At 43.4% G+C, this 144,179-nt stretch overlaps 1 protein-coding gene across 3 annotated transcripts; it reads right to left on the bottom strand.

Moving 5' to 3' along the window:
• Positions 1-24,297: 24,297 nt before the first annotated feature.
• CRADD (CASP2 and RIPK1 domain containing adaptor with death domain) lies at positions 24,298-139,557 on the bottom strand. Of its 3 annotated transcripts, none has more exons than XM_065414216.1 (4): positions 139,504-139,557; positions 134,384-134,493; positions 132,076-132,373; positions 24,298-25,591 (listed from the first exon to the last, which is right to left on the bottom strand). In XM_065414216.1, exons 3-4 carry the CDS (start codon positions 132,371-132,373, stop codon positions 25,290-25,292), a joined length of 600 nt encoding a protein of 199 aa, XP_065270288.1. In that variant the 5' UTR covers positions 134,384-134,493; positions 139,504-139,557; the 3' UTR covers positions 24,298-25,289. The 3 variants fall into 3 exon arrangements, with proteins under 3 accessions (XP_065270288.1, XP_065270272.1, XP_065270280.1); XM_065414200.1 differs by lacking the exon at positions 139,504-139,557 and adding an exon at positions 135,227-135,292; XM_065414208.1 differs by lacking the exon at positions 139,504-139,557 and adding an exon at positions 134,926-134,998.
• Between the last annotated feature and the right edge of the window lie 4,622 nt (positions 139,558-144,179).

Below are 144,179 nucleotides of genomic sequence, written 5' to 3'. Positions count from 1 at the left end.
CTACAAAGCCCAGTTGTCACTGGAATCATTCTGAGGCAGCTGTTGTCATTCTCTATATGTTCCTTTGGAGCGCATACATGTTTTTTATACGCATATGTATTCTCTCGTCATTAATTTTGCTTGTGATTGGTTACTATTTTCCTTGGGGCTCCACTACTGGTTTATGAACTATTAAGGATATATTTTTGTGTGACAAAACCCCAATTCCTTTCCTCTTCCTATTATAGGAGTCTAAGAAGTCTATCCTGGTAGTTGTACATTTAAGAATTTTCCGTTTCACTTTGGTAAGTTTCCTAGAAAAGGGTAATTCCTATTTTTTCAGGCACACTTTTATCTCATCACCACCTCCTTCATTCTTAAGATGAGCAACTCTTATGTCAGGTGACAATCTCTTTAGAGTTGCTGGGTTTTCCTTTAACCACAGCATGGTGTTCCCACAGTCTTGGTGTTATTGCTACTCACGGGTGATGCCTTTGGTTTGTTTTTCTCCTCCTTCTACTACCATTATGTCTCCAGCCTGGCTCATTCTAGTTAAAGAGACAGGGCTCCCCTCCTTCCCTGAATTGCTCCTTCTGATCAGCTGCATCTGTGTCTTGTTTTTATGCAAGCAGACTCACTCTAGGATTCTCTGTTGCAGAGGAGGCCTCTTAAAACATCAGCATTTGCCAACAGGTATAAGGGGAAATTATGGCCTTTCCTGTTGTACCACTGCTTAACAAATGCTGACTTTTTAATGGTAACCACTGTCATTTAACAAAGCTGAATTTACCATCGCACCCATGACTCAAACCCAAATGGTCAAAATCATCACTGCTGGAACTTTAATAGGGCTACACTGGGGATGAGTTTAACTCAGACACCTGTAGCTGTGCATGTCATCCCCTTATGCATAAAGAGTTGCTAGGTTCAGCTATCAGAGTGTGTGTGGCAACCCCCATCTTTTCATGTTCTCTGTGTATATACACCTCTACCCCGATATAACGCTGTCCTCGGGAGCCAAAAAATCGTACTGTGTTATAGGTGAAACCGCATTATATCGAACTTGTTTTGATCCGCCGGAGTGCGCAGCCCTGCCCCCCCCGAGCACTGCTTTACCACGTTATATTCAAATTCGTGTTATATTGGGTCGCATTATATCGGGGTAGAGGTGTATATATCTTCCTACTGTATTTTCCACTCCATGCATCTGATGAAGTGGGTTTTAGCCCACGAAAGCTTATGCCCAAATAAATTTGTTAGTCTCTAAGGTGCCACAAGTACTCCTCGTTCTTTTTAGGTTCAGCTAGGCTCCCATTCCCATTCCCCTTCTCCTCAGTCCCCGAGGTGCCTGGTTGTTAACACAGAATTAAACCAGCCTTGTTTATATAAAAAGACACTCAAGAGGTTTTTAAAAAAAACAGGCTTTTGTTGACTTTTCATTTAGTTGCTCAGGGAACTAGCTATGATGATTGACAATTATTTCAGAGGATATTCTACATTAACTCCTGACTCAGTGTGATAGTCAAACATAGCGTCTGACAAACCATAAAACCAAGAAAAGGTATAGTTAAAACAAAGGCAAAAAAATGTGGCACCAGTTGATACAAAGTCCTAAATGAATATCACTCTAGTCTGTTTTCAAAATAAAGATAAAACCAGACACATTGGTGTCTAAATTTAAAATGAATTAATTCCGTCTCGGATATCTCATTGCTACTTTGGTTTTATCTATCTTTACTATTGCTTTCCTCTATTTTTGGTGGTGTCATTTTTTTTGTTTTATATAGATGGCACCAATTATCTTTTTTAGGAAACTTGCATGACCCAAATAACTTGTACCAAGCAAGAAAAATAGTGTGTATCACAAGAAAAGCCTCTATTATACTGCTACACAAAATACAAAGCATATATTGGCATGAGTTATGTAACAGCAGAAGATTAAGCTACAATTCCATCCTACTAGCAGCACATCTGCTTATCCCAACAGCAAATCCCAAACATTAATTAAGTTAATGCTCTGGGATTTGCCATGCCAGTCAAATCCTTTGTATAGGAAGTTTGCGTATAAACAATAGTCTAGTCACTTCATAAATTGCAACCTGATGTGGATTTGCAAACTTTGCTAAACCAGTACCAGCAACAGACAGGAAGAGCACTTAATTATTTCAGATCATTTCACGTGCAGTGCAGAGCACTCAACAAAGCTACTGGAAGTTCTGTGCTAGAACTGACAGCAGAAGATAGCCCTATGGAATTCTACAAAATTACAGCAGTCAGCTTGATTTACACTGCAAGCTCCCTATGCGGCTTGCTTGTTTGGTTGATGTTTTCTCAGAAATCTTTATTATATCAAGAAGAGGTGGATGCACAGAACGTACACTGCTTCTTGGAACTTACTAGGAAGGGATGCTTCATGGGAAACTGAACAAAAAGAGTTTGCCTAAGTATTTTAGAACAGAATAACTGACTCTTTGCCTTCAGTCTATTAAAGCAACTGCACAGTAAGATCTTCATTTGGACTCTCACATATTCAGTTTCTTTAATTATTTAAACAGGCTAGCAGAAATGTATCTACAAAAACTAATAATCCCATAAAAGACTATTTCTGAGGTCTGTCTGCTCATATAAATAAAAGTTATATATATTGTATAGCTCCCTTTTAAGATTTATAACAAAATATGCATTGTCTTTTTACAGCACCATTTGGTCTCTGCTGGGCTTCCTGGAGGAGCAATGGACTCATGTGCTCCCAGGATCATTCAGTTTTAGGTCACCCAGATACATGCAGTTAACGTCTTTTTCCCCAAACAACCCTGTAGGGGACACCTAAGAACATTCTTTGTCACTTCCTTAACAAATTTACACATCTCCAGAAGTACATTAGACGGGGCACATTGTCTATAAAATAAGAGGTAGGAGACATTTTGGGAGGAAAGCAGGTAAACAATTTTTCATAGTTTGAGTGTGATGAATCTGAAAAAAATGCTTTCCAAGCTGAATTTTGAATATTTCACCTTCTAAAATGGATCTCAAAATTTAAGTAAAATTTGAAATATTAGTAAATTTGGGTTTTCCCCCCACTACAAACAGTTACTCTATATCCCGCACATTGTTTTGTCAAGCATAATTTAAAAGTTCCTAATGTGCCAACACACCCCTTGCATTTACAGGCTGTGGCATTTCTTCAGCTACAGTGTTGTGATATTCAGTTGCTCCTGGCCAAATATTTCTGCATTTAGCAGCGCTTCCTGAATCGCTTCTGTAGCCACATCCTTTGTTGCAATGTTTTGCAGCGCATTGGAGGCTGGCTCATGAGTGAATCATTTGAATCTCTGAAATGTCATTAACACTGTTTTCATCAACATGATCACGCTGCGGTCGTGCGGGTGTGGATTCGCTGCAAGTCATTTGCTCATCAAGTCAAAGACTGAACAATTTTCTGGTTTGGCCTGCTATTTGGGCATGTAGATTAAAGGAGAGAGCCCATGGGCCGAGGTCATTGTTGTGATACAATTCCTCCTCCTCTTTTATCAGTGGCATAGAGCCACACTTGGGAATAGTCTGGATCAATCTGATAGAATCTGTGGTTGGAACCTTTCACTATCCAGTACTTCTTTGGAATTCTTCCAGTACCTCCAGAGGCACCTGGTTCATTTCTGCTAAGCACACAGATCCCCATCGAGCATAATTTGTGTGGTCATATTAGTGGAAGAACGGAGGCATTCTTTTGAAGGCATACAGATGAAGCTCCCAAATTCCATCCTGTTACACTGGTGAATACATAGCATAGCCATGTACAGCCACCAGTACTGCAAACTGGGAGGATTGTCTGTGTTGCTCAGCACAAATGACATTCTCTGGTCATGGAAACTTGAATCCAGAATAGACACTAGGTTACTGTAATCTTCAGCAGCATCAGATTTTGCAAAATCCAGGAGATTTTCTTTGAGTTTCTTGGCATGTTGCTGCAGATAGCTCAGAAACTGTGGTAATAACAGTTGCCCTGTTGCTTGTAGAGTGATCTTGTGAGCGTGAGTGGCTCTTGCATAATTTTCACCAGCAATTACATGCAAGATCATTCATCTAACTAAAACTCCACTTTCAGTCCACACACTCGACAATCCAGAATCCTGCGTATGCTTCCTCAGAACTTCTAGGAAGTGCATTGATGTGTAGACCTCCTAAACATGGAATCAGGATTTCTTTATATTCTGGTACAGTCCATTTTAGCTCCATCAGAGCAGGGAAGAATGCTTGTGTCACATTCTGGGATGCATTTCAGACCAAGGAAAGGTTGTCACCACTTCTATTATAACCCCGAGTGGCCTCAAATGCAACTCCCTGCCTGGGACACACACACAACCAGCAGCCAGCATGCGCACCATGTTCTATATCCATGTTCTGTATGCTGTGCAGGTCTGATTCAACCACTTTGAATCCAATAGCCTGCCAGCAGTTATCACGGACACACTTCTGTGTTTACCAGATATGGTTAATGTTATCAGGTTACCCCAACATACCTTCAGTCCCAAACTTCCCCAGACCAGTGTGCTCAGATGTGTCCAACTCTCTCAAGCAACGTTCAGAGGAATACAAAACCCACCAGCTTGCCACATTAACTGGAGCTGACATTCACTTCAGTACAAATATAGCACTGTTGGTTTAGATTAATATTATTAATAAAAGAAGATAGGTTTTTAAGTGAGTTCAAGTATAAGAGAGAAAGTTAGAAATGGTTACAAGAAAATTAAAGTGAAAACACACATCTAAAAGTCTAAACTTTATCTAGCTAGGGTTGATTCAAGGCTTTGTTCAAGATGGCCTTTCTTACCAACATTTCCAGTAAGATGGTGGCTGACCCCCTTTCTCAGTCAAGATCTCTTCCAGAGGCCTGGTTCCTTTGTCTTCCGGAATGAAAGAAAGAACCTGGGGTTCTCTGCCTCTTGTTTAGGCCATTGAATCTGAAATGGATTCTTCAGAAGGATATCCCCCAAAGTAAAGTTCATTCAAGCTCTGAGGAAGGCAACATGGAGTCTTGTGGGGAAGGAAGCTCAATGCTCTTTCTTCCCCCACTGGTGTTTGCTGAAATGCAAATTGTTCTGTTTCTTGCCATCTCCTCCTCCTACTCTCTTGATAGTTCTGTTCACTACTTATATGTAAACTGAGGTAAATACACATTTCTTTGTTTAGGATAGGGGTGTTTAACAACTTTTGCTTAAGCAGGGATGTCTGGTTTTGAACAAGTAAAATCATACAGGGAGAATTCATAACGTTACATATAATGTTACTGCATACATTTCACCATGATATTGTTGACCAGAGAGTTATTAGTTTTCCATTGATCACAAGGCATACTTTGTACAAAAATTATTACAATAGTGTGTAGGGTCTGAATACAAGGTGCTTTGAGTCAAAGCTTGATCAACAGTCAAGACTATTTGTTTCAGTTGAAGATAATGTGTGACTTGTGATACAGTATTCAGTGTATCAACTTCATGACCTGGGGACTGAATATAGGTGGGTAGCCATCCGTAGTTAATGAAGAGTTATTATTACTGTGTTTTTCATTAAAACTTGCCCAGACAGATTTTGGATTTTCAAGTTGACATTTGAGGAAAAATGCCTGTGCTTGTGCTTTCAAAGCTAACAATCATCTGCGTGTCAATTACACCATTCTGTCAGGACATCTTCATTGAATTTTGGTTCTGCTGTACCTTCTGTGACATTAGCAGGAAAGATGGTGTTCATTGCATCTGGAACATTCCAAGTGGCATGATTGGTTGATTCAGTGTCCTGCAGTATCAGATCAGATGCAGGTCCTCTCTGCCAGGCTGCATACTGTGTGGCATGAAATGTGTTTTGCCCATCAAGTATACACTGTGACAGGGCAAGGCCAGATGGCTATAGGAAAGTATTGAGAAACAGGTATGTTAGCCCCAGGCTAAACAAATCCTTGTTATTATGGTAACCAAATGGCAGTTGCTTCAGGTTAATCAAGAACCTGGGCCAATTAGATCCTTCCAGAAAGCAGTGGAAACAGCTAGGTTGATTGGGACACCTGAAGCCAATCAGGGGCTGGCTGAAACTAGTTAAAATCCTCCCAGTTAGTCAGGTAGGTGTGCATGTCAGGAGCTGTAGGAGGCAGTTACGCTGTTGGAGAGACTGAGCAGTACATACCATATCAGGCACAAGGAAGGAGGCCCTGAGGTAAGGGTGAAGTGGAGCTTGAGGAAGTGGGGGCTGCTGTGGGGAAATAGCCCAGGGAATTGTATGCGGCCTGTTTCTAAAAGATCATCTACCATAGCTGATACTATTAGGGTCCCTGGGCTGGAGCCCGGAGTAGAGGGTGGGCCTGGGCTCCCCGCTTTGCCCCCCTGATTAATCACTGAGACTGGGAGACAACAGAGACTGTGCAAGGGAGAATAGTTTCTCCTCACCTCCCTCACTGGCTTATGATGAAAATGGCTCAGTGGGCTGTGACCCTTGCCTATAGAGAAAGAAGAGCTAAGTGGAGGGTCACAGTGAGTCTCTGAGGCTAGCGAAATCCACCAGGAAACACGGGATCCACAGAGACAAGGACAGAGCTTTGTCACAACACACATTTGTATTAATGTTATCTGCAGTGAAATGGGTACATATTCCTTTAACCGAGTTTGATGGGATCACTGTTCCACCTCCATTTATTGTCATCAGTTTGCTCTTTGCTAGTACTGTGTCAACTTGAAATATATCCTTGTAGGTGATACAGTGTCCAGTATTGTGAAACCTCTGGACACTTTTTTTGATCTTGTGGTAGGGTGACCAGATGTCCCTTTTTAAAGGGACAGTCCTGTTTTGGGGGATTTTTTTCTTATATAGGCGCCTATTACCCCCTACCCCGTCCCGTTTTTTTGCAGTTGCTATCTGGTCACCCTATCTTGTGGCCTAGTGAAAGGTGTTTGGGTATCCACTTCTTACCTTCACTTACATTGTAAATAAAATCTTGTGCAATCCTTAACACCCTGGACTGCTTATACGATTCTTCTTTCTCACTTTCACCTACCTCTGCAACATTATCTGTTGTGTCGTCCTCCTCGCCATCATCACCTTCTTCAGCTTCCTCTATTTCAAGTATAGACCGGCCACCCAAGGGGAATCACCAAAACATACACACACACTTTGGCGCACAGGCTAGTGCCTCTTCCTCACTGATTTTTAACCTCTGGTAGCCAGGATGAGAAAGTCTAGCTGAGCACAATTTCAGCGACACATGTACCATTTAGAGAAATTCATCTTCCAGCACAATCCTGGAAACTTAAATGGTTGATACATTTTCTTCTCCTGCACTGCCTGACACTTTAGAGAAAGGAATGTGACGGAAGTTGACAGGCACTAATAATGTTGGTCCCTCCAAAGCAGGTTGATCATGTAAGACAATTAATGCATAAGCATCATCAAGATGTAGAATATGTTTTTCTTTGAAGATTGCCATATGACTTACAAGGGGACGTGGGACCACTCCACCATAAGCGTAGTATGCCTTCTATACTTGAGGGGGCAAGGGGCTCAATACTATTAATAATAGGTATAAGTCTAATTTCTGGATTTATTGATTGTTAGTGGTACTTAAATTACAGTGCACTTGAAATCACAGATACAGTTTACGTTCATTATTTAATCACCTTTAATTTTTTGTTTTAACGTAATTATTTGCCATGTTTACCAGCCACCACTTAAAAAAAACAACATGAGCATAAAAAAAATTCTTGTATAAACCAAACCGAGCATATTCATGTAGCTCTGAATCATGTCTCCCTAGTTTTAAACATGCAATGCACATATCAAACAAATCCATCGCTAAAGCCTGCCCCTTTGCCCATCTGCCTAAGCACATTCCACTCACATTTTACCTTCCCTGGTCACTGTCACTCACTGGGCTTGACACAGTCAATGCTGTAACTACACAGGTGCGTGGGAAGCAGCTCAGAGCTTATGTTCACTTGCTACAATGTTACCGGTGCTGATTAGAATGTGGCCCCTGTGTCTCTATGTCTGTGATTCTGGGGCAAGTCTCTTATTTTATAGGCTAGTAAAACTGAAATGGCCCCAACCTGGAGCCCTGCTGTCCTGCTCTCCCCTTATGCAGCCCACATGGGGAAACTGAGCTGGACACACATAGCCCCTGGAGTTGCTGCTCGCCCCCACCCCCAAATGTTCCTCCGTGCCCCCTTAGGGGGGCTGGGGAGCAGCAACGCCAGGTGCTTTGTGCATCCAGATCAGTTTTCCCACCGGGGCTGTGCTGTGAGGTGTCAGGAGCTGCTCTCCTGCCCTCCCCTTACGCAGCCCACGTGGGGAAACTGACCTGGATGAACAGAATGCCTCGGGTCACCGCCTATTCCCCAGGGCCGTCCTTAGGATTTATGGGGCCCTAAGCCTTATTATTAAACTGGTGCCCCTATGCCCGACTTGGGGTGCAGTCACCACCCCCGACCGCAAACCCCTAGAGGAGCCCCCCTCCCATTGCTGACACACACCGAGCTTTGTACGCAGCAGACACTGCGGCAGCCCAGGCTCACAGTCCGGGGTGGGGCGGGACAAGGCAGCAAAGGATACTGAGCCACCTGGCCTGCCTGATGGCGGCGGAGAGTCACAGCTCCCTGCAGAGACCCCCGTACCCTCTCCCTCACGCAGAATGCGCCGCGCCGGTGCATTCAGCTCTGTGAATACGGCCCCTGCCTAAGAAGACTGCAGTGCGCGCTGGGTGTGCGGGAGCCGACCTGCTCTTACCTGCTGTCATGGTGGTGCCCCAAATTTTCCAGTGTCCTACGCAGCCGCATATGCTGGGTATGCCTAAGGATAGTCCTGCCACCGCTGCCCGCCCCAAATGTTTCTCTGTGGGGAGGAAGCAGGGCCAAATAGAAGGGAGAAATCTGGGCACCCCTCTCCATGTGCCGCCTCTGTGACATATCCAGTTGGGGGGGGCAACACCCCCCCCCCCGCCACCCCTAGTCTCCGCCTGTGCTCTCCACCAGCTTCATTTGAGAGAAAACAGTAACCAGTTCATACCTGTGAAAGTTCCAAAACATGGCCTTTTTCTGCACAATGTTTTAACTCATTACTAAGCCAGACCACGGTCAAGTCAGTACCACTGTGAGTGGTTTCATGCTTAGTTTTTGTTCCTTTTCTCAAGAAATGTTTTTAGTGATTAGGATGGTATTTCCCTTCCAAGGCTACAAGGTCACTTACACCAGCTACACATACACTAAGCTCATGTTCATACTCTGCTGCCTCAAGTATTTGTTCATTTTGAATGTTGTTACGGAAGTTTGGATCTGCCATCCCAGCAGAAAATGCAAAGACTCCAGTTCACTGGGGGGGAGACCTTCCACCGAAGTACTGCCAAGGTTTTGGAGAGTGTTACACAAGATTGGGTTTGCATTTCACTCTTACTGGTTGACAAAGTCTGCTAATTTCACCTTTATTTGTGTACACTGCATAACAGCATTTATGCCAAAGTGACGATTGCCTGCACTCAGATTGAAAAGCTGTTAGAATTCTATCAACTGCAACCAGATTTTGGAAATCGCTGAGTTTCTGTCTTGCATAGGTTCTCTCTTGTATTGTAGCCAATCTCTGTTATCTAAAACAAAAATTGTGTCATTGTTCACTTAGTGACAAATAATGCATTGTTCATAAGATACTGTTGAGGGACGTTTCAGATTCAAGACTGCCTCCATGTTTCATCTATGGAATACCTGATGAAAATAAATATAATAACTACCATGTAAATATTGAATACATAATTACTAAATATTTACCCATATGTAGCTTATGCCATGACATAGATATCCAAATCAAACTCAACTCACTTACCTTGTAAGCAAAAGACAGCTTGAGGTTGGGGTAGTGGCAAGAGCGAATATTTAGCCAATAATAATTTGTATTTTTGAAAGAGAAGAACTTATAGAAATAAACTGTATCATACCATGTTGTAGTATGATATTTTGTGTAATGCACAGCAGTTCATTTAAATTCTTCACATATAAAAAAAACCTGAAAAGTAGTTAGTTTACTTAATCTTAAATGTACTGCAGAACCAACAAACTTCAAGTGCATATCATCACGTGACCAGAGGAAGTATGCTCTTCTACAGAGATCACTCCCTGTGCTTTCTGAGAGCACAGTATTCCAAATTAGAAACATATTCCATATTTAGTACCTCTCCTTTACTTTATGTTTATTTTTTTAAAGTTGTAAATGGTGGCCCTTTTCTTTTATTGTTTTTATTTACCTTAAAGTTGAAAATTGAGCTTGGTAAACATCATTTCAGATTCAGCACATTCAAATTATGAAAGAAAACATGTTTACTGACTTTCCCCAGAAACGCTATTTCATTAATATGAACTTATCTGGGAATTTGGGCAAAGATATTCTAAAGCAAAAGCAATAGTACTGCACAGGTTACCCAGCAGAGGGTATTACACTGCAATACATTCAATGTTCTTCCTCTCCCCTAAAGAGAGTTCATGACCTCAGTAATGTAATCTCCTTCAGCCTAGAGACCTGGGTCCTACGGATCAGTCTGTCTCCAAATCAAAGCCTCATGAGTAGCATACCACCAAAATCAACACATAATTTACATTTAAATTATAAATATGTATTGATTTAAAAACAATACAGTTGATACTAGCAGTGCGGTCATTTTGATACAAGTGAAGTAATGGTATTACAATGCATCCTTTATATTTTAGCTTCTAAAATCAGGGCTGGGATCCCATACTGAAGGGAAAAAAACCCCTCTATGTACTTGTAAAACTGGACTAAAACAGCTTGCACTAACACAAGGGGATGGAGCATCAAAATTTATTACTGGATGGTTTCTAATAAGGCAAAAAATAACAGTACAGTTTATCATGAGTAAGGATATGATTCTGTAACGGAGGTCACGGGTTCCGTGACTTTCTGGGACCTCTGTGACTTCTTCTTCCAGGACAGGCCTGGAATAGCTGTCAGCCCTGGGGCCACCGGAGCAGCTGCCAGAGGACAGCCTCTGGCTGCGCTCTGATAAGGTATTTTTAGTAAAAGTTAGGGACAGGTCATGACCTCTCCCTGACTTTTACTAAAAATACCCATGACAGAATCTTAACCTTAATCATGAGACCAAATTTTTTTTGCATCATATGCAGATCCACATTTGCATGGTATAAAAATCATAGAAATGTATGTCTGGAAGGGGCTTTGAGAGGTCACCTAATCCACTCCCATGCGCTGAGGCAGGACCAAGTATACTTAGACCATCCTGACAGGTGTTTGTCAATATACAAGGCCAAAGCTAGAAGCACCACACTCTTACATTACCAACGGTGAATGAGGCAGAGACACTGGGGCAAAGGTACATTTGTGTTACTTGGATTTTGTTCTTCTAAATAGGCCAGTGGTAGAATGGGCACTGAATTATATAACGCCTTATTATGGTCAGGGTAATTTTAGGGGTGTGTTTTGCATTTGGGAACTAAAGATCAACCTTATATAAAAGAGAAGAGGAGGAGGAGGAAGCGGGTCTAAGATCACAGAACAAAATATAGCAACAGTAATGCCACTTCCCCAATCTACACTCTGACAGCAAAATTGTGATTAGCCCTAATGTGACCAGGCAAGGGACCAGATGGGAGTAAGGATTCCCCATGCATGGCCATATTAGCACGGACTTAGATCTAGGAACAGGGGGAGCACAATGGCTGCCTGTCGGATGCTCCCCACAGTAGCAGCGGGAAGGGACTGGATGGGAAGAGGTGTGAGAGGTTGGTGCTATGCCTGTCATGCTCCAGCCAGCAGGGCTGGTTGGCCATGCCGTGGGGAGTAAGGAAGTAATGCTGCACCCTAGAAAAGGAGTGTTGCAAATGACTCTCCCTCCAGAGCATCAAGGGAGCCCTAGGGGATTTGTGCCCGCGAAGGGTGTGTCTAAGACACAATACTTCCCGGGGCCTCGTCTGGGACGGTGCGAGTTATGCACTGTCCCTTATTCAGAGCAGTCCCTAAAGGCACACTCCAGCCCTTAAAAACAAATCAATCTCTAAAACACTGGGGGCAAGCGTTTCACTTCTGTACAGGAGCAACAATAATGACCGTTGGAATTCTATATATACCCCCTGAAGAGGTGCTACGGATTCTGTACAGCTGAGTTAGAACTGATATCCAGGAAAACAGCGCAAAACAGACACAAAAATTAAATTAAGTGCTAAAAACCCAGAACAAAGGGGTATCATTACAAAGGACACCAGTGCTTTTTAGAACAGAAGACACTGTTTGGGAGGTGGAAAGGGCCTTCAATAGATTTTAAGCAGCAGGAAGGAAGTGTAAGGGCTGGTCTACACTGGGGGGGAGGGATCGATGTAAGATACGCAACTTCAGCTACGCTATTTGCATAGCTGAAGTTGAAGTATCTTAGCTCGACTTACCTGGCCGTCCTCATGGCGGCAAGTTGACCACCGCGGCTCCCCTGTCGACTCTGCTTACTCCTCCTGCCGAGGTGGAGTACGGGCATCGATTCGGGGATCGATTTGTCGTGTCTAGACGAGACGCGATAAATCGATCACTACCCGCCAATCGGCGGGTAGTGTAGACGTGGCCTTAGATTCCAGCAGCAAGTGCCACCTTAGGTTCCATTACAGCGAAGACTTGGTCACCTGCCAACCCACGGCACTGTGATGAGATCCTTAAAAGATGGGTGGTGTGCACGTCTAGTTACTCACAGAAAGAGATTAGGAAGGACAATCACTTTTGTTTTACTAACAGAATTTCGCACACACCAGGCACACTGAATTATGTCATGTTAACCAGAAAGTATAAAATTCCTAGTGAACAGGGCATCATCATAAAGTAAATATTTACTGCTGTGCAGTATAAATACCTCATTGCAGTACACAGCTGAAATACAGGAAATACCATGGTAAAGACAATACCACAGCACGTCTGTTTAGTTTGCAATGGTGGTCACTCTGCAAAGGAAAAGACAAAAACCTCCAATTTGCATAACTAGCTTAATTTAATTCAAACGGACAATTCAAAGATAATTATGCAAAGGGGTGAGAATTGGGGTAGATATATCTATCTAGAATACCATTTAAATGATATTTAAAAAACCTAATACTGAAGCTTTAGGTGCCCAAACAGCTCAGAGAATTTTTTTTTAAAAGCCTGAACAGACCCTTACAATCATCTAGTCTGCCTTCCTGCATAAACTGGGATATATTAACTTACAATCGCATAATGATGACCACTCAGCCCCATAAGAATAATCACATGCAGGAAACAAATTAATTCATCCAGGAAATAACTCAAGACATGAGAAAAGTCCCCAAATCAGCTGTTACTAAACAAAGCCAGAAATTCACCTTTCTAAGAGTATATTTGCAGAATATATTTGTATATTTAATCCTGATACTGCAAATAATACTCTTATAGGCCTTGGCTGGGAAACCCTTATGACCGATGGTAAACATGAGTAGTCACAATGAGTGTAATAGATCTACTCCTATAAGCAAACGCTCACCGACATGAGTAAAGAGAGCACAAGCCAGCCCTGTGCACATTCACCACTATGGCAGTGTAATGTCAAAACAGCATTTATTACAGCCCACTCTGCATGCCAAGTACTTCAAAAAGGGCTATTGTACAGCCCAAAAGTGATTGCAACTACAGCTGTTTAGCTGCTGAATACAACCCATTCCTAATATATAGCAATGAGTAAATAACAAGACAATAATCCAGTCCAGACTTTCTTTGTGTGGATGAATTTCCTGCTGGTCTGAAAGGGGCCTGGCTGATTGCCGTGAGGCTGGTGTCACCTGTTTATCCATAAAACAAGTACAGCAGGGCGGTGGCAATATATATTACCCGGACTGCCCTGCCAGTGGGCTCCAAATCTGAAACAGGGGGGCACCACCTTCATGGTAAACGGGTGGGCCAGGCTTCCTGCCCATTCAATCCTTTGTCTTCTCTGGTGGGTGTGCCAGTTGCGGGGGTGGAGAGGTGTTATGTTGAAGACTCTCAACCACTGAGACCAGGACTGAAAGTCTAAAACTCATTTCACATAGGCCACCAATAAATCAGCAGTGTGTGTCAATTTTGGGTCTGTATTGATCTGGGTTGAATGTGAACCATTGACCTCCACATGAAAAGTCCATAAACCCATAACCAATCTCCTGAGCTTTGAGGTCTAGTCCCCCCCTAGGAGCTATGCGAAGTCAGAATTTAGGATATTAACAGTATTGAAAAGAGACTAATACCTTTTAGGATCTAACTATTATTTTGTGCTGAATGGCTCTACTCTTCTGCTCTTTTTCTCTAATCAAGCCTTACTTAGAACTCACTGGTACAAAGTGGTCCTTGGGGCAGCGAAAGTAGGACCCCTAATCTAAAACATTAACTATACACGCAGAAAACTCTTGTCTTTTATTACCAATTATCCATGCAAAACTGCTTTTCAAAGTGAACTAGTAAAAATACCATGCTTCAGTGGGTCCCAATGAAAACGTATCAGTGACAACCCAAAGTCCATTGAAGTCAATGTGAGGGTTTTTTCTATTGACTTCAGTGGGCTTTGGATCATGCTCCAATATTAGAAAGGGGCTCTTTGCCACTAATAGGTGTTAAATGTATTCACGGATACACCAGTAACACCCCACATTTCCTGTTCATTACCCATTCAGGAACTGCTGAACTGCAGTATTGTGATCTTTCAAATTTTCGCAAGAGACAGAGCTTTGAAGAGGAATTTATGAAAATTTTTGTCTCTAACTCCACTGCCAGGTTTACGTAGAATTCTAGCTATACCATGTAAATCTCTCCTTATCCAGGAAGCCTTATTGGAACATTCTGCAAATATTCCTGTTTCGCAGGAACTCTACTAGAGATTAATTCAGGCTAAAAAGACTCAACAGCCAGATGTATTTTCTATGACTTTTACCAACTGGCAGAAAGACATCTTGGAAGAGCAAGAATTTTCCATGTAGTAAAATCTGGACAAAGTATTTGAACATTCATGATTAAATCATGATCTTCGAGGAACTGCCTTTTGAGTGCTGTTTTATGCAATGTATTAAGAATATTCTCCTCTTATTGAAAATATGGAAACTTATAAATAGATTAACACTCAAATATTGTTTTTGTTTCCATTAGATAGCAATATTGGCAACTCATCTGTATTCAGAATCTCATCAGTATTTCTTTTTATATTCTTTGGAAAAAGATGTTTGTTTATTTTTCTAGCCTTTTGCAAAATGTTTCATCCCATGGATGAATAACAAATGACTCAGGATGGAAAATTCCCCTGGTTTATCTAGGGGAAGGCAGCTCAAAAACTGAGGATTTCTATTTTAATGTACATCTCCAAATGTTGTTCAAAATAGTCTGAAGTCTCATAGGGATCATTCTGACCTGGACAGATTCCTTTTCATGGTATTCAAGATCTTTTTAATTAAGGTGGGAATTAATGTTGTTGGTACCCATTTATAATCTGCTGGAAATCTGACTGTCTCTACTTAGCAGAGAACAAAAGAACTTTTCTGAAACCTGGTTATGGCCTAAGGAAGATAAATTAGACTTCAAAGATCCCTCCATAGACGAATGCAGAGAAACAATCACCACCATTTTCAAGGACTAGAACAAAAATGGATTCATCTCTGTTGTAATGCCACCAAGGACCATCTTTTTGTTATAAGTTTGTGCAGCACCTGGCAAAATGGGGTCCTGGCCCATGACTGGGGCTCTGGAAGTGATGGTGCAATTCAAATAACTAATACATAATCATACAAAAGGTACGGTGGCTGATAGGGATTTCACTGGAAGGGATTTCTCTAATCATTTTAAGGGAGCCAGACTAAGAGAAAATAGTTGTTGCTCTTTGCTTAAGTTATGCCCATGAGCCCAAACGCTGTCCATATGCCCCACAGGATGTTTCTACTAAAAAGTGTGTTAACAGTGAAATAATTCAGGTTATTTAAACTTTTACTGCACTCTGAGACCCATTCTTTCAGATTCCAGTATACTGGTAATATCTGGAGGGCTCTCTTGTCCACTGTCAGGGCAAAAATTTAATTTAAAAAATACCTTGAAAGTTCAGATTCTGCAGAAACTGCTGTAGATGCTACATCAGGGAGATGCTAGCATGGCATATTACTAAGTACTGGCTCAGTGCAAACCCATGCTCAGAACTCAGAGGGTATATCTTCACTGCAAGTTAGCCTGGACCTATCCAGGTGTTGCCTTACCACTCCTCTAATCCATGCACAAACATCTCTCACCTGAGTTAAGTGGCGCTTTCAACCCAGGCCACGTGGCCTGGTTTGGAGGTATGGTTTAGAGCTCAGGTTCCACTTTCATGGAGCAGGTAACCTGTTCCCTTTGCAGTGAGGACACAGGCTAAAATCACTTGACTGCTGATAGTCCTCCAATGCCTTCCCACAAATCCCCCCTGTGCTCAGAAGGATAGACAAGTTCTCCCACAACTCACTGGGAAAGGATCATGGAGAGGCTCAGTTTAGTGCATCACAAGGAACCATGGGAAATGTCTCCAGAAGACTCAGTGATACACATCGGTGAGTGTAGCACCAGTGAGGACATCATAACCTGAGTAGGTCTTTGTAGAGTGGCTGCTGTTAAGTCAGGTGCTCAGACCTGAGTACCAATCACCCAGGCTCATTCTGCAGAGAAGACAGACCCACAGACCCATTCATAGAATCACAGAATCGAATCATAGAATATCAGGGTTGGAAGGGACCTCAGGAGGTCATCTAGTCCAACCCCCTGCTCAAAGCAGGACCAACCCCCTGTTAAAAACCAGCTGAGGAGGCTAGCTGGTGGCGTAGTTTAATGCAATAAAGGAAAATTGGGTTTAGATCAGAGAAAATATTGTTAAGTTTTCTGTGAAGGCCTGAAAAACAAACCACCAACAAAATCAGCCTGGTTTATTATCATTATAACTTTAGTGTCTGACTCACTGGATATATTCAAGTGATGAATCTTTGCAGTAAGACGCATTATACCAGACTTAATATCCTTCAGATAGCTGAGGAAGGGTGTATAATGGCCTTGTGTAATACTTGTGTCCATGTTTTATGAAATGGGACCCTACTCATATATCTACTTAACATCCAAAGCATTAAATACTTTAGCAACTGTTGCTAGCGCTGTGTCGCATATTGTTTAGATAGGTTTTGTAGTAGATTGAAAAGGTTTTGTATTTGATAGAAAAGAATAAACTACATTTTAAAGACCTTTGGACTGTCAAAGAGAGCAATGAGATAACCTTGCTCTGAATTTTAAGAGCACAATCGTCTTAATATAAAACAATGCCCACGAAAGAAAGATTCTTAAAGACTAACGAAAGGGAGTTTTCCATTCAAAGGGATACTTCTGTCAAGTCAAAGGTGGTCCTAAATGTCGGCTTTGTAAAAACAAGCTTTTACAAGACCTAAACCAATAGAGACATTTCTACGAATTTAAAAAGAACGACAATGGACAATTTTTTAAAACAACGACGAAATTTCCCTGCAGTATAGGCCACCCTATCCTTGGAGCATTAAGTTAGGGCATGGGAAAGCTGAAGACAAAACTGATTAGAAAGTCATGATAAGCCAAAGAGAACCTGACAAATTCATTTTCAATTGTCAAGCCTGAGGAAAAAAACCAAACAGCATACATAGCGGCAAGTGAACAAGATTTTTAAAAAGTGTCTGTTTTCCTTTCCTAAGGGCCCTTTCTTTGAACAGCCAAAGCTCCTGTTGACTTCAGTGGTAGTACTGGGAATTCTAGGAATGCAGGATGTAACCTTCAAATGTTATCTGCAAAATAGGTAAGGAGATTTGTTTTAAAAACTATATAGGAAATGCCATACTGGATCAGACCATATAGTCCAGTGTCCTCTCCAGTGGTGGTTGACACCAGCTACTTCAAAGGATGGTGCAAGAAACTGTGCAGTAGGTAGTTATGGGATAACCTGTCCACAGAAAAGTTTCTTCCTAACCCCCATCAGTTAGAAGTCGGCTAAAGCCCTGAAGCATGAGGGTTTCTATCGCTTGCAAACATTTTTTGTTTTAATCTTTACTTTGGAACTTAACTCTGGATGTTTTCATTATCTTTAACCCTTCACAGTGACCTTTCAGTGCAGAATGTAAAACACAAAGTTTACCTGGTTCAAAGAAGCTGACTCAAGAGTCTATTAACAGTGGCATAAAGTGGTGGGGTATGTTCCATTATTTTGCCACTTACACTCAACATGTAACTTGCACTGGTTTTGTATTCCTCGAGAATCAAATTCTGCCTGGTGTGGTGGATTCAACTCCCTTTGAGACCAATGTATAGTGTTCGTGTGTAACAGCGTGAGAGGGGCTTTACAAAGAAAAAGAAAAATCTTTCATGCTCTTAGGGTATGTCTACACTACAGGATTAATTCGAATTTATATAATTCGAATTTAGGAAACCGATTTTGTAAATTCGAATGTATTCGGCCACACTAGGCACCATTAATTCGGTGGTTTGCGTCCAAGCTACCATAGTAGCATCGATTTCCAGAGCGTTGCATTGTGGGTAGCTTTTACATAGCTATCCCATAGTTCCCGCAGTCTCCACCCCCCTTGGAATTCTGGGTTGAGACCCCAGTGCATGATGGGGCAAAAAACATTGTCGCAGGTAGTTCTGGGTACAGCCTCCCCCTCCCTCCCTGAAAGCAACGGCAGACAACCATTTCGCGCCTTTTTTCCTGAGTGAACTCTGCAGACTCCATTCTGCATCAAGCATGGATCCCGTTGTGCTCCAGAACGCAGTCTTGAACATTATAAACACCTCGCGCTTTCTCGTGGAGTTTATGCTTACACAGGACCAGAAACAAGAGGCGAGGAGGAGGAGGAGGCGGCGATTGCAGCGCAGCGACCAGCGTGATGAGGACATGGACACGGACACAGAATTCTCTGAGACCGCGGGCCCCGGTGCTTTGGAGATTATGATGTTAATGGGCCAGGTTATAGGCTTTGAACGCCGATTCTGGGCCCGGGAAACAAGCACAGACTGGTGGGACCGCATAGTGTTGCAGGTGTGGGACGATTCCCAGTGGCTGAGAAACTTTCGCATGCGTAAGGGCACTTTCATGGAACTTTGTGACTTGCTTTCCCCTGCCCTGAAGCGCCAGAATACCAAGATGAGAGCAGCCCTCACAGTTGAGAAGCGAGTGGCGATAGCCCTGTGGAAGCTTGCAACGCCAGACAGCTACCGGTCAGTCGGGAATCAATTTGGAGTGGGCAAATCTACTGTGGGGGCTGCTGTGATGCAAGTAGCCAAAGCAATCACGGAGGTGCTGCTACGAAAGGTAGTGACTCTGGGAAATGTGCAGGTCATAGTGGATGGCTTTGCTGCAATGGGATTCCCTAACTGTGGTGGGGCAATAGATGGAACCCATATTCCTATCTTGGCACCGGAGCACCAGGGTACCCAGTACATAAACCGCAAGGGGTACTTCTCAATGGTGCTGCAAGCACTTGTGGATCACAAGGGACGTTTCACCAACATCCATGTGGGCTGGCCGGGAAGGGTTCATGACGCTCGCGTCTTCAGGAACACCAATCTGTTTAAACGGCTGCAGCAAGGGACTTACTTTCCGGACCAGAAAATAACCGTGGGGGATGTTGAAATGCCAATTGTTATTCTTGGGGACCCAGCCTACCCCTTAATGCCATGGCTCATGAAGCCATACACAGGCAGCCTGGACAGGAGTCAGGAGTTGTTCAACTACAGGCTGAGCAAGTGCAGAATGGTGGTAGAATGTGCATTTGGCCGTTTAAAAGGTCGCTGGCGATCCTTATTGACTCGCTCAGACCTCAGCCAAACCAATATCCCCATTGTTATTACTGCTTGCTGTGTGCTTCACAATCTCTGTGAGAGCAAGGGGGAGACCTTTATGGCAGGGTGGGAGGCTGAGGCAAATCGCCTGGCTGCTGATTACTCGCAGCCAGACACCAGGGCGATTAGAAGAGCACACGATGAAGCGCTGCGCATTAGGGAAGCTTTGAAAACCAGTTTCATGACTGGCCAGGCTACAGTGTGAAATTTATGTTTGTTTATCCTTCCTGAAAACCCGCCCCCTTTATTGACTCATTCTCTGTAAGGAACCCACCCTCCCCCTTCCCCCAGCTTGCTTTCAAAGGAAATAAAGTCACCATTGTTTAAAAATCATTTATTCTTTATGAATTGATTATAAAAAGAGGGAGAGAACCTGAGTGGGGTTTGGGAGGAGGATCAGCGGGAAGGAAAAGCCCAGTAAAAAAAGGTTAAGAAAATGGCAGCCTTTTGCTTGGGCTGTCCACTGGGGTGGAATGGGAGGGTGTACGGAGCCTCCCCCCCCCCGTGTTCTTACACATCTGGGTGTGGAGGCTATGGAAAATGGTGAGGAGGTAGGGGGGTTATACAGGGGCTGTAGCGGCACAGAACCTGAGTGGGGTTTGGGAGGAGGATCTGCGGGAAGGAAAAGCCCAGTAAAAAAAGGTTAAAAAAATGGCAGCCTTTTGCTTGGGCTGTCCACTGGGGTGGAATGGGAGGGTGTACGGAGCCTCCCCCCCCGTGTTCTTACACGTCTGGGTGTGGAGGCTATGGAACATGGTGAGGAGGTAGGGGGGTTATACAGGGGCTGTAGCGGCACTCGGTTCTCCAGCAGCCGTTCCTGAAGCTCCACCAGACGCCGGAGCATGTCTGTTTGCTCACGCAGCAGCCCCAGCGTTGCTTCCCGACTCCTCTGATCTTCCTGCCGCCACCTCTCATCTCGAGCGTCTCTCCTCTCCTCACGTTGGTCCCTCCTGTCCTCACGTTGGTCCCTCATGTCCTCACGTTGGTCCCTCCTGTCCTCACGGTCACTGGCTTCTTTCCTATACTTGCAAACCGTCTCCTTCCACTCATTCAGATGAGCTCTTTCATTCCTGGTGGATTGCATGATTTCGGAAAACATCTCTTCTCTCGTTTTTTTTTTACGACGCCTTATCTGGGATAGCCTTCGGGAAGGAGGAGGGAGGCTTGAAACATTTGCACCTGCTGGAGGGAGTGAAAAAAGGAGAGAATTTTTTTAAAAGATACATTTTTCAGAACAATGCTTATACTCTTTCACGGTGTATACTATTCACATTACATAGCACATGTGATTTCTGTGCAAGGTCGCATTTTGCCTCTTAATATTGAGTGCCTGTGGCTTTGCTGCTAGAGATCACAGACGCAGGTCGGGGAAACAGAATTCACCTTGCATGCTGCCATGGTAAGCCACTGTCTTTAGGCTTCTGCGCCCTGCTTTCCCACATACCAAGCAAAGCCCGTTGTGCTGCAGTTTTCCTGTTAGCTTGTTTTCTGCTGCTGAAGGTTAACACCCCCCCCCCATCCAATTCTCTGGGATGAGTGCTTTATCCCTCCCCCCACCGCGTGGCTGGTATCAGGGAAGATCCCTGCAGGAACCAAACTAACACCCCCCCCCCACCCGCCATGAATTCTCTGGGATGAGTGCTTTATCCCTCCCCCCACCGCGTGGCTGGTATCAGGGAAGATCCCTGCAGGAACCAAACTAACACCACCACCCCACCCGCCATGAATTCTCTGGGATGAGTGCTTTATCCCTCCCCCCACCGCGTGGCTGGTATCAGGGAAGATCCCTGCAGGAACCAAACTAACACCCCCCCCCCACCCGCCATGAATTCTCTGGGATGAGTGCTTTATCCCTCCCCCCACCGCGTGGCTGGTATCAGGGAAGATCCCTGCAGGAACCAAACTAACACCACCACCCCACCCGCCATGAATTCTCTGGGATGAGTGCTTTATCCCTCCCCCCACCGCGTGGCTGGTATCAGGGAAGATCCCTGCAGGAACCAAACTAACACCCCCCCCCCACCCGCCATGAATTCTCTGGGATGAGTGCTTTATCCCTCCCCCCACCGCGTGGCTGGTATCAGGGAAGATCCCTGCAGGAACCAAACTAACACCCCCCCCCCACCCGCCATGAATTCTCTGGGATGAGTGCTTTATCCCTCCCCCCACCGCGTGGCTGGTATCAGGGAAGATCCCTGCAGGAACCAAACTAACACCACCACCCCACCCGCCATGAATTCTCTGGGATGAGTGCTTTATCCCTCCCCCCACCGCGTGGCTGGTATCAGGGAAGATCCCTGCAGGAACCAAACTAACACCCCCCCCCCACCCGCCATGAATTCTCTGGGATGAGTGCTTTATCCCTCCCCCCACCGCGTGGCTGGTATCAGGGAAGATCCCTGCAGGAACCAAACTAACACCACCACCCCACCCGCCATGAATTCTCTGGGATGAGTGCTTTATCCCTCCCCCCACCGCGTGGCTGGTATCAGGGAAGATCCCTGCAGGAACCAAACTAACACCCCCCCCCCCCACCCGCCATGAATTCTCTGGGATGAGTGCTTTATCCCTCCCCCCACCGCCTGGCTGGTATCAGGGAAGATCCCTGCTAGCAAAACGCGAAAAGCTCTGGGCCAATCCTCCCCCCCCCCTTGCACTTGGCTAAATGCAGGGAAGGATTTCTTTTCAGCCACAGGCAAACAGCCCAGTAGGAACGGCCACCTCAGTCCCCTTAATTAAATTCCCTTATTTCAACCTGGTTACCCTAAGCGATATCACTCTCCTGAGGATTACACAGCAAGATAAAGAACGGATGTTGCTTGAATGCCAGCAAACACCGGGACCATACGCTGCCAGGCTCTGTCAGGCAATGATACCAGATTACTTGCTACTAGCATGGCGTGGTCAAGTGTCCTACCATGGAGGACGGAATAAGGCTGCACTGCCCAGAAACCTTGTGGCAAGGCTTTTGGAGTACCTCCAGGAGAGCTTCATGGAGATGTCCCTGGAGGATTTCCGCTCCATCCCCAGACATGTTAACAGACTTTTCCAGTAGCTGTACTGGCTGCGAATGCATCCCAAGTGCTCAGGGCAAATTAATCATTAAAAATGCTTGCTTTTAAACCATGTTTTATATTTTAAAAGGTAAACTCACCTGAGGTCCCTTCCATGGGGTCATGGTCTTGGGTGCTGGCTTGGGAGGCTTGGGAGGGTACTTCAGTCAGGGTGAGAAACAGTTCCTGGCTGTTGGGGAGAACGGAGAGCTGGGTGCTCTCTGCCAGCTCGTCCTCCTCCTCCTCCTCCTCTTCCCCTTCCGCGGAATCATCAGGTGTCCCTGATGAGATTATCCCCAGCTCGGAATCCACAGTCAGAGGTGGGGTAGTGGTGGCGGCCCCCCCTAGAAATGCATTTAGCTCAGCGTAGAAGCGGCATGTCCGCGGCTCTGACCCGGAGCGACCGTTTGCCTCCTTTGCTTTTTGATAGGCTTGTCTGAGCTCCTTGACTTTCACGCGGCACTGATCTGTGTCCCTATTGTGGCCTCTCTCCATCATGCCCTTGGAAATTTTTTCATAAGTTTTGGCATTTCGTCTTTTCGAACGCAGTTCAGCTAGCACTGAATCCTCTCCCCATATAGAGATCAAATCCAGTACCTCCTGTACGGTCCATGCTGGTGCTCTTTTTCGATTATCAGCCTGCATGGTTACCTGTGCTGATGAGCTCTCTGTGGTCACCTGTGCTCTCCACGCTGTGCAAACAGGAAATGAAATTCAAATGTTCCCGGGGCTTTTCCTGTCCACCTGGCCAGTGCATGCGAGTTCAGATTGCTGGCCAGAGCGGTCACAATGGTGCACTGTGGGATAGCTCCTGGAGGCCAATAACATCGAATTGCGGCCACACTAACGCTAATTCGAATTGACAAATTCGATTTTGGCGCTACTCCGCTCGTCGGGGTGGAGTACAGAAATCGAATTAAAGGGCCCTTTAATTCGAATTAAATGGCTTCGTTGTGTGGACGGTTCCAGAGTTAATTCGAATTAAAGCCACTAAATCCGAATTAAAGGTGTAGTGTAGACCAGGCCTTAGTAACTTCTCCTGCTCCCTGTCTAAGTTTTATTTGCTTAGGGCACCAGAGTGGATGCAGCAAGTGTATGTTACCCTCTTTTGCCACGTACACCTAACATGTAGCTAACACCACTGTTTATATCACTTCTGGATTTGGCCCAGAAATTCCTCCAGGAGTTGCACTTCCCCTTTCCAGGCTACATTTGGCTGAATTAGCCCATTATCTTTATGCTCACACAATCCCATATACATAAGCCGCACTCAGATTGTTTTCAAATAGAACGTATACATGTATGTTGGAATTAAGCAGTTTGAAACAGCAAAATATTATATACATCTATATCTATATGTATAAAAAACATCCAAAATTCAAATTGATTTACATTGTTTATTTGGGACTTGTTGATAGAATTACGCTTTAATACACCATCATAGGATATAATTAATTAAGATGCAAGTGAGGTGTAACAGGATCATGAATGGCTGAAGGTCAGGACTATATTATAGAAGACTAAAAATAAAATACCAGCAGATTGCTTCTGGGCCTGAATGAGCTGATTCTACCAAACCATACTGTCAGGTACCAGGAGTCCAGAAAACCATGGCAAACTGGGCAGCCAGCAGACTGTTCAGATGGCCCTCTCCTCCCTATTGCTCCCATTGGCTGTAGTTCCCGGCCAATGGGAGCTGCGGGGGGTGACACTTGGTGCGGAGGCAGTGTGCAGAGTGGAGCCACCTGGCTGCCCCTACGTGTAGGAGCCGGAGGGAGGCCATACCGCTGCTTCTGGGAGCCGCACAGAGCGGCCCCCAACCCTGCTCCACAACTGGAGTGCTGGACTGGGACAAGTCCCAGACCCCACTCCCCAGCAGGAGCTCGAGGGCCGGATTAAAACGGCTGGCAGGCCGGATCAGGCCGTAGTTTGCCTACTCCTGCCTTAGAGTATTCTTACATAATACAATAACAATGGGCAAAGTCCTAAGGGAAATGCTGAGCCCAACAACCTCCCATTACTATTAGCTCAGCACCTCTCAGGATGTGGCTCACTGCTTGCAAAGACTCTAGCAAACTTTAAGCGTCAACGCCTTCTTAACTACATAACATTTGGAAGAAGTATAAAAGTGAACAAAAAGAACGATAATTTCTTAAAGCCTGTTAAAAAATAATCTGGCATACATGTAATTATAAGAGACGTCAAAACCTCCCACAGAGAACTGAAAGCTACAAGGAAACACAGAGTAATAAAATTACCAAGCTGCTTGTCTGCCATTTCCTTGCTTTCTAATTAAGAGACATCAGAACACTGATAAGTGATTCAGTGAATCCAATGTATTTCATTTAGCAAAAAACTCAAGAGCCACCAATCGATAACAAGACTTCACTCAAGCATATGCTGGATCACAGAAGGATCCACTTCTCCGGCCATCAGATTGGTGTGCAGACTTTGGATTGTTGCTTTGATTCCAAAACGCTGTCTCCAAAGGACAAATGCAGCCACAATCTGTGACTGCACATTGTGAGGGTGATTGACTTTACATCTGTAGATGTCATTCTGTGACAAACCCAGATACAGTACAATATGCTCCCACTCAGGCCCCAGACTCCTGGCAAGTTTGTTAATCTGCTGATCTGTTGGTGGGTTCTTCAAAACGTCTGGTGGAATTCCAGTTAACCCGTCATCTGGAAAAAAGCAAAAACATACATACATCACTAGGCAATATTTTGGGCAAAAAATAGGCAAGGTTAATGCAGCCGGAAGCTTCAACAAAAGGGTTAAGCTTTATGGTTAAAGACTGAATTAATTTAGGGAACAAAACATATATAAAACAGAAGGATTCATTACCAAAAAAAAGTGATAAACAAACTTTGTTATAGGACTCTGAGATTTAGGAAAATAAAAAACCTAGACATTGTGATACTACTCAGAGTATGTCTACAGAGCCTGTGGAACCAAGCCTCCCAGCCTAGGCTGACAGACTTGGGCTAGCAGGGCTCACACTAGCATAAGGGCGTGGGGGGTGCTGCCACACCCCCTGGTTTGAAGTGGTTTCCATCATATACAGCGTTTACAGTTTGGTTCAATGGCTCTGTGCCTCCACTATACAAATTGTTCCAGCACATTAGCACTCCAAAAAGAGCTGTGTAGACAGCGCTTTGAAATTGTGGCTTGGGTTGGAGCTCTGGCTCTGAAGCCCCCTCCATCCCCTTCCTAGGCTTCAGGGCCTGAGCGGCAACTTCAGTGCTTACACAGCTAGTTTCAGAGTGCCAGTGCGAGTCCTGCTAGCCCGAGCCTGTCCGCCCGGGCTGGGAGGCTTGCTGTCACAGGCTGGGTAGACATACCCTAAGAGGCCAAGATTTTCAAAACTGACTGGTGATATTGGGTGACTAACTTGAGATCCCTGAGCAGAGGGTGCGTGTTTAGCACTTTCTGAAAAGCAGGCCCCTCTAAGGTGTCAAGCTGGGCACTCAAAATCACCAGTGACTTTTGAAAACTTTGGCTGGATTTTATGTCCTAGTTGCTAAGGACAGAAGGGACCATTATAGTCTCACCTTCTGCACAAACACAGGCCATAGAATTTCAGCCCGTAATTGCGTCAAGCCCATAATTCCTGGTTTAACTACAGTATATTTTTTAGAAAAATATCCAACCTTAAAGACATCAAGGGATGAAGAATCCACCACATTCCTAGATAACTTGTTTCAATGGTTAATTAACCTCACTGTTAAAAATTTGTGCTTTACTTTTAGTCTAAATTTGTCTAGCCTCAGCTTCCAGCCATTGGATCTTGTTATGCCTTTGTCTGTTAGATGAAAGAGCCATCTACTATCAGAAACCTTCTCCCCAGGGAGTTATTTATAGATCATGATCATCCCTTAATCATCCTCTTTTAAGTTAAATACATTGAGCTTCTTTTGTCTCACTATGAGGCATGCTCAGATCTCATTTCTGATCTCTTTCCAATTTGTCAATGTCCTTTTTGAAGCGTGGCCATGATGAGTAGACACAGTATTGCAGTAATGGTCTCACTACGGCTTTATACGGTGGTAGTAAAATCTCCATACCCCTTCTTATTCCCCTGCTTATATGCCCAATGATCACATTGCACTGGGAGCTCATGTTCAGTTGGCGATCTACAAGTACCCCTAAGTCTTTTATGTGTTGCTGCTTACCAAAATATAATCCCCCATTCTATGAGTCTGATCTACATTCAGTGTGACCTAATGTTCATGCATATAGTTGTATTAAAATATATGTACTTCAAATAAGCCTCGCTTACCATGCAATCAAACTTGCTCTGTAGAACTGACCTGTCCTTATCATTAGTTACCATTCCACCAGTTTTTGTCATCTGCAGACTTTGCCAGCAATGATTTTATAGTTCCTTCCCAGACCACTGATAGAGATATTGAATAACAGTGGGCCATTAAAAGATCCCTGAGGGATCCTACTAGAAATGTTCCCAGTGAATGGTGATCCCCCATTTACAGTTACTTTTTTTTTTTTTTTTTTTTTTTTTGAGATCTAGCAGTTAGCCCAGGGGTTCGGGACCCCCAAGGGGTCATGAGGTTATTACATGGGGGGTCGCGACCTGTCAATCTTCACCCCAAACTCCACTTTGCCTCCAGCATTTATAATGGTGTTAAATATATAAAAAAAGGTTTTTTAATGTATAAGGGGGTCGCACTCAGAGGCTTGCTATGTGAAAGGGGTCACCAGTACAAAAGTTTGAGAACCACTGAGTTAGCCAGTTTTTAATCAATTTCACCAAATTGCCCATGTCTCCTCTCCACTCCTGCCAGCACAATCCCAACCTGCAACACCCTATCTCACTCAGCTATCTGGCCTCTCCTTATTCACAGTCTCCTTCCCATTACAAATTATTTCCCATAATCCCTCTTCCCCGACCCAGTTCCATTCAACTGGCCTTCCTCAGATCTCTTTCATGGGATTTCTTCCAGTCCCATGGTCCCAAAACAATTCTTTCGACTGGCTTCTGAATTTTGTCCAAGCTCCCCCCAAAATCCAGACACGTATTGCTCACCTCAAAAAATTCCAATGCACTGCAAGATTTTACTACCAGAGTCACAGACTACAGTACCAGTATAGTCCATCCACCAATACAGCTACCCAAGGAAGTGCATAGGCTACCAGTTAACAGTGTTTAAAATGTTAAAGGAATTGAACATAAAACCTCCTGTAAACCCGAGGGGCCTTCTTGAGTATTCCTTATAGTAATTTCAAAGGAACTGAAAAGGATATTTTAGATCTCAATGTGCTGTTCAGAGACACAGTCTTTTGCCTGTAAAGTCACAGCTGATACTAGTTACACTGAAAATGATGCAATTAGAAAGAAGGTATTGCAAACATATCTATGAAACCTAGTCATCCTTAGATACTAACTGTCCCTGGAGATTACACCCTGATGCTACAGGCCAATGAATTTTGTCCTCTAAATTTGTTGCCTGGGGGATTGCATCAAAATGGAAGATAAATACCCTCCAAGAGAGCGCTAATTATAGCCTACTGATCTCAATGATGAATAAGCATCCAGTTCCCTACAGCAGAGCCGTTTTGTGAAATCTAATTCATAGCTCCAATATCATGCTCACAGTCTCCATCAATGTAACACAGTAATAGTGAAAATGCAGCACTCCCTTTACATGAAAAGTTTCTTGTAAAATATTTTTTGCATAAAATATCCAGGGCCTGCAGATCATTTGGGTCATTCGAGACTGATGTACACTATCAAGAGCTGTTTTGAATAAAAGAAATAATTACTGTCTAAAAAATATTTTAGGCTGCTTTCATCTTTATGTCTCCAGACTACTAGAAGAGCCCTGGGGGGTTGGATGGTTAACAGAGGACTAATAATGGGCTACTCTGCCTTCCTTAGGTCACCAGTACAAACCCAGCCCAAGTCAGTACTAGCTGAACAGTATGACCCCCAAATGGCCATTTGGTGGCTTATGGGAAATGAATTGGTGGTCTCAGTCCAGATCACAGTGGACGTAATTTCAAATCAGTTTGCAAAAGTGGATTACTTTGGGCCTGATCCACTGAAGTTAATCAATGTCTTTCAACTGACTTCAGTAAGCTTTGAGTCATGCCTTTTGTTGACAATCTCAGCAAAGGGATCAAGGATGAAATGGGTAAGAAAACTGAACTACCCTCTCATCAGTAGAGGGGGTCTCTCCAGAAAAGGGTTGAGACAACATTGGTGGGACTGCCTGTACTGCCGCTTCCCAGCTCTGCAGGTAATCAAAGGCCTTCTGTCTCCATAACTGAAAATCTGAACCCTCCGTGAACAAATATTTAACTAAAACTAAAATTAAGAAGATATGGTACAGTATAACTATGGTTATATTGTACTCTGGCTGATAATATCTCATGGTAATACAGTTATTATTATGCTTAGTACTAAATATAAAATGACTGCTCCCCTCCCCGCAAAGAACTGTTATTTGCCAACCTCCTGTGATCTTTGCTCTCATACCAAACTGTTTACATTTTCTGGGCACTAGCAATAAGATGATTTTATGCTGAGGATATTGAAATGTGATTATGCAGGGAGGCTTGACAAAAACATGTTATCCTGCCCTTCCATTCTCTAATATTAAACAGATTTCTACATCTAGTTGTGACCCAGGGAACCCTGGGTGCCAACTAGCAGAAAGCACAGGGCTTGGATAGGGTTTTACAGGGATCTCCTGGGTCAGATATCTGCATGATAACTCACCAAAAGGTGGCATGAAAGGTCTCTACTGAGAGCCGGTAGCCCACTGGTTGCCATAACCATTGCAAAATGTATGTAGGGATAATATTTAAGGAGTTATGTATCTACACTGAAAATTACACCTCTACCCCGATATAACACTGTCCTCTGGAGCCAAAAAATCTTACCGCGTTATAGGGGAAACCGTGTTATATCGAACTTGCTTTGATCCGCCGGAGTACGCAGTCCTGCCCCCCCGGAGCACTGCTTTACCGCAGTGTTATATCGGGTTGCGTTCTATCGGGGAGAGGTGTATGTTCTTAAGGTCTTAGAGTAAGGGAGGTCACCAAGAGGTAACATACCTTGGACATATTCCTTTCAGGTAGGAGGTAGCAGATACTTATATCCCTGTCTGATCATTTGTGTATTGTCTGCCTCACACTGGAGGCCTATTTGCATACTGAGCAAGGCGCCAGTCAAAAAGCTGCGAAATCTACAAAAGAGAAAATCTATAGTAAGAAACAGATACAGCAGGTGGAGTGTCCTGTTTATGGAAGTAGACAAAAGATGGGACTGGTACATACTGGGGGGGCAAAGAAATTCATTCGGTCATCCTTCACCTAGGAGACAAGCTGACAGGTTGTCTGTCTCATGAAAGGAGGATTACAGCCAAGCCTGGTTGTAAAGCGCTGCAAGGATTTTGGGTGAGCATTGCTCTAAGACACGAAAATACCTTAGTAATTAAGTCTAAACTTTAGGATGAGCGTTATGATTTTGTTTTATAGGTAACTATTTCTTTCCACTACTTCTACTTGCTACTACTTCAGTCTCTGTACTTTGTTAAATAAACTTATACTTAATGTCATTATGAATAGGGCTCTACCAAATTCACGGTCCATTTTGGTCAATTTCACAGACATAGGATTTTAAAAATAAGAAGTTTCATGATTTCAGCTATTTAAATCTGAAATTTCACGGTGTTATAACTGTAGGGGTCCTGACTCATAAAGGAGTTTTGGGGGGGTCCACAAGGTTAATCTAGGGGGAGTTGCGGTACTGCTACCTTTACTTCTGAGCTGCTGCTGGCAGAGCAGCTGCTAGCAGCAGTGCAGAAGTAAAGATGGCATGGTATGGTATTGCCACCCTGACATCTGTGCTGATACTGGCAGGGTGCTGCCTTCAGAGCTGGGCACCTGGCCAACAGCGACTGCTATCCAGACGCCCAGATCTGAAGGCAGCGCAGAAGTAAGGGTTGCAATACCATGACCCCCATAAAATAACCTTGCAACCCCCCTGCAACTCCCTTTTGGGTCAGGATCCCCAATTTGAGAAATGCTAGTCTCCCCCGCGAAATCTGTATAGTATAGGGTAAAAGCACACAAAAGACCAGATTTCAGGGGGGAGAGCCCAGATTTTATGGCCAGTGATGCATTTTTCATGGCCGTGAATTTGGTAGGTCCCTAATTGCTAATTGCGGTGCATTAAGAGGAGCGGTGATCCAAGGTAGATCTGGTAAGCCGGGATGTACTGTTTCTTTGGAAACAGTGAATCTGTGTATACTGCAAGTGTCCAGTGGACGAGGGGCTGGACACTCCAGGGAGATTGGAGGGCTCAAGGTTTGGAGAGCGACTATTGCTGCTTCTGCAGAGTAGCAGTGGGGCCTGCAAAGACTAAAGGGGAGTGTTTGAGTTGATGGTGGTGTTGGGGAGCTGACCCATGCCAGGCACAGACAAGGCTTCCTCATGCTAAGGGCAGATGCGGTAGTGAGATGCCTGGCAACTCGTACCCCTGGGAAGCATCACACAAGTATCTTGCCTTCAGTATGTTATCAGCCCTTTAATAATAAATAAGCATCATCATCATCCTCATAAATAAAACCCATCCAGGAAATCTTTTAATCTTCCATTTAATCCAATATGGGTGTACATGTTTCTGGGATGTTAGCCAGATGTTATATTTAATACAAAGCATTGTTATTTGAGTCCCATTCTATACTCGGTGCTGATTCTTTTTCATATATAGTAGCACATAGTTATTGGAACATTTGGGATAGATAGATAATGTTATCTAGATATATAAAAATTGTTGTATCTTTATTGAGAAATATTTAAATAGGCCATTTTAGATACAAATTCTAAGTTACATAAAAGAGGGTTGAGGTTTATTATTATTACTGTTTTACAAAAGCAAAGGCATTTCAGTTGAGGGTGAAATTTGCTATAAAATTGAGGCCTTAGTCTTTAACATATTGTTCAGATACTACAAGTAATTTGTAGTAACTACAAAGTATCTCCCCTTAAATACTACTTCAGTGTGCTCTAGTGAGTGTTGGGGCCACATAGCAAATTTCAATGAACAAGGATCAAACTCAATCCTTTTCTTTCAGTCCTGATGCATGCAAATTGGATCACACCTTCCAAAGCCCTGTCTGCTCCCATTTCTAAGGGCTAGTCTACATTAGATGCAGCTGTGCCACTGTAGAGCGTCTGGTGAAGACGCTCTATGCTGAAATGGCAAAGCTCTCATTAACTTTAGTGGTGCAAGATTGGGGGGGGGGAGAGCGTTCCTGAGCTTCCAGACCAGTGCATAGACAGGAGGATGGTACCATGCTGGTGAAAGCAGAAAGCAAATAGAATCAGGATCTAAACATAACATAACATAAACGCGTACCCAGACACAACATGGCTCTCCCTTACTAATCCAAACAGCACAGCCTTAAGTGGGGCAAAATGGCAGGATGCCACCTGTGAATTCCCTTGTTCCTCAGGGCTTTTCTGACTTACTGCAGCCTAAAGGGGCCATTGAACAGCCACGGGTCATTGAAGCATTCCAGTAATCCCCTATGCCAATGGCAGTGAGGGGAGATGGCATAAAGCTAACCAAAGCAGGCTTTATGCCACCTTGAGATTTTCTTATGTCAGGGGACTCCCCAGCTGGCCACGTGAGTCAGCTTTAGCGCTGGTTTGTGTCACTCATCAGGGCCAAGGATCCGGTCTTCCATTCCCAAGGTTGTTGGAAGTCATTAGGAAGTGCGTAATTCCCACAGAGTTCACAGCAAGCGTATCAATAGTCTCACTGATGACTTTATCCTCTGGCCTTCACTCAGAGCACAGTTCTTCCCTGAAAAGTGCTAAAGAAAAAAGGCAGCCTGGGGCTCAACATTTCTCATCTCTCAGTGACCTCCATAGCAAATCTGCTCACTTGACAAAACGAGTGAGCCAACAGCCCGTCACACTCAGAAGACACATTTCATTTTTTTAAAGGAATTTAACACCAAATTGCTCTCCCTGCGACCCCCTACAGGCCTATACACTTGCTTAACTGAAACACATCACAGATCTAACAGCAGGTACTGAACTGGTACACACAAAGCTGCCAGGTTCTGTCCTGCTCCAGATGTGATATATTATACAAATTATTTAAAGAGTGAATGTTGCTAATAGCAAATAATTTGCATGTAGCTATAAACTCAGGGCATAGAGTGGAACAGAATTTGGCAGCTCTGGCTGGTAGCTGGGTGGGGGCAGCAAAATCCGAGTGGGAAGCATGGGGAGAGGGGTGCTGCGATGACTGGTGCTGCAGCAGAGCAGAGTGCTGGGTGCCAGAGACAGGGAACCCCCCGGGGGAGGTAAGAAGTGCTTGTGCTGCTTGTTGCAGGGTAGGATAGAGTGAGCTGGGAGCTCTGGAGGCCGGGGGATAGAGGGTGTTGTGGCTCCTGGGTGGGGACACCTGGCAGAGGTGGTGGTGGGGAATAGAAGGTTCCGGGGCTCCCTGGAAGCAGTGGGGGGGGGTGGAGGAAGGGAATTTTGCTGGGGATGGGGTAGCTTAGCTTGGTTTGTACTGAGGGCAACCTGAGGCCGGTATCAGGCCTCCCTCTTGTGCTGTCGCCCTTCCCAGCTTCTCTTCCTGGCTGCTCCTTCTTGGCCCCGTTCCATCAGGCAGAACTACAGGCAAATGCCTGCAGCATATCCAAATGCATGAGCTCAAGGCTGCCCTGCGGGAATGCATGACTGGACTGTCAGATACATGTCCTGAGAGATGCATGATATTTGGCAGCCCTGCACAGTGAATGTGTACTATGTACAGCACCAAGCCCCTTCTTTGCACTTTGCAAATACTTGACAATGAGAATGAAATATTACAGTGATGTTACAGTTATTCTAAACTTCAAAGGGCTCAAATTGCTCAACATTGATGCGGTCAGACAAATTACCCAGGCTATCTCCCAATTTCCGACATTGTGCAAATTAGACATCAAACTTGCTGGAGGAAGAAAAATGGCACTTTGCAACAGCTCCAAATAAATCATATATTCTGGAATAGGAAGATATTACGTATGTAGGTACCACCCCCTTTCCACCCTGTCTACTAACAGGATGGAAGAGTCTGAACCAAAGCCCATTCAAAACAATGGTGGTCTTTCCACTGGCATCAATGGGTTTTGGAAAAGTATTTCAAGGTTCAAGGAAAATGGATTTAGATGCTGTAATATTTGAACTTAGGCAAACAGGTTGGATATGTTAGAAAGTTTTCCTTATCAAAGTCAATTAAAGTAATATAGATGAAAACAATCTTTAGACGGTACAGAACCCCCTGCAGGTGTCGCTGTGTATAGGAATCTGTCTGTCTGTGCTGTTACATGTATGAGCAATGAGTAACATTTCTTCACCTTGGGAGAACATGTCCATGATGCAAGATTTTGGCAGGCCCTGCCCTAATCTCTCCCCACTGCTCCCCTGGAAGAGGTTTTTACTCACTACTTAGCCTCGCCTACTCCTCATAACCCAGTACGAGGACATCTGCTTGTAGTCCTGTCTCACAACTGCTGCCAAGAATTAGCTAACCTGTAAGTGGAAACTCCCTTTTCCTTGAATTACAGAATGGAATCACTATTTTGGAAAACCCTAGTGATGGAAAAGCTATCTGCAGAAACTATGGGCTAGATTCTTTTCTCAGTAACACCTCAGTATAAATCCAGAGTAACTCCACTGTCTGCTGTAGAGTGTGATCAAGCTCTGAGTCTGGCCTATTAAATATACAGACTATATTGCAATATGGAATCTGTACCAAGAGTAGAATGAGGAAAACAACACAAGCCTTCCAAAACTTGCATAATACTTTTCAGGTTCAGTTAGCACTTACCTGTTTATTCCCCATTCCCTCAAACCTACTGTAGCACAGGCTTTAATGAGAAAAGTATGCTAGTTTGGGATACTGCTGAGTTAGGTATATACTGTAGGTATAGTTTTGCTCTGCAGCCCTTGTTTTCATGTCTGAATTAATTTAGGATGGTATGAAGCCTGTATAACTGGATAGCTTCTAATCTGATGAATGCAAACAAAAAAGTCATTAAAATGCAGAATATGTATAGTACCAGAAATCACAGCCACTGACAAGTATCCATATGACATGATATTTAGTATTTCTATTTATTGTAACTTATTGATCAAAGCTGCTAATAAAAATGGAAGACAAAAATAAAATATGGTTTGCCATATCCTTTGAAATGCTTCTACATGGGGCCCACATGTTCTCCCAAACCTTAAGCATCCAGTAATGAACATTGGTGACTTTAATAGTCATCATAGCGAATGGGGTTATATGACTGCAGACCCCAAACAGCGAACAGCTGTTGGAGTTGGCAACAAATAATGATCTCGCATTGGTCCATGACCCTAAGCAGCGAGGTACCTTCCATTCAGCACATTGGAATAGGGACTACTGCCCAGACCTGTGCTGGGTCATGTCGTATGCCAATCACACACAGCCAACAGTGTGTGCTGTACTTAATGATTTTCCATATAGACAACATTGTCTGGCGTTGATTCAGATGGGAATGCATCTTCCAATTATAAGGAGCGTACCAAAGCCTAGATCAAATTTCCAGAAGGCAGACTGCGACTCCTTTACAGAGTACTTAGAAAGGAGCATTGTAACCATCCTATTAAACATCATCACCAGGCAAGATGCAAACCATTGTTTCTGTTGTGCCATTTTTAAAGCTGCAAGTGCAACAATTCCACACAGCTTCTGACCAATGCACATTCCATATCTGAACGAGGACTGTGCAGACTTGCTGAGGCAGTATGAGCAGTCAGGTGATCTGGAGATTGCGGACCATCTTATAGAATCATTGGATGCCACTTGCCAGGCTCGATTGGAGGAAGCAAGAGTGGCGCTTGACTTTATGTGGTCAAGCCGGAAAAGCTGGAGCTTAATTTGTCGTCTAGGTACGGCTCAATATCCATGTGCACTAATCAGGCTGGCAGTTACTCCAAATCAGATTGCCAGTCATCCGTTGAAGGTCACCAAAGCTCCTGTTGACAGAGCTGTCAAACGACAAGTACATGATGAATGGCAATGTTTCTGAAGGAGTAATCCAGCTGATGGTAAGATGGAGCCATTCACTAGTCTGGAATTGGATAAAGTGCCAAATAATTTAAAAATCTGTACAGCTCCCGGATAGGATAGAATTGTGCCTGAGTTCATGAAACATCTGGGTTCTTGAGCTCAGGAATGGCTCGTTTGGTTTTTCAACAGAGTTCTGCGGAAATCCAGACTGCCTAGAATCTGGTGCCAAGCGAAGGTCATTGCCTTGCTGAAACCTGGGAAAGATCCAGACTTGCCTTTGAGCTATAAACCAATTTCACTTCTAAGCATCTGCTTTAAGGTGCTTGAGCATCTTATTTCAGCAAGAATTTCACCATCTGCGGAAGCATACTGGCACCAGAGCAAGCTAGTTTTTGCCGCAGTTGTAGTATATGTGATCAAGTGCTGGCACTTACAACTTCCATCAAAAATGGATTCCAACATAAGCTGAAGACTGGTGTCAGTTTTCCTTGACCTGACCGTGGCATACGGTATGGTTTGGCACGTGGTCCTTTTGGTGAAATTGTCTAGAACTAGGCCAAGTTGTTTAGTATGTGCAATGGCTCTGTTTTTGAGAAATCGCCATTTCCGTGTGCATATCAGTGATAGAAAAAGTGCTTGGAGGCACCAAAAGAATGGCCTCCCACAAGTAGCAATATTATCTCCAACATTATTCAACTTATATTCAAATGACCTGCCATATACTGGGTCTCACAAGTTTGTTCATGCAGACGACATATGCCTCGGCACTCAGTCACACTTTTTTGACATACTTGAAAGTGTTCTGAACGAGACTATGGTCAACTACTGTCGTCGGTGGTGCCTGATACCAAATGGAAATAAGACACCATTTGGTGTGAGGTGTCTTCCACTTACATCATACACAAGTGGACAGAGAGCTGAATATAGTTCTTAATGGTCAGAGAATAAAGCATAATTCACACCCAGACTATCTAGGCATCATGTTGGATAGAACTCTCACATATCATGACCATCTTACAAATATAGCGAGTAAGGTCAAAACGTGCAACAACCTTCTCTACAAACTGGCTGGAATGACATGGGGTGCCAATGCCCAAACATTACACACTTCAGTCTTGGCACTCTGTTATTCAGCGGCGCAGTACTGCGCTCCAGTACAGGCTCATTCGTCTCACACAAAGATGATTGATGTACAACTTAATTCCACCATGCATATTATTTCAGGCACACTTAAATCTAATCCTCTACTATGGTTACCAGTTCTCTGCAACATTGCTCCACCCAGTGTTTGCAGAGAGGAAAGCGTAGCAAAGCTTTTCACAAAATTGCATGATATGCCACATCTACTGTTAATTAAGACTTGTTTAATCCACCACATGGTTGTCTGCCCTCACAGCACCCATTGTGGATAAGTTCACCAGGTGAGGGACTTATGGTAGAGGACACGTGGAGAGTTTCATGGTCCACAGAGAAAGTGACAAATAATGATCTTGTCTCTGACCCCACTAGATGTCAACCCGGGTTTGATTTACCATGAAGGCAATGAAGCCTTCTGAACCGATTTCATACCAGACATGGACTTTGTGCTGCAGCGGAATTTTGGTGGTGTTTTAGAGAGAGTCCACTCTATCAATGTGGGCAGCCACAAACCACGACACACATTGTTGAGGCCAGCAAAATGACTCAACTTTCTGGAGGTCTTCATGCCTTGAACATTGTTGATAAGAACACTGTGACTTGGCTTGACTGGATTTCATATGCCAAATACATAAATAACCAGTATCAGTATATTTTTCAAAACATTTTGAATGAAAGGATAGGAAGTTCTTTGTCTTTTTAGTGTAAATACATCTGAAGCTAACACAATGCTACTAAATTTGTGAACTAAATTATAGCCCTGATTCTGCAACAGTGAAGTCATTTGGAATTTTAAAACTGGCCTCAATGGGAGCAGGATCCACCCCTATGTTATCAGTTTGAACCACTCCATGCCAAAATCTTTATATTGCAAGCATTACTGTACTAATTGGTAAATACATTTCACTTAATGATGTTGGATATTAGAATGTGACAGTTTATCAATCTCCTTCCTTTCCATATTTGTATGAAAACAATAGATTGTGAAAAGCTAAATGCATTTCTGGTATGATAAAAAAAATGGCTCAAAAAGTGGCAGAGAATTTTGGAATCTAAGAGTAGTTTATGAATGTGGAGGATTCCACTTCAGCTTAATAAAATCTGCTTATTTAAAAGTTCAGGTATAGCTGATTCACTTGCTAATCATTGCATAGCAGCTTCAAAGGTGGCAGCCAGAATATTAAAACCTGGAACATATTATATGCACCAAAACCATGACAAAAATACTGTATATTCAGAATCCTTGGTAACGTGTTTCTTTTTTATTTTTTTAAAAGTAATTAAAAAGCAAAGCAGCACCTCACTAACCATTTCTAAAAGCAGGGCCGGCTCTGGCTTTTTGGCCGCCCCAAGCAAAAAAAAAAAAAAAACCGCGGCGGCCAGAATGGCAAAGCAAAAAAAAAAAAAAAAAAAACCAACCTGCGGCACGGCTGCAGCCAGGGTGCAGGGGGACTCCCTGCCCTGCAGATGTGCCCCGGCTAGCGGGGGGAGGGGGAGGGAGCGGGGGGAGAGAGAGAAGGGGGGCGGCCAGGGCTTCAGCGGGGCGCTGCCATGCGGCCCCTCCCACCGTGCCCCCTGCTGGGAGGGCTCCGCACCGCTCCGGTCGGCTGGGAGGGAAGGACGCGGGCTGTCCTGCCGGGCTTGCTGCAGGGCGCTCCCGTCCTCCACGCTGCTGCCCCCTACAGGGCGGCCGGAGCGGAACAACAAACAACAACAACAAAAAGCGGCCGTGCCGCCCTAGGATTGGGCGGAATGCCACCTCCTACAAGCTGCTGACCCAAGCACCAGCTTCCTCGGCTGGTGCCTGGAGCTGGCCCTGTCTAAAAGCTAAGCAGTTTTCCTGAACAATCTGTCTGATTTAGCATTTTCTACTCCCACCCACTGTGACAGATTTATGTTACCAATTTGCCTGAGGCATCAGGTGATTAGGCTGAGGCCGCAGGATTGTTAGGGGAGGAGATGACAGAGCACACCAAGTGACTGAGTCTAAAGCTTTATTAATAAAATAACAGCGGAGTGCTGGGAGGTTTTCATGTTACTTAGAGGAAGGAAGAAAGCGTTCGTGCCCCAAGCCCCAACCCACTTTTTTACTTACACACGCAGTACCCGGAGCTGGCCAAGCCTGGGTGTAACGTATGAAGAAGGGTGGGAAGAGGTGGACGGGAGTTTTGTTTTATACACAGGTTGTCCAGAGTCGGCTGTTGATCTCCGATTTGCTTTAGCTTTTAGGAGGGTTTTAAGTTTTGGGGGGCGTTTTGTTTAGGGACCTTTGTTTTCCATGCTTTTTGTACCAGTTTAAACCAGCTTTTTGTGGCCTTTTCAGCGTTCCCAAAACACACCAGCGTTAGGGACGTGAGACGGCTGTTTTTTTCCCTTGCTGGCCTTCACTGTCTCCCTATTTTTGGGGGGTTGGGTAAGATCCAGGTACAGCTGCAGGTTTTTTGGCTGTATAGAGTTTGTTTGAGCGCAGTAACCTTGGACTGGAGCCAGCGTCTCATCTTTGGGCTGAGCTGAGTTGTCGTGTTAACCCGTTTTCTTTTCCCGTCCTCCCTCTTCGGCCTCTCGCAACCTGCAAAGGATAACCCGTTTTCTTTTCCCGTCCTCCCTCTTCGGCCTCTCGCAACCTGCAAAGGAATTTTTTACTTTACACTTACACCTTTAACCCTTCCCAAAATGCTTTGTGATGCTTGCAACAGCATTAGCAACATACAATGCTGATCTGCCTCCCCAGGGGACCCCTTGAGGGAGGAGGCCATTGCGTTGTGACATTCCCCCCCCTTGACCCCGAGTCAACATTTTGTTGTGAAGGGTCACCACTTAGGTTTCCACCTTCCCTCGGACACGGTGGTTAAGGTTACTGTTGGTTTTCTACATAAACAGCAATACAGCACAAACAAAATGGTTAGGGTAGCAACAATTGCATACACTAGCTAGTAGTGGCTTTTGGCTTTATTAGTAACATAGCATAACACGTCCCCCTGTTGACACAGATGCCCCATTAGGATGGCTGTAACAAAGGCAGCTTTTCTCAGATTAAACGTGTGCTGCAACACCGTAAAGGAAGAGGCATTTGTCTGGAATACAGTCAGTTGTTCCCGGGTGTGCGTCAGGGGCAGGAAAACATTGGGTGTAATTCATGAAAAATTAAACACAACATAATTAGAGATATTAACCATACTTTGCATAACCGTGGGCCAATGCACCCTAAGTTTTTTTTTTTTTTTTTTTTTAAACTCAGGCATGCTACGGCTGAGGGTGTATGCACCGAGGATTGTTTGCTTGGAGCGAGAATTACTAAGTTTTTCTCCTTTTACCTGGGACTTTTACAACTGGGGGTATACCCACCTGCACCCTTCCCCCGCCAACCAGGGTGGAGAGAGGAATGCTAAACCTTTTTCCGTTTCTCAGGCATACTACAGCTGAGGGTGGGCACACCTTTAATCATAAAATTTTTAACATGAAATACCAACAGTGCCGGACAGAGCAAACCTGAAATACCAAGGGCAGAACAGTTGGTGCGCTCCACAGGGCCCCCCGCCCTCTGCAATTCTCCACAAAAACTGTGACAGATTTATGTTACCAATTTGCCTGAGCTGTTCCGCAGTCATGGGCGGTGGCATCATCGATGGGTTCATGGCTGGACGCACGGGCATTAGGGAGCACGGACACGGAAGTCCAGCTGCCCGGCCTGGTGGGGTCCCGGGAGGCTAGTGAACTCAATGCCCGTGCCATGTGGGAGGCAACAAGAAGGAACAAAACCCTGTTGCCTCTTTCAAAGGCGGGTGAGGACCTCTCCCGGTTGGAGAGGGCTCTCACCAAAGTCAAATACAATCCCTGGGGTTCCATGGCGGAGCTTCAAAAAGGCGTGCATACTTGGCATAAACCGGTATGCCAAGTATAAAAAGCAAAAGGGTAAAAACCTTGGGGCAGCTGTGAAATTAATATAAACTGCAGCAGCCATGTGGTATCAAATGCTGTCGGGGCAGAAAGAGGAGTTAGGGAGAAGGGAAGAAGTGTGTACCTCACAGCTGGTGGAAATTGAGCAGCTAAAAGCACAAATCGCTAACCAGGTGGCAACCCAAGCCTATGCCCAAAACAAGTTGAAGGTCTTAAAACAGAACTTCCAAGCGGAAAAAGCGAAATGCACCCGCTTGAAAGCACTGGCTTAGCAAGTACCGGTCCTTCAGAAACTCGTCAAAAATTTAACCATTCGTGCCCAGCATACGCAGCACCGGCAGTGTGTTAGCCATAAAAAAAAAATCAAACAGTTAAAACGCCAACTGGTCGTGCGTTCTGTCCAGGTGGCAGCCATTACAGCGGGTAAAGGGGAAGAAGGTCGTATGTACGGCACCCCCAACTACAAAAAAGAGCCCCCCGTGGGGTGATTACGAAGAGGAAAGGGACCAGAAGGGGTGGGGGCTAGTTGAGGAGCCCACCCTGTTTGCTAAATTGCAAGTAAAAAAAAAGCCTGTGCCCATGAAAAGGGACAGTTCAATAAGAAAAATAGGACACCACCAATTAAGTATCTGAGCCCCTTTGACATTAAATAGATTAGGAACAGTGAAGTCCCTGGTGGATTTTATGTGATCCTGACTCTTTACCCTTTTTGGATATGAGGGAGAGAGAGAAAGAAATTATTTGAATTGATGGTAAGCTACAATTGAGAAGCAGAGTAGGATTACAACAATTTTTACCTCAGCACCAAAATGGTATCCACAGCATGAACTACTTGCTTCCCAACTGTTGCTTACCATCAATTCTAATCATTTATCTCTCTCTCTCTCTCTCACACACACACACAGTGAGATCCATGAGTCTATAGAGTTTAGACTCAAATGCATAGAAGTAAAATGGTACAGATGCAAAGAAAACACTCCCTCACCTCTTATATTGTCTGTTCCCTATTTAAAAGAGGTAACTATGCATTACAAACATTGTGGACCTGACTCAGTTACACTAAGGCCGCTTTGCACTGCTTTAAGAAATATGCTTTGTTGTTTTTTTACTAGTTGAAGTATATAAAGCTGAAAGCAGACCCGGTGGTACCAGAACTAACCATGGCATCCTTGCCCTGAAGCATTTATGATCTAAGAAGGCATGAGTAGGTTCAACACAGAACAATATGCTACCAGCAAAACAGAGAGTCTGACTAGTGATTACTAGAGATGGAATGCTTTGAGGAACATATGGTCTTTTAGGAATTATTTTGAAGAGCGCTTGTGTTTGAATGAGGGTGTTCTCCTTTCTTATGCCAGATTGGGCAGGAAAGTTATAATCCATTGTTTAATGTCATCGATCTGTTGCTGCAGAATGATTATAAGATCACAACTTCAGTTTTTACTACAACATCAAATAAATAGAGAAAACAGGCCATAATAGAGACATATTTATACACCAAGACCAGCATTTCCAAACCTGGCACTTAAATAAGTGACCTGATTTTTCAGAGGAGCTGATTGTCCACAGCTTGCTTTTATTTTAGTGGGAGTTGTGCATTCTCAGCAGCTATGAAAAATCAGTCCAGTTATTTTTGTGTTAAATATAAATATTGAACTTTTAAAAATCTGGCCGAAGATCTTTGCAAATTAGCAGATGTGACCGGGAAAGTTAGAAAGAACAAACACATAAGGTCACATTTTTTAAATTCAAACTAATTTTTATTCTAAAATCAACTGCAGGTGCAATTAATTGCAGGGACAAATGACAGTATGAAGCTATCTAATTACCCGATGGTGAACAAAAAAGAAAAACATAAATCAAGAAGTCATATGTCTATACGGTGTCAGTTGCATCTATAGTTAATTGCTGAAAGACAATTTTAAAAGTTTCGCCCCATAAAATATCAGTGGATTCATTTAAGTAGATATGTTTCAAAATTTTCCCTTTGTTTCAAATTCACCTTTTAAAATGTTACTACGTTTACTACACATTTAAAAAATGCATAAAATATTTTTGCTGATATATATGAAAAAGTGATTCATTCCTTTGGCAATTTAGCTCCCTGAAGACATATACTGCCACCATCATCAACAAGAAATATTTTATATGAATACTATAGTAATAAAAAAGCCTTACATAACAGTAGACTGCTGAGCCTATACCTGTTTTCCTTCCCCCATTTTCAGTATTAAACCGACAAAATGATAACCAGCACAGGTCACTGATAAAAGTATAAAAATAACTAGTTAAATTTAATTTTTCCATCTGTTTTGCTTAATGACAGAAGTCACTTTGCTTAAACCCTATACTGCAATGAAAATCTGCAGCATTATGGTGGAGGAACCAGTGATTATTTGGGCTTGAAAGTGAGACTATTTGGCATTAACGTGCACAATGTAAGATATTCTGTGCAGGAATCCTCATGAAAAATTCCAATGATTCCTTTTTTCAGCCTCTGTGATAATCAATTTCAATTTACTGAAGTTTGAAATTCACCCAAGTACTGAGGCTCTGCACAAAACCCCACACATCACTTAAACCTTAATGTAAGTGTTGTGGCCTCTAATGAGTTTGTTGTGAGCCTCACAATATTTGGTGTTTTTCTTCAAGCCCTAGCTGCTGGCATCATACAATTATGTGAGAATCTCAGGGCATGTCTTTACTACCCGCCAGATCGGCGGGTAGCGATCGATCTATCGGGGATTGATTTATCGCGTCTAGTGTAGACGCGATAAAATCGATCCCCGATGGCTCTGCCATCGACTCCGGAAATCCACCGCGGCGAGAGGCGGAAGCGGAGTTGACGGGGGAGTGGCAGCGGCCGACTCGCCGCCGTCCTCACAGCCAGGTAAGTCGACCTAAAATATGCAACTTCAGCTACACTATTCACGTAGCTGAAGTTGCATATCTTAGGTCGACCCCCCCCGTAGTCTAGACCTAGCCTCATTGTTAGTTTAAAAAAAGCTGGGGGGGGGGGGAGGGAATTTCTAGCCCTTAAGGCTGTGAAGAAAAGCTTGAAATGTGAATATGGAAGGCTAGAAAGCAAATTAAAATAAAAAGAACCCAAAATTAATTTTGTTTTTAAATCATGATTTTTAAGCCAATCATGATTGTGGGGGCCTGACTTATGATTTTTGAATGTTTGAGCTTGGTATGTTGGTCCCAACCAAGTTCTGTGGCACACTGAAAACCGAATATTAGAGGCAGTGTAAAATTAATGGAATTTAATCTCAAAATAAGTAACACAAGAAAGACTGAACAGATTATTACTCATTTTATATTTAATTAAAAAAAATTCCTATCATTTTTAGTGTGCTTAAAGCTACCATAGCATTTCCTGTTTGCCTCAGAATTTAGCCCCGGAGTGCTGAAAAAAACCCCTAACTTTTCCATGAGAATAGAGGTCCATCTTGCAGCAGACTAAATAAAGGAGGCAGTATGGTCTACTGGACATAGGGTGACCAGATGTCCCGATTTTATAGGGACAGTCCCGATATTTGGGGCTTTGTCTTATATAGGCTCCTATTACCCTCCACCCCCGTCCCGATTTTTCATACTTGCTGTCTGGTCACCCTAACTGGACAGAGCACTAGAGTGGGACTCAGGAGATCTGGGTTGTATTCCTGGTTCCATCACTGGCCTGCTGGGTGACCTTGGACCAGACACTTCCCCTCTCTATGGTTGTATTTCCTCATCTGTAAAATGGGGATAATGAGGTGTCTCTGCTTCGTGAAGCACTTTGAGATCTACTGATTACAAATGCTATACAAGAGCAGGTATTATTATTGATATACATTAGTACTAAGTTAAACATATGTGCAAGGAAGTTAAATTATAGTTAGTATGAGGCTCACAAGTGACTTTTCTGATATTTGGGCATTTTAAAATCTCAGACATAATGCAGAATTAACACAACAGCTATGAAATTAAATAAAGTTAAGTGAAAATACGTTTATGCAATCAATTAGGGCATGATTCTGGAAGCTCTGCAGCTCTTAATGAATTCAGTGGGAGCTGAGGTGTTCAGTCCTTTTCCAGATTAGGCCCCAATGCAATCTACCCTTTCCCCCACATCAAATCCCCTCTAGGTGCTACCACAATACAAATAAGAAATAGTAATAGCAGTCAGCAGCTGCTTGTCATGATAACCAGCAAGTACATGCATATCTACACTAGATTTCTTTTAGTTCCACTGGAACCAGATTTAGCTTCTGTCAGTGCACACCAAGCACTGAAAGTATGTTTCCATGTATGTAGTAAACTAGGGAAAACTGAAGTGATGAATAATTGTTTTAACCATTATGTGACAAGTTCATCATATGACTTTCATCAGGGGTTTGGAAATCACTTCTTCTACCCATCTTGAACCCTCATCTCAAAAGGCCTATCCTCTCCTGTCAAAGCTGTTGAGCAAACACTATTTGATTGCTCTTTTGTCTGGAAAAATCATGATAAAAATCGACAGGGTGTTTCTCTCCTGACTCGAAGAAACAAACAAAAACTCTTAATAAGCAGAGTGAAATTCCTATTAGTGACATTCCTAGAGAGGGAAATTTCCAAAGGCTACATGCAACTTTTTAACAGAAAAATCATGTGCTTTGGATTTAGCTGCAGCTGTTTCTTTCTTGCAACAACAAAAATAACACTGCCAGTTATTAAGTGCTGTTTTGTTATATAATGCAGTTAATCTCACTTTTTTTCCTTAGGGGATTTAAACCAAGTATTATTGTAGGCTATTCTATTTAGCTTTGATAAAATTATTCATTCCTTATAGAGATCTTTCCTCGGAACTGGCTACTTTTTTGGCCTTGGCTTAAGAAGTCAAAATTAAAGATCTGTGCAACAGCTGGACCTCAGTTTAGAAGAGTGCTTTTGGCTGGCAAAGTTCTTTTGGCTGACAGGTGTCAAACCAAAATTAATATTGTATACACTGTGATTTACTGAGTTTCAGATTTTAGTGAAGTGAGATTGTTCCTTCTTGCCTATGGTCACACAACAGGTCAGTGGCAGAACCAGGATTAGAATCTCAGGGCTCGACTCCCAGTCCAAAGCACTACTGGACACTGCTGCCTCTTCTAGTTATTGTCAGGGTTTCCACACATGCTTAATGCAGGGCTCTCATAGAGCTGTGACCTACTTTTATTTCTCTGTTTTACTTGATTTGATTCATTTCATCTGCAAGCTGGCTCATAAAAGACTAGTTTGTTGATTAGACTCCAAGAGTTTAAATAATAAATTGTTCCTAGTCATCTTCAGTGTGATATTTGGGAGTGATATTTGGCAAATCCACTAACCCAGGGGTAGGCAACCTATGGCACGCGTGTCAAAGGCGGCACGTGAGCTGATTTTCAGTGGCACTCACACTGCCCTGGTCCTGTCCACTGGTCCGGGGGGCTCTGCATTTTAATTTAATTTTAAATGAAGCTTCTTAAACATTTTAAAAACCTTATTTACTTTACAGACAATAATAGTTTAGTTATATATTATAGACTTATAGAAAGAGATCTTCTAAAAACATTAAAATGTATTACTGGCATGTGAAACCTTAAATTAGAGTGAATAAATGAAGACTCGGCACATCACTTCTGAAAGGTTGCCGACCCCTGCACTAACCTATTAATCTGAGGTGCCAGACTGAAATGGCTATTTTACTAACTTGGCAGCTAGCTATTTGAGCTACAGCTGATAGAATAATATGTACATATTTTTCTGAATAAAGAGACCCAATCTTGCAACTGACTATGCATGGATGGACCTCTATGTCCCCCTTCCCCCCCCAACTGATGTCAATGAGGCTCTGCACAGTCCCAGAGGGCCTCCCACACATTGTACTGTAAATTGCAGGATCGAGCTTAAGAGTTTGCTCTGATATTGTTCCTTGGATCATATGATTCACTGTTTGCAACTGTTCCAGTGAGCACCTGCTTATTTGTGAGAACATTTGAGAACTCCTAAAATTTCACAAATGTAAGTATCCAAACATTCCAATCAGAACTGCATCATTACTGATTTACTATCTACCATTCAACCTCCATCATATATAATCAATCCATTTAAAAAATCCATGCTATTGCCCCTTCTGTTTGCTGTGAGTGTAATGCTGTTAGCAGAGACAGTGAAGTAGCATGGACTGGGATGTCTTCAGAATGCATGACACTCAACTTGTTTGGTTGGTTTTGTATTAGATGGAGATGGATGGTGCAGTTGTTAGACATTCCCCAGTGACTTCCTGAGACTCAGGGTACATCTATACCACAAGCGCTACAGCAGCGCTATAGTGTACACACATACTACAGTGAGCAAAGGGATTTTTCCATTGCTGTAGTAAATCCATGCCCTCAAAAGGTGATTAGCTAGGTTGACGGAAGAACTCTTCCATTGACCTAGCTACATCTACAGTGGAAGTTAGGTCGACCTAACTGTCACACAGGGCATGAAATTTTTCACCGCCCTGAGTGATGTAGTTAGGTAGACCTATGTTTTAGGTGTAGACCAGGCCTAGTGTTCAGAAGAATACTTAGCTGGGTTAAGATCAAATCTAATAAGAAAGAAGTGTGGTAAAGCTGCTGGAACTGGGGAGAACAATCAGAGGAGATGGCATGTGTAATATCTGCTGCCACAGCTGAAGAAGTTTGTCTACCTCTTGTTACTCAGGTTTTTCAATTAGAGGATTTTGCTGGATCTGAAACAGGCTATGGATGCTGAGAGAACAGTCATGCTTTTTGCCCCAATGGGCATTTGGCACCTTCTCCTCCTGGATGTGGACTTCACCACAATGATTCTTTTTTTTTTTTTACTAGATTACTGCAGTGCACTCTCTGAAGGGCTACTTGAAGGCCACTCCAACTCCAGCTGACACAGAATGCAGCTGCCAGCTCATGTTAGCAGAGCTTCCTGCGAGGTGCATATTACACTTGTGCTCCACAGGTTACACCAACTTCCAATTTTGTCTCCAGATGCACTTCAGGGTGTTGGTTTTAATCTGTAAATTCCTTTGGGCCAGATTCTGACAGCCTTGCTCATGTGGAGTAGTAGTTTGCACCACAGATAGTCCCACTGAAATCTATGGGCCTGACTGCCCAATGAGGCACTCATCTACCTGAGTAAGGGGAGCAGAATTTGTCCTTTTATGGTTTGGGACTCAGACTGCTTCTCTTCCTTGTGTTTCCTCCTTGTCGTTGAGACCAATGGGCTCACCTGAGCTCACAATTCCTGGATGCGTTCAGCTGGTAAGTGGGTATTTTCTGTTAAGGGACGCAGATTCCGGAATACAGTCCTCTCCCCACACCTACCACTTTTGGTTGGACAGAGGCCCAAGTTTGATGACCATTGGGGCATGTTGCAAAGCCCACCCATTTCCCCAGGCTGCATCTGAGCAGGTGACTTGGTTTGGGATGAGTGAGCTGAGGTGGCACAGGGAGGCTTAGGGTTGAGAGGTTTTTTAGGCTTGGATTTTAGAGAGTTAGGGCGAGAGATGGTAAAAAAAGAAAAAGGCTCTATGTTTTCCTCAAAAACTTCCAAACAACACAGAAATGTTTCATTTTATTGTAAGTTTTTTGCCATAATGAAAAAAATTAAAAATTTTCCAGTGAGCCTATTTCTGTGGCATGTGAACATGTTACATATCGAAATAAGTTCACATGAATGTGACCCTGCCAGCAGGTAGGGGATCTTGGGGGACAACTACTGCACTGGTGGGGTGCAAAATAAACTTTATTAAGAAAATGTAAAAACAGGGAAAATTCAATAGTGAGGGGTATGGGGTTTGTTAAGGTAGACAATTGGGGAGGGGTTTCTTTTAGTAAATAGGATAGGGGGTTTCAATAGTGGGGTACAATACAGTTGGGTACAATACAGTTGGTAACCAATTAACACTGAAGTATAAATGTAACAGGTAGCTAACAGTTTCTATGTAAAGGGTGTGTCACAGCAGCATATAACCAACTAACAGTTATGGGTAAAATGTGTTAAATAACCAACAACTCTAGGTAAAAATATGTCACAGTGGTGTAAATGTAAAATGTGACGTGTGTTAGAAAGGAAAAGGGTAACCAATGGGGGTTTATGCTAGACTTTAGTAATACAATTGAGGTTTGGCAGCAGTAGGAGAGGGGTGAGCACGTGGGGGAAGGGATTAAAAGAGAGAGCGAGAGAAAGGCAGTGGTAGAGGAATGAGGTTGGGGGATGGGGGAAGAGGAGCACGTGGTGGAGCGGAGACCAAAGGCAGAGGCGCTGCGGAGGGAGATTTAAACTCAGGGAGACACAGAGAGCAGACAGGCTGCAAGTTTAAACAGCAGAGAGACTGCAACGAGTGACTGGGGAGCTCGAGGGGAGACACGGGCAAGCTCGGGGGGGGGGGGGGTAGCGGGAAGACAGACTTAACCACAATTATACAGAACACAGCAAAATCTTATCTATGATCTAACTTAACCAAGACTACACAAATTAGCAAGTAACAGAACACAATGCAACAATTTTTTAAACCTAACTTACAGAGCACAATACAAACAGTTCTTTAAACCTAACTTAACCACAGCTATGCAAAATGAAATTACAACTTATCTGGACTAAGAACCTGATTCTAATAGGTGCACCTTACACTCCCTGCCACTTCTTTGATCGGGAGGGGGAGCAGTTCCAGAGGGCAGAGTGGTGTGTGCCCAGGATACAACCCGGGGGGGGGGGTTAACTAGTGGTGGCCGCAGCAGTGGGGTGGCTGCAAGCCGGCAGCCCAGGATACAGTCCAGGAAGGCACAGCCTAGCAGCGGCACAGGCTTATTTCTAGCAGCAAAGGCGCTGCGGAGCCAGAAACAGATTACAGATACAGACCAAGGAGTTAGCTTGAGTCTGTCTGCTGGGGAAACAAGGCCAGCAGCTAGGACAGGGGGAGTTTGCAAGAGGGAGTTCTTACCATTCCCCAGGACAGCAGCAAGCACAGAGACAGGAACGGCAGTAGCATCGGAGGATGGAGAGAGGACTCGATTCGCTTACAATAATCAGGAGATCTCCAGGCACAAATTCGTTGTTCGTGGGAGGGGAGTTTAAAAACGGGGGTACGCTCAAAAACAAACGAGAGCGGGGAGAGGGCCCCCCAAAGACCCCTAGCTGATCAGACCAGGTGGCAAAGCAAGGACCTTCTCCGAGGTCTGATCAGAAAATGTCCGGCTTTAAAGGCAAACTCAGGCAGTTTCCCACCAGTACTTTTGATTGGCTCCCCTTGATACAGGGGAGGAGAGAAGACAGGGAAAGGCTGCAGGTAAGCATAGGCATGCCTGGGCATGTTCTGAGCCACAGGTATGACTCATATGCTTAATTAGTTGGCCACTTCAGGTCTTGCATTTCTGGGCAGCGCCCCCCACACCGAGCCGGGGTCTGAACAAAGGAACCAAACAAAGAAGCAAGAAGCCCCCTCCCTAGGCAGAGCAATGGCTCCAGTTAGTCTGTACAAGCCATTCCTATGAATAGGGCTGTGACTTTAGTTAGCACAATGGCCGGGAGGGGCGGCCACACAGGACAAACAGAAAGGAGAGGGGAAAAAAGGAATGCAGCAGGGGGGACAGCTGTAACAGACAGAATGGTCTACACATCATTATTTGTAGCGTGGTAGCAGTTTGAGGCTCCACTGTGCAAATGATGCACTGTACAAATGCATAGTACGGGATGTTCCCTGCCCTGAAGAGCGTACATGCTACAAAGAGAAGACGGAGAGTTGAAACAGGAACCATACCCTTGTGTTTCTTGTCATGTGTGTTTGTGAAATCTAAAGCATAATGTAGGGTTTTGTATGTATATTATTAATAATTATTTGTATAAATTCTCAACCCAAAGCATCTTTACAGACATGGGCAGCAGTAAAGCGTCACCATTCATTCCTGTCGATGGCTTGTTCAATCTGTTAAGCTCAACCTGGTCATGTCCCTGCATGAAATGTCCTGCCATCTAGTTGGTGGTCTGACTGATCTTGCTTGCATTTGCATTAATTTTCTTTGGTATCCTGTTATCTGTTTCTACAGTGTCCCCTTCCCCCGCCATTGTAATCTTTTCAACTGCAATCAGTCCCATTCCTTGATTACACTCTACTCTCCTTCTAACTTTCTCATGGGTCTTAAAATCACTCCACTGTACACCTGCCATCTTCCGAAGAACTCTCATCTCTACTGCCTCCAGCCTTCTGAGGTCTGTTTCATTTAACGCAGCTGCTGTAGATCATAGAGCAATACTGTCAAAACACTGGTTTGATCATTTTTCACATTGGTACCAAATGCAATGTTTTTATCAGTCCATAATTTCATCAACTTCTGTGCAGCACTTGTAGCTAAAGCACATCTCCTTTTAGCTTCAACCTTGATGGAACTATTGGCACAAATCAAGCTTCCTAGGTACACATATGATTTGATTTTGTATTTGTATTACAGTAGCACCTAAAAGCTCCAACTTTACAGCTGGGGGACCTTGAGAGAGATTGTGACTTGCCCACAGTCGCACAGCATGGCTCTAGCAGAGCTGGAAACTGAACCCAGGTTTCCTAAGTCCCAGGCCACAAAACTTCCTCTCTTCCATGTCAACACCTGAGTTTTCTGTCTCCTGATCCAGAAGCACTTAGGATTTTCAGTAACTTCACCATTCTTGTCATTCTATTCTTATTCTTTTCTCCCCATTATTGAACCCCAGTCTAGATTCAATCAGGTCACATTCCTGAAAGGAGTTTGGATTTCTGCCCACAAAAACTTACTCCAATGGGTGAAGGGCCAAAACGCTATTGACTAATGAAGTCAGCCTATTATGCAATATATTGAAAAACTGTTAATGCCAACGTTGGGGTTTTGTTTTTTTAACACTGTTTTTCTCCACCACAGAATTCCAGTAACTGAACTAACTGAAGTGTACTTTGATGAGTTACGACAGCACAGAAAACCCACCTATAAAATTATAGCCTTGGAATATCTTCCAAAGTAAATTGTAATCTTGGTATAACAGCTGGTGATGGAAAACTACAAACCTGTGGTTTTCAGGCATAATGAAAACACAGTTTAATTTTGTGTGTGTGTGTGTGTGTGTATATATATTATATATATAAAACCCAGAGAGATAGCAAGTGTTATTACATCTTCTGTTGCTTAATCTCTTTAATCCTGGGTTCCGCTATATTGAGAGGGCCCCAAAGGATTAACCCCCCTGGAACACTAACAACACTGGCAGCCTCTATGCTTGCTCTGTTGGTATCTCATTGCCTTATAATCTCTCAGGCAGCAGCAGATAGCAATAGTTCTCTGCCCAATCCGTCCCACTGCTGGCCTTACCTCATACTCCTGGTCCTAAACCATCACTCCTCCAGTGCCTGCCTCCCTCCCTGCTGTCTGTCGATCCCCAAAGGACACAGGTGAATCACATTAAAGACATGTAAGTTGCTAATATATTTGCCCACTTGCCAGTAAGAAAATGGAGCAATGTACAGTGCCCAAAAGATGTGGATCTGGGCAAGGTTTATTGTCATGTGTATTGCTGTAGAAGTCGAGGAGCCCGAATCACATTCCAGGACCCCATTGTGCTAGGTGCTGTACAAACAGAACAAAAACATGATCCCTGCCCCAAAAAGCTGACTTGTTCCCTCAATTCCTCCTCATTTCCAGTCCTGTTCCTGTCTGTCACTGCAACAAAGAGGAGGGAAACTGGGGGAGAGATAAAAGCAGCACTAAACAAACACTCACACACAACGTTGCCAGCAGATGAGAAGAAGCACCTGCAGCCCTGGCACCCATTATAGTGCTTCCTGCAGGAAGTGCTGATAAGAGGGAATCAGCAGGACTGGGAACAGTCCAGAAGCAGAAGGTCTGGGGTGGAGGGTGTGCTTTCAATAGAAGTGTGGAGGACATCACAGTACTTCTAGGTTTGCTAAACAGAGAAGTAGCCAGTCCCATTCTCCTTTTCTCTGATCTTAGGATTGCTTAGACTATAAGCTCTTCATTGCAGGGACGGTGTCTTTATTTGTTGCGGCAAAGCAGCTGGCATATTACTGAGTGCTTTAAAATAATAAATAGGATGGGGTCAGGAGGACGGATAGCTTCAGGTCAGCTATAACTGTCTCACTCTTCCTCTAACACGCTTTAAAATGCCAGTGATTGAAGTGCTTTGGAAGATGAGCTAGTAAAATATGCAATTTGCAAGGCTTGTGCACAAAATAAGAATGAGTCGGCAGGCCACTTGGCTCCTGCTGTTGAGCTAATCTACATCCCAGGCAAGTTAGCATGTCAGGATGCATGTATACAGAAAGACGGGGAGGTGGAAGTAGTAAAAATGAAGGTATACAGCCTAAAAAATAAAATACTCCAAATTTTGCCACACTTCATGAACACACAAATATTTAAAATGGACAGACTTGCAGGAATGTCCAGATTTTTCTAAGGCATCTTGATCTGAAACATTCATGACCATCACAGTAATATTTTTCTTGGATAGTGTAATGAATCAAATTTATTACTTATCAGTGCCCAAAGAGCTTATAATAAAAATACAGAGTTGAGAGCACTCAGGTACATCAACTCAAACCAAATACTTGTGAAAAATTCATTACTGTCGTACCAGGAATACAACTCCCAGGGCTTGTCTACATGGTAGTGTGATGCACTCTACAGCGGTGTGATTTCTAAAGTGCATTCACATGTTACATATAAATTGGTCCGTGTAGACCCCCTGCTGGTGTGCATTAAAGGGTCCCTAGTGCACTTTAACATATTACTATTTCAAACACCAGCAGAATCAACACAGGCCAATTTACATGCAACCCAGTGGGCCTCAGAAATCAAACTCTCATGGAGCGCATTACCCCACAGCGTATAGACTAGCCCTCAGAATATACTCAGTCTCACAAACTGTGTGTTAAATGGCTATTTTATCCCGCTGTGTCATTCAAAGCAAATTATTTAATTTAGAAATTCTGAAATAAGCAAAGTGGCTCTGCAAAGATCCCAAAAGGTGAATTCTTGGCATCTCCATCCATGAGCAGTGGGTGAGCACTGTATGAGCAGGGGAAAGGTAGTTTTTGTTTAAAGTAAGTGCAAGACTGAGTTTTGAAAAATGTACAGAAGTACCACCAACTGCTGGAGAAGTAGGGCTACACAATTACAACTGAATGTATTCTTATTTGTATTACTGTAGCACTTAGGAGCTCCAGTCATGAACTAAACCCCATAGGTGTAGTTTGACTTCTATCTTTGGAGGGGGTAACTCCAATCAGGCGAACAGGGCCGTGCGTGGGGGGGAAATTCTGCACCCTACCTGAGACTTGCAGTTTGGGGGGCAATGCCCCCATGCCCTCCCAACTACACCCAGGCTAGAATCCCATTGTGCTAGATGCTGTACAAGCACAGAACTAAAAGACAGGAACTTTTGGTCCCTGCTCCAAAGAGGTTACAATCTAGGAATGTGGCTTTATCAAACCTTACAGCCTCATTCCACACTGGTCTCCCTGACTCCCTTTCCCCTGCTCCTTTCTGTGCAAACTGCAGCCCCTTAAACCATCTCCTTGATGGTAGCTACAACCATTTCACCCTCACAGCTTTTGAGTCCCTCCCCAGGGCGTCCCCTTCACTACATTATATTCAAGCTTCTTTTCCTTGCCTTCAAGACTCTGAGTAACTTGGCACCTCCCTGCTTATCCAGTTCTTTTATTGCGTCAGCCCTGCCTAGTCCACAATGCCACCAGCTTCAATACATCATTTTGTCTATTTTTTCCACACCCACACACATGGAAGTGACCAGTAAAGCCAATATTCCCTCCTAAGCTTCTTGGGGTACGGGTTATCTTTGTATGCGTTTGGACAGCACACGTTCAAGGGATACTGTCGTATAAATCCTCCATGTCTAGGGCTCCTAGGCGCTAGGGTAATACAAATAAATCATCATCTTTTCTTTACTTCTGGTCATGCCATGTAGGGTGGTGGGGAGGAAGGGATGTTTTAGAAATATGTTTTTGCTTCCTTGCCTAATGTGTCCATGCTGAATATTTAGATCTAATCATATTTTCACTGGATGGAAAACATAATGGAGTAAACTAAACCAAAGCCTACTGAAAACTTTGGGCCATTGTTTGATTTAAAAAAAAAAAAGGGGGGGGTGCCTAAAGCTGGACTCTTATGCCCATACTTAAGCATCTAAATACATGAGCAAATTTTCAAAAATTCTGAATTAATGGGAGCTTCTGGGCACACTTTTGAAAACTCACCCACTTATTTTGGTGCTTAAGTAACAGCCTAACTTTAGCCACCCAGCTTTTTTAAAATCTTGCCCTTCAACTCTTGTCTCTTGAAGGAAAAGAGCAAGCAGTTTTAATCACATGGGAGGGGGGCTTTTTATTTTTTCTTGCTGGGACATTTCTACTTTGGGCTCAGCAAATAAGGACTCTCCTATTAAGTATCTGTCACTGAATACTTAAATATCTTGTTCTGCTTTTGCCAAACTTTCTACAAAAATGAAAAATATCCCTTAAAAAAAAAACTTCTCAGAGCTTGTTTGTCTCTCCATTGAAAGGCCAGTTGCAGTTTCAGAAAGACTAATATGTACTCAGTCTGAAAAGGAAGGAGGGTGTATCATTAGAGCCCTACGTGGACACAAAATTTGTATCTGCATCCAAAAATTGTCTGCGGATACCCGCAATCCATGGGTCACCGTGCATCAGTGACGCAGGGCTCTGCCAAGCCTCCAACCGCCCCCCCACCCCATCTCTCCCCACAGACCTCCTGCTTCACCACCTGCTCCGCCCCTGATGTACCTCTTTCCCCGCTCTGGGCAGGGAGGCTACAATCCTGGGCACTCATGTGCAGCGCTGCTCTCTGGGGGAGGGGGAGCTCAGACACCCATACGCAGCCACCGCAGCTCTAACACACGCAGACTCAGCCAGGACAGACAGCGGCAACAACAACTCTCCTCACAGCGCCCACCGTTGTTGCTCGCTAGTTTAAAATACAACCACCCCCTTTCAAAATGGCGCTTGGCTCACTCTTCAGGGGCACACGGTCGCGCTTCCTTCTGGGAGTTGTAATTTACCTCCTTGGTCCAAGCAATCTGGGGGCTACAACTCCCAGAGCGCCCAGCAGCCTTTTGCCACATATCGCAGCCCGATGCTGCATGATTCAGAGAGCCAAGCTGGAGCCTGGGAGACCATTCTGTGGCTGGGACCATTCTGTGACTTCCACGATCTCCATGAATTCAGCCCCAGTGGCTGGGAGCTGCAGGATCCCCCCAGGCAGTGGGGAGCTGTGGGGTACCCCCACCACCCAGCTACAATGGGTGGCAGGGGCCCCCCCACAGCTCCCAGCTGCCCCGGGCGGGACCCCGGAGCTCTGCAGGTGGTGTGGGGACCCCACAGTTGAGCTCCCCATTTTATCATGGATATTTTTAGTAAAAATCACCGAGGTCATGGGCTTCCATGAATTTTTCTTTATTGCCCATGACCTGTCCGTGATTTTACTAAAAATATCCATGACAAAATCTTAGCCTTACTCATCACTATACTGGAGAGCAGTGCAGGATCCATGCTTTCTGACAGAAATGGTGGACACACAGTTTACAGGGTCTGTTGAAAAACAGCCCAAACTGTACTAGGAAGCCATGGAATGATGGAATGGAGAAAACTGCATCATGGGACACTGAGCCCGCCCCCATGAGGCACTGCAAACACCAAGCGGCAGATGGTGGCGAGTTGCCCAGTGGGATAGATACCCACAGTGCACTGCTCTCTCTCTCGATGGAAGAGCACCAACTGTGGATATGCTCCGCTGTCACAAAGAGTGTTGTGCGGACGTGCAACAGCGGCTTGATTACAGCAGTGGATGAATGTCAACATAACATAAGTTGACTTAACTTTGTAGTGTAGACATGGCCTCAGTTACAGAAGCTTTTTCCGCCTTGGAAGACTTTATAGTCGCTGGTGTCTGCCCTCTCCTCACACAGAACTATGCTGCACAATCGCGGACAGTGGAGGTGGGAGAAGGATCCTGTCTGGCAGTCGGACAAAACCCCTGCAATGGCCCCTTCCAGTTGTCTGAGGTGAGGAGTTGTGGTGCTGAGCTGAAACTTCAAGAAGCCCAATGAAGCTGTGGCTTCTCATTTTTTACCTGTCCATTTCACCATTGTTAGTCAGGCACAGGGCCAGGATTTTCCAAACCCAAGCGATACGTAGAGGGGAGATCATTAGCAGAAATGTATCTCTGGCATAGACTGCCAAGTCCCCTCCACAGGCTTGGAAAGCCACCTCTCTTTTCCATTCTGGTACTTTGAAAACCACTATGTTCTCCAAATGTTGGCCAGCCTTAAAGGAAGAAATTGTAAACTGGTAACAGCCCCTGGAAGGAATCACCCCACCCCTGCTGAGATAGTATGAACCATTTAAATTGTTAAAAGCACTACTACAGTTTTCTTACTATTACTCACCTCTGCTACTTCCTCACGGGCTTCAAAAGTTAAGGGAGAACCAAGGACAGTGAATGTTACATTCCTGGAATGCTGAAAAGTATCAAAATTGTGGCCTTCTACAGAAAAGTTACGTTATGTGGGGGAATTTTTCAGCTCGTTCCAGAAACCAATAATATAATGTTCTCCTCCTCTTGGAGCTAGCAAGGCCTTCGGTTCTCAAGAGTGAAACCATGCCACCAAGAGGGTAGGAGCACTACCCAGCGAGAGCAGAGATACATGGAAAAGAGGCAGACCAGAGGTCTGGAGTTGCTCTGCATAGGAATGGAGAGGAGAAACCAAGACCAATTTGAATTCCTCAGGGCCTGGGAGGAGTGTCTCTTTAGCAGGAAACACTTACGAACCAGTTCATGGACATGAAGAGAAGCAATAGGGAACAGAAACATTCCCTAACTGAGAGGTTCATTGAATTGATGACCAAAAGAGTGCAGTGTCCACCTGCTGCTGAGGCCCCAGAACCAGCGCACTGGCTGCCACCTCCTCCCCTGGCTGCTGGCCAGAGCGCTGCCAAGTTGGAGGATCCTATCACAGTGACCTTTCCGACTGACCAGGAGGAGAACGCTGAGCCTGCAGGAGTACCAGAAAACCACTATGTACTAGCCCCTACAACCCCTTACAGAAGATATCCCTGGTTCTCACCTAGAGTCATTGTCCCCCATTTTTCACCCCTTGGAATGAGGGTGCAAAGACATTAACCTGAGGGCAGTGTTCTCGGTTGTGAAAAGCTACTTTGGTAAACAATGTTGTAGGTCTGATTTCAAAATCTTTACATTAAAACTTCTACCTCATACTTTTAATAAATGTTATGCTTTGTTTAACGATGTGTTGGTCCCTCCTTCCTAATGATGAACTGAAGGTAGTGTTTCTTTCTTGAATAGGCCACAAGCTTCCTACTTCGTGTAATGTAATGGTCTGTAGAAATGTGGGCCATCATAGTGAAAATATATTTGAGTCTGTCCCTCCACACCCAAAGTTCAGTAATAGCTGAAGTTGTACGGATACTCAGGAGGGATGGGGAATGTGCAGTAGACGGTGTGATGTGCTTTAAGAAGCACTACCATTTCTGTACGTATGTCTAACACACACAAAAGGGGTTAGTGTCTTAAGGGCTTTTGTTACACATGTTGAAAATCAAAAGCCAAGAACAATAACTAAGCAAGAGGGAATATACTGGCAATAACAGCATCTGCCAGTATAATTAATATAACCAGTATATATATAACCTGAAGCAGTTTCAACCATACCAGGGATTAGTGCTCTCTAACACCCATTAATTGCACTTAGCACTGCTAACAATAAAAAGTCAAAAAGCTCTGCAATGGGTACAGTACTCCCCACCCAAAGCAAACTATCAAAAGCTCCTTACAAAAGTGTAAGTGCTCCCAAAAAGAGAGCTATAGAAGTGTGAATGGCAAAGACAAAAAACACTGCACAATGACAACATAACTCAGCTGCCATCCACCACAGCACAAACCCAACCCCAAGGTGATAACCCACTGGAGGTGCCCACTTATTATTGTCTTTGATGCGTGCAATATCACATGAACCAATGGCTAATGACCTTTGGCTACCAGGGAACAAAACCCTCCCAAAGCTATGCAGCCCTATAACTATGTACCAACAATTCCTCATGTGTATTTCCAGCCGCTTTACAGGATGTCAAGGTGTCCCTTGGCACAGACAGAGGTCATCCTCTGCGTCCCTGCTGTGCCACAATCTGTGCACATGTGGCACCCCTGATTTCCCTTGTCCCCTGGGACCCAGGCCCCATGTGCATGTGGGTGGGAGCTGGCTGCTTGTACAGAGTTTGCCAGCCAGACTTGCCCTGAGCCCATTTGGGATGGAAGCACTCCCATTTAACCTCAAAGGTGTTAGGCAGTGCGCAGCAGGCAATGATTCTATGAAGAGCATTTGCCACTTTGGCACCAGACAGGGGCATAAGCAGCATCAATAGGGTGACCAGATGTCCTGATTTTATAGGGACAGTCCCGATTTTGGGGTTTTTTTTCTTTTCTTATATAGGCTCCTATTACCCCCGGTCCTGATTTTTCACATCTGCTGTCTGGTCACTCCCCCTAAGCATCAATGAGCTTTCACACTAATAAATGCAGCATTCTGCTGCTACTTAGCTTGTAACTGAATTTCCTTTTTCCAGGTTCACTGATGGCGGGGTACGGTTTTGAGAGCCAAGGCAGGAGCGGGTATGTGGGGGTCCCTCAAAATAACAGTTGGCACAGACACACTGTATAGAACTATATCATTTCTGGGGAATAAAGTCCCTTCTTCATAGAATCATAGAATATCAGGGTTGGAAGGGACCTCAGGAGGTCATATAGTCCAACCCCCTGCTCAAAGCAGGACCAATTCCCAACTAAATCATCCCAGCCAGGGCTTTGTCAAGCCTGACCTTAAAAACCTCTAAGGATGGAGATTCCACCACCTCCCTAGGTAACCCATTCCAGTGCTTCATCACCCTCCCAGTGAAAAAGTTTTTCCTAATATCCAACCTAAACCTCCCCCACTGCAACTTGAGACCATTACTCTTTGTTCTGTCATCTGCTACCACTGAGAACAGTCTAGATGCATCCTCTTTGGAACCCCCTTTCAGGTAGCTGAAAGCAGCTATCAAATCCCCCCTCATTCTTCTCTTCTGCAGACTAAACAATCCCAGTTCCCTCAGCCTCTCCTCATAAGTCATGTGCTCCAGCCACCCAATCATTTTTGTTGCCCTCCGCTGGACTCTTTCCAATTTTTCCACATCCTTCTTGTAGTGTGGGGCCCAAAACTGGACACAGTACTCCAGATGAGGCCTCACCAATGTGGAATAGAGGGGAATGATAACATCCTTTGATCTGCTGGCAGTGCCCCTACTTATACAGCCCAAAATGCCGTTAGCCTTCCTGGCAACAAGGGCACACTGTCGACTCATATGCAGCTTCTCGTCCACTGTAACCCCTAGGTCCTTTTCTGTAGAACTGCTGCCTAGCCATTCGGTCCCTAGTCTGTAGCAGTGCATGGGATTCTTCCGTCCTAAGTGCAGGACTCTGCACTTGTCCTTGTTGAATCTCATCAGGTTTCTTTTGGCCCAATCCTCTAATTTGTCTAGGTCCCTCTGTATCCTATCCCTACCCTCCAGCATATCTACCACTCCTCCCAGTTTAGTGTCATCTGCAAACTTGCTGAGAGTGCAGTCCACGCCATCCTCCAGATCATTAATGAAGATATTGAACAAAACTGGCCCCAGGACCGACCCTTGGGGCACTCCACTTGATACCGGCTGCCAACTAGACATGGAGTCATTGATCACTACCCGTTGAGCCCGACAATCTAGCCAGCTTTCTATCCACCTTATAGTCCATTCATCAGGCCCATACTTCTTTAACTTGCCAGAAAGAATACTGTGGGAGACCGTATCAAAAGTTTTGCTAAAGTCAAGGAATAACACATCCACTGCTTTCCCCTCATCCACAGACCCAGTTATCTCGTCATAGAAGGCAATTAGGTTAGTCAGGCATGACTTGCCCTTGGTGAATCCATGTTGGCCGTTCCTGATCACTTTCCTCTCCTCTAAGTGCTTCAGAATTGATTCCTTGAGGACCTGCTCCATGATTTTTCCAGGGACTGAGGTGAGGCTGACTGGCCTGTAGTTACCCGGATCCTCTTTCTTCCCTTTTTTAAAGATGGGCACTACATTAGCCTTTTTCCAGTCATCTGGGACCTCCCCCGATCGCCATGATTTTTCAAAGATAATGGCCAATGGCTTTGCAATCACATCCGCCAACTCCTTTAGGACTCTCGGATGCAGCGCATCCGGCCCCATGGATTTGTGCTCGTCCAGCTTTTCTAAATAGTCCCGAACCACTTCTTTCTCCACAGAGGGCTGGTCATCTCCTCCCCATACTATGCTGCCCAGTGCAGCAGTCTGGGAGCTGATCTTGTTCGTGAAGACAGAGGCAAAAAAAGCATTGTTTCCAAATAATGTGATCCCTCCACACTGCACTGGCATTCACCATATCTGTACAGTGTGAGCTGAATGAATTGTCACTGACCCTCAAAGTCAAACATCTTTGACATGTCAGAAAATGCTGCTCAAATTCCAACCAGCATCTCACCGAGTGCCCACTCCACTCTATAACCATTTGTCCCAGCAGGAGCAGAACCAGATCATCATCCCATTGCTCCATGTCTTCCATCCAGTTCTGCAGGGAGTAACAGTGAGGATTTATGCAATCAGGAATTGCCATTGGCAAAAGGATGAAGGGGGACGACAGTACCAACAAAATACAGCCAAGTAGTTCCTAGACTGTCTCTTTCTGATTCACAGAACCCTGGGATACCATCCCAAAAATGGTAGTGCTAATGTCGTGTACCTACAGTGGCAGTGCAGATGTAAGTATATGCGTGTACAAAGCATTACACCCATGTCCAGCACAGCATATAGGGACACTTGGGCACAAGTATGGGAAGCATGCAGGAGCATTTACATGATCCACTACTCAGGTATGCGCGCAAGTTTAGACATAGCCTTAATGAAAACAGGGTGCAGGGGAACTGTTTGGATTTCAAACATTTCCCATGCAGCATTTGTAACCCAAACATTGCACCACAGGTCTAGTGGAGGGGAGCCAGAAAATGAAACTTGTTAAAAATAGACTTTAAAAAGAAAAGTCAAACTGACCAATCTATTTCCTTTGTTCATGGTACATGAAACATAAAACAGCATTAGCGATGAAACATACTCCCATGGAATCAGATACACCCTGGGTTTATATTTGTATAATTCTTTCTGTTTCAGTAATGTAAGGTGATATTAAAAAACCTAGAAACATTTGTGTTAAAATATATGATTTTTAACTTGACAGTGTCTCTATAGAACATATAAAGATATCATCATTATACCAAAAGCTCTGATATTTACATATTTTAACATATCAGTTTAGGCCTACAATATTATGACTATAGTACGTTTAAATATATTATACATTTAAAATAAATGATTTATGCTTAGCACTTTGTCCTGCATAAACAAAGTCCTATCAGTTCCAAGATGAATCATTCTATCAGACATACTCTGCAAAGCTCTCAGTAGACTCAGAGTCTGCCACTAATGTTTCAAAAATAGAACCTGGCATCTATGTTTGCAATAATAATTTGTAGCAGTGAATCTAGTCTTAAGAATACTGTATCCTAGCTAACAGCATGTTTTACATCTGGCAATATTCAGCTACATTGTTACTGTACATTCATTAGCGATAGGTGAAACAAACTTTCCTAAAGTTTGGGAGTGTTCAGACCTGGGGTTTGGATTTTGATTCAGACCCAACTGCAAAATCCATAGCCTTTGAGGTATGAAGCATACAAAAGAGATGGTTGAATGAGTGTGGTGAAAAGGATGGTGATGAGAACTATGAAAATTTAAAGCAGACATGCTGCTCATAATAGATTCTATAGCTGAGGCTAACTGCAGTCCCCTTAGAAGACATCTGAAATAGACAATATTGCAATTAAGTCGGTAAGGCCACTTTTCTCTCTCTCTCCTGTGGCTGCTTTTTGAGATGGATACCTGCACCACTGAATGAGTAACTGAAGGGTTAAGAATTAAACAGCCTCAAAGATATAGCACCTAACTAAGGGTAGTCCAGGGGAAGATTCCTTAACCAATTAAAAGGCAATTCCAACCTTTCTTGGCAGGTGTTGCGTTACAGGAATGTCACCCTACCTAAAGATGAAACAGCCAGCAGTTGAGCAGGAAAGATTTAGTTTGGAAGAAAACTTGGAAATATTCTGAGTATTGAACCAGCTTTAAAAAGCTGAACTCTCCTGAGGCTAATGGGACTTAGGGAAAATGTTGCTCTTAGCTGAGCACATGTAACTCCCACAGAAGCTATGTATATCTGCCATGTTATCCAGTGGGAGAAATGCAGGGATGTAAACTGGCATTTTTGGATGGGATCAAACCTGAGGGAAGGTGAATACTTTATGTTAGCATTCAGCTAAACAGGATTAAGTGTTTAAATATAGAAGCCTGACCTCTTTTGTTTCTGAGGGGACACATTACCTATGTCCTGACATCTTAAAATTGACAGTGTCAAGTGTAAACCTAATGTCACAAGCAAAAGATGCATGTAAGGTTTCACTCAGAAGTGACCAGAGGTGCTCTGGAAAGAATGAGGCTATGAACCGAAGAGGTTCCAAGTGCCTACAACTCCCCCTGACTTCAATGGGAGTGAGGATGCACAGCCTGTTGGCAGAACAAACCCTCACTGAGCTGCATAGTTCTTATAACTTAGCCATAAAGCAGATGGCAAGACGAAGACATCAGTTTCAGTGTCTAAGGAGCCAAATTCTCCCTCAGGACCACTGACTTCAAAAGGGATTACCTGGGATTGGGAAGGCCTAACTGAGCAGTGGGAAAGAGTGGTCTTAATCATAACAGAACATAACCGGACTTCCTGTTGCAGCGATTATAACAGTAGCCAGAAGTAGCAGGTAAGCACAGTCAGTTGAACGGGAAGCCATGGCCGGGAATTTCTTATGTTTCAAAATCAGCCTGGTTAAAACACCATTACCACTAACAACAAAAATTTTGGCTATGGTAGTAAAAGCCCAGACAATTAGTCAGCCATTTCCAGTTAAAATGTTTTCATGAGGGCTTGGCAAAGCTTTCTATCTAAGGGATGTCTTTCATTGGTGCAAGAGTTCTCAAATAGTAGAGAATTCCTCTCGGTGATGAACTCTTATGGGACTAACTTCAGTCTGGCTAGTTTCTAATTGTTTGCTCAAGCATTTCTTAGCCCTATAAACAGAGAAAAAGGCTAATTGGCGATCAGTTACATGTTCATATGTGATATATACAGACTGCTCCAGTGTAGGCAAATGCCTAAATCTAAGGCGCCTGTGGTATATTGACATGAAGAAGAGGTTACTCATCTTGTGCCGTAACTGTGGTTCTTTGAGATGTCTCCCCCTATGGGTGCTCCACTTCAGGTGCACATGTGCCTCTCGAGCCTTTGAGCAGAGATTTGAGCAACTGGCCCTTCCACCAATTTAGGGAGTTGTTTTTACCTGCCTGTCCAGGGTCCAGCTGCCTGTCCAAGATGTCCTTGAGCAGGGAATAGGTTGATCTGAGTCCATCTTGGCACAGCAGTGCTTGATTGGTCCTTGTATGGGTATCAATGTGGATTTCTGTACGTTCAGCTGCAGGCCCAACTCCTGGAACAGAGCAAGGGGCCTGTGGGTGGATGATGACACTATTTTGTAGGAGCAACCCTGGAGTACCCAGTCGTCAAGGTATGGAAAGACTAAGATTGCTTCCTGCTGAAGGTAAGCCACCGCTACTGCCAAAACCTTTGAGAACACCCTGGGGGCTGATGATAGGTCGAAGAGAAGTACCTGGTATTGAAAATGAGCCTGGCCTATGGTGAAGCATAGGTGTTACCTGTGCAATGGTTGTATTGATACATGAAAATAGGCATCTTGTAGGTCAAGGGCCAAAAACCAATCCCCTTCCTCCAGTAAGGGAATTATAGTTGCCAGAGTCACCACACTGAACTTTTGAGGCTTCATGTACTTGTTGAAGAGTCTCAGATCTAAGATCAGCCTCCTCCCTCTGTCCCCACCAGGAAATACTTTGAATAGAGCCCCTTGCCCCTGTGGGGAGAAGGGACCAGGGACCAGTTCTATTGCTCCTAACCAGAGGAGAGAGTCCAGCTCTTGTCTCAACAAAAGCTCATGAGAGGGGTTCCTGAAGAGGGACAGGGAAGAGAGTACAGGGGGTGGGGGATAATGTAAAATGGATGGGATAGCCCAATGTTATGACCTCCATGACCCATTTGTCCATGTTGATCTATTTCCAAGCTTCTGGAAACAAGAAAGGTGGTCCCCAAAGTGGAGGAGGTAGGCCAATGGGCACAACTGTAACTCCAGAGATACAGGAGGATTCAAATCCTCAAGCAAACTATCAACACTGCTGTTTGGATGAGGCCTGGGTGGCCAAGGAGGGTGGTTGAGTGGCTCTTTCTCTCCCTGAAATCTCTCTCTCTTTCTGGCGGTTCAGAAGATCCATAGAGTCCAGAAAACTGAGTAGGACATGACCTCTGGGCAGTCTCTGACCTACTAAACCTCTTATTATTTGCAGATGTACATATATGCAGGGATTGTAAGGTAGCCCTCAAGTCTTTCAGTGTGTGCAGGAACTCATTTGTGGTTTCCGAGAAGAGTTTATGACCATCAAAGGGGAGGTCCGCAACAGTGTTCTATACTGTCTCTCAGAAACCCTGAGAGCTGGAGCCATGGCGCTCTGCACATCACCACCACCTTGGAGATGGATCTGGCAGCAGTGTCTGCAACATCTAAGGATGCTTGAAGAGCAGTTCTAGCCAACAACTGGCCCTCAGAGATGATAGACTGGAATTGCTCCCTGTGTTCTTGTGGTAACTGTTCAATAAAAATCATAAGTCTCTTATAATTGGTGAAGTTGTATTTAGCTATGATCACCTGCTAATTTACAATCTGAAATTACACGATTGCTGACGAACAATAACTTACTGCTTTGTACTGCGATTTTAATCTTGTTTATAAGCCAGCTGGCTGTTTGCATGAACTACTTTTGTTCACAGTCTGAATTTCCAGCAAGTGAGTCAGACAGCAGCTGGTGAGCCGCTTAGAAATTCTTTTAGCTTGGAATTGTCAAAGAAACCCCAGGGGAGTTAGGTCCCCAATTCCCATTAGCTTTCATTCTGAGTTGGAACCTGACCCACTTAGGTTCCTTGAAAGTCTCAGCTTTAAGGCTTAACACAATCAGGTATTATTGGTTCATGGCTATACAGGACATGATCCTTTGAGGTGCTAAGCACTTGCATTTCATACTGACTTCAACGGAAGGATCAAGCCCTATGACAGCATGGCGATGTAGCTAGATTTGTCCAAGTATTTGAGACACTCTACATTATGCTGCTGTAATAAACGGAGAAGCCCATGAAATTTAGTACACCGCTACCCCAATATAACACGAATTCGGATATAACGCGGTAAAGCAGTGCTCCAGGGGGGCGGGGCTGCGCACTCCGGTGGATCAAAGCAAGTTCAATATAACGCGGTTTCACCTATAACGCGATAAGATTTTTTGGCTCCCGAGGACAGCATTATATCGAGGTAGAGGTGTAGTAGTAATCGTTGTCCACATTTGTTAATTCATAAGCACAACATTCAGTTGGAATTTGTAAAGCCTCATGCATGCTTAATGGTGATGGAGAAATAATAATTTGCATTAATTTGCTCCATCAAAGGAGCTCAAAGTACTTTACACACATTGCAAAACCCTGTGAAATAGCTAAGTGTTATCTCCAATTTACAAGTGGCACACTGGGGTGTAGAATTTATGCAACTCAAATTCCAGTGAAATGAGACCTATTTACCCACAGGGACTTCTATGCCTTCCAGACCAGGCCAGACTCAGTCTGATTCATACATGCTAAGGCCAGAAGGGGCCACTATGATCATTAGTCTGACCTCCTGTGTAACACAGGCCATAGAACTTCTCCAAAATAATTCCTAGAGCAGATCCTTTAGAAAAAACATTCAATTTGGATTTAAAACTTTTCAGTGATGGAGAAGCCAATTTACCTTTGGTAAATTGTTCTAGAGTTTAATTACCCTCACTATTAAAAACTGTATGCCTTATTTCCAGTCTGAATTTGTCGAGCTTCAGCTTCCAGTCATTGGACCATGTTACACCTTTCACTGCTATATTGAAGAGCCCATTATTAAATATTTGTTCTCTCATACCTTGCAAAGATGCAATTAACTAAGAGATTATTTCCCTCTCCCATGCATAAACATAGCTCACTAGAAAGGCACTAATGTTTCCTTGACCAGTGTAGACAGGGCCTAAAACAGCATGATAGCAGATAAGACTTTGGTACCAGGAAAACGTAGGGGGACAACCTATATGTAATTGTTCTGAAATATCTACTAATGCAAACATCCCACAACAATGGGTGAATAGGGATAGACTGGATACTGTAGCATCTACTTCATAATACAAATGAATGCAAGTGGAACAAATTGTTAGGGAATGAAAAAATCAATCCAGCTGGTTTACTCACTGAAAAGGGAGTAATAGAAAAAGGGAGTGTGTATTTGGATTACAGTTATGGGTGCCTGCTGCCAGTTTGTTTCCTTCAGGCTATAGGAAGGTGGCAGCTGTAGGTAGTAGGAAGGAGGGGTCAGATTCTGCTGTATTCAGTTTCAGCTGGGTTGCATGAGTGTAAACGGAGACAGACTCTGGCTCACTGAATTCATTTACATAATTTTATTTGGGCAAGAGGAATGAAATAGTGGCTTTAACAGCCATCTCTGCCTCTCTATTGCTAAGATCACTTGTCAGAGAAAGCAAACAGCCTTTTGTTTAATTTAAACATTCTGAAGGGAAAAAATAAAGGTGACATTTTTGGGACAAGGCAGTTCAGAATAAGCAGGTTGTTTTAGTAAAAGGTGGTGTTGTGGCTATGAGGGCAGAGACACAGAGCTGTCCCTTTTGATGGCGCAAGCGAAGTGCCACACTGAGACTACCACTGAGCTAGTGATCAAATAGACAGATATGTTTACATTTCTGTTTTTACTGTGACTGAAAGGGACTGTGGATGGATTCAGTTTCTCTCTCTCTCTCTGCTTTGTAGAAAAACAACTTTAAGAGGCCTATTTTCCTAGTTAATGTACAAGTACAAAGTAGAACCATGACGTTCTTAATCCACAGGTACCTGCCCGGTCTCTTACCAAATGCAGCTATATTTTTGCCAAAGAAAAGGATGATTTAATAAACTTCAGCAAAGTCTGCCAGTTTCTTCAAAGACACTAGGGGCATCTGGTCCCCTCTTGTTACTTGTTTGTAGTCTATGAAAAACAAACTTCAGTTCAGAGAGGGAAAATAAGAGTTTAGCATTTTATCCTTGATGTGCAGATTTTACTTAGAAAAGAGCTCCAAAAACTTACTAATAAAAGGAATGATTGCAAAAAAATGCCTGCAAAAGACTAGCAATCAAACTGTCTGGTTCTAGCCCCAATTATTCTTCCCTAGCTCCACAGACTTCTTCACTAACGCTGACTTTTGAGACAATTCTACATTCGCTACTGGCAGAACATACTTCAAATTACCCAAAGGCTGGTATTAGAATATAAAAACAAATTAATACATTGACTAGTGCTGCTGAGTTATCAGTTTCTGCAAACCAAATGGGTATATTGGCAAAGGTACTAGGTACACAGCCGCCAAGACATGTGGAGCTCCTTGTGACACAATTTCTCTTGCAGATGAGAGGGAGTGGACGATATCAAGGGGTGGACTCGGGGAAGTCTAACAACCTTTGTTATACAGGAAGCCAGACTAGACAATCACAATGGTTCTTTCTTACCCTGTAAGGTATGAATCTCTGCATTTGGACTCTCACCCTCATGCCCTCGTTTTCAGTTTGTTTCTACCGGCTCCAATATTAAACAAGTTGATAATTAATTAAAATGACAAATCAAAGTCAGAAGCCAGACAGGTACAACTGGATCAGCTCCCGCACCAATCTTAGTTATCATGTTTGTAAATGTTAACCTCATGAGAAAACTGAAGAAATTGCACTAAAAAAAATATGTAAGAGGACAATAACGTGTCAGACAAAAATTGTGAACAGGGCTACACTGAAAGACAAGCTTTATTGCTCCAAAAGCGGAAGATTATTTCTGGGAAGAAAAAGGGGAAACATGCACTTCAAATGCAAAGTTGCAGTCAAACTGACCGGCAGTGTGATGTGAGAAAAAGAACCTAACACCCTTCCCTCAATCTGTAACTACTAAAAATTTGAGTTGAGCCAATTTCTACAAACAGCCACAAGTGGCAACAGGCCCAGCAAGTGCATGCACATCCACAGTTGAATTTTCTCACCACTGAGAAGCTTGCAAATCAGTGTGCTGTACTCTATATAAAGCAAACACCAGATAATGGAAGAAAGAACAAGATTTTGGCATTGGTCATGCACTGACTGGAGAAACTCCAGTAAGAAGGAAAAGGGTTCCAGGAACCCTTTCTTATCCAGGCATAAGAAAGTGAAGAAAAGGAGCAATTCATGAAAATACTCTGTATGCAAGAAACTATCAAGGTTGGTAAACCAGAAAACTGATCCACCTTGGAAGCACTAGGTCTTTACATTGGGTTACCCATACATTTATTTTTAAAGTGACTGTTGCAGAACCTGAAAGAAATGTATCTATTGCATACCCCTTATACAAGACTTGCTCTGATAAAGACTCCCAATATACGGGCAGTGCATTCCCTGCAAATGAGGAAAGCAAATGCTGGCAGCAGTCTGGAATTTTATATTTAAAAGACACACACTAGGCCCAATCCTGCAAGCTCTTATTAATTGAGTAATCCTTACTGAAAGTAGGGCTACTCGCCCGAGTTAAGATTACATTAGCATGAGTCTGCAGGATCAGACTTTGGCTTTCAAAAGTCAGTCCGCTGAAAACTAAATTCACTCCTACAAATAAACACTTCCATCATTTCCTGCACTGGGTGGCAACAAATTTTACTACCAATCTTCTACCACAAAACTTTTCTCCCATAGAGATGTTTGACAAAAAGGCTCCTCTTTGCACATATTATCCTTTACTTACAAAATATTACCTGTTGGCTTTAGGAATAAATCACTTGACACTATCCATTACCTACTAGGAAAGCACTTGAACTGTCAATTGGCACACTGATTAAAGGCAAGTATCCATTCACTGCTCAAGATCATTATTTATCTCCTTCAGATACCGGGCCAGATCTTCAGATGCTGTAAATTGATGTAACTCCATTGCCCCGGATGGAACCATGTCAGTTGGGGATTTGACTAATTATTTCTTGCATTTAACACAAATTATTTCATTCCAGAAAAACTCATACCAAGAAGAGTTATAACAATATGCTCCAATATCCTAATTTTACAGAACTGCATCATTTTGCACCTGTGTCAGATTTGGATGTGATATGTATTTGATAATACTGCCAGACTTCTTCTAGGACCACTAGGTATTAAGACCACTAGGTGACTAATCTGCTAATTGTCTGATATTTTGCTTAGATTGCTTTTTTATAGTACCACCTCGTATCTTCCGCAGCTGCTCTCCTTACTCTGAAATCCAAAAGAGGTGAACTACAATGGATCTCAGAAAATAAAAAAATAATCTGAAGCTTGGTCAAAGTATGTCTAATGTAGTTGGATTACTGAGTTGTTCATTCCTGAAAAATCATCCTGAGTTTTGTTGTGTTTGTGATTCCTGTGACAGATGCATCGCTTTGGAAACAGGGAATGTTCAAGGGCTATTATATTGAGATGTGACCAATGCTATGGACACATAGAACAGTCAGAGCCTATTGTATCAACTATATAAATATTACATGTATCTTTATGGGCTGGCTTGTATTATACTCCTGGCTCAATGGGTGAGCTAAACTATGTTTCCTGTAGGAACTAAAATCACTGCTGGGTACTTAATGCAAATCCCTACTGCAGGTAACAAGTGTGTGGAAATAGCATATACTGGTTTGACTTGGTTCAAGAGGCCTGGAAGACAAAGAACTTAAAACTGTATAAAGCTCCAGTGAAGGGACAGGAGTCACTGTCACTCCATCCAAGAACTGACAGCAAACTGTGACCAAGAGAGCCAGGCCCTACAGAAAGGGTAAAAGTGCTTCAGGCCCTTGTAGGGGATCCACGTAGAAGATGGATGACTGCATGGCCAGCTCAGCTGTGCCAAGATAATCACAATGAATTGCAGGAGTCGGCAGTCCAAGCCCCCAGTCTGGAGGGAGGAGATCATGAGAGCCAGCCCTGAGAAAGGTGACAGAGGCCTGAGATCAAACTGCAGGTGCCCTCAAGGAGACCACAAAAGGGACAGAGGTGTCATTATCTCAGAAACTGGGCAATTTCTTTTTGCAGTTCATTTCTGTCTGTGTCAGTATGACACACTATGTTCTCTCTTGCATGATAAGTCTATTCCTGCTCCCCGGCCCCCCTTTGTTGTTTTGTTTTTTTAAATAGTCATTAACAATAAACCTGAATTTTAAAAAAAATCATCTATGGGGGAGGGGGAAGGAGAAAAGGGATATTTTCCAATGATTTCCCCCATGGCTGATGATGGCCAAATAATTTTTTTAAATTGTGTAACCTTTTGTTTGGGGTGCAGAGGTCTGCCCAGTGCAACACTCAGGTGACAGGGCACAAACCACAAACTGCACTAGTTACTTAATCACACTTGCTAGGGGAGTGGGTTTGCAAGAGAGTTGTACCACTGAAACCATACCCAGCTCCAGGCAGGTCTCCCAACATCACAGACCCACAAACCCAGGTTTCATTGGTGGAATGAATCAAAACTATAATACATATGATATCCGGTGCTGCAGATGATCGGCTACAGAGATTTGCTCTCTAGCACAAAGACAAAGCCATCTGCGTCTTGACTTTCAATGGAGTTGTGGGCACTCAGCAAAATGAGGAAAAGTGTGTATGCAGAGGGTGGGTGGGGGAGAAGATGGAGGAGACAAAATAGGATCTGCTAAGTAAATAGCAGGAAAAGAAGAAAAAGAAAAAGGAGGAGGAGGGCAGGAAGTCACAAGCTATGGCATCGTTTCATGTGAAAAACAAAATCAGATGGAAACAAGTAACTTCTTATCCCTGCCATTAAATCTATAAGGAATAAAAAAGAGATAAGCAATTCAGTAATAGAGGAAAGAAGATAGGAAAATATTACAGCATTTATTTTTATGTTTTCTGCAAATTAGTTTTATTTATTCATTCACCCACTCCTTCCTCCCCCCCCCTTGTTTGTTTGTTTGCAACTGGAATCACTTTTTACTTTGGATGGGTAGTGTTTGTTTTTTCAGTGATAAGATTATATCCGCAATTACTGTTTGTGGTTCTGTTTAAACATGCTTATAAGGTAGCATGTTATGTAACGAATTACAAATCTCTATTTCATAGGTCTTCCAAACTTTAAAAAAACAACAACCACTGAATGAATGGCTCCAAGTTTTCAAATTCTAAGTAGTGCATTTCTCAGTTCCAGGGTTCCTGGAAAACACTAAGAATAACTGAGAAGAAACCAGGAACCACAAAAGCACAACAAATAGCAGCTGTAACACAATTATAACAACCTACTTGATTTCATAGCTCCAGGGAGTATTAGAAATTTCAACATACTTTTTGGGCATATATTCAGCTTTCAGGTTGGAGTCATCAATAAATACATGTTTCTATACTTTTGTTTTTAGAATCATCTTTTGCTGGGTATATAATGATTTTTCAGATGCTCAGGATTACATCTCCCGCAATCAAAACACAGTCCAGGGATAGAATTGGATTTACTACTACCAAGATTAACGCTGAAAATCCATCAACACAAAGGCTTATTTAATAAAGGTAATTATTTGATATAAATACCCAAAAGGATTATTGTAAATTATCTGCAATGCATGATAAAAAATAAGTGTTGGTTTTAATTTCAATTCAGATGTAGAAACATTGTAATGCCTTTATTTTACTAAAATCTGGTAAATAAAAAACATGTTCTTTCCCTCTTGTAACTAGACTTTTTTGAAGACTTGTACTAGAGCTAATTAGCCTTGTTCACAATTTTTGCAGGGAGCAGTTAACTTAAATGTACTGAGAAAGGCAAGAACAGTGTTCTTGAGCTGATAAAATAGGGAAGTTCCATTGTACCAACAATTTTTAAATTTATTTTAGCAGGTTGCTTAGAAAATGTACAAGCTGGTGATTTATTTGTTCACTGCACGAGAAGCAACTAGGATTTTCCCCACTCTTTTGTTCAGGGAACTTTAGAGGACTTGAAAGAGCAAGTTTGGAGGAGTTTAATCTTAGAAATCCCATTATTACAATAGCTTTAATTAAATAGATACTGATCCCTGGAATATTTGCAATTTTTTTTTTTTACACACCTTTTTTTAAGTCTGTAGCTCGATCATGAACAATATCATTCTAAATTCAAGGTTCTTAATTGTGACTGGTCATAGAAATCAGTGTTTCTATCCCCAGAATAGATGGTTGGAACACTTGAAGAATCTGATCAGGAGTTTTGAACCTTTCAAGGAAGAAATAGGTAGGCATGTGTGACCTACAGGTCAGTGTGCTTTGTTCCCCTCTGTACCCAACCCTCAGAGGAGGCAAGTGTATTACAGCCCCTAGCTTCAGAGCTGGGCTCTTTAGCTCAAGGTGTAGAGACTAATGCTTTCAGCTCTGGAGGTAATCCAAGATGGCAGACGTTGAACTCTCTCTTTTGGGGCCATACAGGTCTTGCCTAAGGCATCATTCCTAGGGGGAAAATAGTCTACTGTAAGTTTTGACTACATAAAGACATAAGCACATTTAAATTAGACTCGATTCACACTCACACATAATAACTGCATTTGGTGTCAAGTATCAGGGGGTAGCTGTGTTAGTCTGTATCCACAAAAACAACAAGGAGTCCAGTGGCACCTTAAAGACTAATAGATTTATTTGTGCATAAGCTTTCGTGGGTAAAAAATCCACTTCTACCCATGAAAGCTTATGCACAAATAAATCTGTTAGTCTTTAAGGTGCCACCGGACTCCTTGTTGTTTTAATAACTGCATTTGCAGATTAATTTGTAGTGGGGATGTAATCAGATCCTAGTCTGGTCCATTTAGTCATTTCAATGCCCAGGCTCTGCCAATGGGTTTGGGAATCCTTTTTCCTTGGCGTATCAAATAGTAATTCACGCCATATACAAACACTCACATGAGTGAGCTTAAAATGGGCTATCTACATCATCTGTAAGAATGAAACATGATGTCTTGAATATATAGGAAGGCCAAAAAAGAGTTAGAAGAACAGCTAGTCAAAGACTGAAAAAGTAATAGCAAAACATTTTGTACATCAGAAGCAGGAAGCCTGCTAAACAACCAGTGGGGCCACTGGACGATCGAGATGCTAAACGAGCACTCAACGAAAAACTAAATGAATTCTTTGCATCAGTGTTCACAGTTGAGGACGTGAGGGACATTCCCAAACCTGAGCCATTCTTTTTAGGTGACCAATCTGAGGAACTGTCCCAGACAGGTGTCATTAGAGGAGGATTTGGAACAAATTGATAAATTAAACAGTAATAAGTCAGGACCACATGGTATTCACCCAAGAGTTCTGAAGGGACTCAAAGGTAAAATTGGAGAACTGCTAACTCTGGTATGTAACCTATCGTTTAAATCAGCTTCTGTACCAGGTGACTGGAGGATAGCTAATGTGACACCAATTTTTAAAAAAGGCTCCAGAGGTGATCCCGGCAATTACAGGCTGGTAAGTCTAACTTCAGTACTGGGCAAACTAGTTGAAATTATAGGAAAGAACAGAATAGTCAGACACATAGACGAATGTGATTTGTTGGGGAAGAGTCAACATGGTTTTTGTAAAGGGAAATCATGCCTCACTAATCTACTAGAATTATTTGAGAGGGTCAACAAGCATGTGGAAAAGGGTGATCCAGTGGATATAGTGTACTTAGATTTTCAGAAAACCTGTGACAAGTTCCCTCATCAAAGGCTCTTAAGCAAAGTAAGCTGACATGGGTTAAGAGGGAAGGTGCTCTCATGGATCAGTAACTGGTTAAAAAGATAGGAAGCAAAGGGTAGGAATAAATGGTTACTTTTCAGAATGGAGAGAGGTAAATAGTGGTGTCCCCCAGGGGTCTGTACTGGGACCAGTGCTATCCTACATATTCATAAAAGATCTGGAAAAAGGGGTAAACAGTGAGGTGGCAAAATTTGCAGATGATACAAAATTACTCAAGACAGTTAAGTCCCAAGCAGACTGCGAAGAGCTACAAAGGGATCTCACAAAACTGGGTGACTGGGCAACTAAATGACAAATGAAATTTAATGTTGATAAATGCAAAGTAATGTGCATTGGAAAACATAATCCCAACTATACATACAAAATGATGGGGTCTAAATTAGCTGTTACTCTCAAGAAAGAGATTTTGGAATCATTGTGGATAGTTCTCTGAAAACATCCAATCAATGTGCAGCAGCAGTCAAAAAAGTGAACAGAACGTTGGAAATCATTAAGAAAGGGATAGATAGGACAGAAAATTTCGTATTGCCTCTGTATAAATTCATGGTATGCGCACATCTTGAATACTGCGTGCAGATATGGTTGCCCCATCTCAAAAAAGATATATTGGAATTGGAAAAGGTTCAGAAAGAGGCAACAAAAATTATTAGGGGTATGGAACAGCTTCCGTCTGAGGAGAGATTAATAAGACTTGGAAAAGAGACGACTATGGGGGGGGGGGGGGAGATATGATAGATATCTATAAAATCATGACGGGTGTGGAGAAACTAAATAAGCAAGTGTTATTTACTCCTTCTCATAACACACGAATTAGGGATCACCAAATGAAGTTAATAGGCAGCAGGTTTAAAACAAAGAAAAGGAAGTATTTCTTCACACAACATACAGTCAACCTGTGGAACTCCTTGCCAGAGGATGTTGTGAAGACTATAACAGGGTTCAAAAAAGAACTAGATAAATTCATGGAGGATAGGTCCATCAATGGCTATTATCCAAGATGGGCAGGGATGGTGTCCCTAGCCTCTGTTTGCCAGAAGCTGGGAATTGGTGACAAGGGATGGATCACTTGATGATTACCTGTTCTATTCATTCCCTCTGAAGCATCTGGCATTGGCCACTGTCGGAAGACAGGATACTGGGCTAGATGGACCTTTGGTCTGACACAGTATGGCCGTTCTTATGTTCTTGAATGTTCACAGAGAGCAAACCTCAAAAGGGGGAGGGAGAACATTTAAGTGTGATTCAAACAAAGCCACTTTCATCTTAAATGCTTATGGAAAACATTTGTAGTGTTTGCCCAGCTTGGCTATAAACTCAACCCCCTGCAGGACTATAACACAGTGTAACAGTGTCAGAAACATGAGCCCCAATTCTGCACGCTGATCCACATGGGCATCTGAGTTGACCCATGTGGCTCAGTTTGCAGGACTAGTACCATTGTTTGTAAGTGTATCTAGTATAGACAAAAGTCATGTTACAAACATAACCATGTTTCAAATGGTTTCAGTCGCAGTCACAACCCCCCATAGTAAACAGTGCCTAGTGCTAAAAAGTCAAGAGGCCAAATTCAGCCATATTGTTATGAGCTTAAGTGACAGTCAAACTGTAGCTCTCACCCAATTTTAGCTCCAGACTCCCATCATCTTTGGTTTTTACAAAAATATATTCTACATTTAAATCCCACTCTCTTTTTAAAAAAAAATTATAATAAAAAAAATTAATAATAATTAAAAAAAAAGCCTAGAAGTTCTCGGTTTCAGTACCACCTAATAGAATATAAAACATGGGGGAAAATAACCTTGAAATGTGGAATTCAAAAACAACAAAACCCAGAACCCTGATGCAGTTCTTAAAATGCTTGTGTCGAAATAAGGATCACTATATTAGCACACAGTGACAGAGCCCAAATTACGACATCATAAATTGTTTTATTTGATATATAAATTAAATACCCATGAGCATCTTAATTTTAAAACAGCAACTGTGAATTAAGATGCCCTACATAGTATATTTTGGGCCAAACCCTGCCTGCCTGGAACACAGCCAGCCAAAATTTAACATCCTAATTCTGGCTCCCAGCAAACCCACAAAGAGGTAAAGTTGTTGTGTACAAGAGCCACAAAGGAGAGGCCTAGCGTGGGGCCTAGGCATCAGGCTATTGCTGGGGTTCTGAAACTTCATTGCACTGCGACCCCCTTCTGACAACAAAAATTACTACACGACCCCAGGATGGGGAACCAAAACCCAAACCTGCCTGAGTCCAACCGCCCCAGAGGGAGGGGGGGGGCCAAAGCCCGAGACCCACTGTCCCAGGTGGCATGGGCCCAAAGGCTTCAGCCCCTGGCGGGCGGCCTGTAACCTGAGCCCCGTCGCCCAGGGCTGAAGCCCTCGGGCTTCAGCTTTGGCCCCAGACGGTGGGGCTCAGTCTTCGGCCCCGGGTCCCAACAAATGTAAGCTAGCCCTGGTGACCCCCATGGGGTCCTGACCCACAGTTTGAGAACCGCTAGGCTATTGCAATCCCCACATCAGTGCACATGCGCCCCCTGACCCGACAATGGCAGTTATGCAGATATACACACACAGTGCAGATTAATCCTACTCTGTGTAGGCCTAACCACTCATGCTGTGCACGAGGCCACTGACAGCCAGGATACAGGCACTCACATTAACACTGTTCTGGATTCCTTTATGTGGTGGGCCAGACTTTGGCCATTTGTGAATAAAACAAGCCCTTCTGTTGGCTGAGTTTAGCCAAATATTGATAGGGTTTGCCAACCCTCCAGGATTGGCCTGGAGTCTCCAGGAATTAAAGATTAAGTCATGTAATGAAATCTCCAGGAATACATCCAACCAAAATTGGCAACCTTGTTTACACACCACTAAGGGGCACAACTACCCCAGAGGACTGCATAAAGATGCTGTGCTGTAGCCTGACCAGATTTAAGGGTGGCTGGTCTAGCTGCACAAGGGAGTTGCAGGAAACCCCCAATCCATTCGTGGCAGGGACAGAGCTGCTTGTTGCAGGAATGGAAAACATGCTCATCAGCTTCAGTCACCCCTGGAAGCCACAGGTCTAATCCTGACACACTTCTTCCCCACACCAAAATGGGACTGATGGGGGATGACTACAGTAAGCCTCTCTGCAGGGAACCAGCAGGGAACAAGCTGCATGGCTAGAGTGCAGGCAGGCTTGCCTACCTCAGACCATAGAAAAGCCAGAGATAAAAGTTTGCAAGAACTTACATACTTATAGCTTGACAAAAAACACAGAATTTTACATTTGCACATCTTCCAGGGGGCAAATATCAGGCCTCTTCCCTGGTGTGCTGTTCTGAGATTCCCCTTTTTCTTGTGTGCTGCCCAGGTCCGTCTTTCCTTCTGCCCCAGTTTGTCTCACCTTGACATCTCATGCTGTTCCTTCTCCAGTGCTGATACCTGCTTCAGCTCTTCCTCAACCTGGTTTCCTCCACTCAGCTTATCCTTTACCCAGCTTTGATCCCTTGTCATCACAGCCTGGATTCTCCGCTCCCAATTCTGCTGCCCATGCCCAGACTTCCACCCACAGTAACCTGAACTGAAAAATCTACTTCTCCTTCCACTCCCACCAACTAGCAGACTGATATAATTTTAAAATTCAAATAAAACACCTGGTTTCTTTCCCAAAAATGGATCTGATTTTTTCTTCAGATATTGAAAGAGAACCAGTTAAGTACCACAATGATAGGCACTTAATAAAAACCTAGGATAGACAGAGGTCACCATAGTGTTTAAAAATTGCACTAGGATTTCTAGCTGAGTCAAGATGAAGGTTGCTTTCTATTTTTACCAAGTAAAGTGTTGTTTATGATTTATCATGGCCTATATATACAAACACACAACTATGTTTTGCAAACCCTTACTCACATGAATACACGTTGACTAGCCGGACTATTCATACAAACAAATATCTGCAGGATCAGGCCCATACATATGTACAAGTATATATAAACACATATATATTTCTACAAATAATAAGCTATGGAATAACTACAAGAATGATATACCCAAGACATATCTTCTGGGCCTAAACTACCTCTCTAATATTTTGTAGTATAAAACTGCATATGACCGAAAGCCAATGACAAATGTAACATACCTAAGGGCTTGTCTACACTGGCGCTTTACAGCGCTGCAACTTTCTCACTCAGGGGTGTGAAAAAACACACCCCTGAGCGCAGCAAGTTTCAGTGCTGTAAAGCGCCAGTGTAGACCCAACGTTGGGAGCCGCGCTCCCAGACTGGTAGCTACGCCCCTCATGGAGGTGGTTTTTTTAGAGCATGGGGAGAGCTCTCTCCTAGTGCTCTGCCGTGATCACACAAGCCGCATTAAAGCGCTGCTGCGGCAGCGCTTTAGCATTGCCAGTGTAGACTAGCCCTAATACAAGGAAATAGCTTGAGCTCTTTCGAGGAGACTTTGTTAAATATACATCAACGTAACACTTGAATTAGCACCTGAACTACAAATGGTAAACTCTGTGTTTATTTTTATAAGGAATTATCAGTCAACCATCTTACTGATTGTGGACCCTACAAAGAGATGGCACAGATAGATCCCCAGTGTGATGTTGCACTCCATATGATTCTATGAAAATTTGCTAATGAGTGTGAATATAATGTAACTAGAATATGCTTCATGCAAAAGGCCTCTTGTAAGGTATCATTACAAAGCTTATACTCTACTCAGTGTGTTCATTCTATTTGTATAAATGTATCATTCTTGTATCTGAAGCTAGAAATATGAAATATAACTCTGAGCTCCTATTGTAATTATGCAAAGTGTGGGCCATTAATGGTGGTTTGGAATCTTGATGACTCCCATCATCTAGGACAACTGGTTGTAAATGGCAATGTTTACTTGAAAGCCTTCCTGTGAGTCTGGCCAGGTAGAATGAAGGCTTGGGGTCTCACTGGACATGTGACCATGTCACCTGGTACTGGAATCCATCTTAAACCTGGTGCTTTTCCATTTAGGAGGAGGGGTGGGGACCCAGAGAGACAAAAGGTTCCCACCTTGTGCCAAAGCTATATAAAGGGGTGGAACAGAACAAAGGAGGCGGCAGTCATGAGAAATCCCCTAGCTACCACCTGAGCTGGAACAAGGGCTGTACCAGGGGAAAGGAATGGGCCCAGACTAGAAAGGAGCCTAAGAAATAAGCTTATTGGAACATCTCTGAGAGTGAGATTTATCTGTAATCAGTTTCTTAATGTATTAGGATTAGACTTGCATGTTTTTATTTTATTTTGCTTAGTAACTTACTTTGTTCTGTCTGTTATTACTTGGAACCACTTAAATCCTACTTTTTATATTTAATAAAATCACTTTTGCTTATTATTGAACCCAGAGTTAGTGACTAATAGCTGGGGAGTAAACAGCTGTGCATATCTCTCTATCAGTGTTATAGAGGGCGAACAATTCATGAGTTTACCCTGTATAAGCTTTATACAGAGTAAAATGGATTTATTTGGGGTTTGGACCCTATTGGGAACTGGGTATCCAGGTGCTGGAGACAGGAGCACTTCTTAAGCAGTTTTCTGTTAAGTCTGCAGCTTTGGTTCAGACCTGGGTCTGTGTTTGCAGCAGGCTAGCATGTCTGGCTCAACAATGCAGGGTTCTGAAGTCCCAAGCTGGCAGAGAAAATGCGCTCAGAGGTAGTCTCAGCACATCAGGTGGCAGTCCCAAAGCGGTCTCTGTGACCCAACCCGTCACACCCTGCACCTGAGCAGAGCCTCAATAACTGCACTAGCACGGGCAGGGGAAGCAGGGTTGCCTATGTGCATCTCCTTGCAGGATGGAGGCCCATGTGTTTAAAACAATGATAGATGTCATTAAAATGGAGATACAGGGACAGATCCTCAGCTGGTGTAAACCATCATTGCTCCTTTAAGTCACCTGAGCTACAACAAGAAGGTTTCACTGCAGTAGCAGTTCCATGATTTGGGAGCAGAAGGAACCCTTCATATGGTAGCTCAAAAGCATAAATAACCCTATCGTAATGAAAATATAGATCCAAAATATAGATTCAATCCATCGAATCCAATCACATCTTTCTGCTGTTATAGAAAACCTATAATTTTTAATCCTATCTTCCATTTAAAAAAATTTAAACACGATATATGCTGTTGCAGATGTTTAACACACCAGGGAGCTCTGACAACACTGACTAGCAGCCGGCGTCTCGGGTTATTACAGGCCCAGCACTGAACAGCCTACACACAATGGGAAGCAAGATAAAGAAAAATCTGAAGGGCAGGGGAGGGAGGGGGAACCACATGCTTATTTTGCAAATTTGAGACACACAAAGCAAATTTATTTTCCAGAGTTTGTTTCCATAACTGGTATAGACGGTGCTTCTAGACAGATAGCATTATCAAGTGTCCCTTGCAAGACCTAAATTGGTAAATCACACCATATTTTCAGCGCAAATAGAATGAGTCATCCCTAAATGCTAAATAATAAGGTAGAGATGTGTTTCTAGGTTATTAATGATCTTGCTGAAGTACAGTGAACATAGCACTCTGTCTCCTTTAGCATCTCCTTACTCAGATTGAACTGGTAACAGTCCTGTTTGCATGTAATACATTATTCCCCAAGACACACACTGGTTCCATCTGATGATCCCCAATCAAAGCCTGGCTTTTAGGGAACAAGAAATGATTTTCCAGAAACAGGACTAGGTACTGGGGTCTACAGAGACCCTACGCCTGCTGCCATGGCCCATAGGTAATGCAATCACTAGGACTGGAGACAAGCTGGAAACCCTGCAGAGCAGTGATCATTTATAAATTGGCAGTTCCTGTGGCAGCCCCAAAAGGCTGCTGATCATCAAAGGCTGCTCTCTTTGTTAAATATACTATAACCCCTGGTTGCATTCTCTCTCCCCCCTAAACTCCATGGGGTTGGGGTCAAAGAGTGCATGCCCTAGCCCTGTCCCAATGGCTCTCTTCCCTCTGTCCTACCCAATCTCTGCTCCTTCATTCTGTATGAACCACAGACATGAAGAAGGGACTTCACAAGGTTTGGAGGGGGGTGGAACCATTGCTATAAAGGTGGTTGACCCCTTCCACAACTCCACACAGTACTGAGGAGATCTGTGCTCAGCGGGAACCCTTTACATGTGGATCTAGAGAGGGATGATCTGCATCATACTGACAAGAGTCTTTCTAAAATCTTCCCAAGAGCAGCCAGATGGTAGTTAAATCAAAGATATGCTGCAGATTAGGTTTAGCAAAACAATCAGTTGACCAGCCAAATAATGTCAACTGACAGGTCAGTTGAACCCCTGTTAGTTGACCATGGTAAAATAGTGTCAAATATTCTGGCAAGAATGCCCTGAGGTAGGTGGCAGCTTACCTTTTGGATTACAACATAGTGCCATCTGTTAGCAAGCCTACTTACATATCTTGATCACTCACTTTTACATAATGCTACCTGTTGAGAAAGATAAACTGGAAGCTGAGCATCTTGACTGGCTGGAATCTTCTAGAATATTGTAAATATGTACATCTTTATTTGTACACCAGGCCATCAACATATATGGTGGTTTACAAAGCACATTAAACACGTTAAAAGACATGGTCCCTGCTATGAAGAGCTCACAATCTAAACTGAGTGGACCAACATGCAGAAATTAACTCAGAAGGGAGTGTGGAAGGGAGAGGAAGGTTCAGAACCATTAAACCTCCTCCCGCAACACAAAGAGAATAGATGCACAGCAATTAAGCGGTTTGAAGATTTGGCCTGCTGCCTACCTAACATAAATGCATTTTAAAATGACTTCCTTTTATAGTTGCTATGCGTGTTTTATTTGTTTAATTTCATTTCTCTCTTCTTGTGTAATCTTGAATAATATTCACATTTAAATGCTAAGCTAGTTTTGCTAAAAATGGTAGTAATTATGTGTGCATTTTTTTAACTTAATTTCACTGGTTTCCATTTTTCTGAGTTAAAATAGCTCAGAAGTAACTTTTTTGGAATTAGGCATAATTATCTACCGAGGGTAAGGCCTACTGGAGACCACAGAGTCTTATTCCTTTTTTTCTTTTTGTACTGTTCTAATAAACTAGTGCTTTACAATATTTGACATTATTTGGACAATATTTGATCAATCAAATGTCCAATTATTTTTAGACCCATCAAATGCCCAACCCTAGTGAAAACGATTGCACCCACCCTCATTTTGTCTTTCCTTTACCCAACAACCTCCCCACCCCGCAAAAGCCATAATTTGTATTAATTTCCCATTCCATATAGCCTTTTTTTTTTGAGCCAGAAATTAAAAAAAAAAGAAAAAAAAAGGAATACTAAAAGACCAAAACCTATATTAGATATGTTTGCTAGTACAGCTATACTGGGATACCCTTTCTAGTACAGACATAGCCTCCTAATGGAAATGCAGTTTATATGGGCAAAAGTGTTCTTCTGTCGGTATAGCTTGTACCATTTCCCCAAATAAAATGAGCTATACCAGCAGAAGCACTCTTTTGCTGGCCTAACTGCATCTACATTAGGCCTTCAGAGTTTGAAGAAAATCATATTCCTAAAGCTATGCTGGAAAAATCATTAAGTATAGACCAAGCCCTAGACAGTGCTTCAAAAGACACAACTGTCTAATGTTTACCTTTTGGACTTTGTGTAATATGTCACTGGGAGACAAACTTATTAGATGCAAACACACACTGAAAATGGTAAAAAAAAGCTGTCTATATAAGCTCTTTCAAAGGTAACTTTTACATAACATGTAACAAAGAAATGGGAACTGCATAAGAGAAGGTTAAAAAAAACAACACACATATTGGTGTGTTTTGTTTTCTCAAAAAAAGTGTGGTATTTGAAGCCAGGCCCTTTGGCTTATCTGTTGTAAACAGTGACTGCTTCCCAATGCTGTACCACTCAGTATTTCCTAGAGAAGAGATTCTGAGAAAGGGGGAAAAAAAAAAAAAAAAAAAAAAAGAGCCCTGGTTCCCTAGAAACATTAAATTAACACAAGGGATCTGTAAACGAAACAGCAGAGGTTTGAAAGCTTTACCCTTTACTGTTTCCTGCCTTCTTGGAAAAATCTCAGCATTAAAACAGATTGGATTACATTACAGGACTGGTTGCTGCTGAAGAATTTTTTTTTCAGTTATAAAATATGATGTTTACTTTCTTTCTAATTCAATTTGTTTTTCACCTTCATTTTGTTGCACTGTTACTAAGGCTCCTGTGAGACATCGAAGGTCTGCGTTTGCACGAAAATTACCATGACACAATCATTAACCATTCCTCACTTTGCAAAACAATCCTTGTTGGAAAATGCATAGTATGTACATTTTTGATTTAAGGAATGTCCTATTTTCAAATGCATTTCAGTCTGATTTTTTGCTTTGAGCATATTTTTTAAAAGTACATTGAAAACTACTGATAGTTTAATGATTTAAAAGAAAAGCAGATGAGTTCTGAACAAACACTCCAAGGAAATTTACCTACTTCAGCCTTTGAATCAGGAACTGTGAATAAGTGATCAAATTTAACCTTGTCAACTTCACTTTCAAAGGTAATCTCATAGCTTCTAAGGCCAGAAGGGACAATTGTGATCTTCTAGTCCAACCGCCTGCATAACGCAGTCCATAGCACTTCCCCCAATTTCTAGAGCAGATCTTTTAAAAAAACATCCAATCTTGATTTAAAAATTGTCAGTGATGAAAAAGCCACCATGACCCTTGATAAATTGTTCCAGTGGTTAATTACTCTTACTGTTAAAAATTTACATGTTATTTCCAGTCTGAATTTGTCTAGCTGAGCATATACAGTAAAGCTCGGAGTAAGTACAGTCACATATCTGTTGCCTAATACTATCTAATAAGAACCATACTGTACTGCATAAGACTGAACATATTTAGGACTCTGAACCTAATATGGCAGTTGCAGACAAAATTCCTTTTAATACAATGGGAATTAAGTCTAGGTGATAGCCACAGTATTAAGGCTCCTGGGGTCACAACATCTGCAGCAATTTTTACATTCACGTTTAAATATTTTAAGTAGCTGAAATGAAAGCTCACGGCATTCTCAGATGACATCAAGAACTGTTAAAGAGAAAAAACAAAAGATTCTTGCTAGCAAACTATTTAGCACCCTTCTTGTTACTGGGAACTTTTGGGGTGTTTCCAGTCAGCCACTGCTGTACATTAAAACTGCTTATGCCGCTGAACTCACAAGAGCATTGTATAAAACCCTAACAGCGTCACAAGGTGGGATAATAACACAAAATCATAGGGCTCTATATTAATCCTAGAGATACAGGAAATATTAATGGGTACTTTGAAAAGTATGCTACTGCCAGTGTAAAAGCAGTAACAGATATTCAAGATATGCAGCAAAGCTTCCCATATACTATAGATAAGAGCAGAGCCTAAAAAGTCAACAAAGCAGGCCTTGACAAATAATTGACTTCAGCAGCTTTATGAACACATATAAGACATTGATTAAAGGTACCCTTTTCCAGCTTTGAAGGGTTACGTGGAAGAATGGGACTGCTTTACAGTGAAAAGGAGTGGTGAGGGGCAGGATAAGTTTGCCTTTCTTACTGTCTTTTTGTAACATTTGTCTGTTAGGTTTTAATTTCCCAATGCCACTCGGATATCCAAACACAAAACAAAAGTTTTAATAGAGATACATTTCCTAATAGCATAATGCTGGGCAAATTTATATTCTCTCTTAAAAATCACATACCACAGATTGAAGGAATATTGAAAGAAATTGATTATAAACATCAGCAACTGAGTGAAAACCTTTACTCAGATTTTTTTTAAATAAGTATTTTTGTTTAAAAATATGGGGACAACAGTATTATAAAATCCTCTGTGGATTCATCTTGGCAAACAGCTAAAATAATCATCTTTCATTTAAAGTGAATAAACACCAGAATTGAGTCAAACTGTGCAGCCTTTATTTATTTTTAATGTCAGACATATACAGAAAAAATACAAGTGACATGAACTGATGTAGTTTGCACAAGAGCTCTAAAAATTCACAAGTATTTGTGTGCTCTCTTTCACATCGTTTTAGCACCACATAAAAATATATTAACACTAGGCCATACAATTATTACACCATTGAACAAATATCTACAGTGTACAGCATTCTCCACTCAATAATAAACCACTTGAAAATCCTTCCAGAAAGCCAAGTGTGAGCCACGTCTTCTATATCTGATTAGAATCTGGAGGTAATTTTAAATGATTTGCAGAACAAACATTTTCATATTTTCTATTATCCACCCAGATTAAACTTCAGTCAGACATTCAAATGATATTGACTAGTCACAAAACAGGACACTGGCTCTGAAACCTTCAAGATATTATTTTAAAAACTCAGCCACAGATTTACAGCAGTTTTGACAGCACAACGAAAAAAATCTTGACAGATAGTGTTTTTGTCCACTAATCTCACAAATATACCATTTAAGTCATCATAATGTAAAAAGGTATTGGAAGGGGTGGAAATTATTCTCATTTTGATTAACTATATTCCAATTTGGCTCTGAACTAAATTAGAATAATTCACATAAAATATATTTTTATATTCCTTTAAGAATTTTTTGTTTGTTTGTTTAAAACAGTATAATTGTGAGACACCCACTGAGGGCTGGATTTTCACAGGTGCTGAGCGCCTGCAGCTGCCATTGACCTCAGTTGGATTTCGTCATGCTCATTGCTTTGACAAGTATATAAACTAACAAAAAGAACAAACAAGCTATGAGAAGACAAATGACTCTTTTAGGCCATCATACCTACTATAATCCCATGGTTGAATGTTGTTAAAACAGTGTTAAAGTTATATTATTAATAGGGCTGTCGATTAATCGCAGTTAACTCAGATGATTAACTCAAAAAAATTAATCAAGATTAATTGCAGTTTTAATCACACTGTTAAACAAGACACTACCAATTGAAATGTATTAAATATTTTTGATGTTTTTCTACATATTCTTATATATCGTGTATTCTGTGTTGTAACTGAAATCAAAGTGTATATTCTGATCATCATTTTTACAGTGCAAATATTTGTAAACAGAAGAAATAGTATTTTTCAATTCACCTCATACAAGTACCGTCGTGGAATCTTTTTGTCCTGAAAGTGCAATTTACAAATATAGATTTTTTTTGTTACATAACTGCACTCAAAAACAAAACAATGTAAAGCTTCAGAGGCTACAAGTCCACTCAGTCCTACTTCTTGTTCAGCCAATCTCTAAGACAAATTTGTTTATATTTACGGGAGAGAATGCTGCCTGCTTCTTATTAACAATGTCACCAGAAGGTGAGAAGGGGCATTTGCATGGCACTTTTGTAGCCAGCATTGCAAGCTATTTACGTGCCAGATATGCTAAACATTCGTATGCCCCTTCATGCTTCGGCCACCATTCCAGAGGACATGCTTCTATCCTGATGACGCTCATTAAAAAAATAATGCGTTAATTAAATTTGAGACTGAACTCCTTGGGGGAGAATTGTATGTCCCCTGTTCTGTTTTACCCACATTCTGCCATATATTTCATGTTATGGCAGTCTCGGGTGATGACCCAGCACATGTTGTTCATTTTAAGAACACTGTCACTGCAGATTTCACAAAACGTAAAGAAGGTACCAATGTGAGATTTCTAAAGATAGCTACAGCACTTGACCCAAGATTTAAGAATCTGAAGTGCCTTCCAAAATCTGAGAGGGACGAGGTAGGGAGCATACTTTCAGAACTCTTAAAAGAGTAACACTCTGTTGCGGAAACTACAGAACCCAAACCACCAAAAAAGAAAATCAACCTTCTGCTAGTGCAGGGGTCGGCAACGTTTGGCACGTGGCTCACCAGGGTAAGCACCCTGGTGGGCCGGGCCAGTTTATTTACCTGCTGACGCGGCAGGTTCGGCCGATTGCGGCCCCCCACTCGCCGTGGTTTGCTGCCCCGGGCCAATGGGGGTGGCGAGAAGCGGCGCGGGCGAGGGATGTGCTGGCCGCGGCTTCCTGCCGCCCCCATTGGCCCGGGACGGCGAACCGCGGCCAGTGAGAGACGCGATCGGCCGAACCTGCCGCGTCAGCAGGTAAATAAACTGGCCCGGCCCGCCAGGGTGCTTACTCTGGCGAGCCGCATGCCAAATGTTGCCGACCCCGGTGCTAGTGGCATCTGACTCAGATAATGAAAATGAACATGTGTCGGTCCGCACTGCTTTGGATGTTTTCGAGCAGAACCCATCATCAATATGGCCGCATGTTCTCACGGTCGGGTGACATTATAAACAAGGACCGGGCAGTATCATCTCCTGCAAATGTAAACAAACTTGTTTGTCTGAGTGATTGGCTGAACAAGGAGTAGGACTGAGTGGACTTGCAAGCTCTAAAATTTTACATTGTTTTATTTTTGAATGCAGTATTTTTGTACATAATCCTATATTTGTAAGTTTAACTTTCATGATAAAGAGATTGCATTAAAGTACTTGTATTAGGTTAATTGAAAAAATACTATTTCTTGTCTTTTTACAGTGCAAACATTTGTAATAAAAAATAAATATAAAGTGAGCACTGTACACTTTGTATTCTGTGTTGTAATTTAAATCAATATATCTGAAAATGTAGACGAAAACATCCAAAAATATTTAAATAAATGGTATTCTATTATTAACAGTGCAATTAATCACGATTAATTTTTTTAATCGCTTGACAGCCCTAATTAATAATCGTAATATATTCTAGCAACAAGTAGACCCAATGCAGGGTGCAATCCAATCTAAGTTTTAAAGTCAATTGGCCAAATTCACTCATTTACACCTATTCATTTCAGTGAAATAAGTGACTTCAGTAGCATTGCACTAATGTAGCTGACGGCAAATTTAACCCAGTGTATGGAAAATTATATCCATTAAAAAACCCACTAAATTATAATTATCTTTTTATATTCTTCTGGCTCCTTAAATTATTTGGAATAATGGTATATTTGTGAGAGAGCCATTAATGGCTAAGACACTAAAGCTATGTCTATACTACTGCATATGTCGGCAAAACTTATATCACTCAGGGTGTGAATATTCTACTCCCCTGAGCGACATAAGCATTAGTGTGCCCAGCTCTATGTTGGCAGGAGAGCTTCTCCCACCGACATGGCTTATGCTGCTTGCAGAGGTGGCTATTTTATACCGACGGGGGAGCTCTCTCCTATAGGTATAGAGCGTCTTCACCACTCACGCTGCAGCTGCATAGCTGTGCTGCTGTAGCACTGTACATATAGACAAAACTAGTCTCAGAAATGATTTTCTTGTCCAACTGTCACAACTTCTGTGTATTTGAAGAAGTGATTGTCTATTAATGTGTGTATACCAACTGCAAATTGCTACAGTAGCAGGGTTATGTGAACATGTATAAAGCTATTCAAGCACAAATCTTCAGAATAAGGACATATTAATGAATAAATTATTTCAATAATGTAATAAGAGGATATCTAATTTAAAACAATATAGATATTATTTTACAAGAGGATATGCTAACAGGCTTAAAGAACTTACTAGGATATAGTAAATACGTTTGTAATGAAAATTATGTGTTGATTAAATGTCATTTGGTGGCATTAGTTAGATCTGACATGATACAAGTTCTATATGCTTTGGGGAGGAGAATTGGAAAAAAATAAAACTTCATTGTGTCTACAACAAGGTAATCAGGAAAGAAATGGTTTTAAACAATTTAATGAGCTTCTTACTAAAAATCCTATTAATGATGCTTAGTAGGAAAATAAGCCAATTCATATGGACAATAAAAACACAAGCAATGCTGTAATTAGTAGCCTTTAGGATGAAAAATCATGGCCTGCTTGGTTATATACAGTGGGACAGATCCGCTGCTGCGGTGTGACATAGCTCAACTAACATCAATGGAGCTATGCCGATGTATACAAAGCACAAGATAAGAGTATTAGTTGCTGTGACAGGTTGGATCACAGAAACCCCCTTGGGAGCTGCCACCCGATGTGCAAAGACTACCTCTGCTCCTGTTTTCCCTGCCAGCTCAGGACTCCAGCACCCTGTCTTGCTGAGCCAGACACTCCCGTCTGGCTCCAACACAGACCCAGGGTCTGAATCACTTGTCCCAAAGCTGCAAGTTTACCTGAAAACAGCTCACAGTAGTGTGCTTGTCTTTAGCACTCAGATGCCCAACTCCCAATGGGGTCTAAACCCAGATAAATCCATTTTACCCTGCATAAAGCTTATGCAGGGCAAACTCATAAATTGTTCGCCCTCTATAACACTGATAGAGAGATATGCACAGTTGTTTGCTCCCTCAGGTATTAATACATACTCTGAGTAAATTACTAAATAAAAAGTGATTTTATTAAATACAGACAGTAGGATTTAAGTGGTTCCAAGTAGTAACAGACAGAACAAAGTAAGTCACCAAGCAAAATAAAATAAAATGCGCAAATCTATGTCTAATCAAACTAAATACAGATAATCTCACCCTCAGAGATGCTTCAGTAAGTTTTTCTCAGACTGGACACCTTCCAGGCCTGGGCACAATTCTTTCCCCTGGTACAGCTCTTGTTCCAGCTCAGGTGATAGCTAGGGGATTCTTCATGATGGCTCCTCTCTCCCCTTTGTTCTGTTCCACCCCTTTATATATCTTTTGCATAAGGCGGGAACCCTTTGTCCCTCTGGGTTTCCACCCCCCCCTCACTGGAAAAGCACCAGGTTAAAGATGGATTCCAGTTCAGGTGACATGATCACATGTCACTGCAAGACTTCATTGCCCACTTGCCAGCACACACATATACAGGAAGACTAACAGGTAAACACAACCATCTGCAGACAATGGTCCTGGTTAATGGGAGTCATCAAGATTCCAAACCATCATTAATGGCCCACACTTTACATAATTACAATAGGCCCTCAGAGTTACATTTTATATTTCTAGTTTTAGATACAAGAGTGGTACATTTATACAAATTAGAGGATCATACTCAGTAGATTATAAGCTTTGTAATGATACCTTACAAGAGACCTTTTGCATGAAGCATATCCCAGTTATGTTATATTCACTTATTACCATATTTTCTCTAAAACTATCCCAGTTACATTATATTGACTTATTATCACGTTTTTATAAAACCATATAGACTGCACAACGTCACAGTTGCCATCTGCTACAGACCACCAAATCACACTATGGAACTTATACACCTATCTATAATGTGCAGAAAAAAAATCTGCATGTTCATGGGGAACTTCAATTTGAGTGACATATACCGGGGGTTTCATGCTACCAGTGCTAAAACTTCTTTGGAATTACTAACTATTATAGAGGACAATTTCCTAACTCAAGAAATGATGTAACCAACACAGGAGAATTCTATATTAGACTTAGTCTTGACACAGAGAGGAACTGATCACAGAATTAAAAATTAATGGTAGTTTACTAGTGATCATAACTTGACCACGGTTATAATGTCCAAACAGAATAAAGTCCAGACCAGTAATATAAATACTTGATGCTTTAAAATGGCCATTTTCATAATTACTGAGTCACATGAACTGGAAGGAAAAATTTAAATCAGAAAAATATGAATGATAATTAGGAATTGTTTAAGAACACTTGACTAGATGCCCAAAAGCTACAATCCCACAATCAAGAAAGAAGGCCATGTTGGTTTAAAAACAGACCTGGTTTAGAGGAGAAGTGAAGACAGCTATAAAAATTAATAAAAAATAAAAATAAAAAGTTGATAGTAATGAATCTAAATCAGAAACTAGGAATTGTTGAAAATTGGAAAAGGAAGCAAAGGCACACAGGGAGAAATCTATGGCCAAGAGAGTTAAGGACAATAAGATGGAGTTTTTTAAGTATATTAGGGACAAGAAGAAACCTGATAATGATATTGGTCCATTACTAGAGATAAATGGTAGAATTATCAGTAATAATGCAGAAAAGGCAGAAGTGTTCAATAAATACGTTTGTTCTGTATTTGGAGGAAAAACAGATGATGTAGACATATTGTCAGGAATCAGAGCCCATGGTCACAGCCAGAGGCAGAAGCAAGGAGTTGGAACCCAGGGTCAGAGGCCAGATACCAGAGTCAAGGGTCAGAGCAGAAGTCTGGAATTGGAGCCAATAGTCAGAACCAGGTTACCTGGAATGAGGCAAGGCAAGGCAGGGCAGGGCAGGGCAGGGGCAAGAGCAGGAGCTTTCACAGCCCTGGGTGACTGCTTTGAAGAGCCACTGAACTGCTGGGCTTAAGAGCTGGTCTGCTGACTCTTCCAGCTAATCAGGTGGAGTAGCCACTTAGGCCTTGGCTACACTCGCGGATTCACAGCGCTGCCGCGGCAGCACTGTGAAGCGCGAGTGTAGTCGCGCCGCCAGCGCTGCGAGAGCTCTCTCGCAGCGCTGCAAGTACTCCACCTCTCCGAGGGGAATAGCTTGCAGCGCTGCGAGGGAGCGTGCAGCGCTGCAGGCACTGATTACACTGGCGCTTTACAGCGCTGCACTCGCTGCGCTTAGGGGGGGTGTTTTTTCACACTCCTGAGCGCAGCAAGTGCAGCGCTGTGAATTGCCAGTGTAGCCAAGGCCTTAGGCAGCCTACTACAGGCCAGCTGCGCTGTGAGCCCCCCGCCCTGCAGCTTCAGCTGGGGCCAAAGTTGGGGCTGTGCCGTCTCCCACCCCACTGCTTCAGCTGGGGCTCTGTGCCCCCCTTTCCCCCTGTGGCTTCAGACAGCGTGGGAGGTGGGGCTGTTTACCCTCCCTGCCCCTCATGGCTTTGGCCGGAGCTGGGCTTGTGTGCCCCCCCCCGTCCCCTGCTACTGTGGTCTAAGCTGAGGCTGTGCACCCGCCTCCCGCAACTTTGGCTGGGGCTGGAGCCAGGGCTATGCCCCCTGTGGCGGTGGGATTGGGGGGGCTGTCATTCCTTCTCCCACAGGCGCCAACTTCCTGATTTCCCGGGGGGTGCTCGACCCCTGCTCTATCCCAGGCCCTGTCCCCACTCGACCCCTTCCCCCAAGGCCCCACCCTGCCCCGCCTCTTCCTGCCCCCTCCCCCGAGGGCACCCCATAGACAACTGGTGCATCCCCATACTGGGAGGGCATGATCTGAAGGGGAGGTCACATGCCTGGTTACATGTCCCCCCCGGCAAAGCGTCCCCCCGTGCCCAGGGTCATCCGCGCTCGACCCGGCCACATTACTGGCGGGGGGGGGGGGTGCTTTGTCCTCCCTCTGTGCCTGACTCCGCCCCCCCCCCACCCAAACACATTTCTGGCAGGAGGAAACCCGAGGAGGGAGTGGGAGGGAGTCACACCTAATGCCGGCCCCTTCCGGTCCCTGTTCTGCAGCCCGTCAGCTGCCTGAGAGAGCCTGGCTGGGGAGACAGCTTCTGCTCCCTGTCCAGACTCGGCTGCTGGGGAGTGCAGCTAAGCAAGCCGGAAACATGCTGGAGGCAGGGGGGCTCTGGCTCGCTCACCCCCGGTCCCTGGCACCCGAGCCTGGGCTGGGAGCAGGAGCTGCCTCCCCAGCCAGGCTCTCTCAGGGAGCCGCCAGCCCGCCACACTGCAGAGCAGCATCCCAGTGGCTCGAAGGGGCTGGTCCTGCCCCTTCTGCTCCCTGGCATCTGGGACATGCATCGCCCACCCCCACCCCTTCCCAGACCCACCCTCTCCCTGCCTCTTCCTGCCCCTCCCTCTACCCCCAGCGCCTCCCGCCCACTGCCAAACAGCTGATCACAGTGGGCGGGAGGCGCTGGGTGCGGGGGGGAAAGTTGATCAGTGGGGCCCGCTGCCGCCCAGAGACACTTTGGGAGAGGAGGAGCCCACCGGTAGGTGCTGAGCACCCACTATTATTTTTCCATGGGTTCTCCAGCCCCGGAGCACCCATGGAGTCAGCGCCTTATCCCCTCCCCAGCTTTCTCTCCCCTTGTTATTTTTTAGTAAAAGTCACAGACAGGTCAGGGCCCAAGTTCCCTGTAAACAGCCTGTGTAGTACTGTGCAGGTGCTCAAGGAACCCACCCAGGGACCTGCTGGGGCGGGGGAGGAGCACCTCCCACGGTCCCCACCCTGCCACGGCTGGGGCACAGGGCGCCCCTCCCCTGGCCCCAACTCTGCTGCGGCGTGGCACGGGCTGGCCCCAGGCACAGCTGGAGTGGGCCGGACCCAGCAGCGACTGGGGCTGCCTGGCCCGGACCCAGGCATGGCCAGGGCAGCCCTCCTCTGGTCCAGACCTGCTGGGGCCGGGGGAGGGGCACCTATCCTCCAGTCCCAGAGCTGCTGCGGCGCGGAGAGGCACCTCTCCCTGCCAGCCCAGGTGCTGCTGCGGGAAGAGAGAGCTGGGGGGAGTCCTCTCTCTCCGCTGTAGCCCCTGAGCAACCTCCTGCATCCCAAACTCCTCATCCCCAGAGCTGCACCCCCAGCTGGAGCCCTCACCCCCCTACACCCCAACCCTTTGCCCCAGCCCCACCCCAGAGCCTGCACCCCCAGCTGGAGCCCTCACACCCCTGCACCCCGACCCTTTGCCCCAGCCCTAAGCCCCTCATCCCCGGCCCCACCCCAGAGCCCGCACCCCCAGCTGGAGCCCTCACACCCCTGCACCCCAACCCTCTGCCCCGTGAGCCCCCTTCCACACTCTGAACCCCTCGGCCCCGGCCCCACCACATGAATTTTGTTATGTGCACCAACATGAAGGTGATGTGGTGCACATAACAAAATTCATTCTGCACATAGCAACAGAGGGTTCTGTGGCACCTTTAAGACTAACAGAAGTATTGGGAGCATAAGCTTTCGTGGGTAAGAACCTCACTTCTTCAGATGCAAGAACCTCACTTCTCCATTCTGCACATAGGCGGGAAAAATTAGAGGGAACATTTTTACCCTCTCTGTACATTTTTAAACAGAGAGGGTAATTAACCACTGGAACAATTTATCAAGGATCATGGTGGAATCTCTATCATTGACAATTTTAAAATCTAGATTAGATGTTCATCTAAAAGATCTGCTCTAGGAGTTATTTTGGGGAAATTCTATGACCTGTGTTCTATAGGAGGTCAGACAACATGATCACAGTGGTCCCTCTGGGCTTGGAATCTAAGAATCAATGAATTTTTAACCAGTGCTATATAATCCTCGGCTTTGGTGACAAGACCTCTGTTAAAATAAATACTACCACGGCTTTTACATCTTCCCCCCCCCCCCCCCCCCCGTTTTAAAATAAGCAGAACTCATACTTGAAGTCAGTAATAATATCGCTCCAACTCTAGGACAGAAGTCAATAATACACTGTAGAGAGAGTTATGGGAAACGGCCTTTAATGGTTTTAATTATCTTTTCCTAGAAAGGTTTATAGATTGTTGTTGATATTTTATCTTGATAGCTTTGTTTTATATTACAAAGTGCATAATGTCAATAAGGGAGGGCCTGTCTCTCAGAGCAATGCTTGCAAACTTTAACCCTTTGTATGCTCCAACTCAAAGTTTCCACCAATCAAAGGAAACAATGTTGGGACAGGCTCCTCTCACTATATATGCATTATGGGTAAAAATTAAAGACTCCTAAGTCCCTTCAGTGTTTTTGAAAATGTTACCCATTATGCTTAGTACTTACAGAGCACTTGTCATAAGTAGACCTACCTCAAAAGGTATGTTGGCACTGCAGCTGGGAGTGAGCCTTCCAGCCCAGCTAGACAGATTCATGCTAGTGGGGCTGAAACACTTAGAGAGGAAAGGAAAGTGATCAGGAACAGTCAGCATGGATTCACCAAGGGGAAGTCGTGCCTGACTAACCTGATTGCCTTCTATGATGAGATAACTGGCTCTGTGGATGAGGGGAAAGCAGTGGATGTGTTATTCCTTGACTTTAGCAAAGCTTTTGATACGGTCTCCCACAGTATTCTTGCTGCCAAGTTAAAGAAGTATGGGCTGGATGAATGGACTGTAAGGTGGATAGAAAGCTGGCTAGATCGTCGGGCTCAACGGGTAGTGATCAATGGCTCCATGTCTAGTTGGCAGCCAGTTTCAAGCGGAGTGCCCCAAAGGTCGGTCCTGGGGCCAGTTTTGTTTAATATCTTTATTAATGATCTGGAGGATAGCGTGGACTGCACTCTCAGCAAGTTTGCTGATGACACTAAACTAGGAGGCGTGGTAGATACACTAGAGGGTAGGGATCGGATACAGAGGGACCTAGACAAATTAGAGGATTGGGCCAAAAGAAACCTGATGAGGTTCAACAAGGACAAGTGCAGAGTCCTGCACCTAGGACGGAAGAATCCCATGCACAGCTACAGACTAGGGACCGAATGGCTAGGTAGCAGTTCTGCAGAAAAGGACCTAGGGGTCACAGTGGACGAGAAGCTGGATATGAGTCAACAATGTGCTTTTGTTGCCAAGAAGGCTAACGGCATTTTGGGCTGTATAAGTAGGGGCATTGCCAGCAGATTGAGGGACGTGATCGTTCCCCTTTATTCGACATTGGTGAGGCCTCATCTGGAATACTGTGTCCAGTTTTGGGCCCCACACTACAAGAAGGATGTGGAAAAATTGGAAAGAGTCCAGCGGAGGGCAACAAAAATGATTGGGTGGCTGGAGCACATGACTTATGAGGAGAGGCTGAGGGAACTGGGATTGTTTAGTCTCCAGAAGAGAACAATGAGGGGGGATTTGATAGCAGCCTTCAACTACCTGAAGGGGGGTTCCAAAGAGGATGGAACTCGGCTGTTCTCAGTGGTGGCAGATGACAGAACAAGGAGCAATGGTCTCAAGTTGCAGTGGGGGAGGTCTAGGTTGGATATTAGGAAACACTATTTCACTAGGAGGGTGGTGAAGCACTGGAATGCGTTACCTAGGGAGGTGGTGGAGTCTCCTTCCTTGGAGGTTTTTAAGGCCCGGCTTGACAAAGCCCTGGCTGGGATGATTTAGTTGGGAATTGGTCCTGCTTTGAGCAGGGGGTTGGACTAGATGACCTCCTGAGGTCCCTTCCAACCCTGATATTCTATGATTCTATAAGCTAGCCTGCTTAAAATTGCAGTGTGGACATCCTGGCTTCGGCAGAGACTTGGGCTAGCCACCCGAGCTCGCACTCAAGGGGTTGGGTGGGCTTGAGAGCTGCCACCTGAGCCACAAACATCCACACTGCTATTTGTAGCACATTAGCTCGAGACCTGCTAGTGTGAGTCTGTCTAGCCGGGCTGGGCGGCTCGCTCTCAGCTGCAGTATAGACATGCCCTAAGTACCTAATTACCATTAAGTTTAATGGGTATCCTGAGGGATACTGGTATTGCCTGTGCCTAGCCTGTACCACTTCACATTAGTTACCCTACAGCTGGGGCTCTTATTTTAGCTTAGCACATTCCATGACTAATAAGCTCTTTATAACCTCGCACTAACACTTCAGGAAAGAGGCCAGTGTTTTGTTGTAAACTCTGCTCACTTTCCACCCAGGCACTAGTCCTAGGATGGTTTTGCCTGTGCTTCAGAATTCCCTTTCCTTTCTGTCTTTCCATCTTTTTCTATACATTGGTTGCACCTTTTTATTTCTCATTAAATGGCCCAGGATTTGAAGATACACCACTAAATGCAGAACAGCTTTAGGGGTCTATTCTTTGAAAGCTCTTTCAATCTAATTGCTCTTTGATTTAAATTGTTGGTTTTATCCACTTCAACATGGAAGCACAACATCAAACTTTCTGTCCATGAATATAGATACCCAAGGTCTGACCCAACACCCACTGAAGTAAATGGCAAGACTCCCACTGACTTCAGTGAAGCTGGATCAGGGATCCAGACCCTTTCATTTCACTTCTTCACTAAATAAAATGCAAAAGGGGGAGAGGAGCTAGTGTTCGATGTAGAAATCATAGGCATACCATGTAAGTGACAAACCCATGTTCATATGGTAAATGATACTTAAGCACCTGTATTTAGGCAAGAATAGCAGCATTCATACTTCAAAGCAATTCACAATAATCTCTTGATGATCTTTTCCTGCCTATTTGAGATACAATTCTGGGGATCACTGATGCTGTTCATGAGGTTTAGGAGATGGCAGTGATGGAAACAGAAATCCTCCATTTATCCAGAGAACACGGGGGAAACTGCAATGCCAAAATTGTGCCACCAATCACCTCGGTATTCTTCCGTTTGTTTCAGAGGCACAGCCCTCTCCCTGGGGAAGGGTAATTCAATCTCGCATAATGACAGGTTTCAGAGTAGCAGCCGTGTTAGTCTGTATCCGCAAAAAGAACAGGAGTACTTGTGGCACCTTAGAGACTAAAATTTATTAGAGCATAAGCTTTCGTGGGCTACAGCCCACTTCTTCGGATGCATATAGAATGGAACATATATTGAGGAGATATATATACACACACATACAGAGATGTGTATAAATGTATGTATATATATGTATGTGTGTATATATATCTCCTCAATATATGTTCCATTCTATATGCATCCGAAAAAGTGGGCTGTAGCCCACGAAAGCTTATGTTCTAATAAATTTGTTAGTCTCTAAGGTGCCACAAGTACTCCTGTTCAATTTAATCTTGTCCTTCCCCTGAACAAAGTCTGCCAGCTTTGCCGGGACTTCTAATTGATTTTCTTATGCCATAATTTCCACTAAGAGGTAAATCTAATTCAGAGTAAAATACTAAAGAGTTGTTTGAGACACCATGATATACTTCAGGTGACGGGGGATATATAAATATTCAGATTAGATAGATCCTCATTTTGCAATTGTCTCATTCTTTCTTCCTTTCAGAATGTATTCATGCAACTGGCCCTCTTTTGGTACCTTCTGCTATGTGTAGCTTTCAAATGCTTAAGGTTCCCGCTGCTTGACTCCTTTGGTGGGATACCCAATCCACACAAAAAATGTACTGATATGAAAAAGCACTCCAGTTTCTCAGAATTATAAACTCACTTCAAACTCATCTGGCATGGGATGGGGACAATAAAAAATGAGTGATTTAGAAGTGTGCTAACCACTGAAGCTCCATAATAACCAGTACAATTAGGTAACTGCAGTTCCTGCGGACCCATTCTCTCCTTTTATTCGTAGCACATCTGAGTAGCTCGTGGAAGGATAATGAATAAGTATCATTGCCTCCATTTTACAAAAGGGGAAGCAGACACAGGGTTGACTTACCAAAGCCATGCAATAAATCAGTGGCAGAGCTGGGATTAAAATTCAGGTGAACCTGTCTTCCTGCTCCCTGCACAATCCACTAGACTGCAACTCAAATAAACCAGAGTACAGACAACGTTAATAGATTTAGCGGGGGAGATTATTTCAGCTAGGAGCTGTGGCAAAGCTAGCAAGTGCCGTGGAATGCACACTCAATTTGAAACAGAAATTCTATTCCTAAATGTGAGTGGTGGAGGACACAAAAAGAGAAAAGTGTGTAATTTCCAAGGGGCATCAATGTATCAGTCCAAGCAACAACAGGGTTTCAATTGCATGTGGCTAATAGTAACAGCTATACTATAAAAAGCAACAGAGGGTCCGGTGGCACCTTTAAGACTAACAGAAGTATTGGGAGCATAAGCTTTCGTGGTTAAGAACCTCACTTCTTCAGATGCAAGTAATAGAAATCTCCAGAGGCAGGTATAAATCAGTATGGAGATAACGAGGTTAGTTCAGTCAGGGAGGGTGAGGTGCTCTGCTAGCAGTTGAGGTGTGAACACCAAGGGAGGAGAAACTGCTTCTGTAGTTGGATAGCCATTCACAGTCTTTGTTTAATCCTGATCTGATGGTGTCAAATTTGCAAATGAACTGGAGCTCAGCAGTTTCTCTTTGGAGTCTGGTCCTGAAGTTTTTTTGCTGTAAGATGGCTACCTTTACATCTGCTATTGTGTGTCCAGGGAGGTTGAAGTGTTCTCCTACAGGTTTTTGTATATTGCCATTCCTGATATCTGACTTGTGTCGATTTATCCTCTTGCGTAGTGACTGTCCAGTTTGGCCAATGTACATAGCAGAGGGGCATTTGGTGACCTCCTAGCCACCATGGATGTAGAGGCTCTCTACACAAACATCCCACACACAGATGGAATACAAGCTGTCAGGAACAGTATCCCTGATGATGACACAGCACAACTTATTGCTGAGCTCTGTGACTTTATCCTCACGCACAATTATTTCAAATTTGGTGACAATATATACCTCCAGACCAGTGGCACTGCTATGGGCACCCGCATGGCCCCACAATATGCCAACATTTTTATGGCTGACCTGGAACAACGCTTCCTCAGCTCTCGTCCACTCACGCCCCTTCTCCACCTACGCTACATTGATGACATCTTCATCATCTGGACCCATTCGAAGGAGACCCTGGAAGAATTCCACCATGATTTCAACAGCTTCCACCCCACCATCAACCTCAGCCTGGACCAATCTACACGGGAGGTCCACTTCCTAGACACCACCGTACAAATAAGCGATGGCCACGTTAACACCACCCTATACCGAAAACCCACCGACCGCTACGCCTACCTTCATGCCTCCAGCTTCCACCCCGGACACACCACACGATCCATCGTCTACAGCCAAGCACTGAGGTACAATCGCATCTGCTCCAACCCCTCAGACAGAGACCAACGCTTACAAGATCTTCACCAAGCATTCTCAAAACTACGATACCCACACAAGGAAATAAAGAAACAAATCAACAGAGCCAGACGTGTACCCAGAAGCCTCCTGCTACAAGACAGGCCCAAAAAAGAAACCAACAGAACTCCACTGGCCATCACCTACAGTCCTCAGCTTAAACCTCTCCAACGCATCATCAGTGATCTACAACCCATCCTGGACAATGATCCCTCACTTTCACAGACCTTGGGAGGCAGGCCAGTCCTCGCCCACAGACAACCCGCCAACCTTAAGCATATTCTCACCAGCAACCACGCACCGCACCATAACAACTCTAACTCAGGAACCAACCCATGCAACAAACCTCGATGCCAACTCTGCCCACATATCTACACCAGCAACACCATCACAGGACCTAACCAGATCAGCTACAACATCACCGGCTCATTCACCTGCACGTCCACCAATGTTATATATGCCATCATGTGCCAGCAATGCCCCTCTGCTATGTACATTGGCCAAATTGGACAGTCACTACGCAAGAGGATAAATCGACACAAGTCAGATATCAGGAATGGCAATATACAAAAACCTGTAGGAGAACACTTCAACCTCCCTGGACACACAATAGCAGATGTAAAGGTAGCCATCTTACAGCAAAAAAACTTCAGGACCAGACTCCAAAGAGAAACTGCTGAGCTCCAGTTCATTTGCAAATTTGACACCATCAGATCAGGATTAAACAAAGACTGTGAATGGCTATCCAACTACAGAAGCAGTTTCTCCTCCCTTGGTGTTCACACCTCAACTGCTAGCAGAGCACCTCACCCTCCCTGACTGAACTAACCTCGTTATCTCCATACTGATTTATACCTGCCTCTGGAGATTTCCATTACTTGCATCTGAAGAAGTGAGGTTCTTACCCACGAAAGCTTATGCTCCCAATACTTCTGTTAGTCTTAAAGGTGCCACAGGACCCTCTGTTGCTTTTTACAGATTCAGACTAACACGGCTACCCCTCTGATAGCTATACTATACTATTTGGAATACAAATTATACATGTCTTTATGATAATTCTATAGTCTTAAAACCCCAAATGGGACAGCTGGATTATTTGGCATGGTAAAAGGGCTAGAGAGAGGGGGGAGCAGGACTTGACATAAGTAGGGGCTCAGATATGTGGTTCCATCATAAATCATCAGAGAACCTCAGCTATAAGAGATACAGAAAATATAGGTTAAGGTTACTTGGGAGAGATTGGGAGGAATAGGCAGAGAGGGTTGCTTCAGGGGCCTGGCACAGTACATTGACCTGTTCTGATAATTCAAGAACAGTCAATAAAATTGAAAAGATAACATTTTAAAACTGATGAAAGAAAATAGCTTTTCACACAATGCTGAATTAACCTGTGGAACTCATTGCCACAAGATATCACTCATACCAAGAGATCACCTACTGTTACATCTGATAGGACTTTTAAAAAAAATAAGATAAGCTTACTCATGTTTCTTGACATTAGCAAACCATTAACTGGTGTCAGTTAAGAAACCTCCCCTATGGGAAATTTCACCCCTAACTGTCCACTATTGGGTTTCTTTCAGCTGCCGCTGAAGCATTTGGAATTGGCCAATATTACAGACAAGATACTGCACTGGCTGCCCATAAGTCTGATCCAGTACAACATTTCCTATATAAAGATGACCTGTATGTTCTGCAGACAGTTCATTTCAATGTAGAGTCTATTTGGATCTAAAATCTCAGGTACCAGAAACAGTAATTGTAAAATTATATTGCAGATTCTCAGACTAGAATACAGATAATGAGACTGCATGTCACAAGCTTCAAAATGTTGCAAAATCTGCTGGCACCATAATATCGACAGAGTTTAACAACCACAGTGTTACCTGGATGGATGGCACATCAGGGCATGGTTTGGGGAAGTCATTTATTGATACTATAATCCAGGGGTCAGCAACCTCTGGCACACGGCTCGCCAGGGTAAGCACCCTGGTGGGCCGGGCCAGTTTGTTTACCTGCTGTATCTGCAGGTTCGGCCAATCGCCGCTCCCACTGGTTGTGGTTCGCTGCTCCAAGCCAATGGGGGCTGCGGGAAGCGACGCGGGCCGAGAGATGTGCTGGCAGCGGCTTCCCGCCGCCCCCATTGGCCTGGAGCGGCAAACCACGACCAGTGGGAGCCGCGATTGGCCGAACCTGCGGACGTGGCAGGTAAACAAACTGGCCCAGCCCGCCAGGGGGCTTACATTGGCGAGCTGCGTGCCAGAGGTTGCCGACCCCTGGTATAATCCATAAACAACATCAGCCTGTTTTGGGGCCTACAATGAAGGATCTCCCAACTGTGTCTTAAGAGGCAGGAGTTAATACAGTAGAATGACTGCACTAGTAAAAGGTGCACTGACTTCCCTCACCCACAACTAGGTTTGATAGTGTAGTAGGAAGTAACTTCCCTGAGGCAATGCCCAGACAAACTTTGGAAAGGGCATATGTTTAGACTTAAGGTAAATGGCTGAGAGTAATGCAAAGTGAAGTGTACAAAAAACACAATCAGTTAAGGAGCTATTTGAGAATAACACATTAGGAGATGGTTTGTGTACCTAATAAGTAGAGAAGTACATTAGTTGTTAGAGCTACAAAAGAATCTTCACAAAACAGAAATCCTGCCCAACCCACACAACATTAACAATTCCACATCAGGCGTGAATCACAGAGGTAGTTATAAAGAATTAAGATACAGGCGGCAGTGTACCCTGCAGGACAGGGGATTGGACCAGAAGACAGGTGATCTGTGTTCTATTCCCAACAGCGTTGCCAACTCTGATTTTTATTATGAGTTGCTCACTCTTCGGTGTTCTTCTTAAAGCCCCAACTCCTGGAGTTGAGTTATTACACGAGACTCTCAGCTTGCATTTTTTTAAAAAAGCTTCTAGTCCTTGTGGTTGAGGAAAAACGTGAAAATCTGATTCCTAAAGGCTCAAACACAAGGCAGCAAACAAAAAGAACCCCAAATGGACTGTTTTTAAAATCTCATTATTTTCGTGGGCTTGATTCCTGTTTTTTGTATGCCTGGGGTTGGCACTACTACTGTCCAGCTGTGTGACTTTGGGCAAGTCACTTCACCTTTCTATGACTCTGTTTCCCCTCACACCCTTTGTCTGTCTTATTTAGGCCTGGGACACTCTCTCACTATGTGCTTGTACAGCGCCTAGCCAAATGGAGCCCCAGTCTTGGCTGGATCATCTAGACATTACTAGAATGTACATAATCATTTAGAAGATACAATTTTCTTTGATAACTTTTTTCAAAGTATTAGAAACAAGAAGGTTCTATGCCTAACTGAAGACAGTCTAGGCTATCCAAGAGAGAGGATGACATATACAGAGAATGTAGAAGCATCAAATAAATTAAATTAACTTTTTTTATATCATTCTTTATTGTAGAATTTGAAGGGGAAATTATTTTTCCAAACACCATTTTTTTGAAAAATCAGTGTGACCTGGACTAAGGTTAAACAGTCCAAGGATTAAATTAGAGAGAACTCAAGTGCTGCAAATCACCAGTTGTACGTGGTAATTGTTAGGAGAGTTCTGAAGAAAAGATTGTTTCAAACAGCAGAGATGCTGACTAAAAGAGAGAGAGCATACGGTAACCTTTAAAACAGCAACTGTTCCCTGAAAAGTCATTTATGTGGTGCCTGTTTTTAAAAATAGGCACATCCAGACAGACCAGGACAATTACACCCCAGGTGTTACTAATAGAGAGCCTAACCTCAGTTGCAGGGAAACTGAAATAAAGGCTAAAACATTAGAAAATGTATAACTGGTAAGATGAAATCCACACTACTTCTGTGAAAGGAAAGAAAACAAACAAACTGTGCTTCACATAGGTATTGAGACCAAAAGCTCAGTAAAATAAGTATTTATGCTCTATAGTTGCTACCTATTTATTTCCAAGTGCAAGCCAAGGTGCTGGTCACAATCTCTGAAACCCTAATAATCTGGGACAGAGTTACCAGAGACCATGTATCTCCTACAGCAGAAGTTACAAACACCTGCATCACTATCGCTCTCAGTTCCTGATATTTAACTCCGCATGGCCAGTCAGGGTATTTCCAATGAAGGTCTCACACCTCTGGAATGGGTCCCTGCCCTAAGGCTAATCCTTTTTGGAATCATCTTGAGCATCTGGTCTCACTGATATCTTGCAACAACCATCTCCAAAGGTTAGTTGTATTTCCTTTTAAATCCAAACCATCATAAAAAGATTGAGGGCAAAAGATAGGACTTCTCTATTTGAACAAGCCTTTGAAGGATTTTTGGTTTAGTTTAATAGCAATGGTTTGGGAGCATTTGTTATTGAGACTCAAGTTTCACTGCTCACCTTTAAGATGGAGGCTAGTTTTTGTTGATTTATAATCAATTGTTTTTATAAAAGTAAGGTTCCCTTTGCCAAGCACTTGGGTGCTATTGTTAATTTCTGCATATCAATAAGGGGATGTTTCTTTTCTCGGGTACCTGTGACCTGTGTGACACTAACAGCCTGAAGTTCAAATTCCTATTGCCTGCATCTCTTTTAGGGCAGTTTACAATCTTGCTTTGGAATTTAGCACCTACATCTTGAGATATTATACCAAGTAATAATTATGTTGTTCAGATAGTAATTAAAGTCTAAAGGTGATTTATTGACCTTTCCCACATTATAGTTTGTACACAGCTCTGCAGTAAAGGTTTTTAAATAAAAATATAAGGAAGCCAAATGATCTTCTTGTCAATATTGAAAGAGTCCTATGTGCATAGTTTTTTATTCTCTGTAACAAATTACAATCCATTATTTGAATCAAACTAAAACGATCCCATTAAAAAGGACAACAGACACAGAAGACACCGTTTAGGGTAGTTCCCAGAAGAATGCTAGTATTACTGAGAAGTCTTTGGCAAAAGAGCTAAAGGATAGATTCCAACAAATGATTTATTGGTACTTTTCTGGTGGTCTACAAAAAAAAACAAGAACAGACAGGGAATGTGGTGGTGGAAGAGCAGGGGAACTTGAGAACTGTGACTAGCATACAGTAACAGCACCTTTTCAACAAAGCTGTGCAAACCTTTCGTAGATCTGACAAGCTTTTAGCTTCAAAGATCTGACACGCTTTTAGCTTCTATGAAACTTTTAGGAATAAGTTTCTCTTGGAGTTCTGACATCTCTGAACAGGAATGAACTTTTTAGACTACATTTCAAGCCTTCATAATAAAACCTGACCAAGGTTTTTGTAGGTTGAAGGAACTATTACAAAGCCCTTCCAAACCCATATGCAATACAAAGCTTGCCAGTTTCACTTTGAGTTTTGCTTTAGCCATAATAGGGTTTAAAAACAAATCTGAAATTTAATTGCTTAGACACTGAGATGATGGGTGCCAATACATAATACTTGAGGTAGATAAAGTGAAATTCAGGAGATGCAATAGAGCTGTATTGAATAACAGATTATTTGGTTCACTAGCTGTCTTTTTGTTCTGTGCCTAGCCACTAGCACAAAGGGCTCCTAGGTGCTATGGTAGCACAAATAATAATGATGCCAAAAAGAGGGGGGGAAATCATGAGTAGACCCAAAAACAATGTTTTTCAGAACTTTTAAAATAGAAAAAGTTAAAAAAAAATTCCACTCCACTACATGGGGTACCGGGGGGGGGGGGGGGGGGGAAGAGAAAGGGAGGCGTGCACAGAAGGTGCATTTTACTTGATATACCTAGTAATCTGGCAGCAATAATGTAGTTAAGCACTGTAATGAATCTTTGGAGCTATAATTCACTTTACTGTTGATTAAGTTCTCTCTTGTAATTTCAGCTCCTTCACAGCACATTTTCACTCCCACAACCTTCCCAAGACACTGCTGTCTCCTTTGGTTGAAGTGTGGGGCCTATATTATTATTTACTGCAAGGGGAATACTCGTGCTTAAAATTAAGCATGTACTGAAATGCTTCGCTGGATTGGGGCCAGCATGCTCAGAGCCTTCAACTATGAAGTCCATAAAGAATACTAATTTTATAAAAATGGAAATCCACTCTTTCCAGGAAGTCACTGCCCATTTTTTTATTATTATTATTATTATTATTTTAACTAAACAGAAAACACTTTTTCTAGTAAAGATTTTTTATACACCCCAGCAGATCCCTCCCAACAACACAAGAGAGCTAATTAAAAACAGTTAGTGAGCACCAATCCTCGAGATAAAAAATTTAGCTCTTTAGAATTCTGCTCTCACAAATGTCTCTTAGCATATTCAACCAAACTGATTTAACAGTTGCTTCCAAATGCCTTCTAATTCCTAATTAAGATATTTTTAGATGTTAAATTGTGATTCAAGAAAAAACAGCAAGTCTGAATTATTTCTTGATTAACAAGTTCAAATCTCTTGTTCTCTGTAGCTATATATAAAAATATACACCCAGATATGATCTTATTAGTAGCAGTAATACTGATTTGTAAAACACGGACAAGGTATATGCAGTCATTGTGTCCTTAGAAGTACTGCCTACATATCATTACGATGTCTGTATTATAGGATGCTGACTCTAATATGATTTATTTTGCATTATTTAAAATATTACTTAATCTTACAGCTGTTCAGAAAGTCTCCTTCAAAATGAGTTTTAACAAAACAGAAAAATATTGGCAAAAAAATTGCAATAATTTGTTTCTGTTTGGCAACCAGCTCAATTTCGTATACATTCAGAATGCTTTGTATCATCTACATGCTATACAAACATTAACTGATTAAATCAAATCCTCAACAATCTCCTTGTTAGGTATGTTTGTAAAATAAGGATACTACCACGGAAGAAATTGAGACACAAACCTCATGTCTACACAGCAAAGAAAAACAGTCGACTAGCCAGTGCCAGCCGACTGGGGCTTGTGGGCAGGGCCGCCGAGAGTGGGTTCGGCCCCCGGTGAAAAAATGTTTCAGGCCCCCTCAGCAAGGGCGACCGGCTAAACAGGGCCGACGGGGGGGGTAGGGGGGGGGAAGCTGGGGAAGCCGAGCCCAGAATTTTTCGGGCCCCCCAGCAAGGGCGCACCGGCTAAACAGGGCCGACGAGAGGGGGGGAAGCCGGGCCCCTTCCGGACCGCCAGGCCCCGGTAACACTGCTCTACAGCCAAAATGCTTCTGAAATAAATGTAGTCAAACTTTACTAATTCTGGGTCACTGAGAATGAAAATGATGCTTAAAATTGTTGATTGGCTCTAGTTTTCAAGATATGCTATTGGGTCAGTATATACGACCCTTGACTTGGGAATGGCGGAGGATAAGTGAGTTATAAAGGGAAGGGATCTCAATTTAAACCAGAAATGACTAAAATACATCTTTGACTGGATCTATGAATAAATCTATGACTGGGTTTGGACAGTACTTGCTTTTTAGGCAAAACAATGAATGATGCAATCTGAAGCTGGTATTGCGTCATACATGATATGAATTGCATCAGGTTATTCCTAGAAGTCATGGATGATGCAATCATAACGAAGCTTACATCACTCTGCTGAACAAATTGCCCTATATCAGCTCTAGAAATCATACAGCGTCGTGCTCTCTTATTTGTCAGTGTTTGATTTTGCAAAGGGACACATTTCTGTTTAGCCAAAGGGAGCAGAGATGCCTTGTACTTGTGTGAACAGTGCAGATAACTTCTGCTATGTTTGTGGTGAAGTGACTTGTGCATCACAAAAGCACAGTATAACCACTATGGTTAAGAAAGCCTATCACCTTTATTTTGGCTGCAAAATTGGAGATCAGGACAAGAGGTGGGTCCCACACATATGCTGCAACACTTGTGCAACAAATCTTCGCCAGTGGCTGAACAGGAAAAGGAAATCTATGCCTTTTGCAGTGCCAATAATTTGGAGAGAGCCAACAGATCATACCAGCAATTGTTACTTCTGCATGGTGCCTCCAGTTGGGAAAGGTGTGTCAAAGAAGAAAAAGTGGACTGTGCATTATCCAAACATTCCATCAGCTATACGCCCAGTACCCCACGGAGGAGGACTGCCGGTTCCTGATGCACCAGAATCATTCTCACTTGAGTCAGACGAGGAAGAGGATGAAACTTCTGGTCCTGAACCATCAATGTCACAGGACCCACATTTTCTCCCATCCTCCTCCTCTGAACCACACCTCATAACACAAGGTGAACTGAATGACCTTGTCAGGGATTTGGAACTACCCAAGAGTAAGGCAGAGCTGTTGGGCTCCAGACTACAGCAGTGGAATCTCCTGGCAGGTGATGTTAGGGTTTCCATGTTCCGTGACCGTCAAAAGGATCTTGTCCCATTCTTCTTCATGGAAGGTGATCTTGTAGCCTGCAACAACATCGATGGTGTGATGGCAGCCCTCAACATTGTTCACGATCCAGATGAGTGGAGACTGTTCATTGATTCATCGAAGACGAGTCTTAAAGCTGTTTTACTGCATAATGGCAATGTTTTGCCATCAATTCCAGTTGGTCATGCAGTCCATATGAAGGAAACCTATGACAACATGAAACAACTTTTGAGGTGCATAAACTATGACCAACATCAGTGGCAGCTTTGTGGCGATTTGAAGGTTGCTGCTCTCTTGCTTGGTCTGCAGACTGGATACACAAAGTACTGCTGTTTTCTCTGCGAATGGGATAGTCGTGCAAGAGATTCCCACTACATCAAGAAAGATTGGCCACTCCGACAGTCATTGGAGCCTGGGAGGAAAAGAGTTCAGCATCCACCACTTGTTGAATCAAGGAAGATTTTGTTACCATCCTTACACATCAAGCGGGGTCTGATGAAGAACTTTGTCAAGGCCATTGACAAAACACAAGCAGCTTTCAAGTACCTCCGTGGAAAATTTCCAAGGTTAAGTGAAGCTAAGATAAAGGAAGGTGTCTTTGTTGGTCCTCAGATTCGTGAACTTATTCGAGATGATGCATTTGACCATGCACTGCGTGGCAAGGAAAAGACGGCATGGAAAGCCTTTCAGTTAGTGGCAATAAATTTTCTCGGAAACAACAAGGCAGACAACTACAGGTTGTTGGTGGAAAACCTCCTCAAGGCATACAAAAGCCTTGGTTGCAACATGTCAATAAAGATACATTTTTTGCACTCTCATCTAGATTTTTTTCCACCGAACTGCGGAGCAGTGAGCAACGAGCACGGCGAGCGATTTCACCAGGACATTGCAACAATGGAGAAACGCTATCAGGGCAAATGGAGCCCATCAATGCTTGCAGACTATTGCTGGACAGTGACAAGAGATGCTCCATTTAATGAATACAAGAGACAAGCCAAGAAGCGCCGAGTAGACACTGAATAGGACTAAACTATGCACAGAATAGTTTTTTGCCTTTTGTTTCATAATAAATTTTATTTATATAACCCTTTTGCTGATTTTTAGTGTTACATAAACAGGACAGGTGAAATATCATGTAAAGCAACCATAAACACATGAAAAGACCTAGGTTTACAATTTATGATTAAAACTCTACTATCTACACAATATACATAGACATAAAATGTAAAAAACTTAAATATCTTAGGCCTGGTCTACACTAGGAGGTTATGTCGAATTTAGCAGTGTTAAATCGAATTAACCCTGCACCCATCCACACAACGAAGCTATTTAGTTCGACATAGAGGTCTCTTAAATTCGACTTCTGTACTCCTCCCCAACGAGGGGAGTAGCGCTAAATTCGACATGGCCATGTCGAATTAGGCTAGGTGTGGATGGAAATCGACAGTAATAGCTCCGGGAGCTATCCCACAGTGCACCACTCTGTTGACGCTCTGGACAGCAGTCCGAGCTCGGATGCTCTGACCAGCCACACAGGAAAAGCCCCGGGAAAATTTGAATTCCTTTTCCTGTCTGGGCAGTTTGAATCTCATTTCCTGTTTGGACATCGTGGCGAGCTCAGCAGCACTGGCAACGATGCAGAGCTCTCCAGCAGAGATGGCCATGCAATCTCAGAATAGAAAGAGGGCCCCAGCATGGACTGATCGGGAAGTCTTGGATCTGATCGCTGTGTGGGGCGATGAGTCCGTGCTTTCTGAGCTGCGATCGAAAAGACGGAATGCAAAGATCTACGAGAAAATCTCAAAAGCCATGACGGAGAGAGGATACAGCCGGGATGCAACGCAGTGCTGCGTGAAAATCAAGGAGCTGAGACAAGGGTACCAGAAGACCAAAGAGGCAAACGGACACTCCGGATCCCAGCCCCAGACATGCCGTTTCTACGAGGCACTGCATTCCATCCTAGGTGCGGCCGCCACCACTACCCCACCACTGACCGTGGACTCTGAGGATGGGATATTGTCGACGGCAGCTTCCTCGGAGATGTTAGCGGACGGGGAAGATGAGGAAGGAGATGAGGAGGACGAGGCAGTCGACAGCGCTTACAACGCTGATTTCCCAGACAGCCAGGATTTCTTCATCACCCTCACAAAGATCCCCTACCAACCGTCCCCAGGCGTTAACCCTGACCCAGAATCAGGGGAAGGATTAGTTGGTAAGTGTTTTAAACATGTAAACATTTATTTTGAACAGAACATTCATATTAACAGTGGGTCTTTCATGATTTGTTTGCCCTAGGCGCTCTACTGTTTAGTCCTTGCCAGTGCAGCTACAGTAAAATTCGGTCTATATGTCCGGGGATAGAGCTGAAATCCTCATGGGACATCTCCATGAAGCTCTCCTGGAGGTAATTGGAAAGCCTTTGCATGAGGTTCCTTGGGAGAGCGGCCTTATTGTGTCCTCTGTAGTAGGAAACGTTTCCGCGCCAGGAGATCATCAAGTACTCCGGGATCATTGCCTTGCAGAGCAGGGCGGCATACGGCCCTGGTCTTTGCAGGCTTTCCCGAAGCATCCGTTCTTTCTCGGTCTCTGAAATCCTCATCAGAGTGATGTCGCTCATGGTCACCTGCTTTGAATTAGATAGGGGAATGTTAGTATTGGAACTGCGTGCCTGTTCCTTTACAGAACTGTAACCGGTGGTTTACAGCCACGCGGTGGAGGCGGGAGAGGGGCAGCATACAGGGATCTTTCCCTGGGACAGCCGCGAGGGGGTGGGACAGGGGCAGAGTTCATGCTTGCCGGATTGCTGGCAGCAGGAACTGGCCAACGCTAGGAGCATTGCTTTGACCGTGAAAGGAGACCAGTGCTATTATTAAAGTTTTAAGCAGCCACAAGTCTACGGCTTACCATGTCAGCCTGTTACCCAAATTCCGCTGTCCTGCCCCGCTTCTCTGATCTGCACTGCAAGACCCCAGGCACTGAATGCGAAGGCCGATAATTAGACCTTGTCCTGAGGGCGCATGTGATAGGTGCTGTGCATGGTCTTGTTCACAGAGAAAGACTATGTTCTTTGTTCACAACAAAATTTATCTTTCTGAGGAAGTCACTCCCTTTTTCCCATCCCACAGCTGCGACTGTCTCCCGACCTACCCTGGCATCACACTCCCAGAGGCTGGCGCAGATTAGGCGTAGAAAGAAAAGGACACGGGACGACATGTTCTCAGAACTTATGGGCTGCTCCCGAGCCCAGGCAGCCCAGCAGACCCAGTGGAGGGAGAACATGTCCCAAATCCATCGAGCACACATTGAACGGGAGGAGAGGTGGCGGCAGGAAGACCAGCAGGCGACTCAAACGCTGCTTGGACTAATGAGGGAGCAAACGGACATGCTCCGGCGCCTTGTGGATGTTCTGCAGGACCGGAGGCAGGAGGACAGAGCCCCGCTGCAGTCTATCTCTAACCGCCCTCCCCCGCCACAAAGTCCCATACCCCCCTCACCAAAAGTACCAAGAAGGAGGGGCGGCAGAGTCCGTGAAAACTCTCACTCCACCCCTGCAGACTGCTCAAGGAGCAGAAGGCTGTCATTCCCCAAAATTTGATAAGTCCTTTCCTTCCCGCCTCACCCAAGCCCCCGTCCCAGTTTCATCCCCTAACTGTGTAGTTGCTAATAAAAAATACGTTCCTGTTAATTACTGTTTCCATCATGTTCTTTTTGAGGAGAGTCTGTTTGAAGGGGGGGGAAGGGAGTTGGTAATTGGACAGGACAGTCACCTTTACCAGGGTACAGACGCGGGGGCAGGTTCAGCAGTAGGTCACACACACATTGCAGTCACTAGTTACCCTGGTCAGTCTGGGAGGTGGTTTTCATGTTCTGTGTGTGGGGGGGGCTATGTGACTTTGTGGCGGGGGAGGGCGGTTAGAGATCTTATGCAGCGGTCCTTATCCTGGATCACAGAGCCATGCAGCAGGGGATCTGTAACCGTCCTCCCCCTGCCACAAAGTCACATAGCCCCCACACACAGAGTCCCGAACAGGAGGGGTGGCAGGCTCCGTTGAAACAACCAGTCCACCAGTGAAGAGCCTGTCATTCCTCGAGTTTAGAAGCGTCCTTTGCATCACTACACTACACCCACTCCCCACCACAGTCTGCGTCCCAGTTTCAACACTTTCCCGCGAAAACAGTAATAAAGACAACTGTGTTCATTAACAAATTTCCAGTGATTTTATTTTTAAACGTGTGTTGGAAGGGGGGGCAACGGGGGGAACGGGGTATGTAACTGGAGAGGATAGTGAACATTCACTGGGTAAAGAAACGGGGGCAGGTTCAGCTTCTCTGTAAACAAACTTAATAGTCACAGGTTACCCTGCTCACTGTGGAACCTAGCTTTCAAAGCCTCCCGGATGCACAGCGCGTCCTGCTGGGCTCTTCTAATCGCACGGCTGTCTGGCTGGGCGTAATCAGCAGCCAGGCTATTTGCCTCAACCTCCCACCCCGCCATAAAGGTCTCCCCCTTGCTCTCACAGAGATTGTGGAGCACACAGCAAGCTGCAATAACAATGGGGATATTGGTTTCGCTGAGATCAGAGCGAGTCAGTAAGCTTCTCCATCTCCCCTTGAGACGTCCAAAAGCACACTCCACCACCATTCTGCACTTGCTCAGACGGTAGTTGAAGAGTTCTTTTTCAGTGTCCAGGGCGCCTGTATAGGGCTTCATGAGCCAGGGCATTAGCGGGTAGGCTGGGTCCCCGAGGATGACTATAGGCATCTCCACATCCCCAACAGTTATTTTGTGGTCCGGTAAGTAAATACCTTCCTGCAGCCGTCTAAACAGACCACAGTTCCTGAAAACACGAGCGTCATGAACCTTGCCCGGCCATCCGACGTTGATGTTTGCAAAACGTCCCCTATGGTCCACCAGTGCTTGCAGCACCATTGAAAAGTAGCCCTTTCGGTTAATGTACTGGCTGGCCTGGTGGTCCGGTCCCAGGATAGGGATGTGAGTTCCATCTATAGCCCCACCGCAGTTTGGGAATCCCATCGCGGCGAAGCCATCTATGATGACCTGCACGTTTCCCAGGGTCACTACCTTTGACAGCAGTAGCTCAACGATTGCGTTGGCTACTTGCATCACAATAACCCCCACGGTAGATTTGCCCACGCCAAAGTGGTTCGCGACTGACCGGTAGCTGTCTGGCGTTGCAAGCTTCCAGAGGGCTATGGCCACTCGCTTCTGGACAGTCAGGGCTGCTCGCGTCCGGGTGTCCTTGCGCTTCAGGGCAGGGGACAGCAACTCAAAGTTACAGGAAAGTTCCCTTCCGCATCCGAAAGTTTCGCAGCCACTGTGATTCATCCCAGACCTGCAGCACTATGCGGTCCCACCAGTCCGTGCTTGTTTCCCGGGCCCAGAATCGCCATTCCACAGCATCAACATGACCCATTGCCACCATGATGTCCACGGCGCGGGGTCCCGTGCTTTGTGACAGGTCTGTGCCACTCTCAGACTTCATGTCCTCACCGGGCTGCCGTAGCCTCCTCGCCCGATTTCTCAGCATCTGCCTCTGGAAAAGGTGGATGATAAGGTGCGAGGTGTTGACAACGGCCATAACTGCAGCGATGGTCGCAGCGGGCTCCATGCTCGCAGTGCTGTGGCGTCCGCGCTGTCACTGACCAGAAAAGTGCGCGAACTGATTGCCCGCCAGCGCTTTCAGGGAGGGATGGCGGGAGTGACGGTTGGATGACGACAGTTACCCAAAACCACCCTCAACACATTTTTTCCCCCAGAAGGCATTATGGGCTCGACCCAGAATTCCAATGGGCAGCGGGGACTGCGGGAACTGTGGGATAGCTGCCCACAGTGCACCGCTTCCAATGTCGACGCTTGCCCCGTTAGTGTGGACTCACAAAGTCGAATTACTGTCCTTAGTGTGGATACACACGTTCGACTTTGTAATATCGATTCCACATATTCGATTTAAGTAAAATCGAACTACTCTCGTAGTGTAGACATACCCTTAGAAACAGTAGCCAATCAGTTGTTTTAATTGTCATATTTGAATTCAGCACATCAAAATACATAATAAATAGCACATTTTATCTCTGAAGCAGACGACTTCTCAAAAATTGTAGACCAGTGTAATTTGTACCGGCTTCCCCCCTCCTCCCCCCGCCATCGGCCCTGCTTGCGGGGCTTGGGCTGAGGGGCTGTTTCATTGCTGCGGAGACTTCCGGGCTCAGGCTGGAAACCAAGCTCTGGGACCCTCCCACCTGGCAGGGTCCCAGAGCCCAGAAGTCTACATAAAGGCCCAAGAGCCCCACAGCCTGGGCATCGTGAGTCCAAGTCAGCTGCATGGGCCAGTTAAGGGTGTCTAGTTGCAGTGTAGACCTACCCAATGGTACTTAGGCACCTAAACAAGCCCCATTTTTAGCTCCACTGTGATCCATGGAACTCCTCCTCAGCTGCCACCTGCCCAAAGGTACCTAAAGTCACTCAGTGCTAGGGTTGCCACCAATCTGGTTTTTACCTGGACAGTCCAGGTTTTGGCTTCTGTGTCCAGGTGCCATTTAGGGTTGCCAGGTACCCGGTTTTCAGGGACCTGGCAGCCCTAAATGGCACCCAAACCAAGAGTCCGGTTACTGCGGAGCAGGGGGAGGTACCGAGTCATTAACTGGTGCCAGCGCCTGCTCAGCTGGGACCACCTCCTATCTGCAGGCAGGCTCCTTGAGATGATCCAGCGATTGACGGCGGGGGGAGGTGAGAAAGAGGAGCGACAGAGGCCAGGCCTTGGGGGGAAAAGGCTGAGCAGGGGGCAGGGCCTGGGGGAAGTGGCAGAGCAGGGGGTTGGGCCTCCGGGATCCGGTTACTAGTAATTAGAAAGGTGGCAACCCTACCTAAATTTTTGAAGTACAAGTTCCCTCGGTGCCTAGGTTTCTGCATCTGACTATGCACACTGTCGTCTCTCTCTAGGAGTCCAGGCACCTATCTCCTGCCTAAGCCCCTGAGTGATTCTAACCCAGGGAAGGATTAGAATACTAAATTATGTGTGGGGCCCAGTCTGGTAGGCATGCTCAGAGGCCACCTAACTCCACATAAAACAGTGTGGGGAGAAGAGGAGCACCTCTCCCCTTATAAAATGTAGTCTGTAGTAGTTAGAGTACTCACAGTTCAGACCCCCAGTTCAAGTCCCCTCTCTGTCTGAGGAGAAGGAATTTAAACAGGGATCTGCCACCTCTCTGGTGAGTGCTTGAACCCCTGAGCTACGAAACAGTCTGATGTAGGACTCCATCTGTCTCTTCTGTTGAAGTTGTTCCATTTTAATTGAGTAATTGAATAATTAAGTATTAATTGGGCCAGAGAAAAAGTTACGACGACACTATAGACTAATTAGAGCACTCACCTGAGAGGTAGCAGATCCCCTCTCATCAGGGGGAAGGAGGAATTGAACTGGGGGCCTCCCACATCCCAGGTAAGTACCCCAAATACTGGGCTAAAGGTTAAAAGTAGATTTGGCAGAATTTTGATTTTTTTGTGATTTTGATGGAAAATATATGTAAGCATTTTTCTATTTTTATCAATTTAAATATTCACAGTTGTAGGAAATTATTAGGGGAGGGAAGGTCAGACAATGATTTAATGATAGCAGACTGAGATTCAAGAAGTTAAAGCTTTAGAACCATTAAAACACAAATGGTCAACATCACATGTCAAAACATACAAAGTAAATATCCTTAAATCAAACTTCTCAAGCAGCATTTCTTCTTGTTTTGTCTACGTGTAAATTTTGGATTAATATAGAACTATTTTTTTCAATCGGTTGAGAAGTGTACAGTGAAATAGACATTTACCGACATTTAGTGATAAAAATCTAATCCTTCCAAGCCTAACTGTATAGCTTGCTATAAATGTAACTGCACAGTTACAGGGTCAGTGCTAGTGGATCTAAATGCAAGATCAGGGTATTATTTAGTTTCCCCTATAAAAAAAAGTGTCTATCAGCTCCCCCAATAACATAAAACATTGTCTTTCAACTCAGCTTGCTTTTAAAACAAAAATGCACCAAAGGCGAACCTTTCAGATCATTATGAGCACGTGAAATAAGGGGATTATAATCAAAACAGGTTTGCAACCTTAACTATAGCAATCACTGCTAGAAGATAAAAAGGGGGGGGAAATCCCAGGCAGGAGGTGGCAGAAATGGAATACAGATAGCTGTGTGATTTGTTTAATTTAAAACAGTAGAGTAAATGTAAATAACATGTCCTGCCTCTTTAAATAGCCAAGTAAAAATAACAGTTTCTCATCAACGATAGCAAATAAATGTATATGTAGAAGCTTTCTTCAGACAGCAAGGAGGAAAAATACTGGTTCTCCTCTCAACTCCAGCCCTCTTTTTCTTGGAGCTACTTTCCCTCGGGATTCATATACTGCTACTTAGAGAATCAGCTGCCTGCTATTAATGAGGCTTACCTGGAACTAGAGCTGGTTAGAAAAGTGCAGGGCTGGCTGGCTGCTTGATTAATTAACTCCATACCCGCCATAGCCTAAATCCCTTCACCTCCTCATATCAAATGTTGCATTACATATAGCTGTGGATACAGAGGAAGAGAGAGGAACTGGGCTCTTCATTAAATATCTCTGCACACACTAAATTACAAATGAAGGGTGAGATTTCCAAAACTGCTCAATGTTGGCCTAACTACACCCCTGCCGAAGTCAATGGGAGTTTTACCATTGACCTTAATGGCAGCAGATTTAGATTCAGATCTGAGCAGTTTGAAAATCCCACTTGAGGTGGTTAAATGCAGAGATTAAAGAGCATTCTGAATAAAAGATGCAGGAATGGCAATTTATTCCCTTCAGCCCCATGGCTTTAACACTGATTCCCTTAAAAAATTAAAAACAAATCAAACCAGCTGCTCCCCTAAAAGGCAAATATGAAGGAAAACTGAAAACAGCTTATCTTCTGCTCTCGATATTACGAGTTAAGAGTGCTTTGCAAAGTACATGTATAACTGCTTGGCAATGCGTCAGCATATGAGTGGATAGAAATCTATTTACAGACAAAGAAGAATCAGGAAGAAAATTCAAAATAAAAGAAAAAAAACAATCCACCAGAAAAATGTCTCATAGAAGCAACAAGATAGGTTTTCTGTTTACACAGTCACTGCCAAATAGATAATGATTGCTTTAAAAAGCCTTGCATATAAACCTTTCAGACTACTAACAGGATAAACTGCAATCAAATCCCGGTGCGACTGAGGTGAAATACACTTGGGTATCTGTTCTAATTTTTTAAATCACAGTTATACAACTGAATTAAAAATACATAAAAAAGAACCAGAAAAAGAGTAGTGGCAGGGGTGGGTTGAACTTGAGAGCAGACTGCACTGCAGGATCAGGGTCCAGGTTTATAATGACTAAAAGTTACTACTGCCTTATGGGAGCTTGGTGACCTGTGTCAAATGAGTTGTGACCTCAGTCCAGTTCTCAGAGGTGAGACTGTCAGATCGTTGTTGACAACCTCAGGAGAGAGGGCAAATATTGAATGGGTCTATAAACTAAATTATTAACACCCTTTCACCGTTAGAGATGGTCTTTCTACATGCAAGGTCAAGGTGGCACACTGACGTGTTGGTGCGAGGAAGCCTGAGCTGTATCTGTTCTGTGGACGAACAGACCACTGCAGTCTCCAGGGGTGAAATCCTGGCCCTACTGAAGTCAATGGAAGTTTGGCCATTTACTTCAATGGAGCCAGGATTTCACTCCAGGACACATGGCACAATTTTCAGTTGCCATAAGGACTTGGACTCAATACCTGTTGAAGTAGTTAAGTATCAGGGGGTAGCCGTGTTAGTCTGTATCCACAAAAACAACAAGGAGTCTGGTGGCACTTTAAAGACTAACAGATTTATTTGGGCATAAGCTTTATTCTTAAAAGAATAAATGGACACAAATCGGACATCAGGAATGGTAACATACAAAAGCCAGTAGGTGAACTCTTCAACCTCCCTGGACATTGTATAACAGATTTAAAAGTAACTATTCTTGAACAAAAAAAACTTCAGAAACAGGCTTCAAAGAGAAACAGCAGAACTAAAATTCATTTGCAAATTTAACACCATTAATTTGGGCTTTAATAGGGACTGGGAGTGGCTTGCTCGTTACAAAAGCAGCTTTGCCTCTCCTGGAATTGACACCTCCTCATCTATTATTGGGAGTGGACTACATCCACCCTGATCAAATTGGCCCTGTCAACACTGGTTCTCCACTTGTGAGGTAACTCCCTTCTCTTCATGTGTCATTATATAATGCCTGCATCTGTAACTTTCACTCCATGCATCTGAAGAAGTGGTTTTTTACCCATGAAAGCTTATGCCCAAATAAATCTGTTAGTCTTTAAGGTGCCACTGTTGTTTTTGTTGAAGTAGTTGGGATTCTTTTCATTGGCTTCAGTCAGCTTTAGAGCATCCCTGAATTTTCATACACATACATTTGCTTTTAAAACAAACTGAACAGCATTCACATTTCACATTTTTCAAACAGAATTTCTTCATTACTTAAAGAGACAACCGGTCTTCTCTCGGCAGTGGGAATACAAACAAAGATGAAAATCATTATCAGATGGCACCCCACGGCAATTCAGAAGGAGCTGGAAACAAAAGCTGGCCATGGCAAAGGAAAATATTCAATACTTGGGATGAAAAATTCGATGAAAGAAATTCCAGAAAATCATGGGCATGAACTTCTCTGGGTCACTCTGACCTGTGTGCGGGTAGATATTAATATCAAGGGTGTGGCAGTATGTGTGCATAAAACCAAGTAACTTTTTCCAGCCTTTTCAGGCTCAATTGCTACCTTAATCAGTCTCTAAGAGCAGGTGGTTAAAGAAAGTTTAAACTCTAATTTAAAAAAATATATAATTATTACCATCTATCCAAATCATTTTCAAAGCTCATTTTCCATATCTTATTAAAGACAAGAGCAGCAACGAGAAACTGGCAGCAAGTTAACAATGGACCCCCAGGATCATAAAGGCTTATGTTTGTTTGAAATAAAACAAGATTCTGGCATGAGTTTAATCACCTTATGCCTAACAGCTTTGGTGAAAGCTAAGAAGGAAAAAGGATCCAAGACAGTATTATGAAAATGCAGTCTGATGGAAAATTACAGGTAATGCAATCTGCAAGCTATTTAGAAATGGATATATCTGATGGGGGGAAGCACTGTACAATAGTTTGGTTCTTAAATTTAGCAGAAGCAAGCTTTCTTTGGGGGGGAGGGTGGGATTAAGCTCACTGCCACCATATAGATATGCATAGCATGTTTTGGGAAGCAGAAAGCTGGTACCAAGACAGCTTGTGCTTACAGGTAAGGCTACCACATCCATTAACCCAAAAAGTTTCCTATTTTCAACATCAGTTAAACTCTGGATTAAAGCATTAGGTCCTCATCCAACTCCCATTGACTACAATGGCACACTGTAAGTACCCTCCCTCTCATCTTGGGAGGAAACCCTCCAAGACAGAGTCAAGGGATGATGATAGGACAGTGCGGGGAAGCTTGCATTGTTGTTGCCCAGGCTGTACCTATCCTGTGGATAAATAAAAGGCCTTCAGTCTCCAGGGGAGTCAAACTGGACCCTTCTTCATCACTAAATTTACTTTATTACAAATAATCCATCATTCCTCCCCTCCCCCCCAACTAATATTTTTATCTGTTTCTCAGGTGTTGACCAAGTATGGTTACATCTTTCCGGTCACTTAGCTAAAGGAAATAGTTTAAGACAGCACAGTGCATTCTTTAAGCTCTTATCGGTGCTGTCAATGCTCTAGGCTTTTTGAAGTGAGAAGCAAATTTAAACACAGCTGCTTATTAAAACTACATAAAACAAAAGCTACAAAATAAACATTCCTTTAGCTACGAAAAGGTCACAAGTCTGTACTCTTACACGTTAAATTGAAACATGATTCACATGGAACACCCTGTAGCACTAAGAAAGTCACTTGTCCATGTCACAATAAATGTTTCTTGAGTACATGCACAGATTGTAATGTCAGATTTCACAGATCTCATTGCAGTCAGAACCAAAGCCAAAGCCCTGAATGTCATATCTGGCTTTCAGGAGGGTTGGGGATGTGGAGAAGAGGTAGGGAAGTACTCTTACAAGAGTACACTTGATCCTCTCAATAGAGAGAGAGGGCATTTCCTACAGCCCTCAGGCATACTACGTAGCACTAAGCAGAATGCTCCTTGATCTGACAGAGATCAACCCAGTGAGGCCAAAGCCCACCTCCTTCCTCCAAACATGTGGGAGAAGCAGGGGTGCTGGAACAATTTTTATAGTGGAATTGCCGAGAGCCATTGAACCAAACTGTAAACCCTGTATATAATGGAATCCACTTCAAGCCAGGGGGTGTGGCAGCACCCCCACACCCCTAGTTCCAGCACCTATAGGGAGAAGACAGAGAAGGAATGAACCCTGTTGCCACCTGATCATCCAATTAAGATGAGAGGTGGGGGAGAAAAAGGAGAGAGAAAAGAATACACACCCTACTGTCCCCACCACTTTAATGCATGTCAGTGAGAGAAGGAAACCACCTGCTGTTACCCTTCATGATCTCAAGATAGGCATTGAGGAGAAGACCAACCTTATTTCCTGGTTACACCATGGGTGGGGCAAGGCAGGGCAGGAACAGGGTGAGAAATACTTAGCAGCAGCAGCAGCAACAAGGAGAGAAGGTAAACCTGAAGGTAAAGCCCAAATGTGACTGGTCCTGAACTGGAATTCTCCCAAACTGTGTGACCCAAGCACAGCTCTGATGTGGAGAACAAACTTCAGAGCTTTATCAGCAACAAATTTGTTTTCTGAAATGGATATGCTTTATCCAAAACTCTAAAACACATACAAGGACACACAGTCCACACAAGACAAAACTGCGATTCAAAAGAAAAATATAAATCCAATTTTACAAAATCCAAACACAATTTCAGATCATACACTTCAGCAAACAGATCATGCATTAGAAAATACCTCTTGTTTATTAGTGGGAAGAAACACAATCCCCTCTCAGGTTGATCCTATGACTCCATCCCCAAAATTCACTAACATAAGCTAATGAAGCAGGTTACCAATTGCTGTTCCACAATTCCAACTTCAACCTCAGACTTTTATCTGTTTTGATATGCCAGGTTCTTCCAGGAAAAAAACAAACAAAAACCATACTGAAGAGAGGTGGGTTAAAAGAGGTTTTAGAAATAAATACTTTTACACAAACATCTAAAATATAGAGAAAAATTTAATAAAGAGAAGACATTCCTGAACAGAGACCAGAATACAAAAACATTCTATCAAACAAACAAATCCCCTCCATAACATGCATTTTCCATTCTGTATAAACACATGTCAGGTAATGGATTGCTGTTCCTAGAAAGAATTACATTTTGTTGCCAACAGCTGTAGCCTTTCATAGGAATCATAAACATTATATAGAAGATTTACACTTTTGACAAAGCCATAACATTGTCCACAGTAGAAAAAACAACCTTTTCTTACAAAACAGCCCTATTAGATTGTCCTTAATACTGAGCACAATAGTGGGTTTTATGTTCGAAATGTGATATTCACCCAAAGGTGCTGGAACTAGGGGTGCTGCTGCACCTTGGCTTGAAGTGGTTTCCATCCGATATATGGTTTACAGTTTGGTTCAATGGCTCTTGGCACCCCCACTATAAAAATTGTTCCAGCACCCTTGAATTCACCCCTTGAGTGCTTAAATGACGTATGAGCCCTGTGCTAGTGCTCCACCCAGGGGTGAATTGTTACACCCTAGCTACTTTACAAACAAGAAATGACACCAGCAACTTAACAAGTTACAGGTACCTTGTCTGAACTACATGACTCTGAATCTCTCTGCTGATTCTTTGGCTTTACAATCATGCCTTCCCATTTGAAAAAAAAAGTTTCTCTGTTGCCATATGATATATCCACAAAAAAAACAAAAAGCAAACAAAAAAAAAACACCACAGAGGAAACTGACTATTCACAAAGGGCTGTCAAATGCCCAAAGTAAACAAATGGGGTGGGATGGGGAGAGAATATATTGTCATCTCATGTCTTTCAGGTCTAGCAATCGTATACCCCCAATCCCGTACCTACATGCACACACGTAGACTCAAGCATGCAGTAGGGATACCCCCCTTTCTTATGTAGTTGTAGGACTGGGGCCTTTTAGTGTTTCAGTAACAACAGTAGGTAAAATATTTCCAAGCAGAATTGTCAGTTAACTGACTCCCTTATGCTATTAAAACTCAGAGGTGTTGCAAATTTGTTTGTATATTTACAAATGACCAAACAGACATATAGGGCCAAATTCTGTGCTGACCTACAGCTACACTCTGTGTAGCTATTCCACTACTAGCTCAGTGAGTTATAGGAGTTGTACATCACTACATAATTTGGCTCAGAGTGATTTGCCCAATGCTACACAATGAGTCAGTGGCAGAGTCTTGTTTAAAACTCAGACTCCTGACTTCTATTCCACAGATACTCAGTCCACTAGAGTACACTCATAGAGCTTTTGGAAAACCTCACTACAAATCTTATAATAGTTGTTGTTCTTCTAAAATTCCTGTAAAAATTATCTTTTTACTTGGAAAGTGGAAAAATAATAAAACAACTTCTCAGCAATTGAAGCAGCACTCTTTTATGACCATGAAACCACCAGAATGCATTTCCTAACTGAGTCAGAGATAAAATGAGGTTGATTTAGTGAAACAAAATGTTGAATAATTCAGAGTTCTGCTTAGCAAGACATTTAACAATGTTCACTTTTTTGCTTCTTTGGATGGGGGGAGACCAGTACACTGAATTTAGCGGTCTTAAATATGATCAACAACAAATCTTGATCAGCTATGAAATTCAACCTGCCTTCAAGGATCAAATTATTATATGCCAACAGGCTCCTGTTATGTAACTAGATCTGCACAGTTTGGGGCTATGTGGTTTGATCCAGCAAAATCCAGGTAAATCCTGACTTCAGTGGGACTACTTCCATGGGAAAGCATAGATTCATAGATTCTAGGACTGGAAGGGACCTCGAGAGGTCATCGAGTCCAGTCCCCTGCCCTCAGGCAGGACCAAATACTGTCTAGACCATCCCTGATAGACATTTATCTAACCTACTCTTAAATATCTCCAGAGATGGAGATTCCACAACCTCCCAGTGTTTAACCACCCTGACAGTTAGGAACTTTTTCCTCATGTCCAACCTAAACCTCCCTTGCTGCAGTTTAAGCCCATTGCTTCTTGTTCTATCCTCAGAGACTAAGGTGAACAAGTTTTCTCCCTCCTCCTTATGACACCCTTTTAGATACCTGAAAACTGCTATCATGTCCCCTCTCAGTCTTCTCTTTTCCAAACTAAACAAACCCAATTATTTCAGCCTTCCTTCATAGGTCATGTTCTCAAGGCCTTTAATCATTCTTGTTGCTCTTCTCTGGACCCTCTCCAATTTCTCCACATCTTTCTTGAAATGCGGTGCCCAGAACTGGACACAATACTCCAGTTGAGGCCTAACCAGCGCAGAGTAGAGCGGAAGAATGACTTCTCGTGTCTTGCTCACAACACACCTGTAAATGCATCCCAGAATCACGTTTGCTTTTTTTGCAACAGCATCACACTGTTGACTCGTGGTCCACTATAACCCCTAGATCCCTTTCTGCCGTACTCCTTCCTAGACAGTCTCTTCCCAATCTGTATATGTGAAACTGATTTTTCCTTCCTAAGTGGAGCACTTTGCTTTTGTCTTTGTTAAACTTCATCCTGTTTACCTCAGACCATTTCTCCAATTTGCCAGATCATTCTGAATTATGACCCTGTCCTCCAAAGCAGTTGCAATCCCTCCCAGTTTGGTATCATCTGCAAACTTAATAAGCGTACTTTCTATGCCAATATTTAAGTCATTAATGAAGATATTGAACAGAGCCGGTCCCAAAACAGACCCCTGCGGAACCCCACTTGTTATACCTTTCCAGCAGGATTGGGAACCATTAATAACTACTCTCTGAATACGGTTATCCAGCCAGTTATGCACCCATCTTATAGTAGCCCCATCTAAATTGTATTTGCCTAGTTTATCTATAAGAATATCATGCGAGACCGTATCAAATGCCTTACTAAAGTCTAGGTATACCACATCCACCGCTTCTCCCTTATCCACAAGACTCGTTATCCTATCAAAGAAAGCTATCAGATTGGTTTGACACCATTTGTTCTTTACAAATCCATGCTGGCTATTCCCTATCACCTTACCACCTTCCAAGTGTTTGCAGATGATTTCCTTAATTACTTGCTCCATTATCTTCCCTGGCACAGATGTTAAACTAACTGGTCTGTAGTTTCCTGGGTTGTTTTTATTTCCCTTTTTATAGATGGGCACTATATTTGCCCTTTTCCAGTCTTCTGGAATCTCTCCCATCTCCCATGATTTTCCAAAGATAATAGCTAGAGGCTCAGATACCTCCTCTATTAGCTCCTTGAGTATTCTAGGATGCATTTCATCAGGCCCTGGTGACTTGCAGGCATCTAACTTTTCTAAGTGATTTTTAACTTGTTCTTTTTTTATTTTATCTTCTAAACCTACCCCCTTCCCATTAGCATTCACTATGTTAGGCATTCCTTCAGACTTCTCGGTGAAGACCGAAACAAAGAAGTCATTAAGCATCTCTGCCATTTCCAAGTTTCCTGTTACTGTTTCTCCCTCCTCACTGAGCAGTGGGCCTACCCTGTCCTTGGTCTTCCTCTTGCTTCTAATGTATTGATAAAAAGTCTTCTTGTTTCCCTTTATTCCCGTATCTAGTTTGAGCTCATTTTGTGCCTTTGCCTTTCTAATCTTGCCCCTGCATTCCTGTGTTGTTTGCCTATATTCATCCTTTGTAATCTGTCCTAGTTTCCATTTTTTATTACTCCTTTTTATTTTTTAGATCATGCAAGATCTCATGGTTAAGCCAAGGTGGTCTTTTGTCACATTTTCTATCTTTCCTACCCAGCGGAATAGCTTGCTTTTGGGCCCTTAATAGTGTCCCTTTGAAAAACTGCCAACTCTCCTCAGTTGTTTTTCCCCTCAGTCTTGATAAGGATTTGGTTCATAAAATGAATTTCAAATTATCAGAGTGTAAATAATGTTAAACATGTATACTGCAGGTTCTTTTAATTCTAGATAGATTCTCTCAAACATATTGTCATTAACAAACTATGATTCACAGATGATAATGTTCCCACAAAAGTCAATAAGAGCCTTTCTTTTGACTTTGAAAGGAGTTGGCTCAGAATCTTACCTACTATGGCCTTGACACAGAAGAGCACTTAAACCTGTGCTTTAACTTGAAGCACAAGAAGTCCTATTGTCTGCAATGAAGCTATTTACATGCTTAAAGTTAAACACGTGCCTAAATGTTTTCCTTAATCATGGCCTAACTGAACTGAATCAATCTGTCAGTTTAAAGTACTTTCTTGTTTTCTATACTTAATTATTTTCACTTTTTGAAATTTCTCTTGTAATAATTATGAAGACATTACACATGCCATTTCATCAGAACAATCAAGATCTTAGTATAACGAAGCAATGCCCAACAATTTGAATTGCTGTACCCAACTGAACCCCACCTCTCCTGCACCTAGACCCCCCCCCACTGAGCCCCAAACACCTTCACCTGGATCCCCTGCAGAGTCCCATTGCCCCTGCACCTGGAACCCCCCAATGAGCTTCTGTGCATCCAGATCTGCCACTGAGCCACCTGCACCCAGATTGCTCCACAGAAAACTCTCTTACCCCCACCTGGATCCCCCCACACTAAGTCCCTCTGCACTTGGATCCTGCTGCCGGGCTGAGCCTGCTCACCCACACCTGGTGTGCCTGGCACAGGGGGGCAAGGCCTCGGGGTGTTTCTGGGGCAGGTCTGGCCCTTGCACTGTGTCAGGGTTGGGTGCAGCCTCACTGCCGAGTCCCTGTCCCAGGGTGGGGTGGGGGGAGGCTGCAGGATAATCTCCCACCTCCATGCAACCAGTGGCCTGTGCTCCCCATTGCCATGTTGGAGCCTCCACATTTATTTATTGACAAATAAAATTTGCAGAATTTTAAAGTGTTGTGCGCAGAATCCCCTCAGGAATATGGGGTGCTGTGCAGCTGTGATGGTGGGACTATGAGGAAGGTGGTGGGCAGCAGGGAGGTCTATGGGTGGGGGGTCCTGGGCGAGCGGTGTAGTGTGGCGGGTGCTGTGCAGTTGTGGTGGGAGGCCAGCGGGGGAGGAGTCTAGGAGGGGTGGGGGCTGGGCATAGAGATCTGTGGTGGAGGTCTTTGAGCGAGGGGTCGCTGGGCATAAGGGTGGGGCACTGGGCAGGGGGGTGGTGTGGTGCGGGCCCACCCTCAAGGGGAAGGGGCATGCTGGCAGCATAGGGCTGGGCAGGCCAGTGTGCGTCTGGCAGCTGCAGGTTTGTAAACAGTGCCCTCCTGCTGGGCTGTGTGGAGCAGGGCTGCTCCCGCTGCGCTGTGCCTCATTGCCCCCAGCACGCCCTTCACTCTGGAGACTGACCATCCCGCCCCCCTGCACCTTGCCCCATGGGGGCCCACAAATATATTTGGCGCCGGGCTCACAAAAAGTTAATCCGGCCCTGACTGGTGGTATTCCCCCTCCCCCCGAATATTTTTTACATCTCACTAAATCTATCTATCTTTGCCTCCCCCCAATCTCCATAGGATCTGTGCACCTCCCAAACATTAGCGAATACCCTGAGAGGAGGGAACTGCTGGTATCTCCATTTTATAGAAGGTTTAACAGAGGAATGAAGTGATTTATCAGGACTATGCAGAATGTCTGACAGGAGTAGGAACCCCATCTCCCAAGTGCCAGTCCAGTGCCTTAGCCACAAAACTAATCTCCTCCATGACTATGAATCATGTAGGAAAATATTCAATAGTTCTGTTAATACCTTTGTCTTTACTACCTAACAGTAAGAGATTGCATGTTTCAGGCCAGAAAGAGTAGAACTAGGAAGCTGGCAAATAAAAATATATAATTTCTTTAAAATTCTCATAACAGATTTAAGGAAACATTTATTAGCTATAGTATACGGGGCATGTCTAAAACAATTTTCAGCTGATCATCTCAAAGTGCTTTAAAAATACCAACAAGCTAAACCTCACACCAATGTAAGATATTATTATCCCCATTTTACAGAAAGGGAAACCAAGGCAGAGAAATATAGTGCTGATCCAACAAAGCACTTAAGCACATGCTTAACATTAAGTCAGCAAGACCTATTCATGTGCTTACATGCTTTGTTGGACTGGGGCCCATGGACACAAATCAGTGGCAGTGCTACCCATCCTGATCACCCAAACATCTGTAAACAGTAAATGAGTCTTTGACCCCATCCATGCTGGATTTTTAACCACGTCCACAGTCAGTTTAAGTGGGGTCCCAGCGTTCCAAGTTTTAACATGCTTTGTCCAACCATTGTGGATAATTCCATACTATTTTAAACCCACATTAAAAAACTATACTTCAAGAGTTCCACATTGGCCAGCCAAACCATGTCAGAAATCATTTTAGCAGGAACTGTGTTTAAACTCCTTAAAAGTCCATTCTAGATGAGCTTAAAGTTTATTCTTCTAAACACAACAAGTATTTAAACATATATAGTGCCATATAATTTAAATAGGATAATTCTATTCTTCATTGTTCTTAATACTCATTTAATGAACTTGGAAAATACTTTCCTCCTTAACAATTCTCTCTTTTCCATTTGGAAAATGTAGGGTTTTTTCCTCCTTCTAGACTTTTAAATGGAACAGAAATTTATGTTTGTTGTTTAAAAACACAGAACAAGGCCATTCATGTCAAACCATCTTTGTTTGCATATAAGCAGCACTGTGATGTCACCATAGTTAGCATCCTATTTTAAGGGTCCCTGCTACTTAAGGCATGATGGGTGCTCTGTTCTCTGACTCCTGCAGTACAAACTCAGATATTAGGCATGGCTATTTGCTTGCTATCTTGTTTTCATATTCTGTTTTGCTAAAATAAAAATAAAAGGCACACTAATCTAGTCTGGGGCCCTTTTCTAGATTACACACAAGGTTTGGCAATAGGATTATCAAGCAGAGGCAACCACTTGAAACCAAATAACGTAATGTGCATAGATAAAGTACATTAGTCACAAACTATTTACTATGAGAAAAAACAATCCAAGAAAGAATAAGAATCTGCAACTATCCTAATATCAAACTGTATGATGCTGCTGAACATACTTGAGGGTCCAATGCATGTAACTGTAAAGATTATTCAGATGATAAACTAATAATTAGCAAATGTACTACTAATCTACAACAAGAAAAAATATTACTATGATGGGTCAGAGCAATGAGGTATTTTTCAACACTGTTTAATACTGCAGATATACACTGCGATTATAGCTCATGACCACCCATAATATATGCTTTTTATTCTCAATAAATGGTGAAAGTTATTGAGAAATTTCTGCAGCCAGAGAGAAAGCATAAAATGCTGTCTACATCAGGTCCAACAAAAAAAGTGACCGTTTTTTTTGATGGAATATGATAAGAACGTTAAATGTGCACAATTTAGCACTCAAAAAATAAAAACAAGAAATACCAAATTTAAAGTTGCACACTCATGCTAAAATCTACTTCCTGGTATGTATACATTATGCTACAGAACCTGATTCTGATCTCACTTACTCGGGTGTAAATCAGGGGTAACACCACTGAATCAATGCACTTTCACCAGTGTAAGTCAAAGAATCATTCAAAAATCTTTAATCACATAATGGTTCTCAAACACCACCATATAGCCCCCCTACCAACCTCCCCCTTGCACTTCCCGCCCGCCGGCTGGCCCCACCAATCAGCGCCTCCCCCTCCCTTCCAACACCTACCGCCAATCAGCTGTTTTGCAGCATCTGAACTCGGCGCTGGGGAGAGGAGTGAGGGCACAGCGCACTTAGGGGAGGGGGCGGAACTGGGTGGGGAAGAGGCAGGGCAGGGGTGGGAAGAGGTGGAGAGGGGTGAGGCCTTGGGGAGGGGAATGGGTGGAGCGGAGGCAGGACCTGAGCGGAGCGGGGGGGGTAGGCACCCCCCAGCAGATAGAAATTTGGTGCCTATGTCCCGGGCCCCACACACCCCTAGGGATGGCCCTGCTCTCCCCACCCACCAGGTTAGCCCTTCACCTCCTCCCAGGGCAGTGAGTAGCACACTTTTGTGAAACACTGCCTTACACAATGCAAAGGGAATGTGTCAAGGTAGAAAAATGTACCCAACTTCTATTGCCTTTGGATCAGGCCTATGCTAAAGGTGCACAGCAAACGAGGAAAACGTTTTTTGCTTTGCCTCGTTGATTACTCCACTCGTAAGATGTGCAGCGAATGAGGAACTTCACTGAGTGCCTTCAATAAATATCCGCCACTGTGCAGCTAAATTAGCTGGGCGCACACCTATTGTGTAGCCTTCCTTAGCTAACCACCTTCACAAGTGTAGAGACAAAATCTTGTGCAAAAAACATACCTGCACAGAATATTTTTCTTTCAGTGAATCATAACATGATCAAATCAAGGCCAGTTTCCAGCCAAACGCTCAACGGCTCTGAAGTGAGGACTAATTCCCTGCTAACTTCATACCATTTTGGCACTACAGCTGTTAAATTTTTTTTTACCTGAGTCTTTTTATGATGAGGGAAGTGCATTTTATTCACTCTCCTTGTACTTAAAAATATTTGAATCATTTCATACAAACATTTTTTTTTAAAATCATTTTCAAGCAAACCTGAACCCTAGAAAATTTCAGACTGGAAGTGTAATGTTTTGGAAATATACCAGTAAGTGTCAGGACACTAAGGCTTAGAATACAAATTTGTACAATTTTAACCACATCCCTCAGCTCCTTCTCCTGCTTGCTGTAATTGAGCAATGGACAGGAGGTTTGGGGGACTCTTCCTAGATATTTAAGATGGAGGGCCTGAGTCCCATTTACACCAAGGCCTACTTTACACTGCTCTGGGAGCGCAAAGGGTACTTAAAGATGACATAAAACTTACATTTACACCCCCTTACACTATCAAAGGGGGGGGGGGGAAGCAGCCATAGTGTAAATGAGAATCAAACCCAAAATCAAATTTGCATCATTCCTAAAACTAAACACTAACTTACATTTGGTCTCACTGAGACCTGCTGCATTCTTAGCTGTTCTTGTGTCACTATCATATTTTCATGCTTCCATAGAGGCTGTTGGAGTCTACTTGTGATGCCACAGGTAGTTTATCAAGCAGTAAGCAACAAAAGTTAACAAATATCCATCCATTACAACAAAAAAACAGAATAAACCCCCTATTAAAAAAACAAAACAAAAACATACACATACCATATATTTGGTTTCTAGACCTGTTCTTCAGCTAGTTAATACCATTCCTAAGCTTACAGCACTGTCCTTCTGTGGCCAGGAGGTCTAGTGTCTCCTTCCTTGGGAGGCTGTGGAAACTTCTTCACTGGAGGTTTCCAAAGGAGGCTGGATAGCTAATCTCTTGGATGGTTCAGACACAACAAATCTTGCATCTTGGCAGGGGGTTAGCCTCTTCTAACCCTATGATTCTTCCCTGCCCGGGCCCTCCAGATTCTGCTCCTCCTGAACCAACGCTCATCTTTTCCCCCCTCTGCTGGGCTGCCTACCAGCACCTAGGAATCTAGCCTAGCCTCTGCTCATCTCACAAGATCTGCATTACTTCCTCTCACTCAGCTGACTCTCAAGAAATATGGTCTGTGGCCAACCATGGACACCATGCATTACCTCTACCTGACACAGCCTCTCTCATCCCAAATGATGGAATTATTGGTGAGATCAACGGAGTCAAGAAAGGAAAGTGCAGCTCCTTGGCTGCTAACATCAAAGCCAACTTCAAAACCACAGTGATAGTTCTGGTCTTACCTACAGGATCCTCTGCCATCATTTCCTTACGTTTTCTCTCCAAGTTGTCTCTCACCCATGGAAACTCCTGTAAGGAATCTAAGAAAGTCTGAAAGGCCTTGGGTCCTCTGGTAGGAAGGATATCTAGAAGCATCATGGTTTTTCTGTGATTGGTGGCTTGGGACTTTATTTCTTGAAGGTGGTTTTCGGTTAGAATGCCTTCCTGGTAGAGGTACTGAATGATGAGCCCCTCCACCAGCACCTCTGAGCAGAGCACCAGCCGCAGGGAACGCAGAACCTGCTTGTCTCTGGCATCCATCTGTCACGAGGCATGTGAGAGAAGTAGGACACGTGAGATATTAAATTGCTTCAGTTTTTAGCATCAAAGAAAGCTATTTTACTGTTCAAAGTGTTTAAAAAGAAAACCACACTATGATCAGCCAAAGTGGGAACCATACATCACTGCTCAGACACCTTCTTTTCTGCTGGGATTTCATATATTGCCTCAGCTGGGAGTTGATTTCTTACCTCTCAAATTGCACCTGGGGCCATGAATTTGGGACCTGATCCTTCTCCCACTGAAGTCAATGTGTTTGCCATAGACTTAGATGGGAGCAGAACTGAAGCACTAAGGCCACAATCCTGTAAGCTCCTTGGAACAGGGGTGCAGCTGGAGTAACTGGTAGGATTGGGGCCTTGAGATTAAAATAGCATGTTTCTGAGTCAATCGCTTTTTTTGCAGGAAGTGAAAAACTGAGAATTAGGGCAGGACAGACTAACTGTGAAAGGATTTAAAAGGAAAGAACTCAAGATCTTTTCTGTCTCTGAAACAGCTCAGCTTGTATTAAAAACAATGGAATTAGTTGTCTTTAATTACTTGGATTTACACACAATACAAGACACCCATTAGAAACACTCCTGGTGCCCCATAAACACAAAAGATTTCAACGATTAACGTGGTAGTTCCTATATAAAAAACAGTTTTTGCATGGAGTCTACCATTTCCTGAGAGAAGAAAAAGCTAGTGCTGCTCTCGATTCCTCTCCTCTCAAACTCAGTTGAACTCTTCTTGCCACACACCCATCTTCCCAGCGTATAACATTCCACAACTCCCCTCCCACATGGCTCCCTTCCAGAAAGCCAAGGTCACTCAGGCTGTTTGTAAGAGATTAGAGGAGCCAAGATTGCACTGATGAGCAGTCCTGATCCTTGCCAAGAGCTGCTGGGGGGTGGGGAGGGAAGGGTGGAAGTGGAGTGAGGGGTGTACTTATCTTAGATATTTACAAAGGACCAACAACCCCTTTGTGTTTTTAAATGATGCTTAAATACCAGTGTCTTTCAGGGCTTTCAGGCTAGGTAGAGAGCTCCCAAAGTCTAGATAGTTGGAGGGGGGGGCAGTGGACAGGGAAACAAGCAGAAGACCTGGAGACTTACCATGATCCACTCCTGACGTGAGATCAGCCTGGGAGGAGAGTTTAAAGATAGAGCACAACTAAAAGCAGAGAAGAGCTCCCCCTCCAACCCGTTTCTCACTAATTTCCCCCTCCTGACTGTGGCAGTGAGAGCTCCCCGTCCTGTTCCAATCTACTATAACCACTGTCTGGAAGGGATCCAAGATCAAGCTAGAGGAGGCTTTTTTTAGTCATTATTATTAAATAAATACTAGTGAGGGTGGAGGGGGAGAGAGAGATGAAACACCAGATCATCCCAATCACAGAAAACCGCTGTCCACCAAGCAAGAAGGCCAAAGTTACAGTAAAGCCAAAATTTTCCCAAGTATTTCTAAATATTTGTGATTTTTCAATTTTAGGACCAGACTTTAAGAAACATTCACTAACTCAGTGGTACTTGCACAGTCCCTGACTTGCACATAGGTATTGCACAGGGGAAATCACTGTTTGCATGCATACATTGATGTGGAAGCACACCAGAAGTGAAAGTTGAAAATCTGGCTCTGAATAGCTTCCTCATACCCATTTATTTAACCTTTGGAATAAACACTCTAGCTTTTCCCCAGATTTAATAGCTATTATATTAATTGGTTTCTCTGCGAGTCAATAATAATTTGGATTGGATCCCTATGACTCCTGGCACGTTTCAATAGGGAAGTTAGTGCCTGGTTAGGCAGGAATGATGTGAGCCATTAACTCCAAACGGCCTGATTATTATCCTGTCAGGTCTGGACAGTTTTTCCCAGTTTTTTCAGTTGGAAAGTGCTCCATAGACTATATAGATTCACACTTCAGAAGTTATCAATACATAATTTAGAAAACAGGTGCATCCATTACAAAAAAGAACAAACAGATTGGCTATTGCCATTCATACTTACTGACACTGCAGGTCTAGTATTTTCTGTAGCTCATCTAATCCAGCAGGTAAGATTTAGGGTTCCTCCCTCTCCTCATTATTCCTCTTGCATAAAGTGATCGTGTCATAAAGCTGTAGGGAGACATTTGTCATTTCATTGAATTAATATATGCTGCTACTGTCTCACATACTGTGTAAATACACATAGCACCAGAATGCCACCTGAAATTCATTGAGAACTTTATAGCTTTCCCGCAGGAGGTGGAACTGTCTCAGGGGTTCTGGAGTAGCTGGTAATTTAAACTCTAGGAACACAGGAATCCGCCAACAAATTACACTTACTATACATCAGACTTTGAGTCTAGCTGTTTTTTCACCCCAGTGTGTCTAAAACAGACAGGGCAAAACCCTTAGCTAAGGTAGCGGGGTAGGAGTGGATCTAATCCCCGGGGGTGTGCAAGGCAGGAGCATTGTAACCTCCCATGCTAACCGGAGACCCGGATCAGCAACAGCAGCATAAATCACAGCAGCATTGCGGGCGTCTCCTCCTCAAAGCCACCATACCATTATAAACTGAGCCGGTAGCAGGATCTGTCAGTGCTGCTGCTGCTGCTGGGGGAGGACAGACTACAGTGGCTGGACCGGTCTTGGTGTGCATGTACGTGCCTGGATTGATCTTCCAAAGCTAGCGCCGCTTGGGGTAGGAAGAAAGGTGCAGGGATCATAAGAACAGGGCTAAACAAGAGACTGGAGGAAAGGAGCGTGCAAAGCCAGCCCCCAGTGGAGAGGCGGCAGGGCTCCCAGCCAGCGCATGGGGAAGGCACTGGGGAGCCGGCGTTGTTCCCCGTCATTGAAGTGTACTTACAGCCGGAAAGCCGGGGATTATACACGCTCCCGGCCCGGGGCTGGAGGCACCATCTTTGTTGAAGGCAAAAGGGCTGAACAGGAAATGCCCTTCCCCCATCCTTCCTAAGGGGACGAGTCCTTCAGGGGAAATGCAGAAGCCATGTTTGTTGAGGTCAAATGTTTTTGGCATAGAAAGCGCAGCAGCCATCAGTGTTGTGGACACAGGCACTCCCAAGTGTTAGACTAGCAGAGAGCACTTACCTGGGAAATGCCATGTACGTGTAACATGAGAACATTGTAATCGCTACCCCTGAAACAATGTTCTTTGTCTGGAGCGGTGTTGTAGCCCTGGCAGTTCCAGACAAAGCCAAAATATTTTATTGGACCCACCTCTGTTAGTAAGAGAGACAAGCTTTTCTAGCTACAGAGAGCACTTCTGCAGGTCGGGGGTGACATTGGTCTTTGACCTTAACAGCCAACTTGATTGTTACAGCGCTCATATGTCCATCCATGAAACAAATTACTATTTAAAATGCTCAAAAGTCAGAACTGTGATAGTTGAGGCTGAACATGTAACTTTAACTCTGCCCCATTGTGCATATGCATTAAAGTACAGTCATTTAATTTTAATCTATAGCAAACTGTAATATCTATAGAAATATAATTATAATATCAAAAATCCATTGGAAGGGAACAGTTTGGCTCCATGTTTACATTTTGCACAAATTAAGAAAAATCTACCTTTATTACAAATGTTGCTATATTGTTTTATTACAATGGAAATTGTTTTTTTAAACAAACATCTTTCTACAGTGATTACAACTCAAATAATGCAGTACTGAAAATGTACAAATTAAACAGACTGTAAACAAAGGTGAAACTGACTTGATTGTCCAAATTGAGGGAAATTCAAAAAAGTAAACATAAGTGAAAAGTAAATTGTTTTTTTTTTTAATTCTTTCAGTTTTAAAAATCTAAGGTGTCATTATTAGTAATACAGGCTCTAATTCTGTAGGACACACACATGCTTAACTTTACTCACTGTGAGTAGTCCCATTGACTACAATGAGGCTATTCAGGGCATGTAGTTAAGCACTTGTCTTTGCAGGATCTGGGCCATCAGTGAGCCTGCAATTGCACGTGTGCAGCAGAGCCCCTTTCTGCATTGTAGGATGGAGTCCATAGGCAAGACAAAATGTTTCCTCACAACACATGACTTTTAACTCAAAGTGCCCCTTTTAAACTGAGATAGACAGAACTAAGGCTCCCTATTCCAGAGTTAGTTTGGTATTACTAAATTTACAAAGAGACTATAATGAGAATTCATATTTATGGACAAACTCACTTTAGGGTGTTCAGGGTTTTTTGTTTTGTTTTGTTTTTTAATATATAACTGCAATGTTCTTTCACAACTGTTTTTGTGAGTGGAGATGAATTTAGCAACCTTGTCTTAAAATAAAACAAACAAAAAACAAGCACCAAAAATGCTGGGAATTTCCTTTTTTTTTAAAAAAAAGTTTTAATGAATGATCATTGTTTCCCAAGTAATGGGAAGAGTGGCTGTGGCACTGAAATGATTATGCACACAGGAGACTGGGAATGGTATCTGCATTCTAGTACTAAAACTTTCTGACAGGGTTACATCTGAAAGGGAAGAAGAGGGAAGTGATGCATAAATGTGGCATGATTGCATCTCCAAGTCTGAATGAGAGGATGGGGTAATGCCTATTTTCTGCCATTCTTTATATTCCTTTAGGACCCTGATTGGCTAAAAAGAGGCTGGCTTTCTCTGCCTGTCAGTCTCCCTCAGCCCAACCCATTCAGTCTCTGTTGGCTCCCATGCCTCCAAAACTTCTCAAAGCCTAGTGTCCAGGACTTTCCCTTCTGGATTCCAATGATTCACAGCTGCTGTCAGCCACAGTAGTCTGTCTTCACAGCACAATTGCCCATATGCTAGTGTGATATTCATATATTATTATGTATATTACATTAGCATCCAAAGTGTGGTAGGTGTTGTATAAGCACTTAGGGAGACAACAATCTAAGAACCAGAATCTGCTAAGTCTTCAGTAGGATTCAGCAGGATTCCAATCCTGTCTTAAAGAGACAGAGTTAGTTTCCACAAGTACATCAGGAACAGCATTTTGCAAAAGTGGGACCAGCATTGGAATACCCTCAGTCACCCCTCTCTCTATCCCCAAGTGGTTAATTGTGTGACTGCTTCCCTCTGGGAGATCAGTTACACGGCTCCCTTTCAAAACCTGGGTGCCTAGGTCCACAGATGCTGGGACAGCTGTTCTGTCCGGGACAACCCTCCCATGTAATCAGTGAGGAGACATTCCTGTACTCCCACCAATTCTCTCTCAGCTTCCTTCTCTGGGCCATCTAAGACACACACTTCTGTGTTCTCTAGAGTGGGATCTGTCCCCTGTTCAACTGTGAAGGGCTCACAGCCGGAACAGTTCTTTCACTGGCAAGCAGTATACCCTCCTCCCTCTCTGAGTTGGGTTTGCCGCCAATTACAGAATCAATGGATCCCTCACCCACCTCAGTGGTCTCTATGATTCCATCACCCTTCACTGGTCTTCCCTAGGGGCAGGTCTTCACTACCCACCGGATCGGTGGGTAGGGATCGATCTATCGGGGATCGATTTATTGCGTCTCGTCTACACGCGGATAAATTGATCCCCGAATGCGCTCCCCGTCGACTCCGGAATTCCAGCTGGCAAGAGGCGGAAGCGGAGTCAATGGGGGAGCGGCAGTAGTCGACTCGCCGCCATCCTCACAGCCAGGTAAATCGACCTAAGATACGCCGACTTCAGCTACGCTATTCGCGTAGCTGAAGTCAGTGTATCTTAGGTCGACCCTCCCCCCCTCCCCAGTGTAGACCAGGGCTAAGACACATCTCTCTATGCACCCTAGAGTGAGGTCTGTCCCTTGCTAACCTGCTGGCAGCCAGCAACCTGGACAGTTTTCTCACTGACAGGCAACACACTCCCCTACCCCCCAGGAGATGGCAGCAGGAGCTGGTCTCAACCACACCCACCCCTGGAAGCATACAGTGTTCCACTGCTGCGGAGGAATTAAAGAGACACTCTCCCATTCCTCCAGTAGTTCCTGAGATTTTACCCTTTCTCTCTGGGGTTCCAGCATAAAATTTCTCCTTGACAGCCCAAGCTAGACGGAAGAAATCATTCCCCAGGAACAAGGCAATCAGGTTATCATTTACCACAGCCAATACAGCTTCCATTTCCAAATCCTCAGTTTCTATGTGCACTTTAGCCAAAGGCACAAGGATTTTGTAACCTCCTACTATTAAAAGTTCTGCCATCTGTCCTCACAATAAGTCACTTTCCTGTACAACATTCCTTCTAACCACAGAAATTTCTGCCCCTGTGTCTTCCAACCCAAGGCATTCCTTGCCATTAATCCTGACAGCCTTCATGTGCTTCATGCCTGGCTGTGGAGAGGCTACTTTTACAAACCCTGTATGATAAGTGGCAATTGCCTGAGGTGCCTCTGTGCTCTGGGTAGCAGCATTCACATGAGTTGCTTGCTGCCTGTTCCCTCCCAGCACAGGACATTTATTTCTCAGGCGTTCAGTGCAATTACAGTGATAGCACCTTCTGGGTTCCTCTGTTTTTACAGATTTGGGACAAGAACTAGAGGAATGGATTTGGGGAGGTGAGTGCCCAGCCCCCCCATCTTCTTCCCAGGGGTAAAACGGAAACCATGCTTCCCACCAGGTTTAAATCCCTCTGTCTGTGGCTTGTTTGCAATAGATGCTTGAGTTTGCTCAAATTGATCAACTAGAGTAGCCAGTTCATCAACAGTTTTCACCTTTTTATCCCATAAACACTGTTTCACATCATCACTACATATACTCAGGAAATGTTTCTGAGCAACAAGATCACACATTCCTTCAAAGCTTGTAACTCCTTTTCCCTTTACCCACTTTTCCATCAAATCTTTCATCTGGTTTACATATGCCACATTACTCATCCCAGCACCCCTCTTAAGGCTTCAAAATTATACTCTATATGTTACAGGTGTAATCTGAAACTGTTTTAAAACCAGCAAAGAGTCCTGTGGCACCTTATAGACTAACAGACGTATTGGAGCATGAGCTTTTGTGGATGAATACCCACTTTGTCGGATGTATTCACCCACGAAAGCTCATGCTCCAATACGTCTGTTAGTCTATAAGGTGCCACAGGACTCTTTGCTGCTTTTACAGATCCAGACTAACATGGCTACCCCTCTGATACTGTTTTAAAACCATTTTCTTTAATTTACCATAATCTGAAGCATCTCTAATTGCCATCTTGTTGAATATAGCCAGAGCTCTCCCAGACAACTTTGCAACCAAAGTGGACATCTTTTGGTCCTCAGGAATCTCATGAAATACATACAGCCTCGCAAAGGTGATAAAATATTCAGCAATATCCCATCTCGCTGTATGCAGGACACAACCATTCCCATTTGTGGATTTTTGGAGAGGTAGGACTCCCTGGTGGTGGTGGTGGTGGGGGGGTTCTGCCTCTCTATCAAGTCCAGCTGGTGCTTTCTCTCTTTCCTTCTCCATTTCTTTGGCTTGCAGTTCCATGGCCCTTTGGTGTGCAGCTTCTTGTCTGGCATTCTGTGTCTCAATTTCCAGCCGTTTTAATTCCATAAGTCTCATGTGTTCTTTCCCCCTCTCTTCTGCCTGCAATTTGCACAGCTCCAGCTTCTTACTAGTTTCACTTTCACTCATTTTGCTGCTTTTCTGTCCCTACTTCCCTTTCCCCAAATAAGCAAACAGAAAATAACAAACTGGTAACCTCTTTGACTGATCTCAAGCCACCACACTTAGAACTCACTTAAAATCACCACCAGTGTATGAAGTGCTCTCTCAGACAACAAGCTGTGCATTTAATCCTGCCAACTACGCCACTGTGATGGGTTCCCCCCCAGGGTGCCACCTAGAACTGGGGTACCACTGAGCCCTCTGACCCACCAGCCTGGGCTCCCTTTCACACTGTGCTGCTGTGACAAGCTGCAAAGCCCTACAGCCTGCACTTTCACCAGCATTCACACAGATAGGGACATACCCAGCTGTAGTTACACGCAGGCTCTCTAACCACCAGCTTCCCAGCCTAGGGACCCGAGAGCAGTACCATCCTACCCTGGTCAAATCTGGCCAGTATATGGGTTTAACACCCGGTCCGCCTCTCCCTCACTGTGAAGAGAACAACGCACACTTGTGGTGACCAAGCAGAGATTTTCCCCAAGCACTCCAGTCAAAGTTCACTGGTTTGGATTAAAACATAAAATAAGTTGATTAACTACAAAAAATAGATTTTAATTGATTATAAATGATAGCAAACAGATCAAAGCAGATTACCTAGCAAATAAACAAAAGCACAACCTAAACTTAATATACTACATAGATTGTATATGAATAGCAGATTCTCACCCTAACTGATGGTACAGGCAGATTTGTAGATTCTTAAGGCACAAGCTACACTTGCTTTGCAGCTTGGAATCCCCAGGTGTTTCATACACAGGCTAGAAATTCCTTTAGCCTGGGTCCAGCACTTCCCCCAGTTCCTCGGGTTTCTAGGAGTCTTCTTGTGTGGGGAGTGAAGAATCCCAGATGATGTCACTCCCTGCTTTATATAGCTTTAGCCTATGGTAGGAACCCTTTTGTTTCAAAGTTTGGTTCCCAGACCAGTTTGTGGAAAAATACTGACATCCCATGATGGGAGTCCAGCATCATATGGTCTTGTCACATGTCCTTGTAGAGTCATAGCAGCCATTACTTACAGGCTGTCTGTAACATTCTCAGGAAGGCTCACCGGGTAGGGGATAAGCTTCTCCTAAGGTCTATTGTTTTTCCTAATGGCCCATTTCCTGGATTAGGCCATTCACAACCAGCTATCTAGACTGAAAACATCTTGTCAGTGGGCATTACCCAGGTGTAACTACATTTGAAATACAGATATGTAGTCAATATTCATAAATTCAGATACAAAAATTATACATGCATACAAATAGGATAATCATATTAATCAAATCATAACATTTTCAATTACACCTCATGACTTATCTTGTAAAAAATTCATCCTAATTATGTCATAATCATAACAACATTACTATGATGAATATGGGGTGCAGTGTCACACCTGCAACTAGATCTTTGCAGGGAGACTCCAGTGATCAGATGGAGTCCTATTACAATCAAACAAACTCTCTGCAGGCTTGTGGGTGCACCTGCAAGGGACTCCTGGCAGTACTGGGGCCTAAAGGAAATGAAGGTGTGAGAAAAGGATATAGCATACTAACAAAGGGATCAGAGTAACAACTGACATCTTTGGTTAGTTCCATTGGGTTTATGTCATTGTTGGTTTTTGTTTGTTTGTTTTTAATATATTTTTATATATTCTATATAATTTTATGTTTTTATATGTCTATAAAAAGAGCACTGCCTCTCTGGCTGGCCACTATTAGTTCTTAATTTTTTCATTTTTCTATTCATTGCTTAATTTGTTATAAATTATTTTGAACCCTTTCCTAGTTCTGAACACCCCCCCCCCCCATTTGTTTGCATAGCCCTTTCCCATTTATTATTTCTACTTAGTTATTTTTAGCTTACTGACCATTTTCAAATTTTATATATATTAGCCCTAGTATGTTTTTATTTCTCACCTTTGTGTGCATGTCAAATCACCCGAGTGTTTTGTGATTGGTAGGGGCACAAGATTGTCACGGTGCTCTTGGGCAATGGGTTGGAAGCACTAAGCCACGAACCTGCTGCCTCTTCACAGCAGCAGCCTTGTCTTGAGATGTAGGCCACTGAGGCAGCCACTACTATATACTTCTTCACCAGCAATGGAATTTTCATCTCACCCTTTGGAAGGAGTAGAGAGAGCAGGCAGTAGCAGAATCTTCATACACACCCCCTATGGAGTAGCTGAGGGTGGGATCTTTATACCCCATGCACAGAGATAGATGGTGATAACTTCCCCTAAGATAGTAGCCCTTCAACACCAGTCAGGTAAAAAATTCCATACATGTCCATACTTTCTCTTTTTTTGATACTGCTAGGAGTGAAGTCAATAGGGCTTTGCTCGGGCCCATTAGTCTGCCTATAAGACACAGATGCGGGATCAAGGTCACAAGGAACAATTTGGGGTTGCTCTTCAGTTATAAAATGCCATAATGGTTGGACCTAGAGAAAGCAATTTCCCAGTCTTTTGACTGTTCTTCCTTTCTTTAGTAACATTGCAAATCAATTTAGCCTCCAGTCACTGTTTTTAGATCTCCCTTCAGCATTTCCTATTGACTAATACATTGCCTGGGAATAAACATCTTAAATTGGCTTCTGCAATAGTATTAAATATAAATACCACATATAACAAGAAAATTGTTCTAGGAGGAATGGCTCTCCACTGCTGCTTCAAAATTCTGTTTACAGGCTAGTTGATACTACTACTATTAGATTAAATTAGTTAGACTGTCCAATTTTAAAAGATATTTTTTGCTACTTGGGGAGGGTCTTGTACTTGAGAGACCTATTTTCAGCAAGTTATTCTTATTTTATTTATGTTAGTACAAAATTTCATTACACACATAAAAGCAGCAAAGAGTCCTGTGGCACCTTATAGACTAACAGACGTATAGGAGCATGAGCTTTCGTGCTCATGCTCCTATACGTCTGTTAGTCTATAAGGTGCCACAGGACTCTTTGCTGCTTTTACAGATCCAGACTAACACGGCTACCCCTTTGATACATTACACACATAGTTGCTTCAAGAGAAATTTGTTAGCCAACTTCTCAGATTCTCCCTAAGACATTCAACAAACATTCTAAGCTTCCTATTTTAAACTCTTCTAGTCTCCTGCTGTCTCCTGTTAACTTTTTAGAACATGCAAGGTTGTTGTAGCCATGTTGGTCCCAGGATATTAGAGACAAGGTAGGTGAGGGAATATATTTTATTGCACCAACTTCTGTTGGTGAGAGGATGAGCTTATACAGAGCTCTTCTTTGGACCAACAGAAGTTGGTCCAGTGCAAGATATTACCTCACCTTCCATGTCTAACTTTTTAGAGCCACATTTAACAAAAACAGGCTAGTTTTCACTATAGAAACCCATCATAGAAACCCACTCAAAACTTCAAACTGATTTTGGTGGGGAGCTTATATATGTGAAGAGAATTTTTGTTGAAACCAAACTTGTATCCAGAATATAGTTTCATTTATAAACTCCTCTTTTGGAAGCAGAAAGCAATATATTGTGTTTAGCCTGATACATGATATCTGGAAAAAAATCAGTAACAAAGATTCCCCAAAGGATTCCGTATCTACATGCTACATAACTTTAATAAATATGATCTCATAATAGCACACGAGGGGATAAACTTTCAAAAAAAACCTTGCCACTTGCTTGTTTCTTAATTAGAAGGCTGTATGTAATTTCCTGTGTCTTCTGATCATCACATTATGTATTGTTTACATAATTCTTTGAAGATGTAAAACTCTCCAAGTGTTAATAAATAGGACCACTAGTAGTAGTATTTATTGCATTCTTCCCCTCCATGCAATTGAATAATGATTGTGTGTTTCATATTTGAACATGGGGCAGTAGGTTAGTTGTACTATCAATCAATTTATATTTTGTGAACTATCACTACAATACACTTTGCATTTCATCCTGTGAAGTGCTGCACTTGCCCAGCTTCTGTGGACTTTAATGGGAATTGAAGGTGCTCAGAAGTACACAGGATGGGACCAAATGTCATGGTTTTTTTGGGGGGGTCTATCACTAATGAGTTTCTCTAAATGATTAACAACAATATTTAGTCCTAACGGATCTTTTTATTACTTTTTTTTTTAATCTACTTACTTGAAATCTGTTGGGGTTGTTGTAACAAACATTTGGACTCATTACTCAGTGGAGGTATTGACTTCGATCTGTAAGTATGGGCTCAGC

Source organism: Emys orbicularis, chromosome 1, assembly GCF_028017835.1.
Source record: "Emys orbicularis isolate rEmyOrb1 chromosome 1, rEmyOrb1.hap1, whole genome shotgun sequence".
NCBI classification, from domain to species: Eukaryota; Metazoa; Chordata; order Testudines; family Emydidae; genus Emys; species Emys orbicularis.
This window is presented reverse-complemented; position numbering and strand designations above follow the sequence as displayed.

Excerpts from the sequence above, each read along its gene's own strand:
- CRADD (XM_065414216.1), bottom strand. The coding sequence starts at position 132,373 with ATGGATGCCAGAGACAAGCAGGTTCTGCGTTCCCTGCGGCTGGTGCTC. Across the intron at positions 25,592-132,075 it reads GATGGCAGAGGATCCTGTAG|ATGACGGGTTAACTGGAATT; the intron begins GTAAGACCAGAA and ends GCTTTTTTCCAG.